Below are 102,163 nucleotides of genomic sequence, written 5' to 3'. Positions count from 1 at the left end.
GAGGGACTTGTTTATAATTAAAGAAAGAGGGTTTTAGGGTTTATGAGAGAGAGAGAGAGAGAGGAGAGGGGACAAAAAGAGCAGGCTTTTTCAGGAGGGAGAGGAAGTTGTTGTTGTTGGTTATAGACGTCTATTTTCGTCCTTGTTGTCGGGTCAAACGTGCCCTAAGTAAACATATGCCAAAATCACCCTAATTACCTTCCTCACTCACATGACCATATATATTCCCCTTATTCCAATCAACTCTATAGACAAAATAAAATCTTTGGCTTTGCTCCATCTAACGGAATCCGTGAGAAGGTTGTTAGTTTTTCAGACGACTCGAAGCTAGCATTCAAGCTACGAACTAGTATTGATCGGTTGTCGATTATTTTTCGATCAACCATAATAGAATCAACTAAGACTTCGACACATTAAGTTCCCTAGTTTGGTTTTGCTCACTTTGATTGGTTGATCCAACTTATTCAAAATATAAATTATTTATTTTTTAGTTCCTCATATTAATTTCATCATATTGCTCATTTTATATTCTTATCTTAACATATATTATCACCAAAATGTGATACAATCATAAGATAAGTTCATTACGAAATTTTAAAATGTTCATACTCAAAAGTGTTATAAATTAGCTAAACTGCTACTTTTATACTAGTTTATGACATGTAATGGACCGTTTCTGTTTGAACAGTTACAAATGTTGAAGCTGAAGCCAAACAAAATCAATGAAATCTCGGTTTGTTCCCCTAAAAAGGAATTGCCATTGATTGGTCCGATTTGGTTCAACCAGTTTCACCCAATGTTTTCTCACCCCAAGCCCCAACGTCCACAGCATGGTTCACATGTTCATTTAAACTCAATTATCGAAAAATATTGATATTACAAACATTACGTAAATGCCAAAGTTAAACAGGATTGCAACTATTTTCTTATACTAATGCAAAAAGTTGGTTAAATATTTTAAAATATTGGATTTCATACGTCATCTCTAGCGAGCTACTAACTTTATTCAATAAAAGCGTGACCTAAATTTTTACAATTTTCTTATGAGATAAACATTAGAAAAGATTTTCATCAAAACTAATGTATCAAAAATTGTAAAGGGAAGAAAGATGCATGGTCCTTTAAAATCAATGGATTTGAATATGGAAAATCCCAAATAGATGTATTACTATATTCCACCCTTGCATCAATAGGCTTTTGCCTTTGTTCTCCCCAAATCAGTTAATCAAGATTAGTATGTTTGATACCAAAATCTTCTTAACTCTATCCAAATTTTCATTTTTTAATTTGTTATTACTCATCTCATCTTCTCCTAATGTAATAGTAGATATTATTCTAAATACTAAGTTTATTGCTAATCAAACTAAATTAAGTTTAGTCAGTATAATTTGTATGAAGCTACCGTGAGCATAATTATGACGGAACACTTCTAAATTATAATCCAGATAAAAAAGGAGGGTGGTCGCCCACATCCCCAATACAGACATGTAATAGGGCCTCCGAACCAAGAGACATCTGTCAGGGGACGTTGTCCAGCGAATGGCGAGGGGGTTGTGGATTGTTATTCCCACGGGATAGTAAGAAGAATTCTTTTCTTTCAACATAAAAAAAAATCTTTTCTTAATTTATTTTTACAAAAATGCCAATTTTCCTTTCAATATTATACTAAATTGTACTATTACAAAAACAGTAAACCCAATATACTTTTGTTCGGGAAAAAGCTTAAAAAAGAAGAATAATTTCTAGTTAAAGAAATTTGGGTATGTATGAATGAAGTCGTTTAGTAGAGAGAGAGAGAGAGAGAGAGAGAGAGAGAGAGAGAGAGAGAGAGAGAGAGAGAGAGAGATAAAAGAAAAAAGAAGAGAGAGAGAGTTGTAGAAAAAAGAAAACGATATTATTCGATCTTGTCTGTGGGAAGGTCGTTTTCTACTGGTATTTGATGAGAGAAAAAAGCTGTAAGAAAAAAACAGAGTCTATGATTTTAGGGTTATACTCTGTTTTGTTTTTACTCAACTACCACCCATTGTGAACTTGTAAAATCAATAATTTCAGATGATACCCTCCTACTAATTTCCTTTTAATTTGGGAATTCCACCATTAAATTTATGTATTCCATCCTAAAAATTAAGAAAATTACTAATTATTATGAACATTAAACGGCCTTATATAAAATTACAAATTTTGTAAGAATTTTAAGTTTGTAAAACTTGGGTTCTTCAATTTCATCTTCATCCTCCTTTAAGAGTCTACTTTTGAACCATTAGAGACAAGGGAGAGTCAGAGAGAGAAAGAGAGTGACTGGTCATCATCTAGTAGAAAGAAATGGCACTGTGGGTAATAAAGAGAAAGAGAGACAAAAGTATGGACAACAGAGCACGCGAAGTAGGCGGCGGAGTGTACGGAAGCGGCGGAGACCGGCGAAGTTGGGGGCTTTGGTATAGAAAGATAAAAGAAAACAGAGGAGAGAGAGAAAAAAAGTAGAAGTAGCAGAGGGAGGAGGTGAATGGATTGGTAGGACCCAGAAAGAAGAAGAAAAAAAAGACTTTCTAGATCGGGGAGTAACCAGGAGTGTGCTGTCTCCTCTTCTGACCATGTTTGCCCCTTCTTTTCTTCACTCTGTTTTTTTTTCTCTCTCTCTCTAAAATCCTACTTATTACTCATACAGTCACACATTAATAGTCTCTCTCCTTTTAATAGTCTCTCTCTTGGGAGTGGCTAAAAGCATCTAAAAAATTTGCAAAGGTCAATCTCATTTGACCCATACATCTATTGGCACTCGGGTGACCGGGTAAATTTTCACGGAACGTCGACCAACCCGAAATCCATAGTAAGGTTTTGGACTCGGACCAGTCAGAGAGATTTTTTGTATTGACCAGTCTGGAGGTCTTGGGTTGGCCCGGTCCAAACCCTTGTTTGGAGATTCAGACTGACCAGTCTAGCGGTTTCGAGTTGGCCCAGTCCGAGCCTTTGTTTTGGGACTCAGACTGACCAGTTCAAAACTCTCAGACTGGTTTGGATCTGAGACTAGTCCGAAAATTGGGATTCTCGTGAGAGAGAACGGGACGTTGGGTGGCTCCCTAAGTAGATCTCCAGTCTATATTGGGTGTTAATATACGGGACGTTGGGTGCCTCCCTAAGTAGATCTCCAGTCTATATTGGGTGTTAATAGACATCCGGAGTAAATAACAATTCAGGGGGGCGCCTTAAGACACTTCCCTCTCTCTTTCTCTATTTCCTTTTCTAGTACCCAAGAAGAAGAGGAAGTAAAGAGCACTAGACAAAGAAGTTTTTGTTGTTGGTCACTCCTACAGCCAGAGAGAGAGAGAGAGAGAGAGAGAGAGAGAGGTGACGTTGGCTTCATCCGTTGACTGCTTTTCTTTCAGTTCTTCCATCCTTTTTTGGGATTTAATCCATCTGGTTTTTGGGGTGAATTTAAAGTTGAAAATGTTTTTCTTGGGAAGTAAAGGATTGACTGAAGAAGTGACCTTTAATTCTCACAGCTTTATGAGTATGTTTTTTTTTTCTAATTAGTACTAACTATGAGTAATGTCTAATGGGTGTGGGTATATATTGGGAACTTGCATTTTTGTGAAACATTGACTAACATCTCTATTTAAATATCCATTATGCTTTTAGGTGGTCTCTCTTGGGTCTTTCTTTGATGGGTCCACTTGATTATCCTAATTCTAGTTGGTTGTTAAAAATGTTACATCTTATTAGACAAAAGTTAAAAAAAACATTATGAAATGGGTTAAAAAGTTGTGCGCTCGTGAGTATACGTCAGACATGAAGTATCAAATGACTCAACATATTTTGAAAGATGTTATTTTTAACTATATTTTTGTACAAAATAGACGTTTATAGTTTGTGTACATGTCTTTGATGCGCAATAACGTATGAAATGTTAACCGCATTCTATCAGTGGCACGATTAAATTAGGTACAGTATAAAATGCACAACGTCTGGTCTGCACAGTGCATCTAATGTTGTGTGATATACAAATGAAAGATGTTCTACATACAACGGAGCTTGTGTTGCATAAAATGGGATTTATGCACCAAAGCGAACAACTTTATCTCAGACAAATACTTGTGACTTAACAACTAATTTGACATGATGTTTCGGACATACTCCTTTTTCTCCACACTCTGGACCTCCTTGTTAACCGTTATTTTTTGGATTTATTTTCGAATCACCCTTGTTTTTTTTTTGTTAAAGGGAATCACCCTTGTTTTACTTTGTCATCTTTCCGATTATATTCTGAGAATCCCATAATATAATCATGTAATAATGCAAACATCAACAATTTCACTACAGTCTCTACTTTTATCATCAGACTCAAATTTAACAGATTGAATCTTGCACTCTGGTAAGATTCCACGAGCCTACTAAAATTTTTCGACACTTACCTATAACTCATTCTCGGGATGTTCATTCTCAGGATGTTCATACTCCGGATGTTCTCTCTGACAATATGAGACTATTATAGAAACATGGGTTTAAGCTTCTAATTTGATTATCTGAGATTTCTTAGTTAATAATATTAACATCACCATTTTTTTTTCGTTAAATCCACATTTAATGGGTACAAAATTCTATTTCTAATAAAGTCTTTACTGCTCGACCAAAAAAGATAAGTTTGAACTTGTACCCATAACTCAACATCCATACCCTGCTCCAAGCAACGTAAACTATCACAACCAAACTCTAACTGAGAAGAAATAAATCATGTCAAATAGATTTTAGTTTTGGGTACTTTAAATATCTAGATGAGAATTTATCAATTGAACCTCGTAGTTCATATTCTTGGAAGCTTAATCTATTTGAAATTTATAGTATGATATTCTATTAGATTAATAAACCATGTTTCTTCCTTAATATCTAAAGGGTTAATCAGAGGTGCAGTCAAATAAGGACATAAATGTGTATAATATATAGTATAAAAAAGAGAGAAGTATAAAAGTGTAAAGGAATCATAAAATAGTACCGACTATATCGGGTATGGGAAATTTTGATCAAAAAAAGAAGACAAAGTTTTTGTGTCTTGTTAAGGTTTTGTCTGTTGGTTCATAAGCTGCTACATTGGTATTAACCAGATTGTGTCATGATGGTGTTTCAAACACAAAGACATGGATTTCTCAAATCCCAATATTGCAACCCCCCACACCCTTTCATCAAAAATAACTTCCCCTTAACGACTTAACACTTGTCACTACATATCCCCATAATTCAACCCCATCCCTTTTTGGTATAGCGGTGACCATTAACAATGGATATATGATTTTAAAGAATGAGACGTTTTCTCAACAAAAAAGAAAAAAAGACAGACGTTTCAAAATCAAGTTAGGGGTTTGTATATCAATTATCTCTTCCTAATGTGTCAATGTTTCTGGGCCGCGATTTTGGAGAATAAAGTACAAACATAAAGAATTAGTTAATAAGCATTGATTTAGAGTACGTATTATTCTTTTAATCCAAAAATTGACTTGGTCAAACACTATCCCTAATCTTCGCCATCTCTCCCCCTCTCTCTTCTTGATGTAGAGGAATTGGTCGAAAATACATGGAAGAACTTGATGCAGCTAAGTATAAAGGTGATAGACTAAAACGGACAAAACCGAAGCTACGGGTGTTGAAATTTGACGAAATTTTGAGGGATGGTGCGAAATAACCTCCCGCTCATTCAGACTTTTAGTAGTTTTTCTTGTTGTTTTTAGTTTAGGTATTTTCTTATTTTTGGGGATTCTAGTGTTTTATTTTCCCAAGAGTTGTTATTTGAGTTTAATTAGGTTAAGGATACCCTAAGTCTGTATAAGGGGGGAGCTAAGAGTTATTTTATTCATTCAATAGTATCAATAAAGATCAAAATTTTAGTTTAAATCATCTTTGTTTCAGTTCTATAGTCTTTAGACGAAGATCTAAGGTTTTTCGGAGATTTCTGCTGTGTCACTTCTATGTCCTTCGCTCTCACTGACTATCTCTCTGTCGTTCTCACTCTAGATATCTCTCTCTCTCTCTCTCTCTCTTTCATTGTAGATGACTCTCATCTCTATCGCTATAGACATATCTCTCCGTAGATTAGTTTCTCTTTCTCTCTATCGCTCGCAGTCTTTATATATATTTCTAACAGTCTTTATCTCTCTCTTTCGCAGTATGTATATATCTCTCTGTGGACATCACAGAGTTTGTGGTCACGAAATGGTTAGAGCCACGAAACATTACGAAACCCTCCTCGATATCTAGTTCCGACGAAGGAAAGTGACGAAGGGAACACTTCCCTTAGCCGGAACAATGCGAGAGAGAGAGAGAGAGAGAGAGAGAGAGAGAGAGAGAGAGAGAGAGAGAGAGAGAGAGAGAGAGAGAGAGAGAGAGAGAGAGAGAGAGAAAAGATAGAGAAAGGGAGAAAGAGAGAGAGAGGGAGAGGGAGAGATATAGAGAGAGAATAAGAAATCAATCAAGAAACAATGAGAGATTGGAAGAGAAAAACTGAGAGATCAAAAGACAGATAGTGAGAGCAAGAGAGAGGGAGATAGTGAGAGGGAGAAACGGAGAGGTAAGGTAACAGTGAGTGAGAGAAGAGAGAAGAAGTGGCAATGGTGGTTGAAATGGAAGTGGTGGGAAGTTGTGGTGGTGAAAGTGATAGAGAAGATGAAGATTAGGTGACAATTTTTGATCAAGTTAATTTTTAGGTTAAAAAATAATGTCCCCATAAATGTAAAAACAAAACATAGAGTCTTGTAAAGAATTTAATCCCAGAGAATATTTTTTGTGCCCAAAATCCCCGACCATGTTTTGTTACTACTCTTGTAGTCTATGTCAAAGGAAACTAAATCATCAGCACCATTGGTTTGTGCAGTTGGTTGTTTGGTGAACAAATCTCAAAGCAACCTAGAATTTTTAGTCACAAGTCTGAGTAGGGGAGGGAAATGAACCCGGCTTGATTGTCCATGATTACTTGGGAATCGAACTAGGGCGTTCCGTAGTGGCACATGATGGGCATAACGGGATTGGGGTAAGTGGGATGATATTTGTTGATCAATTGTTGTTTCAGCAGACACCATCAACATGATAATTATGACTACACACAATGATATTGTCCTCTTTTTGGGACATAAGAGAGAGTGCTGGTTTCTCTCAATTACACACTCAACTTCAGTTGTGGCAATGAAGAATAAACACCCGACGATTGGGGATGGTAATAATAATCAGTATCAAACGTTAATGTGTAATTTAAAAGTTAATTTACATACAAGTACATGTAATAGATTTAACGAAAAAAATTCGAACACCTAAATCTCACAACGGGTTCAGCAGCAAAGTGAACAATTAATCTAAACAAGTTTGTGAAAAATTTGCTTACCCAAAGATCTCACCCCGCCATATCCGTATCTAACAAACTTGAAAGCAATCTACTGTCTGGAGATCGGTGGTGTCGCTGGTAATGGTTGAGCGTGGTTATGGAAACTATTTCCTGGTCCCTGAAAGTTCTGATATGGATTTGAAGGAGACGAGTATGAAGGCATACCTGATGGTTGGTTACTTGATATCTGGTAACTGGGCAAAGGTGTTTGTGGTTTTGGTTGTTGTGGGGCTGAACCACAGATATACGGTACACTAGTCATTGATCCAGCAGTTTGCACGAAGTTAGCTGATGGTGGTGGTGTTGGCTGTGACATCGGTGATGATGACGCGGGCCCTGACTGATGTTGTCCATTAAGTGAAGAAGGATACGCAAAAGGTGCTGTTTGTGGTCCAGGATGCTGATACGGTGGTGGTTGAGGTTGCTGATCCGCTGCTGGTTGAGGATACTGGGAATCTGGTGGTTTTTCGAGTTTCGGTCTCTTTTCTGAAGGATAATCTTCGGAAGATTTATTGACATGGTTGCTACTGACACCCCCTGAAGCGAGGGAAGAGAGAACAAAAGTGAGCATTTCAGCCGAGGAAGGAGAAGCTGTGAGCTTTGCGACTACAGCAGCTGCAGCAGATTTTCGAGGGTCTTCCTCAACATGGGAGGCTTTCTCAGGAAGAGTTGACAACTGACGAGTATACATAACTGGACCTGACGGTTCCTTGTTTCCATTGGTTGGTAGACTGTCTGTAGCAAAAGTGGATGTCAAGTCTGAGAGCGTATTTGCTTCCTTCAACTTTTGTTCAGGTAGCAATTGCCCGCTGGTTCTGTTCATCAAATTCTGGCAGATATTGCTTGCTTGATCTGATCGAGATTGAGCAGCCTGAAAGATGGTTTACCAGTAAAGAAGCACATTGAATAAACCATGAATGAATTAAAAATCGAGCATACTCCAGTCACAATGATACTAAGAACAAAATCAGTACACAAACGTACTATAACTAAGTAATTCTTAGTATATCTGTATTTCGGGGAATTTATGAAGATCCCTAATATAAAAATCTGACCTTCATGCATTAGTTACTATTGGCTTCTAATTATTTTTCTACTTGTTGTAAATAAAATTGGGACAAGAATATGAAAGAAATTGATAAAGGTCTTTAGATGATCTTTACGAGATTACCTGAAGTTGAGTACGGACTTGTTCCAGCTGATTCTCCTGATAACGGAGTAATGTCAGTTCTCTAAAGAGCAAAATGTAATATTAATATATAGGTTTGTATTGAAAAAGGAAGTGGGAAAAGAACCTGCTCCTGAAGAGCTTCTTTTAAGTGAGAGACGAGAGTTTGTCTAGATGATTCAGCTGCTCTCAGCTGTACAATGCATTCTCTTAGTATATTTTGCTGCCCTTTCAGTGGCTCTAAGAACTCGGAACCATTGAGTTGACCTGTTGACCACAAGAGTATCAGATGTAGAGAAATCACGCGATTATGTCAATCAGTTTTAATGTTTTGCAAATTAACAGATTGAAGTACTTCAATATTTTCATATTGAGGAGTCAGACTCCTTTAGTATCCATTAAAAGTTCATGAATTTCATTTAAGTAATCCAAAGCTGAATCAAGTAGGAAGATAGATCTAATAAGCATATTGAGACGGTTTTATTGAACAAACACAGTTAAAAACTTAATTTTATATGATGAAGAACAACTTGATTTCATTATGTCAAATTAATCATGTTATTGGAACGGTTTCTGATTAAGAGTACAAAATGGTCCTTCAGAAAAAAATGAAATCAACCCCTAACCCATTTATGTGTACCTGAGATATAATTGCCACCAATATCCTTCTCTAACTTATCGACAGACCTTATAGATTCCCTGCATTTTCCGAACAGAGCTTCTTCATCCTTGGAACCATCACAAACAGCTCCATAACCTGATACAATTTTTTCCAGAATACCCTGGAAAAGGTAAAAAGGAAATTAATTTCTCACAACTTTGTCTTGTACGTAGAAGTGGAACCCCTTATAACAAGAAATGTAATTTCTCACCTGTTTGATGCCCAAATTAGTACCATTACTACTACGTTTCTCCAAGTTTCTTCCAGTAATATCTTCCTTGAGCATTTGTCCACAAGAACCAAAAACTTTTCTCTCTTCCCATATGCCAACCTGGGGAGTAGAGAACAATATGAAAAAAATGCAACACTATTACATCTGCAAGATCGACTCTAACCTTGTCTACCTAAGAAACCCATTTGCTTCCCTTTTTTGGACTTGTAAGTCACTCAATTTCTGATTATTTAATGAATATTTATTTGAAGAAACTATATTATGTAAGTAATAACATGCCTTTTCCATATCGTAATTATCTGAATATTTATTTGAAGAAACTACATAATGTTGTTTACCTAGTTTAATGTACATTAGCATTTACTTGCAAGATTGTGTTGTCTGGGACCTTTTACAGAAACAAGGAACTATTAATTCAAAAGTCATAAATAACATCAAAATCTGTCACACCCTGACCATGTTTTCTTCAATTGATAAAAGACAATTTTGAAGAACAAAATCCTAGCGACATAGATGCAAAAAAGAAGCAGCGAGGCTACCTGGCTCATTCAAACCAGAAGAATTCGGAAAACAGGAACAAAATAACTGTAAATCACTCGAGACGTTCAGAAAATAACGTCAATTCTTTCTTATGCCAGCGGACAACACATTCATCATGGCTCGGTACATAAATGACACTATCTGCCAGAACACGTCTCTAGCACAAAACCACCTAGACGTTTCGCCAATATTTTTTTTTAAAATATGTTCCGACAACAATTCCAAACAGACATATCGACCCCAGATCCCACGCACTAGCAGACATGCATAAAATAATTCACAATTTAAAATGAAAAGATAATTGAGTTCCACCATACCAGTCGGAGTGCAGCATTTCTCCCAAATTCATCCCCATTCTTAGTCACATCACTAAGAGCATTTGGAAGAACTTTCCAAAATTCATCAACAAACTCTGAACCCTTTCGCCTACTGTTCTGCAATATATCATTTGCAAGATACAAATAACACAATCGTTGCTCTCGAGGAGAGCAATGGAACTGTCTATCCCATGTTTCAACAACTTGCTTCGCTTTTTTCATATGGAAGATACACCAGTGTGATAAAGCTAGAGCAGGTCAAGGATAGCATCTCAAGATAATTGTAATTACGAGGCAACAATTTAAAATGAATGCTCGAACAAAAGAGGGGCCAGAACAAGAATTTGGTACAGGGGAAGGTGGGGTGAGGTTTATAAATTATCTTTATGCCAGAGATAAGAAGTGGCAGATGTGCCTTATAAATGATTTTTGGCCCGTTCACTATCATAGTAAAGGGCATGTCCACGCTAAAAAGTAATTGGCTCAAGGCATGAAAGCGTAAGTGCTCCACTCATAGCTTTTGTTCTGGCCTCAAATATTATTGATGTATCAACTAGGAGAAGGGTCCCATAAGAATGACCATGAAGGAAAGATGAAAAGATGAAGTCTCATATAAGTCCATGTAGTTTGGGTGTAATATTACGGAAACGTGAGAAACTGCTAAGTGATAACGCTACATGAAAACCTTTGCTTTTTACATATTACAACATAGCATACATATCACTGCAAAAGTTTAATCCTTCGAAAAAAGGAACGAGGTGATTTGGTTTTAAAGGAGTTTTCGTTCGTTACACCCCAAAAAGGACATTTACCATGTTAGGTGAAAAAAAAAACAATTTCCTTGCAGAGCGCTAGCATCATCACACCAGGGGGGGGGGGGGGGGGTATAATACCCCAACTTAATCAGCATTTAAATCACCTAACTAAGTTCCTTGGAATAGATTGACAAACAAAAAGAAAAAGAAAGAAAGTATAATTTGCGCTTGATGTCAGTATGAAAAGGATACTCTCTATGCTTTGCTGCGTGTTATTGAGTTTCGCAAGCTTTTCCACCAAAATTTGTCCATTAAATGTACTGCTCATCGTCTATATAGTAAAGTTATGGTCACCTAGTGAGTGTGTCAGTGTGAGATATGAAATCTGTAAAGAAAAGGAAATGAAAGATGAGAATTGAACTCCATCAATTGCTCAATGAGACCATAAAAAAAACTCAAAACGACACAAGGAAGAAAAACATCAATATCAATACAAATCCTCTTACTAGAACGTTCCCCATTCGCTGAGTTAAATGAATTTACAGTCGGGAGGAAGACATTAACATTCAATCGGTTAACATTGTCACCACCAGACTAGTGTCCTTCAACTAATGAAGCACTAGTGTATTGCAATCCATAATTAATAGCAAAAGAATGAGTAATTGATGACGCGAAGTTTAAACATAAACCCAGTTTTTACACTCGCCCTCTAGGTTTTTTTGTGTGATTACGTCAATATTGACCAAGACTCCAGAACTTTCACAGTCTAGACACTCATAGGCGTACAATATAGATTGCACCTAACGTTCTACGTCCAGTCTGATCTTTCTGAAAATGTATGCATGATTTAAATATGTGTATTAAATTTGAAGAACCGAAATCGTGAATACAAACTGTATAAGTAATCAATCACCATAAAACTGTTTCTCTACTTACTAAGTATACAAATATAAGCTTAATTCGGATAGAACCCTCTTACAAGCATTGATCAGATTATTCAAAAATCACTTCTGATACAAAATCAGTACTTTTTTTACACAGTTTTTAGGGACTGGCTATTAAAATATACAAGTAAAAAAGAGTAACCTATCTACAATATTCAAAGAAACTACAAATTAAAATCTTGTAGAACTAAAAGGGGAAAGAGTCTCCAAAATGTAAAACCCTAGCAGGATTTTCTATGGAGGAATTCAATTCATCAGATATAAGCTGGTATAAGTAAAACCCTAGGTATAGAATTTGAAGTAATAAAAAAGAAAATATTGATTTTGCTTTCAAAAGGGAAAACATCTACCAATACAAGTAAGGAAGAATCTAACCTGTTAAAGAGAATGCAACAGAAGTAAAATTTTGCAGAGAATATGTGTGGAGGAGAGAATATTTCTAGGGTTTCGTTTGTGCTAACAGGCAAGAAAACAAAAGAGCTTTGTGGAGTAGGTTGAATTCTACTTCAAGCCTCGTCTATCAGCTGACTGCTGCCTGCTACATCCACATATATATATATATATATATATAGAGAGAGAGAGAGAGAGAGGGAGAGGGTTCTTTTTAGAGAGAAAGAGCGGCAGAATCCACGACCAACGTGTCTTTTGGTACGTTCAAGGGTTCGCCCTTAACTATCAATTCAAACCTACCTTACCGGATATAAAGGAAAGGAAAAAATCTCCCTTCTTTCTAACATGCTTGTTTTTTTTTTTTTTTTTTTTTTTGTTGAAACATTTCTAACATGTTTGTTGTTCTTGGGTTATTATTTTCTAGTGAAAGACAAACTTGCTAAAGAGAATCCGACAAATGGTTAGAGGCAATGTAGTCACTAGAGGATAATGCTTCCACTCAGATTGGCTTTTGGGTGGGCTCGTGGAGTCTTTCGCCGAGACAAAATTTCTTATCTGAAAGCTTGGTCCTGAGATGGTAAAAGCGGAGACAATATCGACAACTATTAAGGCTTTGAGTGTCATAGTTAATTTAAAGACACATATACCTCTTTAGAGATGGAATCTTGTCCAGAAATCGATATGGCATTGTCTTTTGACGTTTCCCAATTTTGGACTTTCTTCATCTACAGTGGTTTGTAACAAATATGGTATCTCTTGACTTAGAGTTTGAGAAGAAGAATGGTGCATAGTGGGTTGGTGCACAAAATCGATGTGGCTAACCCATTAAGAAACTCGTGAGTGACCGATGACCTTGACGATGTCGATGAGGCGAAGATGGTGTTCAGGGATTTGGGTTTTAGGAGATCTAGAGTTTGATTTTTGTTTTAGATTTGTGCACAAAGAAGGAAAAAAGAAGGGGGTGAAAATAACTCTCAGATTACACCATTTTTTAGGGTATTATGGCCTTCAACCATACTCTGTCATAGGTTGTAAGTTAGATTGCCTATCAAATCTTAGGACTGTGGATTTATGTAAATGGTACATTAAAAATAGTTTGATTAAGAGTACTTTTAATGAAAAATTACTTGACATGCCTTTAGGACAAATGACATTCCAATTATTCAGATAGGGCAATGGGAAGAAAATGAAGGAATTGATCTTTGACACGATTATGGCTGTACCGGAGTTGCTAAAAGCACGCGAAAAAATTAATGCTGGCATTCGGGAGGGGGTATACTAAGGTCAACCTCCGTTGACCCCAAACATTTGTTGGCACCCAGGTATTAAGTTCTAGGATCGACCCGTCCGAAATTCAAAACAAACCTTCGGTTCGGACCAGACCGAAAACTTTTGAACTTACCAGTCCGAGAAGTTTCAGACTGGTTAGTCCGAGACCATTCCGAGTGGATTTTTATAGTGGTTTTGGTGGTTTGACCAAGGCACGGGAGTCATGGTTCTCTCTCTCTAACTCCTCATCATACATCAAGGTTGGTTTGAAGTTAAGGTTCTTTCCACGGTGGTTTTACTCTCTTTCTCTCTCTATATATAACAAGGTTTTTTTCTCCCTCTAACTCCACAATGTAGATTGATGAAAACACGATTGTTCACGTGATGATGGTGATGCGAAGGAGAAGAGACAATGAAGATGGAGAAGAAAACAGAGAAGAACAAATAAGAGTTGGGGGCACACTGAGTGCCTCTTCAGTAACACCCAGTTCGTATTGGGTTTAACAGCTCTCATACTTTCATTGAACTCGTTGCACTGTTGCAGCAGCTGAGTTGACGGGTTTGGCAGGTGCCAGTCCAATATCAAACTTATAGGCCCCACATTTAATTGGCTTTAGAAATTTATATGGAAGATGGCCTATTTGAAGATGCGCCTATAGAACTTCCCTAGATCTTATTGGACTTTGGTCGCTTGAGTTTCAATAGCATTGTCCAAAAAAATTTGACAATTAGTATAAGGGAATGGCCAAGGGAATTTGTCTTGGAGACAGTTGATTTCTCGTAAAAGTCATACAATTTGAAAAGTCAAATATCTTTAATGAAAAGACGTACATGTTACATGTATCGGAACTATCGTAACTCGTAAGACAAATCGTCTTGAAGACAATGGACTTCTCATAAAATTCTCGTAATTGCTAATTGGATTAGATCATTTCTACGTAAACAAAAATTATTTTGTATGATATTTACGTTTATCGTATGATACAGTTGATTATAATGTCTTTTGAGGAACACAATTTATTTTATCAAATTCAACAAAATGTGTAAGACGAAACGGTAGTAGATGATCACATAAGATCATAACTTTTCAATACCGGACCACGAAGAACAAATTGTCAATTGTGGAGAGCATATTACAATAAAATAATTTAGTGTGGTCTATTTAAATGGTTAGGTTGGGTAGCTTGCGTGAGCTAGGTAGTTGACCCCACAACCAATAGTCGCAACTTGAAAGTCAACTTGAACACCAGCCCTCTGTCCCTCTCGAAATAAGCATGATCTCATTCCTCTATCTACTCACAAATTCATCATATACACATAGCTTTGACCCAAGATCAAAATTTTAGTATGGTGGAATTTTCCATTAATCTTTGCTTTTAATAGAGTTTAATTTGAAGTTGCTTGTTCATAAAGTTAGACGAGGATATATTTTCATTAAGATCCTCGACTAGAGTCTAACTACGTAGTTATTTAGATCAACTCTTTCCGACTTTGAATGAAATTTATTCAACTTCGATCAACTCTTTCCGACTTTGAATGAAATTTATACAACTTGGAACGACGAATTAACTTGTCGTTGTCCTTGCGGACGGGTTTGTCCGGTTTCATCAGGGTAGAGCCTGGAACCAAGAAACGTGCAAATGGTTCTTTTGTTCAGGTTCTAACCAGATGCCCAATTAAATCACCCAAGAATGTGGAACTGGTTCTAAATTTTGGAACTGGTTCTAAATTTTGGAACTGGTTCGTTTCCCACAATAAATTGGGAGACTTTTTGAGATGAGAAGATCTGACTTGTGTTGCCTGCCATCTCATTCTCATAGTGACTGCCTGTAAAGTGTAAGGAGAAGAACTTAGAGAGAGAAACTAGAAGAAGACTATAGAGAGAGAGAGAGAGAGAGAGCCCACATCGGAGAAGAAAGGGTCTAACCTGACTGACTCTTCCCGGACGGACGGTACCCATATTTAATCAGATTAAACTCTTCTGACAACCCTTTTCTGTTCGTTCATCTGAGATTCCAGATATATCTGACCCACATCATTGACAAAACCTAGTTCAAGCAAGGTGGGGGGAATTAATCAAATCAAATCAAATACTCCCAAAAAAAGGAGCTGCCTTTATCTTCCATTAAAGTAATCTTGAAGATCCAGAGAGCTATCTGTTCAACGTAGCAGAATAGGCAGGAAGGTAGATATATTAAATGTACGTGGTACCACCTCCTACCCAGGGTTCAGATCTACCAGGTGGCGGAGATACGAATACGCCACAACCTAGGGTTTATCAGATATGGAAAGGAAGCAATGTAAGTACCCATGTTTCATATTCTTACTATTTGACTCAATTCTTCCCCATAAAAGAAGGGCACAAAAAAAAGTTAGGGGTTTTGAGGAACTTTCATCCTGTTTGATTGGTGGTAGATATGGGATGTGGAATTGATAATAAATTTAGGGTTTCTTGATTCCTTTGATATGAAATACTGTTTCATTTCAGTAGATATAAGCATATAGTTAGTTAATTATGACAAATATTTCTTATTGGTAATCTGTCTTTATCCTTCTTTTTGTAGTATATCTGACTTCGAGCTAAATAACTGTTTATTTATTGGATTAAGATATAACTATATTTCTGGAAGAAGGAATATGAAAATCATAGAAATTTATGTGCACAAACTGTATATGCACATCTCTTGTTGCTTAAGAAGGAAACAAGAAATGAGAACCCAAATAATGAACTTAGTGAGTTTGTATAGTTGTGAAATCTTTCAATAAATCCTCTTTAACATGATAATTGTGTCGTGTTTTTAATGGGTATGGTTCAATTATTCTCTTAAAAGTGAAACAACCCCTTTAGCAATGATTTCCTCTTTTGTGTTAATATAAAAGACGACAACTCCCTAGTTAGTGAATATTATGTCTCAGTATCTATTAAATTCTTATCGATTTCGTGTGATTTCTTAACATAGTTTGGAACGGTAAAGTAGTAAACACTTGTATGAATATGTCGTAAAAGAGCAGAAGTGGTATTTTAGAAGCCTTAACGAATTATTATTCAAAAAGAAGAAGTGTTAACAGTTTTGTGTATATCTACTTTAAGTGCTGGTGTTCTTTGACTCTCTGGGTAATTTGAATACTTTACATCCCCGATCTTTCTCTTTCGAGATTTGCGGAATTCGACTATGTTATCTCTCTTTTGCAAAGTGTAGGTCTCTAAAGAGGATTTTTCGGCTCTATTAAGTGTTACTTCAATTGGTTTTATTGGCAACAATTTGACATGATCAAATATAGAATAAAAATAATTGTTTTTTTTTCTTTTTATGTTTCCTGTTCAGAGTAACTGTTATATTGCTGTACTTCTCGCGTTCATTATATTATAGTTTCAACAAATGCAATAACTCATTTTAATCTTGCAGGTGTTTTTACTTCAAGGGAGGTTTATATTTGGTCCAGACGCCAGATCTATGTTACTAACCATATTCCTCATTGCTGCTCCTGTCACAATTTTCTGCGCCTTTGTAGCCAGAAATCTAATGAATGATTTTCCTCGTCACCATGGTATATCGATAATGGTGGTTGCCGTGGCATTCACTTTTTATGTGAGAGAATCATCTTTATCTGAATTTCTTAGCATAAGTACAGTTTTTCTACGTTAGTTGTGATTTGTTTTATTGGCCATCCCAAATTCCAGAAAGCTATTTAATCAAAAGATAGAAAGTAAAAGAAATTGAAATCTCGCTTAACAGTTAAGGCTGAAGGGTCTCTTTACTTGTTATTTTACGCTCATAAAGAAGACAATACATATCTTTGTATTATTAGCATTAGCTTCTTCCGTTACTTTTTTCCTTTCAGAAGTTGCAATATCTTCTTTTCTTGACCCATCACGATGCCCATTTCAGGATTTAGTTTTGCTTCTACTTACTTCTGGAAGAGATCCTGGTATAATACCTCGCAATAGACATCCTCCTGAGCTTGAAGGTTATGAAGGGACTCCTGAAACTGGGGGTGACCAAACTCCACAATTACGTTTGCCTCGTATGAAAGATGTTGTGGTCAATGGAATCACGGTTAAGATCAAGTACTGTGATACCTGCATGCGATATAGACCTCCTCGTTGTTCGCATTGTTCCATCTGCAATAACTGCGTGGAACGATTTGACCATCATTGCCCCTGGGTCGGACAGTGTATTGGGCGGGTAAGGTTCCTCTTCATTTATTTAATGTGGATGATCCTTTAGGGACATGCTGCTTGTATTTGGATGGTTTTAAAAGTTTGCTTATCTTTTTTGGGTTTTTTGATGACTAATGATTAATCATTATTGATTAACGTTGTTGTTTGATTTTATGTGCAGAGGAATTACCGTTTCTTTTTCATGTTCGTCTTCTCAACAACTCTTCTCTGCATATACGTGTTTGGATTCTGCTGGGTGTTCATCACGAGGATTATGAACGCCGAGAAGATAACAATCTGGAAAGCAATGAGCAAAACCCCTGCCTCCATCGTGCTAATAATATACACCTTCATATCTGTTTGGTTCGTCGGTGGGCTTACTGTTTTCCATCTTTATCTGATCAGCACCAATCAAGTAAGCCATCATTTCTTACTCATACATCAATATCTTTATATCTTATTTGTACACTTGTATGGAAATTATTTGGATTTGTGACATGGGTTTATCTCTTCTATTTTGTTGTGCAGACAACTTACGAAAATTTTAGATACCGATATGATCGGAGGGCCAACCCATATAACTTAGGAATGGTGAAAAATTTTGGGGAGATCTTCTGGACCAGCATTCCTCCAACCAAAAACAAATTCAGGGCAAGGATCGAACTGGAACCAGAGTTGCCAACACGGATGGCGACTGGGGGTTTTATGAGTCCAAATATGGGAAAACCCACAGGCGATATAGAAATGGGTAGAAAACCGGTATGGGTAGGTAACTTTGAAGGGCAAATCAACAACGATGATGGCATGGATGCCACCAGAGACCAATTGGACAATAACATGTCACCAGGTTTGAGCCGGACTCTCCCTGCTGAGTGCATGGAAGAAACTGCAGGAATTCATCCCAGACATTCGAGTTGGGACAGGAGAAGTGGAAGTCATGAAATATCACCTGATATTCTTGCTCTATCTGCTGAAGTCGGGGAATCTAACCAAGTAAGCAAGACTAGCAACGGCAACACTAGTACCCGAGCCAGAAGCAGATAATATGAAAATTCTGGGAAGTCTCCCTCACCACACCAATGAACACAATTTGACTTGGATGATCCATCACTGTAGAATGATTCGATGAAACATTGGTTTGTATGATTTTTGTGGGACAATGATTTGTATGATTTGATAGGGTTCCACTGGTGGAGTTTAAGCTTAAGACATCTAGGTGGTCTGAAGTGGGTTGGGTGAAGGGAGCAAGCTCAAGGCTAAATCTGTGGGAAGGAAGAAAGTTTGTGCCCCTAGTAATTTCTTAGTTAAATTGTTGATTTTTCGGGTCTTGGATGATGGTGGTGGTGGTTCTTATACTTTTCTAATCTAATGAGGTTTTTGGGTGTATATAATTGGGGGAGGGGTTGTCCAATTGTTATGTTTTACTGTGAGAATTATGTTTGGGTTGTCCAAGTAATTTTTTTTTTAATGAGAAACATGTTTTGTGAACTATATTAGACATGTTTGTAGTTGTTTATTATTCGTTTTATATACATCGACATCCATGTGAGCCCGCCTTCTAAAAAAATCTAAGTAAAGGTATGAATATCACAAGACATTTTTGTTAGACTATCTCCTCATTTAATACCCCAATTTGGTTGAACTAGGGGTTCTTTGAAACCAAGGGAATATGAGAACATGCTAAAAAGAATAGCTATTGTTGCATTAACTTATGAGAGGCGAAAAGACCAAAACTCAAACACATTTTTCAGTGATGCGAGCTATAAGAGAAGGGCAACCTCGAATAATTTGATCCGTGAAGTGTGGACTGGTTTTTTATTATGAAGTATAAGCTAAGAAGATTTTTTTTTTTTTTTGTGAATGGTAAATATTGATAATTAAACAAGGGCGAATTTTTATTACTCCGTATAGAGACCCATAAAACAAAATTCTCCATTGAGTCCACAGACATAAAAACAAAACAAAACTATGAAGAAAAAGGGTAATAGCTTTCAAAAGCCATAAATGTTAACATTGATGGTAAGAGCTGACCTGCAACCTGTTGCTTGCCTCTCTCCCTCTCTCTCAAAACCAAATGGAAAACTGTGCTCTATTGGGAAACACATCTAGGGAATCCAACTCTCTCTCTCTCTCTCCTGGGTATCCCAAAAAAACAAAAACAAAACATTTCCCTTTAACAAACTCAAACATTGAAATGTTTCTCTTTCCCTTGTCACCACTCTACTCTGTCTTCCTCCCATAAAGATCTTCATCAACACATTCTCTTCCTACCTAGAGAGAGAAAATAGAACAATCCCATGCCAGATTGAGAGAAATCTTGGTGTTTTACTAGGTGGGTAATGGGTTTGCCTTTTTGAAATGATGGGGGTGAATCTTCATTTTGTTTTCTTTCTTGTCATTTCAATCATCTGGTAAAAGTTAAGATTGATTTTTTTTCTTTAATGGGTAACTCAGATTTTGTACTTACTTGTTGATATTGGTAGTAGGTAAAGAATGTATAAGAACCAGTTACAAGAATTAGCACAGAGAAGTTGTTTCAATCTTCCTTCTTATTCTTGTTTTCGTCAAGGACCTGATCATGCACCAAGATTCAGAGCTTCAGTCAACTTTAATGGTGAAATATTTCAAAGTCCAAGTTATTGTACTACACTGAGACAAGCTGAACATTCAGCTGCTGAAGTTGCTCTTAATACTCTCTCCATTAGAGGTCCTTCAAGATCTTTAACTGCAAAAGTAATTGTGAGTTCATATTCTTTAATTTTCTTGAATACCCATTTCTTGTTTTCTTCAGTGAACTTTAATGGTGGAATGAATTTGTTGTGTTATATATATACAGGATGAAACTGGGGTTTATAAGAATTTGATTCAAGAAACAGCTCATAGAGCTGGTTTGAATCTTCCTGTTTATACAACAATAAGATCAGGTCCAGGCCATTTACCTGTTTTTACTTGTACTGTGGAGCTAGCTAGTATGAGTTTTAAGGGTGAAGGTGGTAAAACTAAGAAACAAGCTGAGAAAAATGCTGCCTTTACTGCTTGGTCTACTTTGAAACAGAGTAAGTTCTGGTTTTCTCCTCTCTCTCTAACTTGGCTACTTTCTTTCTCTCTCTAACTTATAGATTGATGATCTATTGGGCAGTGACGAATAAAGAAACTGAGAGCAGTGAAGAACAGGAACAAGTACTAGTAGCTAGAGTTCTATCAAAATTCAGTCCTAAAGATGAAACTAAAGAAGGAAAACAGAGGAATCAGAATCAAGCAAGAAAGAGATTAATGGTTCCTGGGTATAGGGATAGTACTTCTATCAGATTTGGACCTTCTTGTCAGAATTCAAATTCCATGGTATTATATCAGCAGAAGAGATCAATGGAACTTCTATCAGATTTCTATCCTAGCCGAAATCAGAATCAACAAAAGAGCAAGTTCTTAGCTCCACTGCCATCTCCTCCTTGCCCACCTAACAGGACAATCTCAGTAGAAGTCGAAACCAAATCTCAAGTCAATTCACAAGAAATTCGAACTCCATTGGATGAACATCAAAAGGATGAAGAAGAATGGCTTAATGGGAAAGCATTTGCCACTGCGAAATCTATTGAGAAAGAATCAGATAAAGCAAATTCAGGCTCTGGTTTTAACACAAATAAACCTACTACTAATCATCAGTTTCCAATAGTATTTCCTCCCTTCATCTATAATCCAATGCCTGATCAGAATCCTACCCAACAAACCAAAATCAGAACCAGTTGCTATCAGCCTCATAGAAGAATCAATGGTGGTGGATTCCTATCACAGAACATGGCCCCAGCAGTTCAAGTTAGATCAGTGATCCCAGTTTGTGCTACCCCACCAATGGTGGTGGATTCATCATCATCATCAGCAAATCTACCAAAACAATTATTAACTCAGCTGAAAGAAGCATCTCCTACATCAATCCCAACTACTGTCTCTATAAGTACAGAACAAAAGACAATAGTACTAGTAGCTTAAAGATGAACAATCTACAATTATGAAGAAACTTAATATACTTATCATCATCTGTTTTAAATCCATAGTTATAAAAGGGAATGCTGTTTTTTTGCTTCATGGTATTAAATTAAACATTTGCCTTTTGGTTTCTGATACCATGGTTTTGTTTCTTCATGTTTCTTATTTACAGAGAAAATATTTTTTTTTCCCTTTCTTCTGATATCTTATTTGAACAACAAAGTCAGAATGAGAGTTAATGCAAATGGGTATAGAGAGAGAGAGAGAGAGAGAGATGCATTAATTGAGATCTTAAATGAGCTGAGAAGGGATGGGGTGATTGGGTGAACATTGAATGTGGACTGAAGAACAAGCAAGCGTTAAATAGGGCTCAGACCATTAAATTCTTGTCTTCCACCATTGATGGTCCTCTTATACTATCAATTCTCACCACCATTGGTGAGAATACTGAAAACAGAGAGTGAGAGAAAAAATTCCCCCACTTTTTAAATCATTTAGTCAACCAGTCGATTCCTTGATAACAAGTTTAAAGCCAAGCCTTCTTCTAACAAATTCAAATGAACTTATTAAAATATACTAATCCATAAAAGAAGAACAATCTCAAACATCATTTTACTCATGGCATAGAGATTCCAAAGAAGAGTTCGTCTTTTGCTACTATACCTAACTAAAACCCTCTATTTGGTGTAACTTTCTTATTAATGATGCTATAAATTTAGTGAACTAATTATAAACCTCTAAACCACAAGAATAACTTTCTTCAAATCTTACCACATTACGATGACAGTATAAATTTGTCGCAAGAAAGAGATTAGAAGAGTATTATTTCAGCAACCAAAAACCCTTAAAGTAGAAACAGATGAGTTGGGAGTAAACAAAGCATTATGTGCACTTAATAGAGTTTGATTTCAAATAAAACTCACAATGGAGAAGCACAAAGCAATATTATCCTCTTGAAATTCAAGCAGAGTATAACAATGATTGGAACGAGAAAGAGTTGCAGCAAAAGTTTGATAGAAAAAAGATTCAATGCATCGACTGGAAGCGTTTCATAATAATCATACTCATGTCTAAGTAACGCTGAGCACAGTTGGTAATACAACTTGATTCGCCAGAGCTGAACTTACTGCCTGGAGTGCCTGTTACACACTTGTCCCAGCACACATTCGTAAGCTTTGCAACCATCTCATTAAGCATTGCCTTCTGTTTCTCTTGCTGCATATAAATCAAACATTTATCATATAAACATCGTAACTAAAACCAACACAGTACTACACAATTTTATACAAAAAGAAAAACTTAAATCTATTTACTTAGGAACTGTTGTTATATTCACATTTTGGTTGGGGATCATTGTGTTATCTACTTTCTTTTTCTGGAAAGTAAAACTCAAACCCTGATTTCTCCAGTAGAGAGACATACATGTTGTCACGCGGACAAAGTGAGCTTCACTTTTAGCCTCTACTTTCATTCCTAAAAGTGAAACTACTCGGTGTTTCGGTTTTTAAAAATTGAAGTAGTTGAAAGGCAAGAAAAGATAGCAAATTTTCAATTGGTAGCTCCTATTGTATGAAAAATAATCTCTTCTCTGAATCCCCATACCGTGTGAGACAATGGCTAAGGTTCTCTTACAAAATGTATGGGTTTTATTAGTAAATTAAACATGTCGATATTCAGGCAGGTAGATGCACAAAGAACAGATTATGATCAACCAGTAAGTGGAGTTCTTAAGATAGTATCTATGAGATGAACCCCACTTCCGACAATTTCGTTATTCGAAACACGATTCAAATTATTACGATAACAAGAAAACACTATAAAAAAAGGAATTATCAAAGAAAGGCATTTCCTTTTTCAGTTAAATGATATCTAGGAATCTAAATCAAGGGTCGACTACAGCGAGTCCGGACACTAAACCTTCGATTTGGTTCCAGCAAGAAAGGGTATGCTCTAACGCCTATATAGGCTATATTACATGTGTAAGGGGCTTTGGGGTCTTTGAGAGTAAGGAGCGCTCAGGAATCCTATTCTTCATTAGTGTCACCAGTAATTTAACCTTCAATTACGGTTTGCTGCATACAATTTGAGTTATAAATTGCTAAACCCTAGGCCCTCAAGTTCCTTAATTTTCATAGTGGAATTCAACCAAATCGACTTAGATATGAAGAAATCATCAAGTAAACACACAAGGAAATCATAAACTTTACTGAACACCAAATAATAAAAACTAATTCTCCCTGATAATGATTAAGATTACAAATAACATGAACTTGGAAATCAGTAAAGAAAGGATTTTTTTTTCTTCTTCTTCTGATATTTACCTCAAGAAAGCCCTGTAACTCGGCGGAGTTTAGAGGTGAGGAAGAATCCATTTTTTTAGCTACTTCTCGACGTCTCTGTAAAACCCTAGACAAACCCTAGAAGGAATATTTCAACCAAAACAATTCTGAAGCGTCGGTGCCGGGAATTATTATAAGAGAAAATATGAAAATAGCGGCAAAATGTTGTGAAGGGCCCGAAACAAGGTACGGGCGGTTGTTGGGCCTCTTGGGTAGTAACCAAGCGCATGGTTGCCTCTAAAATGTCTCAAATTGTGATGCAAAAACTGTCTCTCTTGCTATCTTAATGATTAGTATCTGTTTATTTCATTTGTTAGTGACATTAACAGATCTCTTTAAATCATACAAAAAAAATTGGTACTGATATTTTTCGGGCCAGTAATTTAGAAGTACAAAATTTAGGGTAACAAAAAACCAGACCCAATATCGAATAATATTTGAAAAAAATTCATATTGTGATAGTACAATATTACCCTAATCCTCTTCCTAGATCTGGTAGGATTAGTGAGGGTTTCTGGAACAAACCCGAAAACTGAACGACATCTTGAAGAAGCTAAAGGTGTGGCAGTTAATCGCTCATCATCTTCGAAAAACGACCGAACGGTGGTGGATTATGTCTCCTTTCAAATAGGTAAGAAGATGGTTAAGGTTTGGTTGTTAATTGGGTGTTTCTGGTGTTGAAATTTAGGGTCCGTTTGATACGCGAGAAAATATATAGGCAAGAAAGCCGCTTTCTTTCCCATTAGAAAGAAAAGGGATTTCTACTCAAATTTTAGGTGTTTGATAAGAAGGTGAGAAAAAGAGTGCCTTTAGACAAATGTTCATTAATTAGGCCTTTAACCAATATATAAATGTTAGGCATTTAAGGGTGCCTTTAGAATTTAGGGGGTTCCTTTTGACAAATGTTTATTAATTAAGTTTTATTTATTAATTGGGCCTTTAACCAATGTATAAATGTTAGGCATTCAAGGGGTGCCTTTAATTTAAGGGGTGCTTTTAGAACTTCAGCTTATTTATGAATTCAGTTTTATTTATTAATTGGACAAAGATGAACAGAAAGAGTTACGGTAGAAGAGAAATAGATAGAGAAAGTTACGGGAGGAGAGAGTTATGGGAGGAAGGAGAGTGAGAGAGAAAGAGTGAGAAATCAACTTTTCCATCTAAAAGGTGGGAAAAAAATTAGACCATTTGCACTTTTTTTTCTTAGTAAATCGATTTTCATATCCAAAGTGGCCAACAAAACAGCAGAAAACTGATTTTCTTGGGAAAACGACTTTCTTACTCACACTTTCACACGTATCAAACGGACCCTTAGGGTTTTACTGTTAATCCAAAATACCTTTTAGGGGAAAATCTAGGTTTTGATGCACTTCGCAATTGTTAAAAAGAAATCAATAAAGAAAAAAAATCGGTGGTTGAGAAATTTTGCGAAGATCTCACAACAAATTTCTCAACTTTTTAAAATTCCAGTTCAATTTTTTAAAATTTCAGTTGAATTTGTATCCATGGCTGTTTTTTCTGGTAACTTCACATGATATATCTCCGACATTTCTTATTATGCAGAAGATTTTGTAAAATGGTAAAGTAAAAAAGAAAATCTCAAAAACTCCAACCAAGCAAGTTGGTTCTTTTAAGGATGATAAAGACACTCAAATCAGATCAAGCCCAAGAAAAAGGCTAACCTCAAACAGGCTTAGGGCCTCCGCATGTCAAAAAGAGTTGGAGCAAGGCTATGGTGAAGTATGCTAAAGAAGATACTATGAAGTAAGACTAGTATTTTTTTTGTTTGAAACACTTAGGATTAGGTGGTTGTATTCATTTGGTTCCTCTCCGTAGTTTAGTCTTTGTTCTAAACATTTTAAAAAATGTTTACTTCTTACCAGATGGATTTTTATCTGGAAAACTGTTTTCAACACCAAAGATTTGTAGTTGCATTTATTTAGTTGCTCTCTAAAATTTTTATTTGTTGTGAACATTTTTTTAAAATGTTTAACTCTTACATGGTGGGTTAGTATGTGGAATTATTGACTTGCATGCAGGGACGGATCCAGGATTTTTAGTCAGGGGGTGCGGATTTACATACTTAAATAAGTTTTTTCTTTTGCAAACACAATGGTTAACAAAATATTTATCTTCATTAATTATATTAATACATCAACAATTACAAACACAATTGACCTTTAAGAAAGTTCATATTTTGAAATGTTCACATAATCGATTCATTGTTAGTTTCACTAAAAACTTTTTTTTAATAAGGACTACTAAACTATCATTCAGTCATGAATAACTCGTCTTATTTTTTAAGCGTGTTTTAACTAGTTTCATCGCTGAAAAAATTCTTTCAACGGAGGCAGTTGCAGCCGGCAACGTTAGTGCTAAAGTGATCAGAAAATAAACTAAATGATATGTTTTATCTCTCTTAGTTTCTACCAATGTTCTAGCAAGAGCTTCAATCCCATCTAAATTTGAGAAATCATCATTCTGCCTCATATCGTAAATGTAGTTATCAAGCTGAGAACTAAGTGAAGGAGTTGAAGGAGATGTCCTTCGACCAAGGTGACAATGCGAACAATTTGTCGGATAGGACAATTGATGTGGAAGATCATCAAGTCCGATTGATTTAGGGATCGTAGAGTTGTAGCTAGAGACCAACTACGATCGTCGAATTACGAAGTAATTCGCGGCTAACTTCGATCGGATCCTACAACGGGTTACACATAAGAGTGACAAATTGATCTAGGATATGACTAGTGGGAGTGAGATATAATCATGGGAGTGTCCCATAAACATATCTCATAGGCCTAAAAAGGAATTAGGCAAAGATAGTACAAAAAGGCCAAAAGCAGGGTTTTTGGGCCTAGGCCGATTCGGGCACTTTTAGGGCTCGGATTGGGCTGATTTTTGGAGGGACGTTTCCTTATGTTATGAACATTAAATCTGCCAATTTTGGCTGGGTTTGGACGTCATCTCCTTAGGGAATTGAGAAAATACCAATAGTTGCTATTTTCGACTATTTCCCTAAATCTTATTCTAAAGGGTGTTTTGGGAAACCTAAAAGGAGGTGGATTCTTATTAGGGTTCTATATAAACACTCTTAGGGCAGAGAATAAGGTGTGGAATTTCTCTCTAAGCTTTCTTACTCTACCACATCAAGTAGAGAGGAGAAAGTGAGCTAATTCCCATTAACTATCTATCTAGTCAAGCAAGAAGAAGGTCTTCTTATTATCCAACCACCATTGGTGTGCTAGCTATACAACAAGGTGGGAGATCAAATTGATTGCTCGTGTCCCAAGTAGAGGAGCTACACTTGAAGCTCTTGGTCTTCTTCAATCAATTCAACTAGTTTGAGGGAAAAGCGATTAAGGTAATCCACTATCTCCATTAGATTAATTACTAGTTTTGCATGTGATCCTGGGAATACTAGTGTAGACATTAGATGTCATATTTCCGCTATAAACACTAGTAGAAGGGTATAAAACCCTACAGTGGCGTCAGAGCCTCTTGCTATTAACTAGTTTTTGCTAAGAATCGAACTAGTTCATATTAGATATAATTGATAGTTTGATAAATTGAGTTTATAAAAATATTTTAAAAGTGTTTTAAAACTATTTAAACTCACAATTTGATAATATTGAATGGGATTCAATGAATTTCAAATTAAGAATCAAATTGATGATTAAAAGTGTTTTAAAACTCAATTAGATTGAATTTCGGACTAATCCATGCTTGATTAAGTTGATAGTTATGTTTAAAAGAGTTTTAAACATAAGAAATTGATTGATTTTGAATGGGATTCAAGAATTTTTCAAATAGATTTCAAAATTGTTCTTTGAAAAAGTTTTCAAAAACCTAGACTTTGATCCAAAATTGGTTTGATTAAGAGTTGTTTTCAAGTTTTGGAAACTTTTGAAAAACAAAGATTTTTGGAATTTTAGAAGTGTTCTAAAAAGAAGTGTTTTGAGTTTTGGGAAACTCTCAAAACAAAATTTGGAAATTTTAAAAGTTTCTACAAGTTTTGTAAAAATTTTAGAAGTGTTCTAAAAGATTTCAAAATTTTAAGAAAAGTTTTAAATTTGGAAAATAGCAACTTAGAGTTGCAAAAGAAAAAAAAAAAAAAATTTTTGGAAACTAGGGTTTTGAAAAACCCTAGTGTCCGGCCAGGAAGCTTCCTGGCCGGACCGGGAGCTCCTGGATGCGTCCTCTGGACGCATCCAGAGCAGCTGCTGAGACGCGTCTAGGACGCGACCAGCAGCTGCGACAGAAGCTTCTGGACGCGTCTTGAAGACGCGTCCAGAGCAGCTGTTGGGACGCGTCTTGGAGACGCGACCAGCAGCTGCGGAGGGAGCTTCCTGGACGCGTCTAGGACGCGTCCAGAGCACTCGACCAGACGCGTCTTGGAGACGCGTCTGGGAGGTTCTGGGTGTCTCGGACTAGTCCGAGACACCTAGTGCTGGTCCGGTCCAGCACCAGACACGTCTAGGACGCGTCTGGTACATGGACTAGCGTCCTGGCTCCGGCCAGGACGAGACCAGGCCTTGATAGGCTTCGGCCAGGACATGCCGGCCTATGGGCCGTGCTATGTCCGGACCTTGTCCGAGCCCTTTTCTGGGCTTGGGCCGGGACTTGTCTAGGACTTGTCCCGGGCTTTTTCGAGGCTTTTCGGACCACAAAAAGGAACCATCATTCGAGTGGGAGTTTTTGCCAAAATTTCTTCCGATTCCAACCAAATAATTCCAAAATCAATCCGGGCCATCCAGAAGGCCAAAACGGATTTCTCTTTAAATTGATTTATGAAATCATTAAGAATCGAACCAATGTTTTTCCGAAATTGACCCGGGCTTTCAAAACCCGAAACGGAGTTTTTCTTAAAGATGATTTTAGAAATCATAAAAGATAAAACCGGAACGCACCACTAGTTGAATTCTTCGAATTTAGACTTAAGGTCCGTAATGTGACATGTGATGTCAACAAAAGTATCTCCCAAGATAATCATGCATATATAATTCTTAGCCTTGATATATTATATGATTGCATGTGATGTGAATGCGGGAAACTAGTATGGCCATAGATTTATATCTTTATTCTTGTTTTAAGCACGGATGGGTGCATGCTTTGTAATTAATTTTAATTTCAAGTTTATACGATCTGCGAATCGTTAGAGTCTTGTAATTAGAGTTTAGGGTCAATGAGTCCATTGAAGAAAACTCAAGGATGGAATCCAAAGGCGAGTGGGAGAAATCAATGGAGGTTCAAGGATGGAGATCTAGACGAACCAAAAGGCGAAACAAGAAGAAAACCAAAGGAGATTAGATCTTCTAGGTTAGGGGCCATACTAGGATCCATGTCTGCTTGATTTACTTTCTCGCGCGCATTTACTTACTTATTTACGCTTTATGTCGTGGATGTTAGTTAGGCTAAATAGTTCACTATAACAAACGCCAGACTAGCGTAAAAGTCCCCAAAAGTAATCTTGAGTAATCGCCTATCCAGATTAAGACACTCGTTGCGCCCTTGTTCGAGGAAGGTGGGTCGGCCTTCGCAGAGTACCTCCTCTACCTTGGGACAATGCGGGTAGGTCTATAGAAGAGGCCTACACGTCTAAATGGTTCTACTCAACGAGATCAGCAAGAGAGTCTTGGATACTCGAGGCAAAAGGATAGATTAGTCATTCATTAATGAAATCTATCAACCAAGAGTCATAAGGTATGATCAGTGAAGTAGTTCACTCACCCGGAACGACGGAGTCAAAGGGTAGGGCCTTCGTCCGCTTTACTCCGAAGAACTGGGGTCTTGGAATCACTTATTCAATCGGGGACGATTTTTATTGAATAATGTGGGAAAACTAAGTTTTTCAAAATGATAACGAGTTTAAAACTTTGCCATTTCTTTTATGTAGATGACAAAAGATATTTTCAACTTCCGCTCACTTCTCGACAAGGAGAAGCTAAATGAGCACAACTTCCTTGACTGGGAGAGGAACCTGGGAATAGTTCTCAGGATGGAAGGAAAGCAACATGTACTAGAAACTCCAATTCCTGTATTGGATGATAATTCGACTAAAGAAGAGATAGATGAAGAAAGGAGTGTGCGGAAAAAGGCAGAGCCTGTAACTTGCTTAATGCTAGCAACCATGGAACCGACTCTGCAAGAGCAGTTCATAGACATGGATGCTTACTCCATGATGCGACAACTTCGGGAAATGTTCCAGAAACAGTCGAGATTGGAGAGGTTTGAAACCTCTAAAGCAATTATGGACATGCGCCTTGAAAAGGGAAAACCAGTTGGGCCTCATGTTCGTCAAATGATCAGGCTCATGGGCAAGCTGGCTAAACTAGGTTTCCCTTATAGCCAACAGACGGCTACCGACACTATCCTTCACTCCCTCCATAGTGGTTTTAATCAGTTTAAGATGAACTACAACATGAATGGATGGGATAAAACGTTGGAGGAACTTCATTCTATGCTTCTAACAGCCGAAAAGGACGTCGCTATAGTGGAGACTAAGAAGGACGTTCTTATGGTACAAAAGGACAAAGGGTTCAAGAAAGGTGGAAAACAGAAGAAGAAAACCGCGTCAAAAGGAAAAGGCAAACGAGTTGCCAAACCTAAAGACAAAGGTCCTCCTCCTGACACCAAAAGTTTCTACTGTGATGGCAAAGGCCACTGGAAAAGAAACTGCCCTAAGTTCTTGGAGGACAAAAGGAATGGAACAGTGGCTTCCAATTCAGGTATAAACAGTTAACTTATCAAATACTGTAAAATTCCCAAACCTAGGTATATGATACCTAAAATTGCCCTATCATTGTGAATGTACAGGCGCAGCTGGGAACTGAGTATTTGGCTAAAGAAGACAAGATCCAAGAGGGAGCAGAAGCCTCGACTGCTAAGGATGCTGAAAGGGATCGAAGTCTACTTTAGGCACTATTCTAGATTAATAGTTTTTCTAGTTTTTTAACATCATCTCTGTACTAAGTATTACGGAGAATCAATAAAGAACTTTATTTCTAAATTGGGATGTTAATAAGTGCTAGATTTAACAAACTATACCAAAAGATTCTAAACTTGGTCAAAAACCTATAAGATAGGTTCATCGGAAAGGGATGAGGACAACAGGTCCACTATAACCAAAACATGAATCAAACTGACAAGAAAGAAAGTCTTGAGTCAGAAACAGAAATTGATCTTCAAACGTACTTCTAACCTATCCATATTTGGAGTGTCCAAAAGGATTAAGATGAAGAACACGAATCAAACTCTATCCTCCAAAATCCATTAGTCTAGACATAGCTTCTCACAAAACTACCAAAGTCCGTCTAAGCTTGTAAAGGCATTACAAAATTAGCTAAAGTCTGACGCAATTTCTTTAGAAGAAATTTGGGCTTTTTCCACAAGCAATCAAGAGAACAAAGTGTTTGTTGCTCATGATAGTATTCTTCTAATAATTAGCGCACCTAGTAATCTGGGAGAAAAACACTAATTATTACAAGAATAAGTGGGAGAAAAGTACAAGTCGATTTAATTCGATCATGAGAAAAATCATGGAGTTTCATGAAGAACAATCATGAAACTTGTACAAGACGATTAAATTCGACCAAGAGCAACAAACTGCGACTCCTTGGAAAAGGAAAGGTTAAAGATATGATCTTGTAAACCCACCGCACAAAAGCGAATGTCATTCGCAGGAGAACTCTCAAAGCGAGTGAAAGTGTCTCTAAAGGAATATCTCAAAGTAGTTGAGATAACTCCAAATTGTTGTTCAAAAGCCCTGAAAGGTCAAAATAAAATCTTAAAGACTCAGAAAATAAAGGTTATTTCTGAAGAGATAAAAGACCTGCGCAGAAACGGAAACTGACTCTAGATTTTGGCTAGAAGCCAAAATCATCGTGGAATCCATATCTCGTCAAGACATGAAGCTTGATAATTTAAGTCAACAGAAGACCTAAATTGGTTTTCCAAAATAGAAAACTGAGAAGGATGGAAACATTCATGTTTCCCGAAACGAGACAAGAAGAATAAAGATTCTTCCAATCAAGTTATGTCCACAAGCATGCTTAAGAAATCTATCGACGGATTAAAAGCACGCAAGAGTTAGAATCTTCGATTCAAAAGGCAATCAAAGAAGTTTGATTCCTGAGGAATGAAGAAAATCTTGAATCACGAAATTTCAAGAAGGTAAGTGGGAGTAAACAAACCTTCCGGGTCCGTATGCAGAGTACATACAAAAGATTGAGTACGACATAAGGTGTTGTATAACAGTAACGAACTGACTCAATAAAGGACCACACACAAAAGGATAAAATGCCATTTTGGGCATCTGAAGATCTATAAGCATAGATCAAAAGGATGATAGGATTAGAGAGACTCAGTACGCTGAGATGCTTGAGATCCGAAACAGAAAATCTAAGACTCGGAAAGTCTAAGAGAATTTCGACCCAAAAACTCATGACAGAGGGCGTTGCAAAAATCGGAGTCTGAAAAGACACCGATGAGCTAGCACGCATGAGAGAGACATTTATGTTCGAAAACATAAAGTCAATCATGTTGGACATGATTAGCATTTAAACATCCGAATTCGGATTGGAAAACCGAAACACTACTTAGTACATCCTAGAAGGCTAAAGGATGAAGTAGTACAAAATTGAACATGTCATCGTAGCAAACTTTCAGACATGGAAGGAAAGTAGGCTAAAAGTGTTTAAGCCGGGAACTGTTGCAAATACTACATAAAGAATTAAAAGCCTTAACTCTAGTAAAAGTTATTAGAAATTATCAAGGTTGAAGATAACCGTCTTCAAATTAATTGATAATTAGCAAAGTTTAAAACCGACTACCACGGTAGTCAAACTGAACTGTCACCTAAGACATAGTATGAGATTCATACACAGTCTAAGGCATGAGGTATAATTTTAAACCTCGACGAGTAAAACTGAGTGGGTAAAAAGAGTTTTACGGAAGAGGCTCAGATTTACAACTCTCGTTATCAGAAATAATAGAGTTATTTCACAAGTCGTCTAAATTTGGTTTAGTATTTAAACGACAGTCCATTGATGATAAAACATTCCGAATAGGTTTGTCAGATACGTGATCTGATGAATGAAACCCTATTAAGTGAACTTGGAATATTTATTATCAAATCCCTGGTCCAGGTCATTGCATGGACAACGATGACTCACGAAGACTAGCACGGGAGTCGATGGGATAGCGCAGTTTCATGGGCTATAGGAATAGTATATTCTATTCGACTACGTGGGTGTGTAAAAGGTTTATACACTGGATAACCCTCAAATGAGAAGTACATCACTCGTGATGAACGTCAATACTTCTCATAAAGACAATTGGAGAGATTCCTCAAAACATGAGTGCTCCACTCATCTTATGTAAGGAATGCCCGACTTTGGTTCCGTTAAACGCCGCGCCGTAAAAGGAGGTTATAAAGGCGGACACTGGGAAGGACAGGATAGACATGAAGTTAAGTGGGAGCGCAAGAATGGATTGTGTCACCCTAATCACATTAGGTACAAAGTGTCTCAAGGCCACTTGATGAGTAGCAACTGAAAATGCGTGGCCGCGCTCAAACGGATTAAAAGTTAATCGTTTGTCTTTTACAGTTGTACTCGGATATCAAGAAAGTCTGAATGACGTGACGTATCAGATGGGATACTAAATTGACACGGGAATCGAGGCATTGCACTTGTTCTAAGTCCAAGTGGGAGTCTGAAGGAGTTGAAGGAGATGTCCTTCGACCAAGGTGACAATGCGAACAATTTGTCGGATAGGACAATTGATGTGGAAGATCATCAAGTCCGATTGATTTAGGGATCGTAGAGTTGTAGCTAGAGACCAACTACGATCGTCGAATTACGAAGTAATTCGCGGCTAACTTCGATCGGATCCTACAACGGGTTACACATAAGAGTGACAAATTGATCTAGGATATGACTAGTGGGAGTGAGATATAATCATGGGAGTGTCCCATAAACATATCTCATAGGCCTAAAAAGGAATTAGGCAAAGATAGTACAAAAAGGCCAAAAGCAGGGTTTTTGGGCCTAGGCCGATTCGGGCACTTTTAGGGCTCGGATTGGGCTGATTTTTGGAGGGACGTTTCCTTATGTTATGAACATTAAATCTGCCAATTTTGGCTGGGTTTGGACGTCATCTCCTTAGGGAATTGAGAAAATACCAATAGTTGCTATTTTCGACTATTTCCCTAAATCTTATTCTAAAGGGTGTTTTGGGAAACCTAAAAGGAGGTGGATTCTTATTAGGGTTCTATATAAACACTCTTAGGGCAGAGAATAAGGTGTGGAATTTCTCTCTAAGCTTTCTTACTCTACCACATCAAGTAGAGAGGAGAAAGTGAGCTAATTCCCATTAACTATCTATCTAGTCAAGCAAGAAGAAGGTCTTCTTATTATCCAACCACCATTGGTGTGCTAGCTATACAACAAGGTGGGAGATCAAATTGATTGCTCGTGTCCCAAGTAGAGGAGCTACACTTGAAGCTCTTGGTCTTCTTCAATCAATTCAACTAGTTTGAGGGAAAAGCGATTAAGGTAATCCACTATCTCCATTAGATTAATTACTAGTTTTGCATGTGATCCTGGGAATACTAGTGTAGACATTAGATGTCATATTTCCGCTATAAACACTAGTAGAAGGGTATAAAACCCTACACTAAGTAGCATAGTTTCAAGCCTACTGAAATCAGACGGATAAAATTCAGCAAAAAGCATCAACTTACTTTTGTCGAAAAGTGGAAAACCTCTAGATGGACTCAAACATGCCATACAACGGAGCAACTCTGTATTCTTCTTAGTGAAACGAGCATTTAAGATCAAAAAGTAGAAACATTTTGAATCAAATGATGATCACTCTAGATGGAAAACCTCTAGATGGACTCAAACTTGTTGTGCATTCTTCCTGCTTCTTCCTTGAACTATGTATGAACCATTAAGATCAACAACTTCAATATTATGTTTTTCACGCAAAGTAGAAACACTTTGAATCAAATGATGATCACTCATAGTCTCGTACATATTGGATTGTAGCTTTTGATGATTCAACAAAATCCATGGCAGTCACAATACCTTGTCTTTTCTTTTGATGAATTTTATAGGGTTTATGGTAGATGAATTGAAGTTTGTAGGGATTTATGGTAGATGAATTGAAATTTATAAGATTTATAATAGATGAATTGAATTTTATAGGGGTAGGGTAGTTGAATTGAATTTTATAGGGATTTATGGTAGTTGAATTTAATAATTTCAATATATAAAAAGTAAAAAAAACTTAAAAATTGTTTATCATGAGACTCGAAATGCGAACCTCAAGCTCACACTCACCCACAACTCAACTCTCCTAAACCACTAAGCCAAGCTCTACTTGATGTTAACTATCCACACGATTTGATATATACTGGTATATACACATATATACACATATATACAAAAATAATACTTTGGAATGATAGTAGAGGGATTCGAACCCTTGACCACACGGTCATGGCAGACACCACCCCCACACTTTAACCATTGAGCCAGGCTATTCTTTTTGTCTTCTTAATACATTAGTAGATATATGTTTAGATAAACCTATACATATAAAAAGCATTACTACTTCTAATATTTTTTTTCGGGAGGATCCAGGGGGTGCGGCCGCACCCCCTCGCACCCCCATGGATCCGCCCCTGCTTGCATGAGCAAATACAAGGCCCTAAGACTCCGAAACTAGTTTTGTGTTTCCCTTTGGTGAATAATAAGTTGTTTTATCTCCCTCCATAAAAATTTAGCCTCCACATGGTTAAAAATCAATAACAAAAAATCAATGAATTTGGAGAAAAATTGTTATGCACAAGGGAGTCAAGAAATGCGCTTAACATATGTCTGATTGTCTGTAACAATAACGTGAATGGCACATCAAATACATTTTACGGTCAAAACACGTCTTGTTTACTCTGTGTAACATAAAAATTTAATGAAATTTGTTATTGTGGTTAGTAAATACTATGACATAGCAAAGGACAAAAAGGTATATGTGAAGAATTATAAAAACATAATACAAAATTTGTAGTATTTAAGTGTAACTAGGGCGTGCATGTACATGATTCCTCTAACCACACACTTTAATGTGAAGAAATAATATGTAGTCATGTAAGCAGGTAATACAATGCTCCCACCTAAGTAGGGATGTCAACGGGGCGGGTTTGGGACGGTTCATCCCCTTCCTAGTTCCGTCCCGTTAGTAAATGGGTTTTACCATAACCGCCCCAATAATTAATAGGGGTGGATACCAATTACCATAACCGTCCCAATTAAAAATAGCTAAACCATTACCGACCCGCCCCGCCCCGTTTAATATAAAACGAGTCGAGTCGGGTCGGGTTCAAAGTATTTTGTTTCACAAAAGTTATTTTAGTTTGAAGTAACATAACAATTGTTAACAAAATTTTGTAAGACTTTGAGTTTATCAATCATAAACACTACAACTACTTAAATAATATAAAACATAAAATAATTAAATTGATAATATAAGATTAAAGTTTTAGAAACATAACCTTAAATAAAAAGATTTTTGAGTCAACAGTCCAAAATATGGGTGGTAAACAAAAAAAAAAATCCACTCTTGCCCAAAAATTAGTTGCAGGTCCAAATGTCAGTTTTTTTTTTATTCCCCTCTTGCCCTTGGACGGGACATGCTGACGTTTTCTTGGAAAAAAAAATGTCTAGTAAATAAAATAATTTACCAGTACACGAAAAATTCAAAGTTTCAAAATTTTTTGAAAATTTGAAACGAAATTTCAAATTCCCGCCCAGCAAACCATCTCTTCCCGGTAAATAAAATAATTTCCCGTACAAAAAAATTTCAATTTTCAAATTTTTTTGAAATTTTCAAATTTTCGAAATTTTCAAATTTTCAAACGAAATTTCAAATTCTCGGACAAATTTTCAAATTTTTTTGAAACTTTTAAATTCCCGCCCAGCAAAAGTGTCTAGTACAGAAAAAAATTTCCAGTAAATAAAATTATTTTCCCGGTCACAAATTTTTTTTTTCGAAGTTTTGAAATTTTCAAACGAAATTTCAAATTCCCGCCCAAATTTGAAATTTTTTTTACGAAATTTCAAATTTCCGCCCAAATTTGAAATTTTTTTTTTACGAAATTTCAAATTCCCGCCCAAATTTGAAATTTTTTTTACGAAATTTCAAATTCTCGCCCAAATTTTCAAATTTTTTTACGAAATTTCAAATTCCCGCCCAACAGAAATGGCTAGTAAAGAAAAAAATTTCCAGTAAATAAAATAATTTCCCGAAAAAAATTTCGTTTCCCGGGAATTTTTCGGTGGTTGTTCCGTAATTTTCTGAACAGTACAGATTCTGATGGACGGGTTGTCATATTATTTTTCAGAAAAAAAATCGTTTCCCGAGAATTTTCGATGGCAATTTTGTAATTTTCGACGGCATGAACGGTAAATACTTTATTTTCTAAGGGTCCTTTACGTAATTTTGACCCCCCAAACTGACACATTGGACCTCCCTTTCATTTTTAGGCAACTTTGGGTGGGATTTTCATTTTGGCCCCCTTTTTGGACCAATGGCCCAACCCCTCTAAATAAAACATATATTTAATATATAACATACTAATCGGTTCGGGGCGGAGTTTACTATCTAATACCAAACCCGCCCCGAGCCCGATTAGTTTTTTTTAACTTCATACCAAACCCGAACCGTAAACGGGGCGGTAAAACCCGTCCCATTAGGGGCGGGTTTGGGAAAAAACCCTCCGGTTCGGGCCAAATTGCCACCCCTACACCTAAGGAATTCTGGTACGTGTTTTACGCTCACAACACAAGTGTTTGCTCTTGTAATACACATTTATGTAATGAACAAACATAGTTGTTTATATTTCCCTTAATGATGAAAGCATCAAAAACAGGAAAGCAGGAGAGAAAACACGCAAGAAAGATCAAATTATTTTAAGAAAATCAGATATGTTGGTATTCAACCAAATCAGATAGGTTGGTACTATTTCAACAAATAAAAACAGTCTTTTGGTAGTAAACTAAACTTCAAAAATTGAGTCGCGACTCAACCAAATAGCTTCCTTTCTAAAATCATCCATTATTTTGAAGTGTTATTTTATCTGAAATTTGGATTACCAGCGGAATGGTGTTTTGCCTTGTTCTAATTAGTTACCCATATAGAGATAAATAGGTTGGCTCATTAGAGCCCACCAAGTTACCATTCATTAGATTATAGATAGGTGATTCTAAAATGGATTTTTGAGTGAAAGATCCAATTTTTGGGGGGGTAAAATCAAAATAAATCTAACCTTGCCAAAAAATGAGTTTCCAGTCCAAATGTCAGGACAACTCATTGTTTCCTGATTTTTTTTTATCCCCCTCTTGTCCTTGGACGGGACATGCTGTCGTTTCCTGACAAAAAAAAACTGGATGGTAAATAAAATAATTTTCCGTACACAAAAAATTCAATTTTTCAATTTTTTTTGAAAATTCAAACGAAATTTCAAATTCCCGCCCAGCAAACCATCTCTTCCTGGTAAATAAAATAATTTCTCGTACACAAGAATATTCAAATTTTCAAATTTTTTTGAAAGATTGAAATTTTCAAACGAAATTTCAAATTCCCGCCCAGCAAACCATCTCTTCCCGGTAAATAATAATTTCCCGTACACAAGAAAATTCAAATTTTCAAAGAAATTTCAAATTCTTGGTACAAAAGTGTCTAGTACAGAAGAAAATTTCCAGTAAATAAAATAATTTCCCGGTGCGTCAGACAATTTTTCAAAAAAAATTCGTTTCCCGGAAATTTTTCGGTGGCAATTCCGTAAATTTCTGAACAATACAGATTTTGATGGACGGGTTGTCAGATTCTTTTTCAAAAAAAAAATTCGTTTTTCTAGAAAAATTCTATGGCAATTTTGTAATTTCTGAACAGTAAAGATTCTGATGGACAGGTTGTCAGATTCAAGGACTCCCAAAATTGGGAGCCCGAGCCCCACATTGGAGTTGCCCTTAGGATGGAAAACCTATTTCTCCCCTTATTTTGGATGGTTAACCCAATCCCTCTTCTAAAATTCACGCCAAATAACATTACTCAATCTTTTTATCTTAGAAAAGGAGGAATACCAGACCAATCAGATAACATGACTTGTCAAAAACCAACTAGTGGGGGAAAAAGAAATTGTGTTGTTATCTGTTTTAATATATTCATAAACCAACTAGTGGGGGAAAAAGAAATTGTGTTGTTATCTGTTTTAATATATTGGAAGGGTAGCATTCACCGACAACTTCTAACATACAGCTTCTGACATATTGGTCATGACACCCACATATATACTTCCTTCTTTCTAGTGGAGTATTATTTTAAGATTAATCCTATAGTATAAGATAATGGTCTGATTGGATGGCTACTCAGAGCTGACTCGTATGCTGTCCTCATTATCTGGACGAAAGTTCCAAATGTGTGGATGGATGGATCATACTACCAATCAATGAAGACGTCCACGTTTCCATTGATTTCTTTATTTAAACTTTATAATTCTATTGACTTTTTTCTTTGGGGGATTGCGCCATTGGTCCAAAAAGATGCCCAAAATGAAACTCCCACCCAAAGTTGCCTAAAAATGAAAGGGAGGTCCAATGTGTCAGTTTGGGGTTCAAAATTACGTAAAGGGCCCTTAGAAAATAAAGTATTTACCGTTCATGCCATCGAAAATTACAAAATTGTCATTAAAAATTACAAAATTGCCATCGAAATTTCTCGGGAAACGATTTTTTTTATGAAAAAGAATCTGACAACCCGTCCATCAGAATCTGTACTGTTCAGAAATTTACGGAACTGCCACCGAAAAATTCCCGGGAAACGAAATTTTTTTCGGGAAATTATTTTTCTGTACTAGACACTTTTGTTGGGCGGGAATTTAAAATTTCGTAAAAAAAATTTGAAAATTTGGGCGGGAATTTGAAATTTCGTTTGAAAATTTCAAAATTTCGAAAAAAAGATTTTGTGACCGGGAAAATATTTTAGTTACTGGAATATTGGGCGGGAATTTGAAATTTCGTCAAAAAATTTTTGAAATTTTTAGACGGAAATTTGAAATTTCAAAAAAATTAGAAAATTAGAATTTTTTGTGTACGGGAAATTATTTTATTTACCGGGAAGAGATGGTTTGCTGGGCGGGAATTTGAAATTTCGTTTGAAAATTTGAATTTTTCTTGTAGTGGTAAATTATTTTATTTACCAGACAGTTTTTTTTTTCAGGAAAACGTCAGCATGTCCCGTCCAAGGGCAAGATGGGGATAAAAATTAAAAAAAACTGACATTTGGACCTGCACCTAATTTTTGGGCAAGAGTGGACTTTTTTTTTGTTTACCCCCCAGATTTTGGGCCTTTGACTCAAAAATCCTTTTTTCATTTGTTGAACTTTATAATTCTATTGACTAACCACCTAATTAAGTCATTAATAATGATATTGTGATTCCATAAATTCATCTACATTATGACATAGAATATTCCACAATCTAATAGGTCACATTGTATGAGAGTGATAGCGTCCCTAATTAACTAAGAACGTAATAGTCTCACGTTAGTTTTTTTATTTTTGACAATGGTGAACACTCACAATGTCTTAATCTAATGTTTTATGATGGATAAATTCTGAAAATTACCGTCTGAATTGTGAATAGATAGAGCGTTAGCCTCTAGTTGATAATATTGAGAATTACATTTAATACTCACATATATCAAAACCAAGATAGACGTCAGGCCAATTTTTTCACATATACTATGGCACTATCTAGCAAAATAACGTTTGTTAATTGCAAGCCACGCACATACATTCTTGTGTTTTTTTTTTTTTTGAAAACAAAATAGCATTGATTAAGAGTTAGTTACAAAAGTGCTATGATGGAGAGAAGAACAGTTAGGAAGGCAAGTTTTCACAGAAATGCCTGAGTTCCTACAGTTAATAGCAGCATCATGGGCTTTGCTATTTAACTTTCTATATACATGAACAAAAGTTAAAGATTCAAAATGTAAAGCTTGAGATTTAATGTCTTTAGCAAGGTAAGTGGCTGTCCAATGAAGATGATCCTTGTTTCCTGTCAAGTAATTGCTGAGACTAAGAGAATCGCCTTCCAGAATTAGCTTTCGAACTCCATGGTTTTTTACCCAAAAAATCCCCATCAAAGCAGCTCCACTTTCACTCTCATCTACTGATCTGTTGCAGGAGATTTTTGTTTCTCCTGCGATTTGGGTACCTGCAGAATCATGAACCACAAAAGCCAGGGCAGATGCATGAGTCTTTGTGTTATAAGCAGCATCATAATTGATTTTAATTGTTCCTGGAGGAGGGGGTTGCCAGTAGTGAGGGATGTTAAGGGTTAGAGGGTAATCATTGAGGTTGATTTTTTGGATCTGAATGAAGATTTGGGTCTCTTGGACAAGAGAAGGTAAGTTAACTACATGTCCTTTGAAAATGATGTCACATCTTCTCTTCCATAAGTGCCAGAGAGCAGTGGAAATGATTTCTAAAGGTGTGAGAGGACTTGAAGTGTTTGTGCCTGTGGGGAGAGAGAGAAGATAATTGAACCATGAGATAAAGTTTTGGTGGTTACTGCATGGTTGTGGAAGGGGTAGAACTTGATGGAGAAAGCATTGAGTAACAGTACAATCTTGACAGAAGTGTATTGGGGTTTCTTCAGCTATACCACAGAGAGGGCAGAGTGGTGAGATGTTCATCATTTTAGATAGTTTGAGATTGACAGGAAGAATGTCCTGGGCTAATTTCCAGATAAAAAGTTTAACTCTGGGATGAACTCTAGTCCTCCAAAGTGGTTTCCAAAAGTTTGAAGAAGATGAGGGCTGGCTATTACTTTGATTATGGATGAGATGCTTGTAATAGGAGGAAACACTAAACTTGCCTGAGACAGATAATTCCCATTTTTGAGTATCTTCAGAAGTTCTGAGAGGGAGTGATAATATTCTCTGTTGGATGTGATCCGGGAAAAGAGCATCTAAAGAGTTTTGATCCCAATCCCCATTGCCATTTATTAGCTGAGAGACCTGATTGTAGTTAGAACAGTTTGAAGGAATGTTCAGTGAAGTAATTCCTGGTATCCAATGATCAGACCAGATATTGACATTAGATCCATCTCCAATGTCCCAGATAATGTGCTCATCAATCAGAGGTTGATTCTTTTGAATGGTTCTCTTAATCCAGGATTGATTGCTGGTATTTCTTTGGGAAGAATATTTGGTATTCATGAAATTGACCCAGGGGGATTGAGGGTTGGTTCTGGCAGTCCAATTAAGCTTGCTTCTCAGAGCTATATTATCCAGTGTAATGTTTCTAAAACCTAATCCTCCCAAGGATTTTGGTTTGCAAATTGCATTCCAGTTTTTGAAGTATATCCTGTTCTGTATAGGAGATTTTCCCCACCAGAAGTCTCTCTGAAGAGATGTCATGACCTTTTTAACATTTTGAGGTATATCAAAAATGACCATCTGGTATCTAGGGACAGCAGCTAGGGATGATTTGATTAGCTCACCTTTACCTGCCTGAGAGAGAAGATTGTTCTTCCATTTACTAAGCTTCTGTTTTAGTTTGTCAATGATAGGGAGGAATGCTTTGGATTTGTTTCTGCCAATAAAGATATTAGTCCCTAAGTAAGGATCATTTTTGTTGATTTTCCTTACTCTTAGAGTCCTAGAGACAAGTTTGCAATGCTTGTGATGAGCATTTGCACTAAAAAAGATTCCACTTTTTTGAAAGTTTATCATCTGTCCTGAGGCAGATCCAAATTGGTTCAGGAGGTTTAAAAGCTTATGGACAGTGGGAATATCCATTTTAAGAAAGAGGAGACAATCATCTGCAAAGAAGAGGTGTGTGATGATAGGAGAAGAATTTGAAGCTTTGAAACCTTGAATATGTTGCTGAGATTGACTAGAATTTAACATTCTACTGAGGGCTTCCATACAGATAATGAAGAGATAAGGGGAAAGAGGGTCTCCCTGTCTAAGTCCTCTGGAAGGTTTGAAATTTGGACCTGGAGTTCCATTCAGCAGAACAGAAGAAGTATTTGTGGAGATACATTGATGTATTAAGGAGCAAAAGGAGTCTGAAAATCCCAAGTTTGACAAAATATCCAAAAGGAAACTCCATTCAATTCTATCAAATGCTTTGGACATGTCAAGTTTCAGACCCATGTACTTCTGATTACCTTTCATGGTTTTCATAGAGTGGACTATTTCTGAAGCTATAATAATATTGTTTGTTCCTTGTCTGCCAGGGACAAAAGCACTCTGATGTGGACTGATGATGGAATCTAAATGGATCTTTAGCCTATTTGCCAGAAGTTTTGAAACAATCTTATATGTTGTGTTGCAGAGACTGATGGGCCTAAAATCATATGGGGATTGGGGTGTTTTTGTTTTAGGACTGAGAGCAATGTGGGTGTGGTTGATGTCTGATGGAATCCTTTTACTTTGAAAAATTTCCTGTACCATGGATATAACATCTTCTTTTATGGTATCCCAATGTTGATGGAAAAAGGATGCAGAGAATCCATCAGGGCCAGGGGATTTATCTGCCTTGAGGTGATGGACTACTAGAGATATTTCTTCAGCTGTGGGAACTGCAGTTAGGCTATCATTTGATTGAGTGCTTATCATAGGTTGAAATAGAGAGGTAATGCTGACATCTGTGGGTGGAGTTGTAGTGGACAGGAGGTGAGTGAAGTGTTCTGCTAAGCAATTTTGCATATCTGAGGTTTCAAATATGGTATTATAATGTTAGAGCATCTCTAACTTCGTGGGTTGAGGCTAAAAATTCAGCGCACTCACTCCAACTGACTTATCTTTGGGCTGGATTTAGGCCCAAGCCCAAGGAGAAGCTCAGTCAACTCTAAGAATAGAGTCGACTAAGACCGTTCTAGACCGGTCTCCACATGACCTTTGGGAGATCCAACGATCAAGTGGAAGACGAGATATGGTCGTTGGATGAGCCCCAACAACCAGATCTAACGAATTTGTACTGTTGGGGCTCATTTAACGTCCAAATTTGGGTTGGTTCCCATGCACAACGCACACCCAGTCTTTTCTCTCAACTAAGAAAATATGGGTTGGGACTCATCTAACGTCTAAATTTGGGTTGGGACTCATCTAACGTCTAAATTTGGGTTGGTTCCCTAAATGCCATCCTAGAGGGCCTAAAGGCACAACTAATCTAATTTTAATTTTACATTTATTTACACTCAAAGCTCAATAAATCCTATATTTACATTTCCTTGTGTTTGAATGTGAAGATTTCTGTCATGTGGAATGAGTGTCCAATCGCTACACAAAGAGGAGGTGGCTGGCCTAATATATACTCGTACACAATTTTTAGACATTAAGAAATTTATCCTAAAGCTTGGACAGATAAGCGGATTAAACGGGTCAAAAGGCACCATATCCCAAAATTGAAAATTCACGTTCGGGAATGAGATATTCCCGGGCATATTCCTTCTTCCCCGTTTCCCTAGACTTTCATTTCAAACTTGTTAAAGAAAAAAGGTGGAAATTATTCAATGTTGGCCCGTAAAATCAAAACCTAACTTAACAGGAAGAAACGGAAAGAGACGGCAATTCGTCCTTTGCCGTCGAATCCAGACTATCCAGTAATCATCCAAAATTGAATATTCCGTTATATCTCCATTAAAATAACACAAACAAGAAGACGAAGAAGAAATCAAGAAATCCTACTCAGCGACAGCAACGTTATCTATCCTTTTTTTTCTAATTTCTCTTTCTTCTTCTCTTTCTAACCTAACAGAAGGAATATTCAATAGGATAATCCATATCATTCAATGTTGTCTTTAACTTCTCTAATTAATTTCCGTCCACTTCCTCCGTTATCTTCAACTTTATATAGGACTACTTTTGATTTCAATTCCATTTCTTATCCAACAATTTCTTCATTTCTTTTTACTACTAGATCTTCTTCTTCTTCTTTAACAACAATGGCTGCTCTTAAAGCTGTTAATGTTTCTGATGTTCTTCCTAATCATCTTGATCAAGTTCAAGAAAATGCATCCATCTTTTCTAATCGTTTCTCTTCTAAAGGTAAGTGAATGAATGATGATCTGATTTGTTTTTTATTTTAAATGATCTGGTTTATTGAAATTAGGTTTTGTTTTGTTTTGTTTTTGTAGGAATTGATACTAGTAGTAGTAGTATTAGACAATCGGCGCCGAAGTTTAGTGTGATCGGACATAGAGGAAGCGGTATGAACATGTTGTATTCTTCTGATAAGAGGATGAAAGCGTTGAAGGAGAATTCTCTTCTTTCTTTCAATAATGCTGCTACTTTTGGTGTTGAATTTGTTGAGTTTGATGTTCAGGTGAGCTTTTCATTTTCTCTCTCTGGATTTCTTTCCTCTTTTTCTCTCTAATTTAAGTGTTTTGAATTTTAAGAAGGAAGATGAAGATTTGAATTTGCTTACTATAAGTAGGAGGTCAAATCTTTCTAATACCTTAATTTTTCATGATTTGACCTTGTTGGTGGTCCCCTTGCATAGTATGAACATTAATTTTTCTCATTTGAGATCATTCTAAATTATAGATCAGATTTGAGAAACTAAAACAATATTAATTCCTGCATAATCTAACCTAAATTAATCATTTAAATCACAGGTTAAGAGTATAAACAGTAATTTTCATAAATTTAGGTGAAGTTATTGATGTTTTTCAAGGGTTTTTCTATCATGTGCCTCATGATAAGACTTGAATGGTATTTTCTTTTTAATTTATAAATCCGGGAATTGTTATGATCGGTGAGAGTAGTTGAACTTTGACTTGTTAATTGGAAAAAAAATTATGACTTATGGGTGCATGGTAGAAGGACCTTTCTCCAAATTGGTGCTCGGTTTCAGGGATGGTGAGGATTTTCCGGAACAAATGTCTAGCATAGAGATTTGCACGAACATGAAAAGACATGGTTAAGATAGAAAGTCGTTGTAAGTTCAGTTAGGATGTCGTACTAACAACAATAGTCCCACATGGGTGAAGATTAATTTGGCTAAGATAGAAAGAATGCTGTAACAAGTTCTGCGGTTAGCATACGGAAATAACTATAGTCCCACATGGACGAAAGTTCATATGGAAACTAATAAGTTTAAGAAGCAAAAGCTAAAAATGGGATGCATATATAATTTTATATGTTGAGAACTTCTAATATCTAGTTTTGGAGATAGAAGGTATTATTATGTTTCCTCGCCGAAATTCTATTGAAGATGAAATGCTAAATGGAGAATGTATTTTTGTAGGTAACAAAAGATGAATGCCCAATCATTTTCCACGACAACTTCATTGTGACTGAAGAAAATGTAAGGAATTTGTTTTCTCAATCTATTTTTGTTGGGAAAATGTGAGAATGCCCGGCCACTATCCCAGCCGGGCAGCTGGCCACATACCCCGGCCAGGATAGTGGCGGGGCATTCTATCGCCGGTTCATGTACTAAACTTAATTGTTATGGATCAATTTACAGGGCACAACATTTGAGAAAAGAGTAACAGAACTTACTTTAGCTGAATTTCTCTTATACGGACCCGAAAGAGAACCTGGAAAAGTAAGTACTTCTAATTTCAAATTTTTCGTCTCGGGTTTTCTTGAAATTGTATTAGTATATTGGTACTGATTTTGATTTATGCTCCTATTTGGATGTCGAAATTAGGTGGGTAAGCCACTGTTTAGAAAGACAAAGGATGGGAGAATTTTCAATTGGAAGGTTGAAGATGATGACTCTGTATGCACATTGGAAGAGGCATTTCAGAAAGTAAATTCGTCTTTGGGTTTCAATATTGAATTGAAGTTCGATGACTATGTCATTTACCAGGAGGAAGAACTTCTCCATGTCCTTCAAGCAATTTTAACAGTATGTTCACTCATCTAGCCTCTCTCTCCCTCTATCTCTCTAACTTTTTTAGCTTACCGAACAAGTGGTTGATAACATTTTGATTATCTTTTTCTGCAGGTTGTTTTCCAGTACGCTAAAGATAGACCCATTATCTTCTCAAGTTTCCAACCAGATGCTGCAAGACTAATCAAGAAATTGCAGAACTTTTACCCTGTAAGAGCAATTTCGCATTCATTGATTACTTCAATTCTTGGGTTGTTGTTTCGCTGTTCAAGTTTATGATCATAGCTTGCTCATAAATCTCTTCATTGATTGAAAAAAACAGGTTTACTTCCTAACAAATGGAGGAAATGAAGTTTACTCAGATGCAAGAAGGAATTCCTTAGATGAAGCCATAAAATGGTCACTAGAAAACGGCTTGCAAGGAATTGTATCGGAAGTCAAACCTATCTTTAGAAATCAAGGAGCAGTAGCTAAGATCAAAGAGGCTCAACTATCTCTACTAACATATGGTCAATTGAAGTAAGCTTCCTCATTTTACTCTTTACTCTAGTTTCATTCTTGTTCTAACTGTGATATTGATAATTTTTCTGAATGTATTGTCCAGTAATGTTCCGGAAGCCGTTTATATGCAATACTTGATGGGGGTTGAAGGGGTGATTGTGGATTTTGTTCGAGAAATCACAGAAGCAGTTTCTGATTTGATACAGAAACCCATCAAGGAAGAAGGTGAAGAAGGCGTCGGATACGCCGCATTGGCAGGGGAAGAGCAGATATCCCAGACGAAGAAAAGACCCAACTTCACACAAATTGAACTTTCATTCTTACAGAAACTCATATCAGAACTGGTAAACCATTAGTACACTCTGAAAATACATAATCCCACATTGAAGAAACATGAAATAGGGATCCATACATTTTTCTTTTTTCCCTTTGTTATATTCTCCTCTACTTGTGAAGAAATTCCAGTTTGGAAGATGGAATGGCCTTTTGCTGAAATGAAGATTATTGTGCACTAGAAAATGATTGATCGACCGTCATTGAAGTTCTTAAGAAAGGCAGTTCTTAAGAAAGGCAACTATAGTAGCTTCTTTTCTTTGCTTCTTTTCTTTTGATTTTCATTGTGATTTTAATGTGTAATTGTCTTGTTACCCGATTAGGTTCTTGGGTTATTGTGATTGTTTTATGAGTTTTTGTTATGGAAGAACAGTCTATAAATTCAAAAATAGGTCATTATGTAATCAAAACTGTTGTTACAAAATGTTCATTATGCAGTATAGATAGAGTTCCCTTTTCTAAATCATCTATTTATTGTGGGCTTGCGCCATCTTGGGCTTTGAGTTGCCCATTTCCCTTCGTCTTTCGATCTTCCAGGCCAGATTTAGGGCTTTTTGACTATGTTGAGACCCCTACAAAAGGATATTAGGCTAGGCCTAAAGAATTGGGGCTTGGGCTCGGCAATTAATGGTGGTGCCTATTCTCACCGTGGTTACCCAATTAGGCCGTAATCCCGTAAGAGCTATGTCTCTTGATGGGAAAATTTATGTACACTCACTATTTTTACCATCATACACTCACATTTTGATGTGGCTTATAAAGAAGGGAAAGAATCTCTCGAGGCGATTTGTCGTAATAGTAACGATGAATTCAGATCAGCATATCCGAGCTACGACACAACCGAAAATGCCTTAAAAGCTGAGGTAAAGCAACACTTGTTGGAATGGCTAGAAAATTAACCCAATATCTTTTTTTATTGAGGGTGATGCACTGACGTTAGTAACTTTACGAGGAGAACATCCCATGAAAAATTCGAATAATTATGCACGAAATTACAGAGAGCGGAGACAATGATTGACAAATTGTGCTCATGTAGTGTTCTCGTGAAGCTAATAAAATGGCACACTTATTAGCTTGGAATGCTTTTATTTCATAATTTTCTTCATCGAAAGAGATGTTTCAACTTCCTAATTATATTTCTAATTATATTGTAAGCTAGTTAGCGACGGACAAAACTAACATTCATCTTTATCTTTTTGATATTGAGTAGATATTAGGCGGATGCCTCCTTTCACAAAAAAAACACATTTATTTTGACCAAATCAAAATATTTTTCACACTCACACTTCGGCCACCATCTTTGTCAAATGAGTATTGCCGGCCAATGACGGACCAACTATTTTCATGTGAAATTAACTTTATTTTTCCTTTCCACCACCACCATCACACACTCTCTCTCTCCTTGTTGTGTAGGTTATGTTGGAGGTGGGGTGGTGGAGAAGAAAAAAAGGACATTTTTTTTGGGTCCGTGGGTATAGAGACCAAAATAATGTTCAAAAAAAGGTTTATGATCCAATCTTCCCAAAATATAGATATTTAGTCATTTTACATTATGGACAAAATAACCCATTCTTTATGAAATAACTACCGTCCATGTCCCTACTACAAAAATCGCGAGATTTTTAATTTTTCAGGGTGAATTTGGAAACTACATCTAATGTGGGCGTGATTTGGGGGATTTAAAGCAGCTAACGTATAAATCCGAAATTGATTTTTCTCTCTCTTCTAACCGTTTTAGAAAGCAAATCTATTTCCAAATCGATTCAAAACAAAAATCTTAACCAAATCAGTTTTCTCTTTCTTTACATATTTGGAAACCAAATCAATTTTCTCTCTCTTACTATGTAATTTTTTTTCGATTCAAATCAATTTTCTCTCACTTAACTTTCAGATTTGGAAATAGAACATTTTCTTGAATCAATTAAGCGTGATTTGAGGATTAATATATAAAACGTATATATCACTTTCTCTCACTTAACTTTCAGATTTAGAAATAGTAAATTTTTTTGTGAACATTACAACAGCATTTGTTTTAGTTTTTACTCATACATAAATACACATCGATTACAAATTATGAAACAAATACGTAAATTATATGTTATTTATGACGAGGAAACCATCATTATTCTTGTATACAACGTAATTTATCAAACGTATGTGGGTCATGTTCGATAAATTACAAATAATTTCTTTTACATTACACATCGTTTACATTCTGTTACAAAAAAAAAATACAAAATCTTCTCTGGTTCGAAAATGGTGCCCATCCATGTACTCTCCATTTGTAGTCTTGAGCAGGACACACAACAATTACACTATAGGTCGAAGAGCTAATCCAAATGCTTTTGCACCACCAGGAAACAACTGACCAACTTCAGTAAATATTTTATCCCAGCCATCCGATTTTATTTTCATTGACTTACTTTGATTTGATGATTCTGTTTGAAATTTCATCTGTTATATCAAATCTACACACATAAATACACATACGTTAAACAAAAAATCATATATTGTATAATAAATTACATGTACAGTTCCGTAAATTATGTATAATGTTTGTCAAATTTTAACAATATTTGAAGGGTTTGAGTGGTTTGGTAAGCTTAACAATGCTACTGTTTTGGGCAAAAAGTACGCGTAACGGTAAATAAATATTACATAATTTATGTGCACTTATTTCAAAATACATGAGATTTGGTAGTGAAGCGAAGTTGTTCTACTAATGAAATGATATTAGGTTTAAAGTACGCGTAATTTTCAATAAATTACTCATAATTTATGAACATTAATATAATGTTTTTGATATTCCTGATAAAGTATGTATAATTTTTTACAAAATACATATATTATGTTTTCTGTTATAAAAACATCGTACGGAAGATGTTTGAGTAATTTACTATAAATTATGGGAATTTACCAGAAACTACATGTAATATACATTATGTTATGAGGAACCGTACGGAAAAATGTCGGTTTCATAAATCTGTACGGATTGAAAATGAGATCTGAAGAACAAATGTGAATATCATAAACTTAAACAACAATCTAAAGATATATGATATGATGATTGATTGCAATAATAACATACTCGATTTGAAGGATTCAGAAAAGAAAATAAACATCAAACATTCGAAAAATAATGAATTAGTAAACAAATCTTTGAAACTTTTACTCAAAATCATATATGATCAACTTTAGAGAGAGAATCTGTTATAATAAACTAAAACAGAATATAAAAACTTATAAAATAGACGAAAATTGACTTCAATAATGTGTTTCACCTGAATAACGATGAAGAAGATAATTTCAGCAGCTTGATTTTTTTTATGAACAAGATGATTTCAGCAGCTCTAATGAATATGAAACGATGAAGAAGATGATTTCAGCAGCTCTAATGAATATCAAACAATATTTCTGATTTAATGGAGGATTTTCAGAAGATTAAGATGTAAAGAGAGAAAGAAAACCATTATTTTGGTTTAGGTTACAGATTTATAATGAAAATCACGGTTTCTTTGTTTAGAAACGTGATTGGAGAGAGAAATTGAGAGATAAAAATGAAAAAGATATTTGGTGAATTTGAAGATAAATGTGTTTTTATATTTAAGTGTTAACATTAAGAGAGATAAGGAAGAGATGAAGAAGAGATGAAGTACGGCTAGGGTTTCTCAGAGAAGCAGAGAAGAGAAAATGGGATTAGGTTTTTAAGAAAACCTTTTATACTTCAAACCTAATTGTCTGGTCAAAGTCAATAAGAGAAGACCCAAATAAATAAAGTCTTGTGCAGACTAAAGGCACTCAATGTATTCTGGAGGCAGCCATCTGATGGAGTCTGAAGGCAGCCACAATTCCTGAAATAGGATTAAAGAAGATTGTTAGTAACTAATTCTAGTTAGGTAACTAATTCTATCTTAGGTTGTTACAAATCTGTTATAATAACAGAATTCTATCTTTCTCTCTCTAAAGTGTATAAATACACATTTGTAATCAAATCACAAGTATTGGAAATAAAATTGGAGATTGAGTAATTCTTACATTAAGGAAGGTTAGTTTAGGTATTAAAATTTATTATATATTCTAGGGATTTGTGTTTTCTCTTTAGATTAATCCAAATGGACTAGACATCCATTAAGATTAATATTTTGGTTTTTAAACCCTTTATGGGATTAGGGAGGATCAAAACTACTATTAGGGGGTGTTTTCTGGACTATATGCTCATAAATTTTTTTATTATTATGATAAAGATCACATGTGGACCATGTGGTCGACATTCATCCACCAAAGATAGTGTTTCAAATGTCAGTGTGAGAACACTTTGACTTGGTCAACGAAAATTGACTAAGTCAATGTGAGCTTCTGATAGTAAAACTAGTGTTTTAACACAAAAAAGAGATAGTGTTTCAAATGTCAGTGTGAGAACACTTTGACTTGGTCAACGAAAATTGACTAAGTCAATGTTAGCTTCTGATAGTAAAAATGACGTGTATAATTGTAAAAATGGTGAATGTGTTATAGGATGGTGCAGACTAGCCTTCGGGCTGTTAGTGATACTGTCCGCTTTGGCACACCTGGGCCTCACAGTTTTAAAAGGCCTCACTAGGAAAGAGTGCTTAACCTCTTAAGAGGAGCACCACACTCCGTCTCACCACCAATGTGGGATTGTTGCCACTACAGAATTGCATATAGAATTTCTCTTTCTTTGATATTTTCCGCGATAACCGTTATGCTTGGCGCGAGACCACAACCCCAGCCAAGGCTGATGTAGTGGGCCAGAGACAATCATTTTCTCTCTCTGACTACATGAGATCACCTTGTCTAGATCAATAACGCCACTAGTCTGTGTTGTATTTTTTTTTTCTTTTTTTTCCGGTACAGACTAGAATAGAATTGAATCATATTCAAGATCAGATTTTGGAGTATGAGGGATGGAATAAATGAGTAAGCTCAATGATAGAGTTTTATTTTGACTTTATATGTTTGGCTCCTGGAATCCTCAACAGGACTCTTCACATTCTACACGCAAACTAGTTTGACCCTCTCTACCCCCAAAACTAAAGTGAAACAAATCACACGCTGCCCCAATTTGCATTTCTTCCATCTGCCAAACTTTTCCTTTGGATCCGTGGGTCCACATACGAGAGCGAGAGAGATAAAAAAAAAAAGAGAGAAAGAATCACTCGTCTATTGAATTTTAATTTTCTTTATATTTTTCTTTATCTTTCAATTCGTCTATGTTACTTTCGAAAAGGGAAATCTCTTTTCTCACGAAACCCATTTTAGAGGGTCCAACTTTCTCCAACTTGATATTTTGTTTTCCATTTTACCCTTATATTTATTCTGATTAATAATCGACTTTTTTTTTGTTAAAAGGATTAATAATCGACTTGTTTTTAAAAGCATTTCTTATACAGAGTTGTATAGGTCTTAAATTATTTCCTGACCCTGAATCTTCCATATCATTATATTCTCGTTTAAGTTCTACAGAATTATGTAACATCACTGAGAGTTTGCAACGGAGGTAAGGAGGTTGAACACGTTAACTACCAAAACTATAACTATTTCTATCCTCACATATCTGTTAGGTGGGACCAAAGTACATAAGAAATCACCATGGTAATATTGAGGAGGAAAGAGGGCATCATCCATGGAGTTCCAAATGACTACAAAATGTGATTTCAAATGAGAGAATGATTAGAGGTACCCATGCATCTAGACATCAAGTATATTATTATCCAGACGTGCAATTCAAGCAAGGAATAAATCTTAAAGAGAGCCCAAGATTCATTTTAAAATTAAGGTTTGTTTTTTCAACTTCAAAGGCTATTTCTGTAATTTGAAAGCAGAGAAGTCATTTTTCTACCCGACAATACCATAAATAGAAGATTTCAGGAAATCTTTGAATGACCTCAAATTTCTAAGTTTTGATGTTGCCCTTTGGGTGCTTCTAAAGGCACCAAGTCGAAAGGCTGTTAGCATCCAACTCTATTAGCACCAAGCCCAACTGCTCATTTCTCTGTTAGCACCGTCCAATTATGTAGGCACCGGTCAAAGTGGAGAGTTAACCTAACCTCTCCATCTATCTCTCACAAAATCACTTCCATATTTAAAAACCCTAAACCTAGATCAATTTGCAGAAACAAAACTAAAATTCTCACCATTGCTTCCAGATCATAATAAGCGGCTTTAGAAACCACGGTTCCATCAAGAGCTGAACAATGTCGATCTAACTAGTATTTTGAAGAGAACAACAAATTTGACTCTTCAAACACCACCCTCATTTTTCTCCTAAAAAAAACTAATAAAAGGAAAAGCTTAATTAATTATCCAGTGAGTTAGGAGGTATAATATCCTCCTAACTCACTGGATTTGAGCAGCAGCAAAGATAGAAAGAAAGAAAAAAATACCTGTAAATTGAATATAAAACCTAGCTACTAGGATCGGATCTTCCGTTAATGAAGTGGATCTAAAGTTTATTGATGATCAAGACCGAAAAACCACACCAAAGCGTCCAACAAAAAAAGATAAATATCTATCTATCTATCTAGGCTCCAGAGAGAGAGAGAGAGAGGGAAAGTAGTGAGAGTTTTTAGAGAGAGAGAGAAAGAAAGTGAGAGTTTGAATGAGTAGACGAAGGAAGAAAGCTTTTTGGATTTTTATTTATTTTTAGGTGGGGTTTAGACTTCATAGAAAGAGAGATCCAAAACGACTCCAACTGCTTATTTTCAAATGAGTTGAGTTACAGCAACCCTATCTCTCCGATCAATCTCATTTCCTTCACTCAACTTAATCTCTCAAACACCCCTAATTTCGCTTCACATTAGTGCTTCAAATCTCTTTGCTAAATTTTTTTAAAAAAAACCCTAAAAATCATCTAAAATATCCACCCGGAACATACAAACAAATTTCCGATCTCTTCATTTGGGAATGTGAAAACCTTTCTGACTATCGTCACAAACCCGAAGTCAGAAAAAATTTTGAATGATGACCCAGTATTTGAAAATAAGAAAAACCCAAGTGAAGAAGAGATTCAAAAGATCAAAGAATGGTGGGAGGAATTCTCAAAGAGTCTAGTTGTTAAATTCTTGAAAAAAATAGATTGGGATCCCTTTTGTTTTGGAAGAAGATGGAAGAAGCAAATGAAGGTGACAGTCACCCACATTAAAAAACAGGTGCTTATAGAGAATTCGGGTCATTGACCATTGACCCGAGTCAATAAAATTACCGGATGCTAACAGCCTTTTGGTCAGGTGCCTTTAGAAGCACCCTGCCCCTTTTTCTGTCAAATTTCTATGTCAACCTCTCTGGTCCTAATCTCACACTATTCAATCCAATGGTCCTTTTTAGTTAATGTCTCTTTTAAATCTTAGGGACATTCTTCTAATAAATTTCCAACATTAAGAGGGGGCATAAGGCTATTATTATGTGGTTTAAGTTTCTTCTTTTGAAAACAAGAATACTCATCCAAATTCAACAAAAAAAAAAGAATACTCATCCAAATTACGATGGAATAAACTTAGCCGCTCCTTAAAATAAATAGGGTTATTTCCCTAATGGCCCCCTACTTTGTGACCAGCTTCCCGCCTGGCCCCCTACTTTACAAGAAATACCCATATGGCCCCCTAAAACCGTTAACTTTAACTTTCCGTCACTCTCTCTCCTCCATCTCTTTTTCTCTCTGCCATGTCACGCCACCTCATCTGTTAGGCCACCTCATCACCATCTCCGGCAGAGGTCGCCGGCCGGCCAAATTTCCGGCCGGCAACCTTCAAACTAAAAAAAAAAAAAAAAAATTTTCTCTCTTCCTCTCTCTCTCTCTAAGAACTCCGGCGAAGGAACCCTTCGCCGGAGTTCGTCTGTTCGTGCGAACAGATCCGTCTGTTCTCACGAACAGATCCGTCTGTTCTCACGAATAGATCTGGTCTGTTCGTGAGAACAGACGAACTCCGGCGAAGGGTTCCTTCGCCGGAGTTCTTAGAGAGAGAGATAAAAAAAAAAGATATATTTTTTTTTTTTAGTTTGAAGGTCGCCGGCCGGAAATTTGGCCGGCCGGCGACTTCTGCCGGAGAAGGTGATGAGGTGGCCTAATAGATGAGGTGGCGTGACATGGCAGAGAGAGAAAAAGAGATGGAGGAGAGAGAGTGACGGAAAGTTAAAGTTAACGGTTTTAGGGGGCCATATGGGTATTTCTTGTAAAGTAGGGGGCCAGGCGGGAAGCTGGTCACAAAGTAGGGGGCCAGGCGGGAAGCTGGTCACAAAGTAGGGGGCCATTAGGGAAATAACCCCAACTGCACGATGGTCATTGGTGGTTTGGCAGATAAGGTTTAAAGGTCAGATTAAAGAAGTAAAGTCGAATAAAGAAAAGATATCGATCCAAACATAAGATTAGAAAACGTAAATGCTTTTTAAATAAGCAAATTTACAAAATAAAACTCAACTACATAATTATAAAATTGATAATGTGAAGGAGATGGTAATGACAGTACTTCTCTTTTAAAGTATCTCCAAGGCATAGTCCATTTCAAAGACCCCACCACATTGTAATAGCATTGTCATGATATCATTATGTATATAAATTAATCAAGATTCTTCCTCCACTCATTTTCTTCTCTTTTTTTATTTTATTTGTTAAGATATAGGAAATACAAACTACACTATTCAACTTAAAAAAACATACACATTGAGTAATCGCAGAAACAAATGACGGTGCGGAGTTCCAGATCTGCATTTGAAGGTTTTTCCTTCCCCATTTAGCTAGGACGTCTGCTTTTACCCATTTTTCTCTCTAGTAAACAATTCAAACTCAATTACAAAAAAATAATGTATTTTATTTGTTAAACACAATACATTTCATTATATAGCTACACGATGATTCCACTGTGCTCGAATATTTGTAGTTCAAAAATATGCCTGCAATATATCATTTTACAAAAGAGTTTAGACTCAAATTTATTGTTCTCAAAATTTATGCAACGTCTTCCATCCTATTTCTTAAATCAATTTTATTTTTCGAAGTAATTATTTAACTTTCACAAACTTTGACCATGATATTGTTGGAATCGGTACTTAGCTCAAAAGGAGTTGGACCGGTTTTTCCTTAATTTGAGGACCCTATATTCATCGGAATCTCGATCATGACGTCTAGTTGGATTCGTCGAGCTCTTGAATTTAGACTCAAATTTTGTCCAAATCCGATTCCGTATGAGTGAGTTATTACAAAATTCGTTTGGTTTGGGTACCATTAACTCAAAACCGAGATTTTGAGTTAGTACCACATTTATGAAGGAGGAAACATTTTATTTCCTTATATAGAATCTTCCATATATTTATGGTATGTTCTTTAAAATAGAAAGGTGACTCGCGTGGTTTGCACCACGCAAACCGCGCACGCGCGGCGTGGGCGAATGGGCGTTTAGGGCGCATTGGGCGCTTTAGAGGCGCCCGCACGCACTTTGCACTTCGCATCGTCGCGAGGAGCAATTGGAGCCTTTGATAATACGGTCATAGATTTGATCTGACGGTCAGGATGATTCGCGCTCTTAAGATAGATCCGTTGATGATCTAACGGTGGGCGTTCAAGGCGCGAGATCTTCATAAATCCGTTGAGATCTGACGGTCAAGATGGCACCCGAAAATCAACAGACAAATATGACTGTTGGGAAGCAACCATTCGTCTATAGGCACCTGTCTGAAGTGTCACCAATACTTCTATAAATACCAAACAGAATCCAGCAAACAAAACACGAAATTTTTTAGCATTCAAAGTTAAGAGCATTTAGAGTTTAAGAAGTCAATTCATCTGTCGTTCTTACTGCTTGTTCTAAGTTCGCACGCTTTCAGAGAAACGAAGTACTCTCGTCGTCATACTGAAAGGTACAGCCGTTGTATCATGGGAGACAAACATCTCACTGGTTTTAGTACTAATACCGGGGTGTTCACTGTCTTAAGGAAAGAGACAACTCGACTCGGCTTTTCTCTCTCTAACCTTTTTTTTTTATTAATCTTTGTTTGATTATACTGGTTTTACTTTTTAAGTTTTAGACATAAAAGTTATCTCTGAATTTATTCCAGAAAGACACAGGAAGGTATATCCTTGTTTTTATTAAAACAGGAAGACATAACCCTGATTTTTCATTATACCAGAGAAACAACAGATATTTGAACTACAAAGCCCGGAAGCAGGAAACTTCAATCTCATTTTGTCACAACTAGGTTATCAATGAATAAATTTTCTCTGTCTCTGAAGTTAACTAGGTTAAATTAAGTAAAGATAGGTCAAAGAAAGGTTTTGATTGTCATTTAGGCCAAATATCTCTTGCAAGTCCAACTCCTTTTATTTTTTTCTTTCTCCTCCCCAACACACCAACCAAATTTGCTATAAAAAGAACCTTAGCTTTTCCCTCCATATATGATTTAACCACCCCTCTCTTTCTCTCTCTATAGACTTTGTTTCCTTTTCATCTTTTTCTCTCTACTTCTTTTCTTCATGTATAGTAAGAACTCATTGACATGGGTTTTCAAAATTCACCTCTAAATTGGCCTTCAAATAGGTGAATTCCTTCATAAGGTCATAACCCTTGGCTCAAAATCATGACAAATTTCAATTTTGTCGAAAATGGTGTGATCAGATTACCTCCTGGTTTTCGATTTCATCCTACTGATGAAGAACTTGTTGCTCAATATTTGATACGCAAGGTTTTAGCTTACCCATTACCTGCTTCAATAATCCCTCAACTTTTTAATATCTCCAAGTTTGATCCTTGGGATTTGCCAGGTTAGTAATTAACAATTTACTTGAATTAGATGATCTTCAATCAGTGTACTAAAATTAGGTTTTTTTTTTTTTTTTTGTAATTGGTTCTTCAGGTGATTCAGAACAAGAGAGATACTTCTTTTGCACAAATGAAGCAAAATACTCACATGGAAACAGACCTAATAGAGGTTCTGAATCTGGGTACTGGAAATCAACTGGAATTGACAAAAAAATTGTAGCTTTTAGAAGCAATCAAGTTATGGGTATGAAGAAAACTTTAGTATTTTACAGAGGAAAACCCTCAAATGGGATTAGAACTGATTGGATTATGCATGAATATCGCCTTGTTCGTCCTGCAACTTCAAATTTCAATATAATACAGAGAAAAAACTCAACCCAAGTAAGTTCTCAATTCCAATTTGCTAATTTCAATTAGAAAATTGCACAAAACCCAAATTCTGTTTTTTGATTTACTTAATTAATCTCATTGTTATTGATCTTCTTTTTGCAGAATTCATTGATGCATATTGGAGATTGGGTTCTCTGTAAAATATTTTTAAAGAAAAGAAATGGTAAAAATGGCCGTGAGATCGACGAAACATCCAAGAAGAACAGAGTTAATAATGAAAATAACAATCTTGGGGTTAAGGGTAGGCCTAGATTTATTGATTTCACGATGAAAGAAAGGATTGATCACCAACTAAGTTCATCTTCTTCTTCTTCTGGTTCAAGTGGGGTCACTGAAGTTTCCTCTATTATTGTATCTGATTATGAAGAATCTTCATCATCTTCTTGTAGAAGAGAGTCATGAAACAAATTGATTATGGGGAAATGCGAACTGCACACAAGATTTTGACAAAAACTTCGACTTACTGAGTCTCTTAAGGAAAAGAGCGGTTGAAATCGTAATCAAACTTTGTATTGTAATAAAAGTGAGTCAGCAAGTCAAGAATTTTGTCAACATCTTCTGTTTAAATAGCACTCCCCTTAATTATATACTATATCTTGAGTTAAGCTTTGTATCAATATTGGGGTTTTGGAAATCCATAAGAACCTAATGTTAAGTTAATATTGCGTTTTGTTTTCGGTATCCATCGTGGGATCCAAACGTGTATAATCGGGTTAGGTCGAAAAGTAGTGAGTGTTCTTAATCAAAATTTGTTGTTTAATTAGTCTATTTCAAAATGATTAATGGGTGACGGACTAATATGATTAAGAATAATAATGAAGTAATGATGAAACAAGCACAAAAATCAGAATTCTTTATGCTTGTTGAAAATCAAAAAGTGATTTTCATACTTAAAAGGTGAATGATTTTTGGAGAGGAAGATGCTTGAAGAGAGAGAGAGAGGGAAGGAAAAGCAGAGGGCTAGTATTTAATCATGTAAACTTTGTCAAAAGAGATACTCTTTTGAGCAACAAGAGAAGAACTACAAGTAATTGCCACAAAGAATAGCACCCACATGCAAGGAGATTCTATCAATTGCCCGACGACATTGAAGACACACCAGATTAGATGCGATTACGGGAAGTCACATTTTAAAATAGTATTTTTATTTGGAGATGCATTTTAAGCATATAACAAAATAGAATTTCCTCTAAGAGGGCTAATCTCAAACTTGGTGGATGAGTTTGAGACTCCCTTTACATTGAAATAAACGATAAAATGTTATGCAGATAATATCATCTTCTGCAAATTAAACAACAAAACAAAATTTTGTGATTTCATGACATCACTTTATAAGTTTTTTATTCATGGTTATCATATTACCTTTTAAGCGTGCCAAATAGGCACTTAAGTTTTACTCAAAGTCTTATTACACATTACAATTTTGAGGGTCGAACTTCATCATACCTCACAATATTGATATTATTCATTTCTTATACACTACCATCCCGTTGTAATATTAACATTTCTCTTTTGTCCATGGCATTTGAACTATATTCAAAGAACCAATTCTTCAAAAATCACATTTGTGACTTAACGGTTAACTACATAAATTAATCCAACAATCTTAATCATCTACTAATAATAGTAAAAATATAGAATGATAAAATATATGCTTATACATAACTTAGATCGTGACGACAATTAACACTTTCTTGACGTACTAGATGGTAATTACCACACCAATCAACCATACTATTAAATGTTTGGTCATATATTATTTCTAGTACTCAAAAGTATTTGATGGTAGGTCTGAATGAACAAAAAGTATTAAAGAATTGCCGGCCAAACTTTCTTCTACCAAATTAGGGTTCTTTACACATTTGAGGCTTTGTTGGAACTCTTCAAGTCACCTGTTTTCCTTTTTTTTTTTTTTTATCTTCCTTCGGTTGGCTTTTTTTTGAACATCTTTGTAGCTTCAATCACTTGATTTGGTCAATGACAAAGTAACCTAGCAGAAAGGGAATTTGTATTAGACATCTATCTATCGTACTTCTTAAATAAAGTCTACTAAGAGGGAGGCAAAAAATTAAACTCAAGATTTATTAGGATTGTTGGGGTAGCTTTATATATTATGACTATTTGCCATTACATTTAATTGTACTATCATAGTGCCAAACACGCAACTAGGATTTTCTTTTTTAAGAAGATACAAGATTTACTTTTTAACATGCAAGTTACTAGGAGAAAGGAGAAGGAGAAATGAACTCACTTTGGATAACAATGATAGGATCTTGTGATATGATTAACTTTTTTTTTTTTGATGAAGGGAATGTGATATGATTAACTAATCCTTAAAATTAGACATTTGAAAGGGTCCTATATTTAAAGAATATGTAGATTATGCCCTAAAAATTAAATCATTTATAGTAATTTTCCCAAATTTGTAAGCAGCCTTACGTCAACTAGTAGAAAAAGAAATCGAACTCTAAAAGATACTAAACAACTTCGGTTACTGACTATTACATGAAATAATAACTAACTTTTGTCATAATAATCCATTACTAAAATTGACACAATTTTTTTCCACATCTTTCAGTATCAGATGGAGACTCAAATGGGGTCATGGTAGAGCTATCGTTGTATGTTTATGTGGTTATAATGTCTTATTTTTCTATCTTGATTTGTGGTCCTCTATTTTTACCACAATAGACTACCTCACTAGCTAGGACTAGGAGAGGTTGGACATTATCCTTACCCTACTAAATTTAGAGAGAGTGGAGTTCTATATCTTCTCCATAGGAAGAATAAAGAAAAAAAAAAAGAGATCTTGTGTTTATTGTGGTAGGAACAATTGTATACCTCATGATTCCTATTTCTAGCTAAAAAAAATCTCTAATTCATTCTTCATAAATGAATATTCATGTCAAAAGTAACTAAATTATCAAGTAACTCCCTAAACCCCAACAATAAAGCATGTAGTTCTAAAATTCAACACATTTTTTATATTTTTTTTCAAACCTATATATGATATATCTAAACTTTGCTTTGATACTATTTTAATGAATGATACTATTTTACTTCTTCAAAAAAAATATATATGTGATATATCTAAACTTATGACTATAATAAAAGCAAAACGACTCATCTTATAGGGAGGGGGGTTTAGTTTTTTCTTTTCCTTTTTATGTCTTTGTGGTATAATTTTGAAGCATATAAGGAAGTAGCATAAAAATAAGCTAAGAATGGCCTATGCCCTATGATACCAAACTGGACCACTTGAATCTATGCATATCCTTGTTGAGTTGCTCGTATTATCATAGACCCAAAATTATTAGGGAAATTTTATATTTTTTTTTATGAAATAGGGAAATTTTATACGCACTCACAAATTTGTTATTTACACACATCCAGAACATTTTTCTGTTCAAATCTTTCAAACTATTATGTACCTTTAATGGGCCAGCAGAAAGAACTGAGGCCTTTCATTTTCTCCACAGAACCATACACGACTAATGGAAATTTTAAAAGCCCCCCAAAATTGTTTTTTTCAAAAGTCTCTTTACCTTATATACTCCCCTTAAAATTTGCCTCGCCCAAGGTGCAACATATGGAGGCGCTTTTAACACTTCACTGATTCTCAAGTACCTTTAGAATATCTCTTAAATGACGTGTTCTTTTTGGCTGTTTGAATTGATTTATTTGTTTGGAATGTCCAACGCTAAGAGTCTAAATAGCTTTCATCAAAAAAAAAGAGTCTAAATAGCAACCTAAATCAATCACTCACACGAATCAATCATCACGAGTCAGAGAAAATACACCGAAACTTGGCTTAAGTCTTTTAAGACCTCGAATCAGATTTCAAACATGGCTTGTGAAGAAAACAAAAATACTAAAGTAACATTAATATTGACGATTTTGTCCTCTTAACCTAAATTAATATTGAATGCAAAGTGTATTGGCCACTACTTTTTGATGAAGTGGTTGGATACTCACTCCGCAACACAAAATTCTTAGGTTCAGTTTCATGGAATTGCAAATTTAGGATAACAAGGGGTTTAAATCAGGTGGTTATAGTAACTTCTTCAATTCATGAAGCGTGATGTACCTCTATATTATCATGCATCACTATCTTATAATGACTATCATAGTCGATTCCTAAAAAATAAAAGAGAACTCGAGGTGTATTGGTTGAGTTCTTAACAAATTAGATTATTAACACAATAACTACATCTAAAACCAAAAATAATATACATTTGTTTTAATTTTTTCGGGAAGGGTGCCTACGACACTACGTAGTCACTAGAAAGACATTGATACATCATCAAGATGTAAGCACGATAACCGCCTGAATTTAAACATACTAAACTATCGAACCTAAAACCCATCTAAACTAGAGGCCTAAAGCCCATCAAACTATTTAAAATAAATATCCAAAATAAAAAACTTGATAGAGATAAAGATCGAGATAAAAATGAGTGATCTGAGGGAGTGGAAAAAAATAGAGGGGGGATTACAAGCTAAAAAGTCGAAGATGCCAATAACCTTCGATTATAATGATTACCAAATTGATTTTTGTTTGCTATGACTCGAATTTGAGACATAATGACATTATACACCTTTCGGTATGCTGGGAAATACAAGAAAATCAAAGAATAAGATTCATGAGAGGCCACGAGAGAAATTTGAGGTGGAAATTTGCGAGGGGAGCAAAGAGAACGAAGAGACAAAATTTACAAGAAAAAAATATTATGAGATTTGCAGAACCTTTATGGCTAGTTTGCCATGTCATCTTATACCAAAGGAGTTTGCTATGTCATCTTATACCAAAGGAGTTACAAGAATATCAAAACTAGACAACTAAAGTAAATACGGTAGATATGGGACTCCAAATATTGATTGTCATTCTTACAAGAAACTAGAAGAAAAAAAGAAGCTAACAAAAAATTAAAAGCAAAAGAAACTAAAAGAAAAACCAACTATGACAATTCACTTGTAAACCAAAGAGCCAACCAATTACGCTACTTCTTGTCTATTGCTAATATCATGAACCAACCAATGAACCAAGCATTTCAATTCCCGTTTAATAGATATATCAAGTTCTAAATGATGAAAAAACTCTATTTCATTAGGAACTCAATTCAAACAAAAAAAAAAATCTAAATTTGAAAGGAAAATTATCTGTAACAGAAAGTTCTTTTTTTTTTTTTTTTTTTTTTATATTTAAGTGTTCGTGCGTCTCGAATCTTTGACTTCTAAGATGAAAGACTAAACTTCTTACCACTCCAACTAAAAGTTGTTGACATTATTTGTAATAGAAAGTTATGTTTTAATTTCAAATGATCGAGAGAAATCGATTGATTGATTTAACGAGAGATCGGTCACTGAACCGTAGCTTCTGCACCACCTCAAACAATTTTTGAGGTTGGTTTAAAGATACAAAAATGGTGCTATGACCGGTCAATATCCCGATCGGATCCCGGCCGGAGTAGTTGGACGGACATGATTTAGTGCCAGAAAGTCAAACACTTTTTCTCACTAGATTTGAACCAGTCAAGTATCTCGCTCGAGATTCTGCCGGACATTGCATCACCGCTGTTAAAGATAACCCAAATTCATTTAGAGGTTTGTAGATTTAAAGAGATCGGATTGATCGAGAGAGATGAGAAAGAAAGATTTATGTTGGGAAGAAGAGAGAAGTTACGGGATGAGAGAGCGACTTTTTTTGGGAGGGTGAAAATTCGTTTTCCAATTTATTTTGTGGGAATGTTTGAACTTAATTTTACGAATTTTTTTTTCATTAGAAAATCGATTTCGCCATATAACTTTCTCACGTAACAACTTACTCTTATTAGAATCAAATAATCTGTCATATTTAAAATTTATAGACAATCGACTACCAATCACAAGCAACCACTTAAACTTGTGGTGCTTTTAACACTTTTCGCATTATCTCGTAACACTTTCGTGATAATGATATATTATTCTTTTTTCATAATTTTGTCAAAATTGCCTATATTTTTTTTTTGACGAAAAATGATTACTTAATTTTTTTTTTTTTTTCTAATTTCCAGCTTATAGTATTTCGTATGCAACTGCGAAAATATTAGTTAATTAACTATATAAATAGATAATTTTATAGTATTTAACAAAAAAAAAGTTTAATACTTAACCAAACAAAATATAACTTATTTTTTAAACTTAAAAAGAAAATTTAAAAATTAGTCTTTCAACCCAAACATACTATTTTCACCTTGCATCCCATATTTTTCATTTGTTTGAAATCAATATAGCCCACCTAGTCAGCTTTCTTATAAACAGAGACCACGCTATAAACCAATTTATAATACTCTGAACTTATGACATACTTTATTTTTTTTGTTTTTTTTTTTTGTTGAACTGAACTTATGAGTACTTGTTTGTAATAACGTAATTAAATGTAATTTTTTTTTTTTGATGAGATGTAATTAAATGTAATTGATAACAAAAATACAATTTTTTTTTGTGGAAGGAAAACAGATTATAATATAATGATAAAGAATAGTATTATTTTTCAAATGGCCCCTACTTTATGACCAATTTCCCGCGCAACTCCCTACTTTATCGAAATATCCAGATGACCCCCTTTTTCCGTTACAGTTACATGTCCGTTAAAGTCAGCTTTCCCTCTCCCAAAACTATCCTTCCGCGTTGTCATCTCTCTCTTCGTCACGTCATCCCCCTCGCCAACTCATCATCTTCTTCGATAAGGTCGCCGACCGACCAAAATTCTAGCGACCTTCATACTTAAAAAAAATTATTTTTCTCTCTCATCCCCCCTTCGACTGTCGTCGTTCTGGGTAAACCAGACCGACGGAGGTCTTAGCCCTAACTACATCAAGCATAGTTACACCAAAGAGTCTCTTCTCATCATAAGTCCCAACTTTCTTAAAAATCTCAGCAGCAATTGGAAGAGTTGAATTCAAGGGTTGCTAATCATATTAACTAAGGCCTAAATCACCCCAAATTTAAAACAAAAACAGTAAGATATCAGATTATTTTAAGAAACCCTAATGAAATTTGAGGAAAAAGATGTCATTTTTAGGGAAGAAACATACATACATTAGGGCAATACTTGGCAATGGCAGTACAAAGTGATTTGACGATATCGACATTAATGTTAAAGATATCATCACGAGTCATACCAGGTTTTCTTGGAACACCTGTTGAGATTATAACAAGATCACATCCTTCTAAAGCTTTACCTAATTGATCTTCTCCCATATACCCAGCTACCTACAAATTACCACAAATATAATTCAAACCCTAACTATTCATAGAAAGAAAAAACCCTAGAAAGAGAGAGAAAAAAGAAGAAGAAGAGGAGATGAATGACCTTAGATCAGGTATTGATACGGCTAACATCAACAACAACACAAGGAGTGCCAACAATATCGTAGAGAGAGAGACTAGAGACAAGAGGGTTGAGCTGTATAAGGAGGGCAAGTGGCTGACCAATTCCTCCGGCAACACCAAGGACGGTGACTTTCCTCTCTGAGGTTGAGTCGGAGGAGAAAGATCGGTGAGATGAAGATGAAGCTCTCTTAGAGCTGATTCGACGGATCTCAACATTGTGGTCCTTATTTTCCTCAGCTTCTAGAGAGAGAGAGAGAGAGAGAGAGAGAGAGAGAGAGAGAGAGAGAGAGAGAGAGAGAGAGAGAGAGAGAGAGAGAGAGAGAGAGAGAGAGTGAGATTGGAGAAGATGATGAGAAATGTTGTGATCAAGTTAATATTCTAGGCAGGGCTACTTCTCTGTTGAATTTCGTCTGGTATGTACATACCAGAATTTTTTTATTTGGGGGGAAATTGTGTTTTTTTAAGAAAGCTGGGACTCATGACGAGAAGAAAATTTTTTTTTAAGCGTGAAGGTCGCCGACCGATCGCTGAAAATTTTGACCGGCCAGTGACCTTATCGAAGACGATGATGAGGTGGCGAGAGGGATGAGGTGACAAGAGGGATGACGTGGCAGAGAGAAGTGATGAGATGGAGGGGAGAGAGGTTGACAATGCGGAAGGGTATTTTTGGGAAATCAAAAAAGAAGTTAATAGTCAAAGGAACAGTAATAGTCAAAGGGGGCCATCTGGATATTTTTGATAAAGTAGGAGGCTACCCGGGAAGCTAGTCATAAAGTAGGGGGCCATTTGAAAAAATAACCCTAAAAAATATGCAAATAACTCGTGTATATTTTTATGTATAAGGGTCAAATTGGAGCCTCTTGCTTGATGGAAGGGCCAATTTCCATAGGTGTTAGTATCGAATGTCAACGACATATATAACATACGCAGGTTTCGGCTTAAAGCCATTCTACCGCCATCCTTTCTCTCTCTAGTCTCCGCCCTTTCTCTCTCTCTCTCTCTCGCTACTCTTCTCCTACCTACCTTCTCCGCCCTGTAAATAAAACATAAAAGCTCAAGGTCTACTCTCTCTCTCTCTCTCTCTCTCTCTCTCTATATATATATATATATATATATATATATAATCTGCTTTCTTTCATTTTGATTTTCCAGATCGGATTCCAAACGCTAGAAAATCTAGGTTTTACTTTCTCCAATTGTTGATTTCATTATTATTCTTGATTTACATTCAGATCACCGATCACAAGAACTTGTTTATATGAATCAAAGATTGTTGCATTCAGTATTACCGTTTAATATAATATATGCTTTGGTTTTTCTCATTTACTGTCTAGATTTGTACTTCTGAAACTAAAACAGTTTTTAATTGAATTGTGGAAACAATATGTTCAAAATTACTTGAATCATTTATAATTTGATGTTCCTGTTATTTTGGCCTTCGATTCAGTTTAAGAAGTTGAATTTGTGTTCATTTTATAGGGCTATTGAGAGGGAGAAGGAAAGATGTTGGGTCTTATGAGACAAAAAGTTGGTTCAACAAGCATTACTGCTTCGGTAAACTCTCAAAAACACTGATATAAATTTTGTTAAGTTTGTCTCAGTTTTTATTATTAGAATTTGGAATTTTCTCACACTTGTTTCGAGTTGATGGTGCATTTAATTTTCTAAAGGTGCAATTTTTATTACTCTCAGATTATTGGACAATCGTTGCAGAGGATTCGACCTGCTGTATGTGCAGCTAATAGTTATTCGACCGCTGCAAAAGAGGTGTTTATATGACTTAATTCTTGTTGTTTGTCTTTCGTTACTGGTTGTTAAATTTGTGGTCATCCAACTCAAAACCAATTGACAACGAGCGGACAGGAACTAGACATTATATTCTTGGTTGCTAGATAGCCCTTCTCCCATGTGGGACTGTTCTCACACACCCCCTCATGTGTGACGTGATTAGCCTAACACTGTTTTTTTTTTCGGGTGGCGTGGAGCACTGGTGGCTTTTAAGCATATCACGTGTGACCCTAGCTCTGATACCATGTTAATTTTGTGGTCATCCAACTCAAAACCAATTGACGATGAGTGGAGAAGACCTAGACATTATATTCTTGGTTGCTGGATAGCCCTTCTCACATGTGGGACTATTCTCACAAGGGTTCCTTGCAGATATGAAATTTACTTGATCTAGTTTTTGGAAAATAGAAAAAGTGGTATGGAATAGTTTTATGTGGTCGGATATATACACTCTCAGACTCTATATAAATTTATGAAATGATTATAAATTCTTGGGGGTAAAATTAACTTGAGGTTGTAAGGACTAACTGACGATCTATTGATTGGGTTAAAAGCTTTAGAAAGTCTCATGAAGTGGATTTTCTAATGGATCATAGCCCGATTTAATATTTTGTTTGGTTAGTTAGAGTACTTTTTGTTTATGCACTTGGGTAATGACTGCTTCGTCTAATTATTTCTATATTTGCTTAGATGACTGTGCGAGATGCTCTGAATTCTGCACTCGACGAGGAAATGGCTGCTGATCCAAAAGTATTTTTGATGGGTGAAGAGGTATATGTAGTAACGATAAGTTTTTTCCACACATTTGTCTCTTCTATTGTTCATAATCTCATGTTTGTCTATCACTGTTGTAGGTTGGTGAATACCAAGGTGCCTACAAGGTTAGTTATGCACGACTGTATAAGAATCATAGTCTTAATATAGTTCCTACTGACCAAATGTGCTTCCTTTTATTTATTTTGGTTCATCACTGAAATGTATATGGTTCCTAATTTCCTCTGCATTTCAGATTTCCAAGGGGCTTTTGGATAAATATGGTCCTGAGAGGGTTATCGATACTCCCATTACAGAGGTTCTTGACAAAACCTTTACCACCTTAAATTAGTTAATGCTTTGTTAAGTTTTCCCAGCTAGTCTACTATGTTATTAGCTTTAGTCAGTTAATATATGTTGGATTTTTCACAAATTTTTCTTTTCATTTAGAGTCAACTCACTGCATTTGTGCTGCATCCTGCAGGCTGGTTTTGCTGGAATTGGAGTTGGTGCAGCTTACTATGGTCTTCGGCCTGTTGTAGAGTTTATGACGTTTAATTTCTCCATGCAGGTACGAGTTTCATATCTGTTTAGCTGAAGTACATGTTATATGCAGAAACTTTAGATGTGTAAAACAAAGTTTTTTTTTTTTTTTTGAATTGTTCAGCTTGTGCCTCGAACCCTTGACCTCTAGGTGGAAGATTATGTGTAAAACAAAGTTGTGATACCCAATGCCAAGCAATAAAGCATAAAATAAGCAATTACAATAGTTAGATTGTAAACTCTGGTGCTTATAAGTTTTGCGATATGACCAAGATAACCTGCTCAAAGTGGCACAAATTCTAGAATGCACGTCAAAAGCACTATATCCTAGTGCATATTAGCTCTATCTCTCCATTGTTTTAGTTCCTACGTATTTTTCTTTTACAAATATACAATAGAAATAGAATAGTGTATGCATGTCTCCATTTAAGTGAACACTTAACGTTGTGGCACAGTGGGCGTATGGCTCGAGGGCCTAATAGACTGGGTTGTATTGGCAAGAGAAGCACTCAATCCTTTTTAAAATAGAACCATAATGGTGTTGCGTTAGATCTACAAATTATGACTTATTTATGCTCTTTATTTATTTGAAATATTCCATTTGCGCCCCTTCCTCAGATCCAAGTAGGCAAGTATGTTAATAAGCTTAAGCTGTAGGTTTAAATTTACGTGGTTGGCTATATTCTCATCATGATTTGTGGCTTCATCATGTACTTGAAAATTTCTGCTGGAGCTAATTTTGGGGTTTTTTGGCAGGCAATTGATCACGTCATTAATTCTGCAGCAAAATCAAATTACATGTCTGCTGGTCAGATTAATGTACCTATTGTTTTCAGAGGGCCAAATGGTCCTGCTGCTGGGGTTGGCGCTCAACACTCACAGGTGAGCAGTTCTGTTACTTTCTCTACTCAACTTCTATTCTAGTTTTGTTTCCTGATAAAATCGTATATGTGGTACTGTTATCATGGCATAGAGCCATAGAGTCCCAACCACAAAATCTGTAACCTGCAATTTAGGATAGTGTTGACATCTGAACTACTATTTAATATGGCTGAATTGCTACGATTCTGTAAAGATGCTCAGATCATCACATGCCTCCAGTCTCTATTTGTTTCTTTACTCGCAACTTGTACATAGTAGGTAAACCACAATTAACTAGAAAGGTAACTATTTAAGGGATTTCTATCATTTGCCCTAAGTTAACACACAAGTTTTTTCCTTCTGAGTTAGAAATCTTGGAAATGGTGCTATCAGTGATGGTTGTTGAACTTTAACTTGTTAAATGTGGAAATAACTCATGACTCAATATGTGCCCCTAGGACACATGGTGGGAACACCCTTTATTTAAGTAAATTGATGCTCACTTGAAGATAAATATGCAGTGTTATGCAGCCTGGTATGCTTCCTCCCCTGGGTTGAAAGTGCTCTGTCCATACTCGTCCGAAGATGCCAGAGGCCTGCTAAAAGCTGCTATTAGGGACCCTGATCCTGTTGTTTTCCTTGAAAATGAGTTGCTGTAAGTGGTCTTTGCTTTCCTGTTCACAGATTTGTGCTCTCCAACAAACATTGAGTTTAATATTCAGTTTGAATATGTTGCAGATACGGTGAGTCTTTCCCTGTTTCAGCAGAAGTTCTCGATTCCAGTTTCTCCCTTCCGATAGGAAAGGCTAAGGTATGTGTGTTGAGAGACTTTAAGGATTTATTCATCATTATTCAATCCTGTAGCACTGCTAAATCATATTCTGTGCCATTTTTTTTATATGGTTGGTAGATTGAACGAGAAGGGAAAGACGTCACTATTACAGCTTTCTCAAGGATGGTTGGTTTTGCCCTCCAGGTTAGTTTTTCTCTTTTCCTTTAGCCATATCAGATGCAAAGCTTGAACAAGAGGGAGCATTAGGCGATGTATTTTCGTTGTACTCCTCAACCAACTTTAGATTCAAATATAATGCTATTTCTCTGATCGAGGCACATCGATTTTATCTTCTTTTCTTTCTTAAAATGTAAAGCAACTTAAGTATTTTTGTTGTAAAACCCAAACTAACACCTGCAATTACTTATCAGGCTGCCGAGGTTCTTGCGAAGGAAGGAATCAATGCTGAGGTGAAATTCAACATCTCTTTTTGGCGGTGTCTCATAGCTTTTCATGAAACTTCCAAAATATTTGCTTTGAGATAGTAATGGAAAACTACTGACCAAGTGGTAGTGGTCATTAATGTAGGTTATAAATCTCCGATCCATTCGACCGCTGGATAGAGCCACCATCAATGCTTCTGTTAGAAAAACCAATAGACTGGTGACGGTTGAAGAAGGTTTACCTCAGCACGGCGTTGGAGCAGAGATCTGGTTTGCTTTTTCTCCCTTTTTCCGAACACTAATTAGAAATGAAGTCTTATTCAAGGTCACTGAAATATGGTTTCCTTCAACAGTATGTCTGTCGTTGAGGAAAGCTTTGCATATCTCGATGCACCAGTAGAGAGAATTTCTGGAGCCGATATTCCAATGCCTTATGCTGCAAATCTCGAAAGACTCGCTGTTCCTCAGGTATATAGTCTATTTAAACTTCATATTCTTGTTATAACCAGTACAATTATTACGAGTCGAGTTCCACTTATATTTCGAATAATGTTCAAACGTTTAGGTTGAAGACATTATTCGTGCTGCCAAGAGGGCTTGCTACAGATCAGTTCCAATGGCGGCAGCTGCTTAATTTAAAAGTATTGATTAAATTTGATACTCTTTGATCTTACGTTATTGTTTGAGCCACTTCTGTCAATAATTTCATTGTGATTCTTAAACTCTCATCAGACTCCTGCAACTTATTTCTTAGTTGGGAAAAAAGAAGTTAAGTGTTTTAGGTCTTTCGAAGATAACTGTTGTAACCTGTAACATTCTTTTCAAAATTGTGATTTGGAAAAATAAGCAATAGTGAACTACCTGTGCACAGTGCGATATTGTTGATGTGACAGATATTTTTCTTGAATGTTGTTAGATAAATACGCGAACAACCGATAAAATACAAAATATTTGTGTATGTTCTTCCCTAGAACTTGTTAAATTTTCATATGATTTCTATATGGAGTAGCAAATTTCCCTGTCATTGCGTAGCAGAAACAGAACAGAAAAGAAAACATTCTTGGGATGGGCTCGGGCAGGATGTACTGAGAGGTGTTTAATTCTCTTTAAATCCATCAACTGGCAGTGCATACTGAGAGGTGTTTAATTCTCTTTAAATCCATCAACTGGTAGTGCATTGCATGTACTCAAGCAATACAGAAGTCCCAAATTCCATAAAGTGAAAGTGCAAATTCAAGATTTATTGAATTTGGATATAAATAAAATAGTTAGACGAAATTTAGGCTAGTAGTTTAGGTGGATTTTTAGTTCAGTTTCTGTAAGGGTTCCAATTCGGCAATTATCGTGTTTATATAGTCAAGGGAGATTTTATATGTAATGCCTAAAGTTGTTAATGACAATTTCACCAAAAGGCAATCCTAATTTAGTTAAAGGCATTATGTGATTAGGAAACAATATTAAAATCAGAATTTGACTTAATGGCGTCAAGTCCTCGCTCGGTAACCTACGACCAACAACCTAAGTTGAAACTTCCCTGTAGTCAATATCTAAAATTTCTCAAAAATAAATAAATATCTAATACAAAATTCTCACTGAATTTTATTCGACCACATACCACGGTCGAGATTCAACCATTATATCGGTTGAACAAAGTATCACAGCTGAGTAAAAAGCTACCGCCACATATCACGATTGAGTAGAGAGCAACCACCACATCATAAGTCCCTAATGTCTAAGTCTCAACTGTAATTGATGTATGAGAACCTGATTGAAAAACAAGTCGAATGGTTCAGATCATTTGATTAACATCTCATTTTATGTGCATTTAGATATCAACGGTTAATGATCAATTTTGACTAATTTTATTTACTCACTTTTGCTACCGTTTTTGAAAAAACAAGAAAATTTTCTGAATACAGTATTTGGGATGAAAATTTCAGGATAATTTTTTGTTTGCCCAAACCCTCCACCACCATTCTCTAAACACTGGTATAGTTGCTAACAAACTGTTATTACAACGACCTTTAACATTTCTTTCCTTAGATGTCTCTCCTTCTCCTCCTCCTCCAACCACCTCTTCTGTCTGAGTGAAATCACGCGGGCTTCAGTCGCCTGGGAGAGAGAGATCAAAGTGATCAGAGAGAAGAAAAATACGGTACAGATGGTGGTCGGAAGTAGTGGGTTTGCACAACTTCCGGGTAAATTTGTATACCTCGAATTTTCTTATTTTTCGAGAGCGAGCCCGTCGTGTTGGGGAGAGCCGGCATATGTCTCTAACGGACTATCGGAGTAACAGAGTTTGTTACTGGCCACGTGGAAAATCGATATTTATGGCGGGAAAGTTAGAGCGCGTGTGGGAGTTAGTTAAGGCGGTAAAGATCGTACATATTCTCTCTCTCTCTTCCCACTTTCAGAAATACGCACTTCTTTCGTACACTGAAGCAAATTCTGTTTTCTACTTTCTCTCTCTAACTTTCCCTCCCTTCTCTGATACGAAACGCAAGTACTCACTCTTTTACGATCTCCATCATCGCCATCATCACAAATAGTTCATCATTTCTATAGAGGTGATTTCTGATTAAGATCGTCAATCGATCGGTGAAAGAAGAACTGACAATGTCAGATCAGAAAGAATCAGCCGGTTCTATGTCGATACAGAACGGACCATCAGTAAGAAGTAGTGCCGCCGGAGCCACAACAACCTTCTCCTCAGAGGTTTTCGATAATGAAGTAGTACCTTCTTCTCTGGATATCATTTCTCCTATTCTTCGTGTTGCTAGCGAAGTTGAAACCGAGCATTCTCGTGTTGCTTTTCTCTGTAAGTACGGTCGATCTCTTTCATGTCCTTAATTTGTTATAGAGAGAGAAAAACAGCAAGGTTTAGGGTTTAATCAAAAGTTATTGATGAATGAACTTGTTCTTGATTGATAATTTTTCTGGAAGTATCTGATCTGTGAACTTGTTGAGTAAATTAGGTCGATCTTATGCGTATGAGAAAGCTGATCGATTAGATCCTGGTTCGACTGGTAGAGGTGTTAGACAGTTCAAGACCGCTCTCCATCAGCGGCTGGAGCGGGTAATCTCTCTCTCTCTCTCTCTATATGAGCGTTGATCTTGGTTTATTGAAGGGATTAGTCTGATTCATCTCACTAAAATCGATTGAAATTAGAAGTAATCAAGGGTTAGGATTTCGTCCCAAGTAGAGGTACACAAATTGTCTCAGACAATGTCAATTTTGTTAACTCATTAGTATGTAGGTCAAGTTGACTCATTAGCAGGTAGGTCAAACATTTGGTTGTTTAATTGATATGTTACGAAGAGCTTGCTATGCATTCTGGATTTGATGTGAAGATCGTATATGACAGGATAATGCATCAAGTCTGGTTTCTAGGGTTGAAAAGAATGATGCCCGAGAAATTAAGTGTTTTTATCAACAATACTATGAGAACTATGTCAGAGCCTTGGACACAGGGGAGCAAGAGGATAGGTATGATTATTTTCTTTTTGTCACTGAAAACTAAGGAATAGAATTTCTCATTTACAAAAGAAACCTTCCCTGGAATGCAGCTGCTGCGATCCTCGTAACAAAGGATCTCATGCATTGAGAGTGCCTTACGCAAGGGTAGATATCTAACCTGGTCTAGGATCCACCAAAGCCGTTTACTTATGTTGCCATAGTTTTATTAAGGGCAGTTATCAATTTAAGGCGTATGCCAATGTATTTCCGTTTTAAAGAGAGCCTTGGAGGCGGGGAGAATTAGGGTTTTAGTAAGCTATAAATACTGAAATCATTGCGCCATTGTTCGGCGTGGATAGGTCTCATTAATCAAACCACATGAATCTTGTGTATTCAGAGTGATTGTTTATTTTCATTACTATTTTTCTTGGTTTGCCTGTCCTTTGTCATAACATCATGAGGTTCGAAGAACCAAACAAGGGATGACTGTCAAAAAGTTGCAGCCTAAGAACTACTGCATAGCCTAACTGAAATGATATTTGATGACATACTACTCCATGCTTGTATCTGCTTGAAATAAGCTTTTGCGTGACTAACAAATCATGTCTTCTTGAATCTTAGGTTTCCGTCTACCTTAGAGTCAATCAGTTGAGACACACTAATGAGTTGGAGGGTGTGGTTGCCATAAATGACTTTATAATTGGTGATCTTAGTAGATAAACTAACGTGCTAATATAAACAACTGAACAAAGTGACTACTTTAGGCTATTTAATTGTAAGGCTTATTCATCCTTTTACTTTCACTAGTTAGTGCAACTTGATTGTAATCACCAACATGTTCTGGATCTGAAAATATGGTTGGGTGGATTGGATACACATCAGATTGACGTAACTTTCTTCTTCATACTCAAGTTGATTAGCTTTGTAGAACAAGTAGCATGTTTGTTAACATTTATTATGCTCAAATTAGTGAAACTGTTAACTGTTATTACTAAACTTTCTCATTTTTGTTTTGTACATTCGGACAGGTTACAGTGTTAAATTGTCTATACCTTTGGGCTTACCACTTACTTATGATCATAGTGGTCACCAGTATATGACTCTCAAGCTTTTCATATATGAGTATTACATTGGTTAAGACCCTGCCAATACCTTGAATGTAATGAAGTCTAGTTCTTGTCCTAATCTCTAAGTTGTCCAATGTAAGGTCTAGTGTATAGATGTGAAATCGAAACCAAGCCGTGTTTTTTGTGTAATACATGATAACATACTTTTAGTCTCAGATATGAAGGAAATCTGAGGAAAGAAACGTCCTTGGAGACAAATAACAGGAAAGTTTGTGTACATTGTAATGTGAGGGCTCTCTTGCTTTATTCAATTGGTTAGACATATTATCATATATCATCTGTTACTCTTTTTCTAGTTCTCTTGTTTATGAGGTGTTTTGCGATATATAGTAAATGAAATCTTTGTGTACTATTGATTAGGTTTTGGTTTGTATAAATGGTCATTGTCCTTTTTCTTTTATGTTAATGGATCTGTTGTGTAGTAGGTGCACCATGCATGATTGTAAAAATGTTTTTCCGCCTTAATGATTGGAAACTGCTGTATTCTACGCCAAAATGATTGAAAGACTCATATAAACTAGGAAGAGTCCACTGATTACTGACTTTATGAGAAGCAGAAGAGGAAAGTGATTATTTCAGATTAGCTAATTTTAAGAGTGGTTCGTCCTTTTACTTTATCTAGCTTGGGGGACATGTACTGGAAATATGCTTATGTTATTCGCGTAGATTGCACACTTGTTAGATTAACGTTATTTCCCTCTTTATACTAAAGTTAATTACATTTTTCACCGACAATTTGTTGATAAGACTGCAAAAGTTGGGCAAAGCCTACCAGACAGCTGGAGTGCTTTTTGAAGTGCTTTGTGCAGTCCATAGGACTGCAAAAGTTGGAGAAGTTGCTCCTGAGGTTAGGCACTTGCTGAATAACGACTTTAGTTTTTGGTCCTTGTCGGCATTTTACTTGTTTCTAATGCTTGGAAATATTCGTGATGTTTCACTGTGAGAAGATTGTAGCAGCTGCTAAAGATGTCCAAGAAAAGAATGAAATATATACCCCATATAACGTTCTTCCGTTGGATGCAGCTGGTGCATCTCAGTGCATCATGCAGCTTGAGGAGGTAATTGACTTATTTTGTAGGTTCTCGCATCGTTTATTAGCGAGTATTTTCACTTTGTTTCTTGTTTTCTTAATTTTCTTTACCAGGTTAAGGCATCTGTGGCTGCTCTCTGGAACACTTGTGGCTTGAATTGGCCTTCTACATTTGAACAGAATAGACATAACTTGGACCTCCTCGACTGGCTAAGGGCTATCTTTGGGTTTCAGGTGCAAGGAATCCACCTAATAGATGTGATCTTCATTAAATCTTTCTGAAGTATTCACAGTTACTTATTCGTATTGGTGATCACAGAAGGACAATGTCAGGAACCAAAGAGAGCATTTAATTTTAATGCTTGCCAATGTGCATATAAGGCTAGTACCCAAGCCTGAGCCGCTCAACAAGGTACGTGTTTTTCTCTAAATTTAGGATGTAATTAAGCACATATTTCAATGATAGTGCTTTGTAATGTGACATCTAGAATGGTTATTATCTTTGCTGTACTGGATAACAACTAACAACTGAGCTTACCTTTAGTTGTTCGATATTCCTTATGTGAAGAGACTAGAGTTCCCATATACAGTAGAAGCTCTCTTAACTCCAGGAGCTTTCACATTATATGTTTATGTCTATCAGTTAACTGATTTCTGTTTTAACATAGTTAAGATTTTCTTACCACAGTTCACAGTAATTGTTCATGCTTATATAACTATCTTACTACTTAATACTAGTTAAGTAGTAGGTCATACTCTCTAATGGACGCTTTATTCCACGCAGCTTGATGGACGAGCCATTGATGCAGTTATGAATAAGCTTCTTAAAAACTACAAAACATGGTGCAAATTCTTGGGGAAAAGGCGCAGTTTACAGTGAGTTGTAGTAGATTTACTTTTGTGTTATACTATCGTTTGATCTGCAAGCTGTAATGCTGAAATGTATTGTTATATTCCTTATAGGTTCCCTACACGACAACAAGAAGAGGAACAGAGAAAAATACTCTACATGGGTCTTTATCTTCTTATATGGGGTGAAGCAGCAAATGTACGATTCATGCCAGAATGCATATGCTACATCTTTCATAATGTGAGTGGTGCATGATATGTTTAGATTCCTTTCCAGTTTCAGATGTTTTTATCTGGTCCACCATTAAGTTTACTTCAAAGTATTGAGTAGTGACGTTAAAAGTTAAATGTACCTACAGATGGCACATGAGCTCAACGGTCTATTAGCTGGCAGTGTCAGCATTGTGACTGGAGAAAACATCAAACCTTCATATGGCGGGGATGATGAAGCTTTCCTGAGAAGAGTTATAACACCAATCTATGGGGTGACTGAGAAAGTAAGCTCCTAAAAGATTAGATCAACTGTAACCATCTGCTATCATTTCTGGACATAGTGAACACGGTAGCATTGATGATTCAGGAATCCACGAAAAGCAAAAATGGAAAAGCCCCTCATTCAGCCTGGTGCAACTATGATGATCTAAACGAGTACTTCTGGTTTGTGAAAAAGTTGATTTAACATGGATAAGACAAAATTTAAGATCTTAATATCCCTCATGGCTTTAACCATCAAATTCTCACACATCCTGTAGGTCATCTGATTGCTTCACGTTGGGATGGCCCATGCGCGATGATGGTGATTTCTTCAAATCAACACGAAAGGTGTTTTTCCTTCCTATATTTAGAAACTGTCACGGGAATCATATGCTAGTGTTACAGATAAAATAAGAATGGCTTACTAATAGTACTCTGCTTGCAGGGCGTACAAGCAACCGATATAAAATCTGAAAGCACTGGAAAATCTTATTTCGTTGAGACCAGGACATTTTGGCACATATTCCGAAGTTTTGATCGTATGTGGACCTTTTATGTGCTGGCACTTCAGGTATCGTTTGAAATTGAACGTAACTAACACATAGAAGCTTACCTATCTTTATACGTTGGTATCCTCAAACAAATTTACAAGTAACAAATCGCCCTATTTATCAAGGGTTCAACTTGTGCTATTGTAAGTCTTTTATGTTTTCCATTGCAGGCCATGATAATTGTTGCGTGGAATGGTGATTCACCAATGAGTATATTTCGAAGGGATATTCTGTACAATGTTTCTAGTATTTTCATTACGGCAGCTCTGCTTAGGTTCTTTCGAAGTAAGAATATATTTTCATTCAGGTGTAACTTTTCTAATTTACAAAGATTCAGTTTTGATGTCATCTGCATTATCATATTCTCATTTTACTAGTTCTTACCTTTAATCTTCATTTTGTCTATTTTGTTTGATATCTGTGCCTCCTCGTTCGTTTTTAAACGTAGCCTGAAGAATTTCATGTTATATAGGAGGAGAAAGTATAACACTAATAATTTTGTGCACTATACAGTATACATGTGACCCCTCTTCCCAAATCCTGTAGGTGCTGCTGAATTATCTGATCTCTCCTGTTGATTGTAGGTGCTTTGGACTTCGTTGTGAACTTTCCGGGATACCACAGATGGAAGTTAACTGATGTACTGAGAAACTTTCTCAAGATACTAATTAGTTTTGCATGGACCATTATACTTCCACTTAGCTACATTCATTCGTTGTCAGCGGCTCCTGACAAAGTTAAGGACTTGCTGGCGTGGCTTCATCAAGTAAAGGGCATAGCACCTTTATATATCATGACAGTCTCGTTATACTTGCTTCCAAATTTACTAGCAGCTGTATTGTTTATATTTCCCATGCTTCGAAGATGGATAGAAAACTCAGACTGGCACATCATAAGGTTTCTTTTATGGTGGTCACAGGTAATGTGTCCCTTTTATGTTATCGGTATTTATGTCTTCTACGTCTTAGTTCATCCTTATCTGTCAATCTTATTCATGCCATGAGCTGATATAAGTGTAGTGTTTAGAAGATAAGATGTAAAAATGAAAACCATGGGTATGGTTTGGGGGTAGGGGATTGCTGAAACATGACTAGCAAAAAGTCATGCTCGAGTACAGAGCTACCAGAGCGGAAGTGGATTAGATACTTATTCTTGTGAACATTGCAATTGTATCTTTCCGGCTTGAATGACCACTAAATTAATATTTAAGATATCGAATATTAGATTTATCATTAGTTTCATGTGCTATGGGTGACTTATTCTTGTAACACTTATATGATATGTATACTTTGGGAATCTCATAAATGAAAATTTTCACAAGTTCTGAAGCATGCACTTTCCACGAGTTTTGAGAATTTGAGAAATATAGTTTATAATCTGTAGGCACTAGGCATGCTTCTCACTAATAAGTTAAGGGCTGAACTGCTAAATGTTCTGGATGGGAAAGGAAGATTGACTACATACTTTTCTGTTTCTCCATCTATATATTTGTAATATTATTATTGATGACTTTATCCACTTACCTCCAGCCAAGAATTTATGTTGGAAGAGGAATGCATGAAAGCCAGTATGCCCTTATCAAGTGAGTCTGAATTTGAAGCTTTCATTGCTCTCATGCTTGGGGTTGTTTTGCAATTAGGATTCATATCATGTTTGTACGGTTCTGAATTTAGATATATCCATTAGCTCATTTATCATTTTTAGGTATACCTTGTTCTGGGTGCTGCTCTTATGTTCCAAATTAGCATTTAGTTACTATATCCAGGTAGATCACTCTCAGTAATTTTCTTGTTACCCCTTCAGAATATTTTGATGCTCTCCAATATTTCCTTTAATTTGCCTGGACTTATTCCATCCTCTTCTGTTTTCTCCATCCAGATAAAGCCTTTGGTGGATCCAACAAAAGACATAATGAATGTTCGTCATGTTCACTATGCTTGGCATGAATTTTTCCCTGATGGTAACTGTTACCCGAGAGTTCATGAGCATCCTGTCTTTCCACGCCTTTTCTGTTACATGATAAGCTTTACTTGGTGCATGCAGCTAAACACAACTATGGTGCCATTTTTGCTCTATGGGCTCCAGTGATCTTGGTATATTTTCTTTTTAAGTTACCATTTGATAATTATATGTTTGCATTGAATATTTTGGAGTTCTTGTAATCACTTTTTAGCTTCAATGAGAGTATCTTTAATGCTCTAATTCTATGCAGGTTTATTTTATGGACACTCAGATTTGGTATGCTATTTTCTCAACCTTGTATGGTGGTGTTTACGGAGCTTTTGATCGTCTTGGGGAGGTAACAGTTTTGATATGTATCTTAAGCTTAAAGTTGTTTATGGTTCATTTGGGTGACAGTGAGCAAAATATTTAACAAGAGTGTTGCTTTACATTCAGTGACATAATACATTAGTTGCAAGACTGAAATGTGAAACAGTGAATGTAGCCTAAAAAGCACTGCTTGAAGAAATCACTTTTATTTTATGAGACTCGTAAAAGGAATCAGCAAAACTACTATCTTGTTCTTTTCATGATGAGGACTACCTGTACTTTTCATTCGTACTGTATAACTGTTCAGTTGACGTCTGCTTGGTTTTGGTGCACTAATAGTATAATGTTTAATTAACTAGTATTTATGGAGAAGTACGCATGAATAACTGAAATTTGTCGCCAAGGATACTGTAATAAATCCCCCATTTTCCCTTTCATAGGTAAGGACTCTGGGCATGTTAAGATCACGATTCCATTCTTTGCCTGGGGCTTTTAATGCACATTTGGTACCTTCTGATAAGACACGGAAAAGAGGCATCTCCCTGTCAAAACGGTTTGCTGAGGTTCTATTTTATTTTATTGTTTGTTTGAAAAGAACATTTGAGGTTCATGACAGATAACATTAACAAATTATCTTAAATGCTTAATTTTGATTTGTCTTTACAGGTTTCAGCAATTAGGAGAAGTGAAGCTGCAAAATTTGCTCAGTTATGGAATGAAGTTATAAGCAGTTTCAGGGAAGAAGACCTCATAAACAACAGGAAAGAGCTCCTAATCATGCATGCTTTACTGGCTAGTGTCTTGTATTCATTTATCTATATGGTCTTGTTGTGCAATTAGGACTAAATTGAACTATGCTTCTCTTTTGCTGTTTTATAAATTCAGGGAGATGGATCTGTTACTAGTTCCTTATACATCTGATCCCAGGCTGAAATTAATACAGTGGCCGCCCTTCTTGCTTGCTAGCAAGGTTTGTTCCCCACCTTCCATATCTTTTAGAGTTTTGTTTAGTCACAAGTGTAAATTTGATATTCAATCTGTCTTTCAGATCCCAATTGCACTGGATATGGCAGCCCAATTTCGTTTTGGGGACTCTGATCTCTGGAAGCGTATATGTGCGGATGAGTATATGAAATGTGCTGTTATTGAATGCTATGAGTCGTTTAAACTTGTCCTCAATGTCTTGGTTGTCGGGGAAACTGAGAAAAGGTTGTTTAATTTCTGTGTGTTGCTTGATATTTTTGTGCACTAAAACATGTTGCTTTCCGCGTCTTTTGTTAATTTTTAGCAAGAACTATCATTCCCCTTTTCACAATGCGTTCGTGGAATCCTACATCTTCAGTATGATATTTGTCGCAACTTATGTTCATTTCTAGAAATCATCAAATGTACGTTGTTGAAGATTTCTATGAAGGAAAACCAACTTTATAATCAAATTGCATATTGCGAATAGTAACCAGATAAAGTTTTACCTGAGATCATCTGAGTATTATAGAACCAGAAATTATTTTCTTTATATTAATGTGATATATATTATGCCGATAGCCTAATACTAATGTTTCCTTGCAAGTTAGCAACTTCAGCACAGGCATCTCTTACTCGTATTTCTTTTTATCTTTCAGGATAATAGGTATCATAGTCAACGAAGTTGAAGTCAACATTTCGAAGAATACGCTTCTTGCAAATTTCCATATGAATCCTCTACCTATTCTTTGCAAGAAATTTGTGGAGCTTGTGGGGATCTTGGTGAGTCATCTACCAAATTCTTAGTATCTTTTTCACATATGAATTCTTTTCTTCTTTATGGTAGAAAAGGCATGTTATTTATTTGTTTCTCTTTGTTCCAGAAAGAGACTGATCCATCGTTACGAGATAATGTAGTATTACTGCTGCAAGACATGTTAGAAGTAGTTACCCGTGATATGATGGTTAATGAGAATCGGTCGGTGGACTCTGTTTTTTTTCCTTTTTTGCATTTTATTTGGTGGTAAATTCTTCAATATGTAGGGAAAAATATACAGTAAAAAAGTTCATTTACTCAAATTATTTTTCAGTGAATTGGTAGAACTTGGTGGCCACACGAACAAGGATTCTTTGCCTAGAAGACAACTTTTCGCTGGTACTGATCCGAAACCTGCTATTATATTTCCCCCTGTAATTACAGCGGAATGGGAGGAACAGGTATATCATTTCTTACTTAGATTCTCTTTATATTGCTAGTGTTGTTGTAACTAATGTTACAGCTGCGGTCACTTTCTGCCAGATAAAGCGCCTCTATCTGCTTTTAACTGTAAAAGAATCTACGATTGATGTGCCAACAAACCTCGAAGCACGTAGGAGGATCGCTTTCTTTGCAAATTCTTTATTTATGGACATGCCACGTGCTCCCCGAATTCGTCGAATGCTCTCATTCAGGTTAGATTCTATTTTACATATAATAACCTATCAATTTTCTTGTAGAGATACTCGTCCAAATATCAAAATGTCCACTTTATGTTTGTATTTTAGTTGAACCACGAGTTAGGAACTCTGTTGTTGAATTTACTGTATACTGTTGTAAATTGTTTCTTATATGAGTACGGAGGAGCCTTACAAGATTATCATTTTTAATTGGCAGTGTTCTGACTCCTTACTATAGTGAGGAGACAGTTTATTCTAAGACAGACCTTGAGCTGGAGAATGAAGACGGGGTGTCCATCATATTTTACCTGCAAAAGATCTTCCCAGGTTTGAAAGATACTCCGATAAAGAAAAAAACTTGACAACTGTATCACCTACTTTCACTTGTTTTAGAGTTTTAGTATAGGATTACTGATGTTATCTTCACCATGGTTTGGTTCCTCAGACGAATGGAAGAACTTCATGGAGAGGCTTGGTTGTAAAAGAGAACGTGAAGTTTGGGAAAGTGAAGACAATATCTTGCATCTTCGTCATTGGGTCTCCCTAAGAGGGCAAACACTTTGCAGGACTGGTAGCTTATGAACTAGTGTTTGCTTTAATTCCTTATAGTAACTATTACTCCTAAGCTTATGAAAATGTCGGGTTTGCAGTTAGAGGCATGATGTACTACCGGAGAGCTTTGAAACTTCAAGCGTTTCTCGACATGGCTACTGAAAGTGGTAAATGAACAAAACCTTCTTTTGTACTTAAATGTATACTTTTTATTGACTCTCATATATATATATATATATATATATATATATATATATATATATATATATATATATATAATATTTGGATCTGCAGAAATTTTAGAAGGATACAAGGCATGTGCAGTTCCCTCAGAGGCAGAAAAGAAGAGTCAGAGGTCCTTATATGCTCAGTTAGAGGCTGTTGCAGACATGAAGTTTACATATGTGGCAACCTGTCAGAACTACGGAAATCAGAAGCGAAGTGGAGACCGGCGTGCAACAGACATTCTGAATTTGATGGTTAAGTAGGTTAACCTATTTATACAGTCAATGGACCTTCTCTATTTATTTATTGGTTGTTACTTGTTAGTGAAAACCACTTTGCGCCAGAAGCTAATGTTTGGTGCTTCTTCTACAGTAACCCATCTCTCCGTGTAGCATATATCGATGAAGTTGAAGAGAGGAAAGGTGGCAAGGTACAGAAGGTCTATTATTCTGTTCTTGTCAAAGCTATTGACAATCTCGACCAGGTAATCCATAATCTTCCCTAACAGTCATATGCCATCATCTTCCTCCGCCAAGCGTAAAAAATTATAGTATTTGGCTGATGTGTCCTATTTGTCTTTCAATTCTGGCTGGCTCTATTTTGTCAGAGTGCATGCTTTCAAATTTCTTTTACTCATTATCTCATATTTTCAGCCTCAACTGCTCTATCTAAGGCTTCAAATTTTATCAAACCATTCCTCTTAATTGAAAACAAAGCTTTCATGCTTATCAAGAGAAATTTTTTGTTCATGTTTGTCGTGCTTTTGTTATTTGAGTAAACAAGCATATTGTGTTAGCAAGATTTTTTTAAAAAAGGTCTGTGTTCGCAAGAGTTGGTTGTCTTTAGGGGCTCTTCCTAATCCTCAGGGGGGACGAGAGTGCAGTACCATCACCATAAACCAATAGACTGCAGTATTCTGCACTTACATCTAATAATGCATCCCAAAAGTATGTCATGGTATCTAGTGCTAGTGCTAGCTAGTCTACAACTATGAGCTAACATTTGTTTCTTCGGAAAGGAAATCTACCGAATAAAATTACCGGGGTCAGCAAAGATAGGTGAAGGAAAGCCTGAAAATCAAAATCATGCTATAATTTTTACCCGAGGGGAAGCTCTTCAGACCATTGACATGAACCAGGTAATTCATAACTCATAACTTACTTCAGTATCGGACTGGTAGTTTTCCCCAAACACTCTGACTAACGTGCTTAATCTTTGTTGTAGGACAACTATTTGGAAGAAGCTTTCAAAATGCGTAATCTCTTGGAAGAATTCAACGAGAATCATGGTGTACGCCCACCTACAATTCTAGGTGTTCGTGAACATATCTTTACCGGAAGGTTGTCGCTATGAACATTATAATGATTAATGTGGATTACGGTATTGCTACTGCACTGTAGTTTGAGACCATCTAAGGGTGATTTACGCAATTGAATTACAGTGTTTCTTCTCTGGCGTGGTTTATGTCAAATCAGGAAACAAGTTTTGTCACCATTGGCCAAAGAGTTCTGGCGAGACCTTTAAAGTACGTTTCTTTTACCTGTTGTCGTTTCGTTTGAGACAATATTTCTATTAGTTTGTTACTGTGGGAGATAATTTCTATTGCTTTTGTCACTATAACATTTGTTGTTTGGTTTCAGGGTTCGATTCCATTATGGTCATCCTGATGTTTTTGATAGAATTTTCCACATTACTCGAGGTGGTATTAGCAAGGCTTCTCGTGGTATCAATTTGAGTGAGGACATATTTGCTGGTAATATCCAGAAATAGTTATCACCCTCCGTGATGTTCTGTTTACATTTTCCTTCTGCTACTCGTTATTTCAGAAGTTCTCAACTCTTACAATCTTTTTTCTTTTGAAGGTTTTAACTCAACCTTACGGCGTGGAAATGTCACCCACCACGAGTATATTCAGGTCGGAAAAGGGCGAGATGTAGGGTTTAACCAAATATCACTCTTCGAATCAAAAGTTGCCTGCGGTAATGGGGAGCAGATACTTAGCAGGGATATATATCGTTTGGGACACAGATTCGACATGTTCCGTATGCTGTCCTGTTATTTTACAACAGTTGGATTTTACATCAGCTCAATGGTAAGAACCGTGCCTCATTTCCATTTACATCTGAGACCATATTTTTATCTTCTTTGATGAAGATACCAAACTAGAAAAACCTGCACAAAATGAGTAAACATTGGTGGACTACGTAAAAATGTGGGAGTGTGACCTTTACTCTCTAATTTGGTTGGAAGTGATATACAACTAGACATGATGAATCATAAAAAAAAGTTTCGTGTCATGTATGTGGAAATGTGGTTCGTAAGTTGTGAATTTAGGTTGAAAAGCAAAATCATAAGAATCAAATGAAACAGTACTTTTTGAACAGTAAACTACGAGCCACTTTCTCTCAATTTGTAGTTCAAAATTCAGCATCTCCTCCAGCACGAGGGGGGCCAAAATGTTGTGTTCTAATTTTTACTGTTAACCTTTCAAAACAAGATGAGGAAAAGAAAAATAGAATAAAAAACGATCAACTGCTTGAGGTTGCAGCTTGTATTTTCTTCTTATTTTATGAGTTAAATTGGGCAGCCAGTAGCTCTCTTTGCATATTTTTATCTTCTAAACTTCTGTTTTGTTGCTCCACAGATGGTTGTCCTTATAGTTTATGCCTTCTTGTATGGAAAACTGTACTTATCATTGAGTGGATTAGAGAAGTCGATAATGAGATATGCCCACGTCAGGGGACATAGTCCTCTCCAGGCAGCCATGGCATCCCAGTCCCTTGTTCAGATAGGTTTGCTGATGGCCTTGCCCATGGTTATGGAGATTGGACTCGAGAGGGGGTTTAGAACTGCAATGAGTGATATAATTATCATGCAGCTTCAGCTGGCAGCTGTTTTCTTCACGTTTTCCCTCGGAACAAAGACCCACTATTTTGGACGTACGGTGTTGCACGGTGGAGCAAAGTATAGAGCTACTGGACGAGGTTTTGTGGTTCGGCACGAGAAATTTGCTGAGAATTATAGGATGTATTCAAGAAGTCATTTTGTGAAAGGATTAGAGTTGATGCTATTACTCATTGCCTACAGGATATACGGTTCCGCTACTTCAGACTCCACATCTTATATGTTGTATACGATATCAGTCTGGTTTTTGGTGGGGTCATGGTTGTTCGGACCATTCCTTTTCAACCCTTCGGGCTTTGAATGGCAGAAAATAGTTGAGGACTGGGACGACTGGTCAAAGTGGATAAACAACAGGGGAGGTATTGGTGTTACAGCAAGCAAGAGCTGGGAGTCGTGGTGGGAAGAGGAACAAGAGCACCTCAAATTCACAGGGTTCTCTGGAAGGTTCTGGGAGGTTGTTCTTTCCCTACGTTTATTTCTCTTCCAGTATGGAATTGTGTATCATCTTCACATAACCAATGGCAATAAAAACATCATTGTGAGTATTACTACAGCTACTGTCAGCCCATCAAACTATTGCATTTATATTGTTTACTGGTGACATTTCCACTCTAATTTGTTGGTTCCCGTTCCAGGTTTATGGTCTCTCTTGGCTGGTCATCGTGGCTGTGATGATCATCCTGAAGGTGAGATCTTCACCTTCAAGCTAATAAATAACAGCGTAGAACACATATGTTTTCTCCAATAGATTTATTGATTTTGTACTCTGGTCGGCTGACTTTTTCTTCTTGTTGTACATATGTGTGTATGCATGTATATATGGAATTACACAAACACAGGTAGTTTCTATGGGTCGGAAAAAGTTCAGTGCAGACTTTCAGCTGATGTTCAGATTGCTGAAGTTGTTGCTGTTCATTGGATCTATTGCGACACTAGGTATCTTGCTTAGATTTCTCAACCTCACAGTGAGAGATGTCTTCGCTAGCCTTCTGGCCTTCATCCCAACTGGGTGGGCAATATTGCAGGTAGAAATGCTATTTCTTGTTTTCCCATCTCACATTCTTTTATAACTCTGTTTTAACAGTTTCTTTCTATAGATAAATAGCTATAGATAAGAAACATAGACCTTAGATACTGTGTTTTTCTTTACCTAGATCTTTCGGCTTTTACATACATTTTTCGAAAGTAATGTGTGGTTTTTTCTGGAGCGGAATAGATATCACAAGCATGCAGGCCAGTAATGAAGGCTCTTGGATTATGGAGTTCAATAAAAGCACTAGCTAGGGGATACGAGTACATGATGGGTCTCATCATCTTTGCACCTGTGGCAGTTCTAGCCTGGTTCCCATTTGTGTCCGAGTTCCAGACAAGGTTTCTCTTCAACCAAGCCTTCAGCAGAGGCCTTCAGATTTCGCGTATTCTCTCCGGTGGGAAGAAGCAAAACTAGATGCAGATTTAGCAGAGTCAAGGTATGCTTTTAAAATTGTTGTTAGTCCTCTGACTACCACTGTTTCTTTCTGAAGTCCTCCTTCTAACAAGAATGCAACCCTTTCACTCACCTCATCAGAAACCATGAAGAGCTTCTTCTTGACTAGTACTTTACTATCTCTCATATCATATTGATTGAGATCTCATGATTATAATCTCGGAAAAGGAATCAAAGATGATGGTTAGGAATGTAGTATCGTCATAATGGGAACCTGACTAGCTTCATCAATTTCTATGTATCTTCTCTGCTGCAGTACGAAGCCAGACACCCGACTTGGGGATACTAGAGGACCAAAGAGCAGTGATCTAGACTGGTATCATTTACAATTGGACTAGTTAAGAAGGGATATTTGGTCCATCAGGGGAAAACTGATCCTGTATTGATAAATGGATCAGAAACAATTCTTGCTGTTTTTATCTTGAATTCCCCCGACAAAATTTTAAAGTATTTCTTCCCGTTGGGTCGTATTAGTATACAGAATACAGTGGCTATACATCATCTGGTACAACTCAGCTGTTTTAGTAGGAGGAAGTAAAGCCAGCAGCAGTTGAAGGCACTGACTTGGGTTGAAGAGGTGAACATGTACATCTACAACAACTGCTATTGTCACTCAATAATGTAACTCAGGTGTTTGTTTTTCTTAAATTCAGCTCTGACTTGTCTGAATGGTTTGTATGGGCGGTTTCTCTCTGATCCCAGAATGTTTTTTTTCTTTCTAGCTTGTGCGTATGACTCAGACCGCATGGCTGATTAACGCTGATGTGAATCCACTTCAGTCAGAAATCAAATAAAGTCTTCCATTGGAAACTTGGGACAATGTGAATATTGTAACTCCCGACTAAAAAAGGTAGACTTGACAAGTCAAATTAAAATGACCACTATCTTGTTCGAAAATATATCTTATTCAAACCAGGTACATCATCTTTTAATACAATTTAAGTACCTGTTGGGAAGGAAAACAATTGAAGCACTTAAGCTTGCAAGCCTTGCAAATAAGTAATACCGCAAAATAACAATTGATACCAAAGCCAAGGTAAATCACCATAAGATACATATTATATAGATGATAGGAGACATATTGAGATCCTTATTTAACGAGGACAAAGTTTTTCAAGAGCCTTATTTTCTTCAAACTGCCTTCTTGAATCTAAACAACAAAATTCAGAATTTAGTGCCCTAGCTTAGCTATTGATATTGATTCTAAAGAGAAGCTATTGATCTTGATTCGGAAGTCATTTTACATGAACAATCTGAAATTTCGTGCGATTCCAAGATCGACGAAATTTTCTTTAAAATTCAAAGATTATAGCACACTAATTTTCTTCAAAATGCATTTTGGGTCTAAACAATTGAATTCGACCTCAAAAGTTAAAAATCCATGGCGAAGCTGTGATATTGGTCGTAAAGTTATTTTACGTGAATGGTCTGAATTTCGTGAGATTTTGAGATCAAAGAAACTTTCTCCAAAAGACTATAATGTTGAAAGTGTCTTGAATATGGGTCGATATCTAATCTGGTTTGCGACCCTCCAACCTGCTTCCAGATCTTGGCACAAAATTTTTGGGCTCCTTTCCAGGATTGATATCCGAAACATGGCATTCGAAGCAAGGTTATGCTCGGTTACTAGTGTTTGCAGTATCCATGTAGATTTGGGGAATTAGAAAGAATGAGTCGGTGGGTCGGTGATATTAGCAACCAAAAAACACAGGGTCGTGGCTGAGGATTTGGAGGCCCCGTGCCAAATTTGAAAGTGGGCCTGTCGCACAAACTGAAAAGTTACAAAATACTTTAACGTCAAGTAGATGAAAACTACAGATGTGTCTATGTAGTTTTAAGAAAGTGCTTGTAGGAAAAGTTTCCATTTCAATTTTTTTAATAGGAAATCTATTCTAATAATACACAACCACTTCTGAGCAAAAAAATCAGTTTACTCAATTTTAGATTGTATGTATACAACTACAAATAGCATAATATCATATTGAATATCTAGTTTCTAAAATGAATAGGACCAGGAGCAGACGATGGCCTTTGAACATGGGCCATGTTACATGGCCAATCCAAAATTTCGAAAATAAATTCATTTCTACATTCCACCTATAGCATAGAATTTAAAGACGATTTTTTTTTTTTAAATATAGGGTTTTTTGAGCTTACCTCCTCAACACTAATTAGTAATTGAGTTTACCCTCTCGAATTTAGATTTTTTTTCTCAAAATTACTAAGGACATGTTTAACATGAGATAACAAAATCATAAATTAAATAATATACAAACAAAATAAATCTTTACTAATTACATTTGGGACCAAATCAAACAATAAAGTAACGTGGAATAACCACTACGAAGCATATTGAAGAATAATTGCTCTTAGTTGTCACAACTATTTCACGTACGCCAAACATAACTTTTGCGTTTGTGGCTAAAAATAATAAATTTAGAGGGTAAACTCAATTACTCATCGTTGAGGGGGGTAAACTCAATTACCCATCATTGAGGGGTAAACTCAATTACCATTTAGTGAGGAGGGAGTAAGCTAAAAAAACCCTTAAATATAATATCTCACTCATGATTTTTACATATGTGCTTACATATTGTGGGAAGTTTTTCTAAAACTATTACATTTCTTTTTTCTTTTTTTTTTTTGTTGAAGGAAAAACTATTACATTTCTATTTCTTAACGAAAAATCTAAAGATTAAAAAGATGTTCGTAAGTAAGAAAACTATCAACAAATGTGCAATGAAGCTAAAAATGAGGCTGGTATAACAGTTGTACCTTGGACTAAAATAAAGGGGAAAAGTATAGGAGGCCATGCAACTCGAATCTGGGTCGTAGGGTTGGAAATCTCGGGATATTACCAGCTAGGACATCACGTTGCTTATTCTTGAACCTGGTATCTCAGTCGTAATATAGACATCCTCTATTCTTAGTAAGAATGGGCCCTTGGTGGTGGGGGGCCCAGCGGGCGCCCTGACCGCACCCCCCACCACACGGCCCTGAAAACACATTTATACCTAGGTACATTCCTAACGATACATTTCATCTATTTATTCATGTTATGTGGTAAAAGAAATATAAAAGCCTTCACAGAATATGCAAACTTTCTACTATAGTCACAATTATACGTCGGATCACATTCTTGAGTTCATTAAAAGTAGGAGACTTACAAATCAAACATATTTACGAAAATCTAAGCTGTGTGGTTTTATGTTAAAAGAAAAAAGTCCAAAATTTCCTAGTCCAACTTTATGGTCGAAAAGATTTCATCGATTTTTTGGGTCTGTTTTGGTACTTTAAATAGACACGAGTTTACATACGTTTGAATCAATTTTCTGTCTCTCAAAACACAAAAATAATCTTCTTTGTGATGACCTTGTCAACTGAATACCTAACTATGCGACTTGATAATATTATCATTCACGTAGCATGTCAGGGATTATCTGCCATAGTGCCATATAATAGTTTTTTTTTTTTTTTTTTTTGATGAAAGCCATATAATAGTTGAGGGGGAGTATCACCTTTGTTTGAGAGAATTTGCTTCAAATTTTATCATTCAAACGGTGACACGACTACTTTGGCATATTAAAGTAAGGTGGCCAATACATGGACAACCAAATATTTTACGTGGACAACTATTTTTGGGTCCGGTGTAAGTCAACTATATTTGACTTAGTTGACTTATATTTAATAAGGGGACAACACTACAAAGCTTTAATGGTTAAAACAATAATTAATGCGAGGACTATAAACAAATATAATGGATTAAAATAGAAACCCTAACTTCATCTTCTTCTAAATCTTTGGAAACATCTTGATTTTGAGATTTAATAACAATTAAAGAGTCAAAATTGATGAAAAACGAAATAAGTATGGTTAATAATGATTAAAGTGTGAAATTGGTGAAAAAGAAGACATGAATAGGAAAGATTAAAGGGTTTTATCCTTTTTACGCTGGTGTTTTGGGGTTCTGCCATTTCTCATGTAAGTAGTTGTGGATGCCATTGCACATAAAGTAGAGGGAGAAAGTTGCAGAGTTGGAGAGAGGGAAGAACCAAAGGGAAGAAAACCCTTTAGACTTGGAGATGTTTAAATAAGGAGAATTTGAAGTTTTTAAGCCAAGGAAAACAATAAAAACCCTAAATCTTTCCTATCCCATAGCATCTTGATTTTGAGCTTTACTAAGCCCATGGCAAAAAGATACATCATTCAGCTTTATTCACGTTTTTCTTCCTCTGGTTTCTTTTGCGTCCTTTTTTTTGTTGGCTCCCAATCAACCATAGATCCACCCAAAATGGTGAGAATATCTTCAGTGTTACCCGTTTTCCTTCTCTTGTAAACAAAACCATCTTAATTACAAAGCACCCACTGATCTTCCACCCATGTTCTTACTAGTTCTTCTCCCGCCATGCCGTTTGGTTTTAGCCATTGAAGAAGAAGAAGAAGGTGCTTCTCACGGAAGAAGAAAACAGACTTAAAACAAAGAACTTTAGATTCCAGAGGGCACGAGAGAAATATATTAGATAATGTCCCCCTAAAAATTGTTATCCATATAAGATTTCAATTTTTTTCAGTTGTCTACATAAAATTGTTGTCCACATATAATTTTTGATTGTTCATATATTGGCAACCTAAAGTAAAGTTTTAGGAAAAGTTGGAGGACCCGAAAACACAAGATATACAAAACAAGCAGAGAGCTCTAGCTATAAGGAGAACAAAGAAAAGAAAATAGAAGGTGGTAAGTGTTTCCTCATAAATCTTTTATCCCTTTCACTTAAAAAATATAGGATATAGATCGATCATGGGTTTTTCATCAAATTTCAATTTCTAGGTTTCGCATTTTTTGTTTTGATTTGGGTTTTTGTGTTTCTTCTTTTTGAGTTTCATGGGGTTTGGGTTGGAACTAATTGGATCATTGTTGATGAAAGAAAGAAAGAAAGTTGGGGGCTTTTTGTTTGTGGAATCTAAGAAGCTATTTCTAGCTTCATCTGTAGTTGACGTAAGAAATTGTTTTGAGTTGTACTTTGTTTTAAACCGATTGAGTGATCATTAGAGAATGATTTGAGTGGTCAAATGGGTAGATCATTAGAGAGTTATATCATAATGATTTGAGTGATCAAATGGGTAAAATGCATTTCAATTCTTGCTTGGTTGATTTTCATTACTGAATAGTCATTAGACTTATAATCTGCAAATTCTATGTTACCTATTTCGGTCTGTCGAAAGTTCAGTAATTTAGTGTTCTTCTGAATTTCAGGCTTTTTGTTGATTGGTATCTTGATCAACCATGAATCACATGTTCATTTTTTTTTCGTTGTTAGTTACAGTCGGCGTTCAATTTGGCTTCCGAGCTTGTTCCTGGGTGTCTTTTAAAGCTCTCATAAATTAATTGATAGTTAAACTAAGAATCATCTGAAGATATAAGTAGCTTCATAATAAGGGTCGTAGATATCGGAATTCTCTTGGTTAGATTTTACTTTATTTAGGATAGAGTTTGATGTTTAAATTTTTTTTTTTTTTACCGATTTTCAGAACTTGCCTTTGTTATGAAGATATGCATTGACAAGAAAGGAATAGATATTGCAAAACAAAGACCAATTTAGAAATCAGAAGCACGGCAAGATACTTAATATTTGCTCGAATCCTATGAATGGGCTCGCGTCAAGCATACTCCACCAAAAGTACCGATGAGGCGGAATCATCTCCAAGCACATTTACGGAAAACCTACCTCAGTTTGCTGGTGAGAGCAACTATTTGGTGGACAAACCACAACGGCGGATCATCAGAAAACGAGTCGCAAGGGAGATTCCAGTCTCTTCCCTTAATGAATTTCAGTTGAAGACCACATTGGAGGTTCCAATAACCCCAGATCAACTTTCTGAACACAAAGACATATTTGATAAGACATTTAATGATCGTGAGTCTAAGATTGATTTCAAGGATAGACATTGTCAATTTACTTCTAACTTTGGGTCGAACGTTCCGTGTCCTATATCAAGAATTGTGGGTTTTGAGTCAAGTAATTTAGATCTCTCCTGTAAAAGGTCGGAATGTGTCCATTCGTCTGGTTTTGTGGGTAGAACTGATTATGGACCTGAGTTACAAGGGAAGCTTGTAAGAAAACGATTGTTATCTCCCTTGAATGGAATGCTTTGTCCGAAACAATTAAATGGTAAATCTTTGGATATTGTCAAGGACAATTATCATATTGATTCGAGCACAAACAACCACAAAAAAACTAAGATCGGTAACAGTAGTTATTTTGAAACCCAAAGTTGGCCTTTATGTAACGGCACAAAATGGGAAAGTGATAGTAGTAGTAGTCGTAGCGGAAATTCGATTAGTTTCACTGATGGTATGTTGTTTGAGAACAAGGTTCACCAACTTTGCAGCCATTCTCTGTCTGAAGGAACAATGAAGGATAGATTGCAAGCTGGAGCTATAGCCATATCCTCGAAAAAGTTGATATCTCCACTCATGCCATTGTCTCCTCTTGGTTCTGGATTCTCACAAGGAATGACAACTGCAGGAGTACAAAGAGGAGTCGAGAAAGTACTGGATGTTAGAAATATGAACTCAAAGAAAATAGAGAATTTGGTTGGGGGAGTTGTTTCGGGCATTTCAATTACTCATAATGAAGATGAATTTGGGATCTCAATTAAATCATTCAGAGATGTTGATATGTTATATAAAGATTTGGATCTGTTTACCCCTGAAAATTCTTGTGTCGCCGGTCGGCATTGTGGTCCAGTAACTCCAGTGCCTCAATCCTTTAAATCGACTAAAATTATTAGTGTAGCTCCTGCTAGGCGCTCGCTGGTTGGATCATTCGAAGAATCTCTACTGTCAGGACGCTTGTCGTCTGGTGGAGTCAGTCGGGTTAGTATATGTACTCTAATGTACTTGGTACGAGCTTAGTTTATTTTTTAACTTTGATCTGTTTATTTAAATTCATCTGCGTTTCTTATATGACAGAAGATTGACGGTTTTCTAGCTCTTCTTAACGTTACTGGGGAGGAAGCTTCTCTCCGCCGATGCAGAAACTTCCATTTGCGGTAACAAGTGTGGATGGCGATAGCTCCTTACTATATTATGCATCAATTGATCTAGCTGGAAGTTTTCCTTCAAGCAAGGGCAAAGGCTCAAATATGAAGAAGAGCATTAGCAATGAAAATTCCCGAGCTGCAAGGAGCCGATTGCGTATCCCAATGAAGGGGCGCATACAACTGGTACTAATTCTTTTAGCCCTCAAAACTGTTCCAAGTGATCAACTTATCAGATAAGTTGTGTCCATTCCTTTGTCTCGTGTTGACTGGACCAGACTGTCGAACCACTAGGAAAATTCATTTTTATGGAGTCGTTCTTCAAGTTCTTGTAGTGGATCGAGATAACTCCCTGTTTCCATTATCATGGCACTGACCCATTTGTGTGAAGAGTCTGTTAGCTGTTCAGTCCATTACTCTTGCAAGAAACTTCTTTGACGGATTCATCTATCATGATTAGTGATTAAATACAATGTGATAGTCATTTTAGTCGGTGGGTTCCATTGCTACTTACCAGCTGGTTCATTCTGGCAGGTTCTAAGCAATCCAGAAACGACACCTCTTCACACCTTCTTTTGCAACTATGATCTGAGTGACATGCCGGCTGGAACCAAGGTATGCGATAAAAGAGCCTACATAATCTCACATTAAGAATCTGCTTTTGCTCCGCGAGATTTTGCCTTTTTAAAAGTACCCAAATTTTGTGTAATGGTTAATGCTTGAGTAATTCTTCACTCATTTCTATTCATTTGGAGTGGACGTTCTTGCGGCAAAAGGTCACTCTATCCTCGTCTGAACCAACATCTAGTGCTCGAAGAGTAGGAAGCAAATGTCCTGACATGAAAAATGAATTCAAGGCAACTCCACTGTCAGGAAAAAGCCATCCTGGGAAGTTTAGCTATGAATCTGCAAACCGTAGCGCTAGCGATATACCAAATGGATGTGCCAGTCTCAAGTCTGATGGTAAAACTTTGTATAATGACTTGCCCCCTCAATACCCACTTGAATCAAATAATGAAGTTCATACTGCCAGCGTTGCTCGTGTTCTACGTTATGCTCTTCATCTTCGTTTTCTATGCCCTTCTCCTAAGAAGTGTTCCAGGTCAGCGAGACGAAATTCTGATCGTTTATCTGGATCTCAAGTAGACAGCTTGGATAATGGAGAACGGAGATTCTACTTGTATAATGATTTGAGGGTTGTGTTCCCTCAACGACATTCAGATGATGACGAAGGTGAGGTATGTGATCATAATTAACTTAAAGAAGGCGATTCTGATTGCAATTCTTCTACCCATTTGAATTGTTTTGTTAAAGTTTTTAACTGTGATTTTGTTGTGGGTATTGCAGTTGAATGTGGAGTATGATTTTCCAGCAAATCCGAAATACTTCGAGATGGGTCATTAATGATCAAATGGTCAAGTGGTGGGTAGGTCTTGTCCTGCTATGGGTCATTCATTCATATTTAGTTTCATACTTGTTGATGATCTTCATGGTGTAAAACTTGTATGGGGTCATTGGAAACTCCTTCAATGGTATACATTGTGGATGGCATATAGTTAGGAATCCAAAACTAAGATCTGATTTAAGGTGCGCAAAGAAGGAAAGAAATGTGATTCGGAGAAATCTTTTAAATGTGATTTCTAGTATTGGCAATACTTTGCTATATTATTTGTTTGGTCAGAGATAAGAGTGGTAGATGTGCCCTAGATTTATTTGGTTGACCATACCAATATATATCTATATAATAAAACAGGTGGATGGATGCTGACTGGGACAAACCCCTGGATAAATCCAGCCGTCCGTCCCACATCACCATCGATCCCAACAGTTGGATTGAGTATAATCAATTAGGTTGGCAACCGGACGCCTGTAACAAACGAATCGGTATACCTTCTCAGTCCACCGGACATACCTTCTCATTTCCGATCCTCTATAATTTATGGGTAGTATACTACTGATGGGATTCACCAAATTGAATTCTCAAACTTCCAACTTTCCCTAAAACGTATTACTAATGGAATTCACCATTACTGTCTTCATTATCACCATTGTTTAACTGTTGCTTCACTATTTTCTCCTTCTTCTTCCACATTCAGTTTGGTGAGGAATGAATTCACTGTATGTTAAAAAGCGAGTAAGAAATCCAAATTCATTTTCTCATCTTTTCTTCTCTTATCTATTGGTAAATTTCAATCTCATAATCCTTTGACCATCTCATCTTTTCTTCTCTTATATATTGGTAAATTTCAATATCATAATCCTTTGACCATGATGATGAAGCGTGTGAAGAACTCATTTTCCAGGGGTCGTAATTCTTCTGTCTTTTATTTTTTATTTGTTGTGTTCTTTTGCTTTGGAAGTAGATGTTGTCTCTCAGTTGTTTGATAAAATGTCAAAAAGGAACTTGGGTTTATTATCTATTACTTGTTATGAAATATGGGTCAGTGACTGTTCTTTTTAAGGAATTTGGAAGTAGATGTTGTCTCTCAGTTGTTTGGTAAATGGTAAGCAAGCTTTTTCTTAATTTCCTATACAGAATATGTTCCTTATCGTTGCGCATTCGTAAAAGTGTTGCATATATATATATATATATATATATATATATATATATATATATGAAGGATATGGTGCCTGAAGTCTGAAGGAATGGTATCCTTCCGAAGGAGTGTCCTTCGACCAAGGATGCAATGCGTGCAATTTGGCTATTAGGATCTTAATGACCTTATTCGGAAGATCATTAGTCCGGTCCAATTAGGGGTCGTAATGCTTAGCTAGAAGCCAACTACGATCGTCGAATCAAGAGTTGATTCGCGGCTAACATAGACCGGATCCTACAAGGGTTACACAACAGAATAATGATTTGAACGGAGAGAATTGACTAGATGGATAATGGCAAATAAGTGGATTGGATCCGTTATTGGTAAGTCCAGAAAGATTCGGAGAAGTCCGAAAGAGATAAACATGTTCGGGCCCAGGAGGGAGGCCCGGAATGGCTTTAGGGAAGCCGGCCATGTGATGGCCGGCCAAGGCAATAGGGCCGGCCATGTGATGGCCGGCTAGGCCCTAAGTGGGCCGGCCAAGGAAGCCCATAAAGGGCTATGTTGGCCGGCCACACTTAAGTGACCCAAAGGAGGGTATTTTGGGTGTTGCCTAATAATTAGGTTTATGGAATCCTAGGTTGAGTCTAATACCTCTTCTAGGGACTTCTATATATACCTAATTATACAACCTAAAGAGAGGTAATTCAAGGGAGATTGAATTCTCAACAACTGAGAGGGTTAACTGAAAGAGTTTCAGAATATACATCTCAGAGAGAGAGAGAGAAAAGGAGTTTTCTCAAGTATCTAGTCAAGAAGAAGGAGTTCTTCATCTCAACCTTCAAGAAGGTCCTAGCTGGCTGAAAGGAGGGAGTTCAAGTCATTATTCGGTGTCTCAAGTAGAGGAGCTACACTTGGAGCTCTTATCTTCCGAATACTGATCGGAATTTAGTTCGTGGGAAAGCGATTAAGAGGTAATCTTCTTTCCAATCTAGTTCATTGGTATGTTCATGTATAGATCCTGGAATTAGTGTTAAACATATGATGTTTGAGATTCCGCTACCAACACTAATAGACAATTAGGTGTATGAGATACACTAGGTTATTACCCTACAGTGGCATCACGAGCCGTTTGCATGAACTATCTTTGACTAGATGAATTAGATTCATACTTGAACAACTAGATATTAGTGTTTTAATGTTTGAATAGAGATTTAAACATAAGTTTGATGAGATCAAATTAGGGTTTTGGATGAGATTCATGACCTAGAAACACTAGAAACAAAGTTTTATGAAAAGAGTTTTCATAAACAAGTGTTAGGGTTTTAGAATTTTGATTAAAAATCATCAAAACCATGAAGATTGGTTGATGAATTGATCAAAAACAGTACCTAACAGCAGCTGGAACAGAAAGAAAGAAAAGAAAAAGAAGTTGGAACGGCAGGATTTCCCAAAAAATTAGGAAACCCTACTGGCCGGACCGGCCAGGACGCGTCCAGGACGCGTCCGGGCCGGACCAGCACGTCTCGGACAGACAGTCCGAGACAGACAGGGACACGGACTGGAAATCCCAGTCCGTGAAGGACCGGGAATCCTAGTCCGAGCAGGACTAGGAGTCCGAGACTCTCGGGTCTCGGACATCCCAGAGCGTCTAGGACGCGTCTGGGAATCCCAGTCCAACACGGACTAGGAGTCCGAGACTCTCGGGTCTCGGACGTCCCAGCGCGTGGGACGCGTCTGGGACATCCCAGTCCGAGACGGAATAGGATTCCGAGACAGGAGCGTCTCGGATATCCCTGACGCGTCTGGGACGCGCTCGAGGGAACCTATTTAGAGTCTCGGTCTAGGACCGAGACACTGGACGGGCGTCCGGATGCATCGAGGATGCGTCTGGAGCAACCAGAAGCATCTCGGATGCGACTGGAAGCTTCCGGACGCAACTCGGATGCGACCGGAGCATCCAGAAGCGTCTAGGACGCGTCTGGACGCGTCCAGAAGGCATCCCAGATGGGATGGCCTAGCCGTCTGTGCACAGAAGCGTCTGGGACGCGACTGTGGGGCACGGGTGCATCCCGGACCAAAAATCCGAGATGGCACGTCTGCTGTCCCGAGACCAGACACGTCGGGGACGCGTCTGGGAGTTCCAACAGCTCTCGGATTAAGCATCCGAGAGGCATATGCAGCAACCGGATGGTCTGGACGCGTCTAGGACGCGACCAGGACGCATCCTAGACATCTCACCCGAGATGTCTATGGTCTGTCCTAGGACAGATGCGTCTAGCTGGGCTAGAACGCGTCTGCCCGAGAGACATAGCACGGCAGGAAGGTGCTGTCTCTAGGACCGGACCTTGACCAGGCTGAGTCAAGAGTTGACCAGAGACCAGTCAAGGGGCTTTGACCAGGGTTGACTCAGATTCTTTTTGAGTGAGACTCAAGGGCCTTTTGGGCCATGATCTGAAAGGGAGTTTTTCAGACTTTTCTCCCGGTTCCGAGCATAATTTTTCCGACTTAGACCCGGGTTAGAGGAGTACCCGAACGGAGTTTTTCCTTATTTTGATTTTGGAAACAATTAAGGAAGAAACGTAATGTTTTAGTTTAAGTATTGAGAATACGAAACTTTAGAAACATTAGACATAGAGATGTCACAAAATCCCACGAATAGCTATGTGATAGCAAAACCTAGAAACGAATCTAGGATACATACTTTATTTATTATGATTGTCATATTTTTGTATGTATGGATGTATGTGATTGCGTAGAATAGTATACCTTTAGATAGGATTATCGTTTCTTGTTCTAAGCGCAAGGAGTTGTGCCCGAATAATACTTAGAGTATAGGGTCTTAGAATCTATTGACGAACTGAATGATGAGATCATGGTTCAAGTGGGAGTAGTCAATAGAGGTTCTTGGATAAGAATCCAATCGAACCATAGGCGAACAAGAAATAAACTTAAAAGATGGGATCTTTTAAGGGGTAATACTAAGATTTAACAAATCATTACGCAAACCCACATAAACTTTTACGTAATAAATCATGAATGGTTATGCAAGAGTTCACAGTAACGCAACTTGATAAATTACGTAATAAGTCCCAAAAAGAATTTTGAGTAAAGCCTACCCAGATTAAGACACCTGTTGAGCCCTTGTTCATCGATGGTGGGTCATGCCAAAGCAGGGTGCCATCTTTTACCTCGGGACAATACGGGTAGATCTATGAAGAGGTCTACATGTCTAAATGGTTATTCTCAAACGAGTCAGCAAAAGGGTTTTGGATTTCGAGGCTAAAGGACGATTTAATGTTTAAATCGTTAACCAAGAGTCATATGAGATATGATCAGTAAGGAGTTACTCACCCAGGAGGGTGAAGTTAAGGGCAATGCCAAAGTACGCTTAGCTTCACAGGAATGGGATCTTGGAATTATATTATTCTAAGGGGACAACAAAAGTAGAATAATATAGGCAAATTAAGAAAATTGCCAGGATAACAAGTTTAATCACTTTCGCATTTCTTACATGTAGTTTAATTATGACAACAAACATCTTCAACCTCTACACCATACTTGAGAAATTGAACGACACCAACTTCGTTCAATGGGAGAGGAACCTGAGAAAGGTTCTAGGAAAAAGCGCAGAAATATTGGACATTCCGATCCCCGTGCTTTCAGAAACTTCTTCTGATGAAGAACGTAAGC

General features: G+C 36.5%; 9 protein-coding genes, 1 long non-coding RNA gene and 2 pseudogenes across 12 annotated transcripts; 8 read left to right on the top strand and 4 right to left on the bottom strand.

Annotated features, from left to right (window-relative positions):
• Positions 1 to 7,186: 7,186 nt before the first annotated feature.
• Positions 7,187 to 13,056, bottom strand: LOC147547448 (uncharacterized). The gene is made up of 9 exons (XM_086665574.1): positions 12,751 to 13,056; positions 12,353 to 12,707; positions 11,286 to 11,418; positions 10,279 to 10,526; positions 9,401 to 9,520; positions 9,169 to 9,310; positions 8,656 to 8,795; positions 8,532 to 8,567; positions 7,187 to 8,231 (listed from the first exon to the last, which is right to left on the bottom strand). The coding sequence occupies exons 3-9, from the start codon at positions 11,359 to 11,361 to the stop codon at positions 7,410 to 7,412; spliced, it is 1,584 nt and encodes a 527-aa protein (XP_086521700.1). The 5' UTR covers positions 11,362 to 11,418; positions 12,353 to 12,707; positions 12,751 to 13,056; the 3' UTR covers positions 7,187 to 7,409.
• A 1,748-nt stretch (positions 13,057 to 14,804) lies between these two features.
• LOC147547447 (putative protein S-acyltransferase 7) lies at positions 14,805 to 19,289 on the top strand. The gene is made up of 5 exons (XM_086665569.1): positions 14,805 to 15,936; positions 17,044 to 17,226; positions 17,527 to 17,823; positions 17,980 to 18,213; positions 18,327 to 19,289. Exons 1-5 carry the CDS (start codon positions 15,835 to 15,837, stop codon positions 18,840 to 18,842), a joined length of 1,332 nt encoding a protein of 443 aa, XP_086521695.1. The 5' UTR covers positions 14,805 to 15,834; the 3' UTR covers positions 18,843 to 19,289.
• A 446-nt stretch (positions 19,290 to 19,735) lies between these two features.
• LOC147547446 (double-stranded RNA-binding protein 3-like) lies at positions 19,736 to 21,919 on the top strand. Of its 2 annotated transcripts, none has more exons than XM_086665570.1 (4): positions 19,736 to 20,130; positions 20,285 to 20,537; positions 20,635 to 20,854; positions 20,938 to 21,919. In XM_086665570.1, exons 2-4 carry the CDS (start codon positions 20,292 to 20,294, stop codon positions 21,783 to 21,785), a joined length of 1,314 nt encoding a protein of 437 aa, XP_086521696.1. In that variant the 5' UTR covers positions 19,736 to 20,130; positions 20,285 to 20,291; the 3' UTR covers positions 21,786 to 21,919. The 2 variants fall into 2 exon arrangements, with proteins under 2 accessions (XP_086521696.1, XP_086521697.1); XM_086665571.1 differs by having other exon boundaries at positions 19,811 to 20,130; positions 20,282 to 20,537.
• A 727-nt stretch (positions 21,920 to 22,646) lies between these two features.
• TIM8 (translocase inner membrane subunit 8) lies at positions 22,647 to 24,240 on the bottom strand. The gene is made up of 2 exons (XM_086665572.1): positions 24,104 to 24,240; positions 22,647 to 22,997 (listed from the first exon to the last, which is right to left on the bottom strand). The coding sequence occupies exons 1-2, from the start codon at positions 24,152 to 24,154 to the stop codon at positions 22,809 to 22,811; spliced, it is 240 nt and encodes a 79-aa protein (XP_086521698.1). The 5' UTR covers positions 24,155 to 24,240; the 3' UTR covers positions 22,647 to 22,808.
• Positions 24,241 to 27,234: 2,994 nt separating this feature from the next.
• LOC147547444 (uncharacterized) lies at positions 27,235 to 31,130 on the top strand. The gene is made up of 2 exons (XM_086670343.1): positions 27,235 to 30,849; positions 30,938 to 31,130. Exons 1-2 carry the CDS (start codon positions 30,018 to 30,020, stop codon positions 30,952 to 30,954), a joined length of 849 nt encoding a protein of 282 aa, XP_086526469.1. The 5' UTR covers positions 27,235 to 30,017; the 3' UTR covers positions 30,955 to 31,130.
• Positions 31,131 to 44,533: 13,403 nt separating this feature from the next.
• On the top strand, positions 44,534 to 48,336 carry LOC147547443 (glycerophosphodiester phosphodiesterase GDPD2-like). The gene is made up of 8 exons (XM_086665568.1): positions 44,534 to 45,244; positions 45,334 to 45,521; positions 46,446 to 46,505; positions 46,668 to 46,748; positions 46,854 to 47,054; positions 47,154 to 47,249; positions 47,362 to 47,558; positions 47,644 to 48,336. Exons 1-8 carry the CDS (start codon positions 44,989 to 44,991, stop codon positions 47,894 to 47,896), a joined length of 1,332 nt encoding a protein of 443 aa, XP_086521694.1. The 5' UTR covers positions 44,534 to 44,988; the 3' UTR covers positions 47,897 to 48,336.
• Positions 48,337 to 53,871: 5,535 nt separating this feature from the next.
• On the bottom strand, positions 53,872 to 54,674 carry LOC147547442 (uncharacterized). The gene is made up of 3 exons (XR_015238640.1): positions 54,278 to 54,674; positions 54,029 to 54,100; positions 53,872 to 53,886 (listed from the first exon to the last, which is right to left on the bottom strand). It is a non-coding gene; the product is annotated as an uncharacterized LOC147547442 (long non-coding RNA).
• Positions 54,675 to 58,006: 3,332 nt separating this feature from the next.
• Positions 58,007 to 59,692, top strand: LOC147547441 (NAC domain-containing protein 83-like). Its single transcript, XM_086671637.1, has 3 exons — positions 58,007 to 58,644; positions 58,737 to 59,023; positions 59,135 to 59,692. The coding sequence occupies exons 1-3, from the start codon at positions 58,461 to 58,463 to the stop codon at positions 59,432 to 59,434; spliced, it is 771 nt and encodes a 256-aa protein (XP_086527763.1). The 5' UTR covers positions 58,007 to 58,460; the 3' UTR covers positions 59,435 to 59,692.
• Positions 59,693 to 65,820: 6,128 nt separating this feature from the next.
• Positions 65,821 to 66,628, bottom strand: LOC147547440 (malate dehydrogenase, mitochondrial pseudogene; annotated as a pseudogene).
• Positions 66,629 to 67,240: 612 nt separating this feature from the next.
• On the top strand, positions 67,241 to 72,409 carry LOC147547439 (pyruvate dehydrogenase E1 component subunit beta-1, mitochondrial). The gene is made up of 15 exons (XM_086667539.1): positions 67,241 to 67,465; positions 67,886 to 67,960; positions 68,099 to 68,173; positions 68,885 to 68,965; positions 69,049 to 69,075; positions 69,204 to 69,266; positions 69,432 to 69,518; positions 70,247 to 70,372; positions 70,873 to 71,006; positions 71,090 to 71,162; positions 71,262 to 71,327; positions 71,555 to 71,593; positions 71,712 to 71,836; positions 71,920 to 72,034; positions 72,132 to 72,409. Exons 2-15 carry the CDS (start codon positions 67,910 to 67,912, stop codon positions 72,198 to 72,200), a joined length of 1,131 nt encoding a protein of 376 aa, XP_086523665.1. The 5' UTR covers positions 67,241 to 67,465; positions 67,886 to 67,909; the 3' UTR covers positions 72,201 to 72,409.
• Positions 72,410 to 73,919: 1,510 nt separating this feature from the next.
• Positions 73,920 to 89,704, top strand: LOC147547438 (callose synthase 5-like). The gene is made up of 43 exons (XM_086665567.1): positions 73,920 to 74,384; positions 74,542 to 74,642; positions 74,932 to 75,053; positions 76,898 to 76,997; positions 77,098 to 77,208; positions 77,295 to 77,414; positions 77,500 to 77,592; positions 77,965 to 78,056; positions 78,144 to 78,270; positions 78,389 to 78,526; positions 78,610 to 78,686; positions 78,782 to 78,851; positions 78,949 to 79,074; positions 79,225 to 79,339; positions 79,639 to 79,973; positions 80,584 to 80,636; positions 80,759 to 80,819; positions 80,933 to 81,014; positions 81,098 to 81,147; positions 81,267 to 81,353; positions 81,766 to 81,888; positions 81,992 to 82,104; positions 82,166 to 82,295; positions 82,374 to 82,534; positions 82,948 to 83,071; positions 83,173 to 83,267; positions 83,380 to 83,506; positions 83,589 to 83,740; positions 83,943 to 84,052; positions 84,171 to 84,296; positions 84,376 to 84,444; positions 84,572 to 84,761; positions 84,875 to 84,986; positions 85,521 to 85,640; positions 85,727 to 85,842; positions 85,944 to 86,027; positions 86,143 to 86,255; positions 86,365 to 86,594; positions 87,147 to 87,944; positions 88,042 to 88,092; positions 88,246 to 88,431; positions 88,623 to 88,875; positions 89,149 to 89,704. The coding sequence occupies exons 1-42, from the start codon at positions 74,183 to 74,185 to the stop codon at positions 88,851 to 88,853; spliced, it is 5,823 nt and encodes a 1,940-aa protein (XP_086521693.1). The 5' UTR covers positions 73,920 to 74,182; the 3' UTR covers positions 88,854 to 88,875; positions 89,149 to 89,704.
• Positions 89,705 to 92,694: 2,990 nt separating this feature from the next.
• Positions 92,695 to 97,596, top strand: LOC147547437 (uncharacterized; annotated as a pseudogene). Its single transcript, XR_015236793.1, has 6 exons — positions 92,695 to 93,627; positions 94,422 to 95,769; positions 95,866 to 96,119; positions 96,468 to 96,548; positions 96,689 to 97,171; positions 97,281 to 97,596. The product of XR_015236793.1 is annotated as an uncharacterized LOC147547437 (transcript).
• The last annotated feature ends 4,567 nt before the right edge of the window (positions 97,597 to 102,163 follow it).

Source organism: Eschscholzia californica, unplaced genomic scaffold (assembly GCF_041429995.1).
Source record: "Eschscholzia californica isolate CP2 unplaced genomic scaffold, dmEscCali1.0.p SCAF_3, whole genome shotgun sequence".
Classification (NCBI taxonomy): domain Eukaryota; kingdom Viridiplantae; phylum Streptophyta; class Magnoliopsida; order Ranunculales; family Papaveraceae; genus Eschscholzia; species Eschscholzia californica.
Note: the sequence above shows the minus strand (reverse complement) of the source record. Positions and strands in the feature narration are given on the sequence as shown.

Excerpts from the sequence above, each read along its gene's own strand:
- LOC147547448 (XM_086665574.1), bottom strand. The coding sequence starts at position 11,361 with ATGAGCAGTACATTTAATGGACAAATTTTGGTGGAAAAGCTTGCGAAA. Across the intron at positions 9,311-9,400 it reads CTAATTTGGGCATCAAACAG|GGTATTCTGGAAAAAATTGT; the intron begins GTGAGAAATTAC and ends TACCTTTTCCAG. Across the intron at positions 8,796-9,168 it reads TGGTGGCAATTATATCTCAG|GTCAACTCAATGGTTCCGAG; the intron begins GTACACATAAAT and ends TGTGGTCAACAG.
- LOC147547447 (XM_086665569.1), top strand. The coding sequence starts at position 15,835 with ATGTACGTGGTACCACCTCCTACCCAGGGTTCAGATCTACCAGGTGGC. Across the intron at positions 17,227-17,526 it reads CCGTGGCATTCACTTTTTAT|GATTTAGTTTTGCTTCTACT; the intron begins GTGAGAGAATCA and ends TGCCCATTTCAG. Across the intron at positions 17,824-17,979 it reads TCGGACAGTGTATTGGGCGG|AGGAATTACCGTTTCTTTTT; the intron begins GTAAGGTTCCTC and ends TTTTATGTGCAG.
- LOC147547446 (XM_086665570.1), top strand. The coding sequence starts at position 20,292 with ATGTATAAGAACCAGTTACAAGAATTAGCACAGAGAAGTTGTTTCAAT. Across the intron at positions 20,538-20,634 it reads CTTTAACTGCAAAAGTAATT|GATGAAACTGGGGTTTATAA; the intron begins GTGAGTTCATAT and ends ATATATATACAG. Across the intron at positions 20,855-20,937 it reads TTGGTCTACTTTGAAACAGA|TGACGAATAAAGAAACTGAG; the intron begins GTAAGTTCTGGT and ends TCTATTGGGCAG.
- TIM8 (XM_086665572.1), bottom strand. The coding sequence starts at position 24,154 with ATGGATTCTTCCTCACCTCTAAACTCCGCCGAGTTACAGGGCTTTCTT. Across the intron at positions 22,998-24,103 it reads AGTTACAGGGCTTTCTTGAG|CAAGAGAAACAGAAGGCAAT; the intron begins GTAAATATCAGA and ends ATTTATATGCAG.
- LOC147547444 (XM_086670343.1), top strand. The coding sequence starts at position 30,018 with ATGACAAAAGATATTTTCAACTTCCGCTCACTTCTCGACAAGGAGAAG.
- LOC147547443 (XM_086665568.1), top strand. The coding sequence starts at position 44,989 with ATGTTGTCTTTAACTTCTCTAATTAATTTCCGTCCACTTCCTCCGTTA. Across the intron at positions 46,506-46,667 it reads TCATTGTGACTGAAGAAAAT|GGCACAACATTTGAGAAAAG; the intron begins GTAAGGAATTTG and ends ATCAATTTACAG. Across the intron at positions 47,055-47,153 it reads TCCTTCAAGCAATTTTAACA|GTTGTTTTCCAGTACGCTAA; the intron begins GTATGTTCACTC and ends CTTTTTCTGCAG.
- LOC147547441 (XM_086671637.1), top strand. The coding sequence starts at position 58,461 with ATGACAAATTTCAATTTTGTCGAAAATGGTGTGATCAGATTACCTCCT. Across the intron at positions 58,645-58,736 it reads TGATCCTTGGGATTTGCCAG|GTGATTCAGAACAAGAGAGA; the intron begins GTTAGTAATTAA and ends TTGGTTCTTCAG. Across the intron at positions 59,024-59,134 it reads AGAGAAAAAACTCAACCCAA|AATTCATTGATGCATATTGG; the intron begins GTAAGTTCTCAA and ends TTCTTTTTGCAG.
- LOC147547439 (XM_086667539.1), top strand. The coding sequence starts at position 67,910 with ATGTTGGGTCTTATGAGACAAAAAGTTGGTTCAACAAGCATTACTGCT. Across the intron at positions 71,837-71,919 it reads GGCGTTGGAGCAGAGATCTG|TATGTCTGTCGTTGAGGAAA; the intron begins GTTTGCTTTTTC and ends TTCCTTCAACAG. Across the intron at positions 72,035-72,131 it reads AAAGACTCGCTGTTCCTCAG|GTTGAAGACATTATTCGTGC; the intron begins GTATATAGTCTA and ends TCAAACGTTTAG.
- LOC147547438 (XM_086665567.1), top strand. The coding sequence starts at position 74,183 with ATGTCAGATCAGAAAGAATCAGCCGGTTCTATGTCGATACAGAACGGA. Across the intron at positions 79,075-79,224 it reads TTTATGTGCTGGCACTTCAG|GCCATGATAATTGTTGCGTG; the intron begins GTATCGTTTGAA and ends TTTCCATTGCAG. Across the intron at positions 83,507-83,588 it reads CAGCGGAATGGGAGGAACAG|ATAAAGCGCCTCTATCTGCT; the intron begins GTATATCATTTC and ends ACTTTCTGCCAG.